The sequence below is a fragment of the Rana temporaria genome, chromosome 1, assembly GCF_905171775.1.
Source record: "Rana temporaria chromosome 1, aRanTem1.1, whole genome shotgun sequence".
In the NCBI taxonomy this organism is placed as follows: domain Eukaryota; kingdom Metazoa; phylum Chordata; class Amphibia; order Anura; family Ranidae; genus Rana; species Rana temporaria.
Genome location: NC_053489.1, coordinates 495,476,277 through 495,620,455, shown reverse-complemented (window position 1 = coordinate 495,620,455; position 144,179 = coordinate 495,476,277). Strand labels below are relative to the sequence as shown.

At 42.3% G+C, this 144,179-nt stretch overlaps 1 long non-coding RNA gene across 1 annotated transcript; it reads left to right on the top strand.

Moving 5' to 3' along the window:
• The first annotated feature begins 48,467 nt into the window (after positions 1-48,467).
• LOC120918811 lies at positions 48,468-89,556 on the top strand. The gene is made up of 3 exons (XR_005744475.1): positions 48,468-48,653; positions 86,999-87,117; positions 88,863-89,556. It is a non-coding gene; the product is annotated as an uncharacterized LOC120918811 (long non-coding RNA).
• Positions 89,557-144,179: the final 54,623 nt, after the last annotated feature.

Below are 144,179 nucleotides of genomic sequence, written 5' to 3'. Positions count from 1 at the left end.
CATAACCGTAGTTGTGTTGGCGCCTATAAAGTCCATGGTCTATGCATTCAATTGCATCGTCAGCTATGGACTTTTATAATTTTGTTCAGGTAATACACAACTGACTAAAGTTGGAAAACCATGGTCTACAATACAGATATAACCTCTGACTTCTCTTTTCTCTCCTTAAAGTTTGGTGATAATTATTACTGGAGTTCAGGTGATGAATCTGAACCCCTTTGAAGTCCATGTTAATAGAGGTAATGACCATTTTACAGGATAATAGTTTAGGGATTATAATAGCATTAAGGGGGGGGGGGGCACTGTGCTGGGAACATGTTCCAAAGCAAAAAAAAAGTGTAAAAATCCATTTGGAAGCAGTGATTTTAACAATGATTGAAGAGCAGGATTAACATGCAAAATGTATTTAAATAAAATGTCTGGGGGATGCTTCCAACCTGCCTATTAAGCCCCCACAGGTGACATTCACAAAGGGGCAGAGATGTTTATGACATCATTGACCTAATATGAGACATGGCCATATAAGCTCAAAGTCAATGACCTAATTTAAAGGGGTTGTAAAGGTACAATTTTATTTTCCTAAATAGCTTTCTTTACCTTAGTGCAGTCCTCCTTCACTTACCTCATCCGTCTATTTTACTTTAAAATGTCCTTATTTCTTCTGAGAAATCCTCACTTTCTGTTCTTCTGTCTGTAACTACACACCGTAATGCGAGGCTTTCTCCCTGGTGTGGAGTGTCATGCTCGCCCCCTCCCTTGGACTACAGGAGAGTCAGGGTGCCCACTAACCCACAGATCCTTTCTCTATCTGCAACGTAGAGAGCGTCCTGACACTCCTGTAGTCCAAGGGAGGGGGAGAGCACCACACTCCACACCAGGGAGAAAGCCTTGCATTACTGTGTGGAGTTACAGACAGAAGAACAGGAAGTGAGGATTTTTCAGAAGAAATAAGGACATTTAAAAGCAAAATGGAAGGATGAGGTAAGTGAAGGAGGACTGCACTAAGGTAAAGGAAGCTATTTAGAAAAACAAATTGTACCTTTACAACCCCTTTATCTATCTAATACTATAGACTTTTGTTGCACTTTGCTGATTATCAATTACCACTACCGATTCTTGGATCAGTCACATTGCTAACATACATCAGATAATGTATAGCTCTCTTTAAAAAAGCATGTGTAGGCAAAAAGAACAAAACCTGACAAAGCTGGAAACAGACAGTGAATTGAAGAACGATTTCACAGCTAGGTTCCATAGCAATCTTCATTCACATCTCAAAATATGACAGGAATCAGGAAATATTACTTCAGGTTGCATGCTTCTGTCCTGGCCTATCAAACACACAGAGTAGTAATAGCAAATTACTGGAAACTGCACTTTGAACTTAGCCACTGGCAGGTATCCCAGTTAAACAAAATGTAAAGATTTCTTTCCTCTATGGGGCCTCCTGCACGGGGGTGTCCCTATAGACTCTCTCTATAGCTGGTTGCAACAGGTTGGAATGAGGCCCCAGGTCAGGAAAACAAGCCTTGACTAGCATTATTTCCTACAGATTATGTTGTTTATTAAAAAGAGACCTTTTGGCATGTCTGTTTTTGCTGGTTCGTGCAATGAAATTACAGCAGATTGTGGACATCGAGGAATAAGTCTCTGCAGCACAAACTATGTTTATTTCAGTATTTAAAGTGATCCTTAACTGGATACTCTGTATTTGTATGTGTTTCATTTTGTGTATGTGTTTTTCCACATAACTCTTGCACATGGTTCTAATAAAATACCGTCGGCATGGTAGGCTGGTAACGCTGCTGCTACTTACCATTGTCAGTCTGCAATAGGAACTGTTGTTACTGGCAGGATCTCCAGGCAACAAACTTTGCAATAGATTTAAAAAAATAACGAAGCTGTATACAGTTAGAAATGATGCAACGTACTGAAAAAAAATGTATGGTTTCCATATACTTTACAGCAGATCTAAAGTCAAGTCTGATAACATTTAACATGGTAATCCAGCCCCTTTGTGCCAACTGTATGCAAATTTGCGATCATGGATTGAGGGTATTAAACCAGGGGGATGCCAATACCCCGGTATCATTTTTTTTTTAAAGCAAGCAGTTGGCTTTTTAGTGATAACATCCGAGCAGCTAAAAACTGCTTGGCTGTTATTCTAAAGGAGCAGGAACGGAAACCCCCCTCCCGCCGCCTTCCGCCGCTCTTCCCGAGCCTCCAGATCCACCAGGAGACCCGAGTCACCATAAGATGCGTCCGATACCTATTGGACTCCCACCTACCAATGCCCTTAACCAACTCCTCATCCAGCCCGCTCCTAGCTGCCTCCGTAGCTGCCCCTATCCTAAAGGAAAGTGACGAATACTCTTTTTCCGCTAGGCCCAAGGACTGTAAACATTTACGAAAGACCGAAATGAACTGGACAGTGCCAAGCCATCCATGTGCACAAGCAAAGACCCTCCCTTGTCCGAACGCACATCCAAAAAACCCCGAACCGCCCCCACCGGACACAGAAGCGACTCCGGCAGAGAGAAAACTTGCACCCTCTTGCCCTTCCCGTATTGATCTGTCTTGGATCTACGCAACCATATTAACACCCTATCCTCCTGACAACTCACCTCCTCCATCCCGATCCCTCCTTGGACCTTCTTAGACGGGCTAACCAACTCGCCGATCCTGAAGGCCCCAAAAAATGCCAAAGCAAAGGCTGCACGAAACAATGCTGTCTCATAGGCCGAGGTGCAAACCTCCGGCAAACGGGCCAAAAGACCCTGCAGCACCTCAAACGAAACTGGACGTCTGGTATCCCTGCTAGGCCTGGATAACCGATACCCTTTGAGTGCCTGACGCACCCAAAAATCTTTCGTAAAATCAGGCAAACCTTGCCATTTAAACAGAAATGCCAGCCCAGCCACTTTTTTATTTAAAGCGGATATAGACACCCCCCCTCCATGCACCTCAAAATAAAGTACAAAACCAGCAGCCTTACCTCTGGCCCCGTGATATCCACCCCTAACTCCTGACCTAAGTCCGCCCATTCCTGCCAAACTCTGTCGTAAGCGGCCCACGTCGTCTCACTCACCGACCTCCGAATCCATCCGTAAGCTACTCCAAAGCAATCTTCCACAGCCAGTCAGGACACGGAACCCCTTGTTGCTCCGCTTCCGCCGCCAACTCCCGGAACCTGTCCCACTGGAAACGAGATAAAGCGTCAGCAATGACCTTCTCTACCCCTGGAAGATGCACTGCATAAATAAAAATATTCAACTGCATGCATCGCAACACTAGCTGTTGCAACATACGCACCACCGGAGGCAAAGACGCAGATGCCTTGTTAATAACTTGCACCACACCCAAATTGTCACCATGAAAGTGAACCTTCCGGTCCCGAAAGGCCTCGCCCCACAGCTCTACAGCCAGCACCACTGGAAAAAATTCCAGCAGAACCAGGTTCTTTGTGAACCCTGCCTCTACCCAGCTTGTCAGCCAAGGACCGGCACACCACTTGCCCTGGGAAAAAGCTCCAAAACCAGTGGAACCAGCCGCGTCTGTGAACAACTCCATATCAAAATTACTGACAGGCCCAGACATCCACAGAGCCCTACCATTGTAGGACTCCAAGAATGTGTGCCACACCTGCAGATCTGTCCTGTGCGCCTTTACCAGACGAACGAAGTGGTGTGGTGACCTGACCCCCGCTGTGCTTGCCAACAGCCGTCGGCAAAAAGCTCTCCCCATCGGCACAATGCGACAGGCAAAATTGAGCTTCCCCAATAAGGATTGCAAGGCTCGCAACTGAACTTTGTGCAAAACCAACATACCTTTGATTTCTTCCTTCAACGCTTCCACCTTGCCTTCAGGCAATCGACACTCCATTGCAACCGAATCTATCGTGATTCCTAAAAATGTAATCACCGTCCTAGGCCCTTCTGTCTTGTCCGGTGCCAACGGGACACCAAAACGTTCCGCCACGTGTTCCAACGTACCCAATAGAATCGCACAGCTCCTGGAATCAGCCGGGCCCACGCAGAGGAAATCATCCAAATAATGGATGACCGAGTTCACCCCTGCCATGTCCCTGACCACCCACTCCAAGAAGGAGCTGAACTTTTCAAACAGCGCACACGACACGGAGCAGCCCATTGGCAGGCACCGGTCGACAAAAAATTCCTCATCCCACATACACCCCAACAGCCGAAAGCTGTCAGGGTGAACTGGCAGGAGTCAGAATTGCAGCTTCCACATCTGATTTTGCCATCAGCGCCCCAAACGGACCCGTAAAAACGGACCCAGAACACTGCGGCATCGAAAGACGTGTAACTCACTGTGCACGTGTCCGGGTCAATGGCATCGTTCACCGACCCCCCTTTTGGGAAAGAAAGATGGTGAATCAGTCTAAATTTGTTCGGCTCCTTTTTTGGCGCCACCCCCAAAGGGGACACCACCAAATCCTGCAACGGAGCCTCCGAAAAGGGACCTGCCATGCGACCCAAAGCCACTTCCTTCAGTAGTTTTCCGGAAACCACCTCAGGATGGCGCAAAGCGAGGAACCGGCGGTACTACCTGCAACGAGCAAGGAATCCTAAAACCTTCCGCAAAACCGTCCTCCAATAAACGAGCAGCCTGCCTATCGGGATATCTATTTAGAAAGGGACGCATCCTTCCCACCATCACCGGAGTCCTCTTTGTTAGAAGACTCACCTGAACGGCCCTTTCCTTGTTTGAAACATCTGGCCGGGGTGTGGAATACCCCGCAGCTGGAACACTCGTGTTTAAATCTGCACGTGGCCCCAAACTTGCAGCTCCCTGCGTTGTATTGCCAACAAACCCCCTTTGTCTTATCGGCCGGCTGTCCAGAGGAAGACGATCCACCGCCCCCCCTGAAAAAACTGGTTCGGGGCCCTAGCAGAAGTCATCAATCGCACCCACAAATTTATGTCCTTATGGTCCCATCTCAAATCCGGGCGCACCGCCATACGCTGCCTAAACTGCTCGTCATATCTAAGCCAAGCGGTGCCCCCATAAACCCTGTAGGCCTCCCCGATGGAATCCTGATATCCGAAGAGAGCCGCACCGCATTCTGGTTTCTTAGTGATAATAACACTCGCCAGAATACCAAAAGCCTGCAGCCAATTCATGAATGTACGTGGGATAAGCCTATACCTACACTTTTCTTCATCATCTTTTTTGGAGTCATCAGGCTTGACCCTGTCCAGATTGAACTTTTCCAGCGGTAATAACGAGAAAATTTCAAAATACTCACCCTTACCAATTTTTTCGCGGACTTCCGCCTTTAGGTGCATCCCTAGCGGACCTTCAAAACAGATATGGACTTCGCACATTGCCTCATCTGCCAGCCTAACCAAGTCTTGCCTCTCTACTGTAGCCTTGGTACCGTCCTCCCCTGCGCTAGGCACGCTATCTGCCGCTACAGGGGCCGAAACTGGCGGAGGAACCGCAGCAGCCACCGCCACAGGAACGCTCACCCCATCACCTCCCCCCGGGGAAACCCACGCAGCCGCTGAACACGCCACACTACCCCCTTGTTCAAAACGACACACAACTTCTTTTATCCCAGCTAAAAAAAAGTTAAAACCAGCCTCCACACCCACAGCCCCCCCGGGCCCCATCCCTGCCCCATCAGTCTGCATCAACTCCGCACCAGCCTGGCTAACACCTGCAACCCCCCTCCCAGACTGTGCAATAGAAAGTAAATGATAAAGTGACTTACCGGGCTGCCTAGGAAGAGACCCACCAGCCTAGCGTCCCGAGTCCCTTGCTGCCGACCTCCCAGGGATCACGCGTTCGTCCTCCGATCCAGACACCTCACCCTCCGATCTCTCTGCGGCCTGTTCCTCATCTGATGAAAGCCCTACAAGGGATGGGGCCCGGGATGCCGAGGGTCCTGACGAGTCCTGGCTCCGCCTCCCGGCCGCAGACCCGCTCCCCAATTTCCTCGTCGCTTTACCCAGACCGGGGGGGCTCTCTCCAGCCCTGCTGACTCCAACCGCCTGCACCGCTGTCTGCCTGCGCTCTCCATCCCTCTGGTGCTGGCTCCCGGCTGAGGAGGATGAAGGCCCAGGTACCGCCACCCGCGAATCTATCCGCTGAGGCGCTCCCTGCACAGCAGTCACATGGTGGGAGGGGCCCGCGCGCTCCGACTTCATCCGTCGAACGGGCGAGATGGCTGCTCCGGAGCTCCCGGACCGGCCACCTGTAGAGCAGCGTCTGGGCTGGGGATTCCTCCCGGCGTCCTCCCTGGCACCCGCGTTTCTCCGCGAGGCGGGATTTCCTGAATGACGTCTGGCTCTAGGGGAGAGGTCAGGAGAGAAGCGCTCAGGCGGCTTAGACCGCCTAGCTCGCGCTGACTCCCTCCCCCTTGTCTGTGGACCTTCAGATGGCTTCTCCATGATAGGCCCCAAATGTTCCTGCACCCAGTCAGGCCCTCTAGCCGAGGCCTCAGCCCCGCCAAAAGTTCCTCCACTCGGGACATGCTGCTGATAACTTTCCCTGGGGATGTGTTACACAGATGGGAGGGGTTAATACTTTTATCTGCCCTGTCCTCCCCTCCCACCACAGCTCTTCCAATCCACATCCCCCTTTCATCTAGTCCCCTGTTTCCATTGTCATGCCAGCCCTTTGCCTATGGCATTTTATTTCTTTGCTCCGGGCTTTTCTGGAAGCGACGTCACAATGTCACTTTCAGTTTACTCAGCTGCCACTGGCGCAGGTTTTTAAAAAATTACAGTATTCAGAATCGTCAATTTTGGCAATTTGAATACTTTTAAGTGCAATGGAGGGATTTGAAGTCTTTTAGACTCCAGATCCCTCCATAAAGAGTACCTATCACCACCTATTACTGTTAAATTGCTTGTGACAGCAATAAAATTGATCAGAATATTCTTTTTAAAGGGACAGTGTAAAAAATGAAAAATAAAATAAAATAAATAATAAAAAAATTAAAAAATGTAAAGAGCCCCGTCCCCGCGTACTCGCGCAGCAAAGTAAACGCGTACCTAAGTCGCCCCCACAAGTGTAAACGGTGTTAAAATCACACATGTGAGGTATCGCCGCAATCATCAGAGTGAGAGCAATAATTCTAGCAAAAGAACACCTTTGTAACTCTAACCTGGTAGTCGTAAAAAAAAATCTAAACGTCGCCTATGGAGATTTTTAGGAACCGTTGTTTGTCGCCTTTCCAAGAGTGTGCACAATTTCAAAGCATGACATGTTAGGTATATATTTACTCGGCACACTAACCTTACTGTTTAGTTTTTTTTTAGTTCATGAAAGTGTCTTTTTTCCCCAAATATTGCGTTTGAAAGACTGCTGCGCAAATACAGTGTGACATAAAATATTGCAATGATCACCATTTTATTCTCTATGGTCTCTGCTAAAAATATATATATATAATGCTTGGGGGGTTTTAAGTTTTTTTTATTAGCAAAAAAATATGGATTTTAACTTGTAAGCAACAAATGTCAGAAATAGGCTTAGGCATGAAAGGTATTATTTAAAAAGTAATTTTCAATTTTATCAAATCTAGAGCTTATATTAAAATAATACCCCGTGATCCTGCCATGAAGGTTCATGTTCAGGCACTTCCTGTTATAGGTGACAACTGTCTCCTAAATGTGCTGCTGTGTTGTCACATTCTTACACGCACGACTAGTTGAGACTTGCTGTCACACATTATGCAATTTTGGTCTACCTTTGTCATTATTAGGACCGGAGCAATGATGTGCAGCCAAAGATGTAGCTGTACTATTTTCTATAAGAAAAAGCTTGACAACCGATTATGGTGTACAGTGTGTCTGCAAGCTAAATGTCACCCAGTTAGGGTTTGCATGTATTCTAATACAGGTTGCATCTACAACACTTTTACAGTAAATGTTGAACTTCCTAATAAAAATGCCTACTCACTTGTCAACTGCTCTGTTGTAAATAGACAGTTGTTTACAGAGCACAAACATATCAAGCTGTATTTAGCTCAAGCAAGTGAACAAGTCAATGAAGTGACTCATGCCTTATCAGATAGTTATTTTTTAGGGAAATGACACAAACTATGCCTCCAGGAAGGACATTTCTGCTTTGCTTGCTCTTTAGCTAACCCATAGTATTTGGGGAATCCTTTGTACTGTATTACAGTTCTTTTTCAATACCCAAGAAGTTATATAATAAAAAAATGAAAATATATTTTAAAACATATACATTTAAAAAAAATTAAAACACATTATAACTTCCCAGGGAGTGTTTTAAAAGCTTGCATACTTTACGGAGATTGAAAAAATACAGCTATTCAGAGAAAATGTCATATAGTAGAGGGGGGAGGGAATTTGTGCTAGGAGGAAAAAAAGTTTCGGGGGGGGGGGGATTTGTGCTAGTAAAGCATGATTAGGGGGTGCTTTTGCCAAGAGGCGGAAAATTGTGGGAGAGAGAATTTGCACTTGGAGGGGACATTTGAGGGTTGGAGGATTTGTGCTAGGAGGCGTGATTTGATTTGGGGGATTGAGGGGGCAGAGATTTGTGCTGGGGGAAAGATTTCATCAGGGGGGTGGATTTGTCCTAAGAGGATGGAGAATTTATGCAGATTGGAGCCCAATTTTTTTTTTGGGGGGGGGGATTTTTCCTGACACATAATGCTCATACATCTTGGAGTGGGGATTGGCATGTTTGCGCTGGTCTCTAGTCCCAGCGCTGATTAACCATTGCCAGGTACATTTGTTTATGTTTGTCTGCTTTTCTCTATTTTCCCTTTCCCTCAGAGATTGTGTTTTTTTGTTGTTTTTTGTTTTTTTGCATTCTGCTAAAACTTTTGTGAATCAGTACTGCTTGGACCTTGGAGAAGGGAACCCTAAAAGCTTGTCCTGAAAAATTGTATGTTAGTGAAAATTAAAAAAAGTATCACGCACAGTACTCAATTGTCGCTTCCTTTTAATTAATATATCCGAAGACCTATTAGCTAATTTAGTATTTATTTTGTTATTTATTTATTTATTTATTTATTTATTTATTTATTACAGCTATTTAGTCAGGTGGTGATGCTGCAGCATCCTTGAACAAAACAGTGTTGTCACTGTTTGCCCCAAGTGCACTGCCTGAAATTACTAGGCGGTGCAGTGATGTCTGCCTCATTCCACTCAGCATTGCCTAACCTGTCTCAACTTTATGCAAATAAAGAAAAGAATGACGGGTCATGTAGTTTACCTAGGGCATTCAGATACAATGAGGATACCCTTAAGCTGGCTACACATTATACAATTTTCTTGTACAATTTTTCTTTAGATTTTTTTAAAACCATATAATATTAGGTCAAACCTAAACACTTTCAATTTGTATGCAATCAGGCAGGCGTTGCACTACATAGTTGAAGGTAAATATAAAGAAAAATGAAAAAAATATATATTGTGTAGTGTGTAGCCAGCTTTATGGCCTGTACACACGATACGAAAATTGGATGGAAAGCTGTCTGACGGTTTTTGGATTGTTTGGTGCTTTCAACAGTCGATTTTGATTTTTCGTCAGACAAAAACTGGATGTGCAGACTATAATTTTTTTGTCGGATGTGAAATTAACGTCCAATTTTTGTTTCATTAGTACGGTTTTTGTTACGAAAAAAAAACGTAAGAGCAAGGCTCCGCATGCTCAGAAACAAAAGAATACCGTATTTATCTGGATATACCGCGTGCCGGCATATAACGCGCACCCCAACCTTAGAAAGGTAGTTTAAGGAAAAAAAGAAAACTTACATTTTTGCCCTGCGTCCATCGGCGGCCTTGTCCGGCGTCCGTCTGCGGCCTTGCGCGGGTCCATCCAGCCTTGTGGGTGTCCGTCGGCGGCTTTGGAGGTGTCCGTCTGCGACCTCCATCCAGGTGTCCGTCTCCGTCCAGCGTGTCTGTCTGCGAGTCCATCCGCACCTTGCCCAGGGTTGCAGCAGTGTTTGTTTTTGGATTTGGCGCCTCGACCGAGCCAAGAGAAGCCGGATTTCCTGTGTGCTCAGCCCCTCTCGGCTTGTCTCGGCTCCTCTCACGTGGCTGCGTGCGGAGCCGAGCATGGCCGAGCCTAGCTGAGTGCGCAGTGCACACGGCTCGGCTCTAGGCTGCGGGGATCGGCGTATATCGCGCACCCACGATTTTCCCCTGATTTTAAGGGGAAAAAAGTGCACATATACGCAGATAAATACGGTACATACAAAACTATTCAACACATTACGTCACTTCTGACATTGTATTCTGTCGTACGAAAATTTTCGTATTGTGAGTAACCTCTTCACTTGCGACATGAGACTAGCATGCCACAAAAAATAGACGTTCGGTCGCCTGAAAATCTGATCGTGTGTGTACGAGGCTTTAGACTGGTGGGTTGGGAGAACAGATGGCAACATTAAGCTTTGATTTAATCATTTTAATAATATTTGTCAACAATTATGGAAGTAAGCAGTACTTAGGCATATGATTAAGTATTTGCAATGGTTACTTTTAGTTGTACTTAAAGAAGTAAGGCAGGTAAGAGTCCACCCAAAACGAAGTTCCAAGTTATACGTGGATTTACCATACAAAATACAAAATGAATGCCTTGCCATGTGGGATCATAACAAATATGACAGTACACTGGGCCAGCTTGTTACTACTGTGAATTGAGCGTCCTCCATTTGCAGAAGTAGGTGCTGCATGCTGTCTTTCATTATGAAAACAAAGGGCAAGCAGGAGGCAGATGGAAGCAAAGGTTGGACAGCTGAAAAAACAATGTATTATTTATGCAGTAACACAGGTGATCCAAAGGAGGAAGTACTAAATTCTGGTATTCAGATGCCGCCACTGACGGTGGAGGAGTATGCCCAGGAGGAATGTGCTGGGGAGGACAGCTGGCTTTGGAATCATCAACTTATTCATAAGGGAATTTTCTCAAAGAATCTCAGGGGTATTTTAATGATCATTGAACTTCCTACTACAAATCTTTTTTTGTGCTTGTTGGTATTCCAGACATACCTTACCCTTTCACCCCATGGTGATCTTTTAATCCCCTATGTGTATGGGGAGTTTGTCCTGCACTTAAAGTGTTAATTAAGCTTCCATATGTATTCAGTTGTTGAAGCAAGCAGAGCATTAGGTGCTTTGCTTTTACTGCACTTGGTGGTGCAGAATGTTATTTCAGGCGTGAAGAACATGTGACAAAGAATTTCCTAACAGCACTCTGAATAGTGATTTTTACCAAGAGTCTGTTGGACTAATAGAGCAGTGAAAAGGGCAATGATTAGTGCAGTGGCCAATAGCAACCGATCTTAAATCATAGTAATGGTTTACTAAAGACAAACAGGATGTTCACTTTGCAAGGAAAGTTGCAGATTTTACCCAGAGCTTAGTGAATGTGGTAAAATTTCACTTTGCAAAGAATAACCAATCACCCGCAAGGAAATAAAACAGCATTTTGCTTGCACATGATTGGGTGATGAAAGTCAGCTTAGCTTCACCTCATTCACTAAGCTAAGGGGAATTTCCTTTGCAAAGTGCAACTTCTACTAAGTAAACTGTCTATTTGCCTTAAGTAAGTCCACCCCCATATTTCACCCTCTGGACTAAAGTCGATTATTGCTCTTCATACTCGAATAGGGCTGAATACCGTATTTATCGGCGTATACCGCACACTTTTTTGCGGGTGCGCGGTATACGCCGATACCCGCTTTCCTGTGCCGAGTTAGAATACTGCGCCGACATATACCGAGCGCAGTACACTCGGGTATAGTCGGGCAGTCTTGGCTCCTTCCGCGCTCACGTCCTGGACGTACAGGACATCAGCGCGAGAGTTGCCAAGCCTGCCCGACAATACACGAGTGTACTGCGCTCTGTATATGTCGGCGCAGTATTCAAACTCGGCGCGGGAAACGATCGGGGAGGACGCCGCAGAAGGACACTGGACCCAACGAAGAGGACACCCGAAGCCGCAGATGGACGCCGGACCCGACGAAGAGGACACCCGAAGCCGCAGAAGGACGCCGGACCCGACGAAGAGGACACCCAAAGCCGCAGACGGACGCTGGACCCGACGAGGCCACCGATGGACGCCGCGCAAGACACCAAAACTGTAAGTACAAAAAAAAACTTTTTTTTCCACAGGATTCGGGGCAACTTTAGTGGTGCGCAGTATACGCGGGAGCGCGTTATACCGCGATAAATACGGTACCTTCTTTTACAGCTTAATAAATATTTTAATGGGGTTTTCTCTAGTTGATTGTATAACTTTGTTGTTCCTGTGTCGTTGGTGCATAATAACCATGTTCATCAGGATGGCACATTGACAGTGCAATATAAGTACCTGTAATAAATAAATAATACATTTTTCCCCAAGAGCCATATACTGTTTTTGACACTAAAACATACCCCAAAAATGGGGCAGGGGTACCGTCCCCCTAATCCATGTGCCCGGCCCCTAATCTACATGCAGGGCACCGGAAGCATGGATTTCAATGTTTTTTTTTTTTTTTTAAGCACATGATTAAAGCCTGGGTCTCTACTTGGCTTCAAAAAAGGGTGGGCTCAGAGCGCAGAGCACTCCTCCCTAAGTCCACTTAGTTGTGTGACAATAGCAAATTCAATTTCACTATTGTCTTCCTTTTTCTCCTCCCAGCCAATCAGGAAGCAGATCTCAAGATCCAATTGGCTGTGAGGAGAAGCAATCATATTGGCCGCTGAGAAGGAGGAGACACAGGAGGAAGCCGAAACTGCCGTGACCTAAATGGGGTAAGTGTGGGTCCAATGGGCGGATAGGAGTACGACGGGGGGGGTGGTATTGATGGACTGACCAACCGACCATCCGAATGAGGGGGGGGGGTTGTGGTGACGAGTGGTTTGTTTGCTGCCGCCCCCCCTTAAAAGAAGATGGAGCATCAGTCCCCAATGAACTGAACCAAACATTGGCCACCATTTAAACTCAAACTTAAAGGGGACCTCTACTGAACAAATTTTTTTTAGACCGATTGTTCTCCCAATGTCACCATTAAATAAAATGTTCCTAATTTCCCTCAGGATAGCTACCTCTGGTCAGGGGTGGACTGACAACTCATGGGGCCCCTGGGCGATAGAAGATTATGGGGCCCCCGGGCTTACAGATGGCCACCACGCCAGGAGGCATTGCATAGGCAGGGCAGCTAAAATCTCAGGATTTTCACATCGAACGCATGTTGGTTTTGGACATATCAGGGACAGATTTTTACATACTGTCCCTGGTTGTATTGAGCCTGGCAACCCTGATGGGGCCCCCTAGTGGCATGGGGCCCTCGGGCAGTGCCCGAAAGTGCCAATGGTCAGTCCGCCCCTGCCTCTGGTCTGAAGTGGCATCCGCTGAAGTCTGAAGCCTCGTACACATGACCGAGGAACTCGACGGGCGAAACATATCGTTTTCCTCGTCGAGTTCCTTGTTAGGCTGTCGAGGACAAGGCAAGTTTCTCCATTCCCGTCGAGGAAAAAGAAGACATGCTCTCTTTTTGGCTCGACGGGATCCTCGATAGTTTCCTCGTCGAAAAATGTACACGCGACCGGTTTCCTCTGCAAAAAAAAAAATCCCCGCAAGTTTCTTGCTGGTTTTTGCCGAGAAACTCGGTCGTGTGTACGAGGCCTCAGTGGCTACTCTCTCCCTCCTGTAGCCCCTGCTGGCCCCAGCAAAAGACTGATAAGAAGTAGAGGTTTTTAATAGTTGCTAAACAAGAGGCAGCCCATTAGAGCCATATAACAATGCATAAATAAGGAAAGATCATAATAACATAAATATATTTATAATACAATGTCCAGACCTGTATGTTGCATTATCTGAATATGCCTGCAGACCTAAATAACAACTAGCTGCTAACGAATCTCTGCCAGGATTCTATGGGCTTGTGACTGTAGATAAAGTTATTCAACTATCACCTCGCAAACCATCACAGTCATTACAGACCTTGTAACTGTAATCAAGCAGGGAGAAAAAGGTCTTTGCAAACTGAGGTTCCACATTGTCTGTTATCACTACTTACAGTATTTTCTTAGATTAGATTAAAGGAGTTGTAAATAATTTTTTTTTTTTTTTTGCTGAAATGACTGTTTACAGGGTATAGAGACATAATAGTTAACTGATTCCTTTTAAAAACAATTAAAAATAGATAAAAATCAATCATATAATGTACCTGTAGTTTCTAGTTTTGTTTTTGCATGTTGTTTCCTGCCTCTGCTGTACAGAGCCACAGAGCCAATACAGGGCAGTGATGGTTTGGAAAACGAAACTGATTGGTGCTGAGGGGTTTTAGACACACAATAATCACACCTCCTTGATTAGTGACCACAGAGAGGAAGCTCCCAGTACTGTGGTTATCAGGAAACAGACAACCAGGAAGTGTGGAGATCAGAGAAGAATTACAGCAACTTGAGAGCAAAAAGGAACAATGAGGACATTAAGGTAAAGGAAGCTATTAAGATAAAAAAAAATCCTTTACAAACCCTTTAAATATGCTTTATCTCTAATAATAGCTGTCCATATTGCAGGCTGTGATAACTGTTTTATTAGCCTTGTTTTGTATTCCCAAGGCAAGCCCTCTACCCATTCCCCACCCCTCGGCCTCTGAAAGTGATGTACCACAGATTGCTTTTCAGGAAGTCAGCAAGCACTACCGCATGTGTAAATCTAACCTTAGCGTGTCTCCACTTGAGGAGCAACAGAGAAACATTAATGTCCTGGCTGGAAGTACTTCCAACTTTATTATCAAACCCATCCTTCTATTTAGCCAACGTTCCGGCTCTCTTATTTACCTACAGGTTTAGGTAATATCCTGTTTGGAGAGGGAAAATTCTCATAATATCCCCCCACTTCCTCATAAGAGGGCTATACTTAATCAGCAGCTGGCCACACCTATTCCAGCCTATTGCTTTCCTGCCCACTGTTTCCTCTGTTGCTAAAACCCCGCCCACTGTTTCCTCTGTTGCTAAAACCCTGCCCACTGCTTCCTCTGTTGCTAAAACCCTGCCCACTGCTTCCTCTGTTGCTAAAACCCTGCCCACTGTTTCCTCTGTTGCTGAAACCTTGCCCACTGTTTCCTCTGTTGCTGAAACCCCTGCCCACTGCTTCCTCTGTTGCTAAAAACCCCGCCCACTGTTTCCTCTGTTTCTGAAACCTTGCCCACTGTTTCCTCTGTTGCTGAAACCCCTGCCCACTGCTTCCTCTGTTACTAAAAACCCCACCCACTGTTTCCTCTGTTGCTAAAACCCTGCCCACTGTTTCCTCTGTTGCTAAAACCCCGCCCACTGTTTCCTCTGTTGCTAAAACCCTGCCCACTGCTTCCTCTAATGCTAAAACCCTGCCCACTGCTTCCTCTGTTGCTGAAACCCTGCTCACTGTTTCCTCTGTTGCTGAAACCTTGCCCACTGTTTCCTCTGTTGCTGAAACCCCTGCCCACTGCTTCCTCTGTTGCTAAAAACCCCACCCACTGTTTCCCCTGTTGCTGAAACCTTGCCCACTGTTTCCTCTGTTGCTGAAACCCTGCCCTCTGTTTCCTCTGTTGCTGAAACCTTGCCCACTGTTTTCTCTGTTGCTGGAACCTTGCCACTGTGATCTGCATTGTCTAGTAAGAGGAGCATGTGAGGCAAAAATGAATGAGTATTTGGATCAACTAGGGAAGATAAAAAATCCTTTCCTTTACTAAATTAGGCTTGTACATCACATAGTAACTGGACTTTGGATTTGTTTAGACTGTCATACATGAGCCTTTATTTGTACTTTATAAGTTACCTTTGGTGTACTGTGCATGTATAATCAAGCAACCTTCATTCTTAGTCCCCTCCCTTGTTTTATACTTAAAAAATATATAAAAAAAATGTAAACATGTACAGTATTTTTCTTGCTAGACTAGCAGTTCTATGCATATTTGGACTGTACACTCAAAAATATTGGTCCACAGCTTAAATAAAGAATTTAACCAAAATATTCCATCTACTTTTCCATTCAAGAGCAATATACACAGCATAAAATACATAAACACGCGGTACCGCAGTAACTTATAAAATTACCTATGGTCATATGCTCTGTTAAGAACATACTTAGACATTTATGTACTGCTAATTAATAAAAATAAAAAGGCACTTATGTGTGAATTACAGTTAATTTAGCATGCAGTGCAATGTAAAGGTCGGACACAATGAACCCATATCTCGGGTTTTCACCATTAAATTACTTTGGCACAGCTACTTTGCTTCCTTTATAGCAAGAGTGGGTATAAGGCTGGAGCTACACAGTGGCCTAATTATTTTGGTGAGCGGAAGATTGAAAGCATTCACTGATGGCTCTACTCCTCTGTGCATGACTTGGAAACATATCAAGCCCCGAAACAGGGAAAGATGATGCAGAGGCAGGAAATGATGATTAGCAATGGGAGCCTTTTTAGAACGTTAAAGTTTGTATTGGATAATTAGAAAAAAGTCAGGAAATAATCATCTGTTAGAGCCCCAATTAAAAATGTAACACAATCTGACCCGTAACTACTAACTGGATGAAGTTTATAGTGTGCTCTTCCACTGAAGTGGTTGCAAAATAAACAGGGGCTTATTTTGGAGGCCCATCTGGCAAGTGAATAGTTAAGGTCAAAAGCGTTTTTTTTTTTTTAAATGAAGCTTTCAATCACTGTTTCTTTGCACTGAAATGACATTCTGGAAATGCAGGCATGCTCTTAGACTAAATAAAGTCCTACTGCATTTGGAAATTTGAGTTGTTTGCACGGGAACAATGCTATGTGTAATAGAGTAGTGGAATGCTTCCTGTAGATGTGAAGGTGAGATTGTATTAGAGCATTGGCTCTCAACTTTTGTAGCTGCATGAAACCTGTCTTACAACTAATTTCTTATCTATCTTTACGTTTTTTTTGTTTATTTTTAACATACATGCTTTGATACACGATCTTACATGCATGATCAGTAACTGTGCTTCAAAAGAATAATGCAATTCATTTGTGAAAACTACATTTCACCTATTAGCACCTTCACAAATTGATATAAATTGGTAAAGGTGCTAAAAACAACCCATCTAGTTTAAAATAGGAATGAAAGGCAACAAATTTTTGAATAGATATAAAAAAAAAATAAAAAACGTTATAAATACCTTTTTCCTTTTTTTTTTTTAACCCCTTCCATACAGGGCATTTTCACCCCCTTCCTGCCCAGACCAATTTTTAGTTTTCAGCGCTGTTGCACTTTGAATGACAATTGCGTGGTCATGCAACACTGTACCCAAACTAAGGGCCTAATTCTCAAAAACCCGGCGCAACGTAACTTTTGCCATTTAAGTTACACCGCCGCAAAATCTCTAACTAAGTGCCCGATCCACAAAGCACTTACCTAGAAATTTTGAGCGGTGTAACTTAAATCCGGCCGGCGCAAGGCGTTCCTAATTTAATGGGGCGCGCCAGACGTACTGCGCATGCTCCCGACGTGATTTTCCCGACGTGCTTTGCGCGGTTTTACGTTGCGCCGGGTTTTGAGAATCGCAACGGGCGTAAAAAAAAAAATTGGAAAAAAAAAAGACAGCGACACGGGATAGGAGGGTCTACTTTTACAAGGCCTAAACAGTTTAGGCCTTGTAAAAGCAGCCCTAATATTGCGACGGCAAACTAATACTTACGGAGAAAAAACGAAGCGTAAATGCTTTGTGGATCTCCGTAAGTGCTAATTTGCATACCCGAAGCAGCATTTCGACGAGAAATGCCCCCAGCGGCGGCCGAGGTACTGCATCTTAAGATCCGTCAGTGTAAGTCCCTTACACATGTCGGATCTTCTCCGTATCTATGTGAAACTGATTCTGTGGATCAGTTCCAAAGATAGAAACAGGGATACGACGGCGTATCAGTAGATACGCCGGCGTATCCCTTTTGAGGATCAGGCCCTAAATCTTTATGGTTTTTTTCCCCCACAAATAGAGCTTTCGTTTGGTCGTTTTTGATAATCTCTGCGTTTTTTATTTTTTGCGCTATAAACAAAAGAAGAGCGTCAATTAAAAAAAAAAACACAATATTTTTTACTTTTTTATTTAATAAATATCATTTTTTTTTAAAAAAAAAAACGTTTTTTTCCCTCAGTTTAGGCCAATACATATTCTTCTACATATTTTTGGTAAAAAAAATCGCAATAATCGTATATTGATTGGTTTGCGCAAAAGTTATAGCGTCTACAAAATAGGTGATAGATTTATGGCATTTTTATTTTATTAATTTTTTTACTAGTATTGGCGGCGATTTGCGTTTTTTTTACTGTGACCGTGACATTGCGGCGAACACATCGGACACTTTTGACACGTTTTTGGGACCATTCACATTTATACAGCGATTAATGCTATAAATATGCATTGATTACTGTGTAAATGTGACTGGCAGGGAAGGGGTTAACCACTAGGGGGTGCTGAAGGGGTTAATATGCTCCCTAAAGTGTGTTCTAACTGTAGGGGGGAGGGGACTCTCAAGGGGAGGAGACCGATGTGTGTTCCTCTGTACTGGGAACACACATTGGTCTCCTCACCGCTGACAGGAGGTGGATCTGTGTGTTTACACACACAGATCCACACTCCTGCCGTGATTACTGGCAATCGCGGGTGCCCGGCAGCAATCGCGGCCGCCGGGCCCCCACACCGGGTCACGAGCGATGCCGCGCCTTAGATCGCCGGGAACACAGGACGTCATATGACGTCCACCCGGATCGGCGAGGGGTTCCTGCCGCCGTCATTTCCCTATGGCGCGGTATGGAAGGGGTTAAAGTGATCACATTCACTCTGTTCTCTCTGCTTTCAGCTGCATAAGAGAGGAGAAGGAGAAGCAGCAGCACACCGAGCTTCCCAGTGAATGGCTGTGCAGTAGGGACATGTCAGGACAATTCTGATCATTGGAGGAGAGCAGGCTGAGTTCTCAGCACAGCTAGAGAACTGTTTATGAAATTTTGCAAACAAATAATTTTTCGGCATAAATTCAGCCCATAATGTAGTCTGCTACCTTTCTTTGGTAAATATAGACCCAAATCAGTGTATATTATTTACTCTATGTGGAAGTTATAGAGTCTACAAACTATGGAATATATATTTGAAAGTTGATCAATCCTGATGTACTGACTGCCTATTTCATTTCTTGAGACCCACACATAAGACAGAACAAATACCCCTCAAAAGATCCTTTTTTTGAAAGTAGACAGTCCAAAGTTTTAAATAAGAGGCATGATGAGTTTTCTGAAGTTGTAATTTTTTTGTCCCAATTTTTAAAGACAATATAGACATCAACTAAGGACATTGTCCATCAACTAAGGACAATTCATGTCTAAAGCCTCGTACACACGATAGGTTAACCAGAGGACAATGGTCTGAAGGACCGTTGTCTTAGGTTAACCGATGAAGCTGACTGATGGTCCGTCACGCCTACACACCATAGGTTAAATAACCGATCGTATCAGAACGCGGTGACGTAAAACACAACGACGTGCTGAAAAAAACGAAGTTCAATGCTTCCAAGCATGCGTCGACTTGATTCTGAGCATGCGTGGGTTTTTAACCGATGGTCGTGCCTACTAACGATCGGTTTTGACCTATCAGTTAGGAATCCATAGGTTAATTTTAAAGCAAGTTGGCTTTTTTTTAACCTATGGTTAAATAACCTATGGGGCCTACACACGATCGGTTTTGACCAATGAAAACAGTCCTTCAGACCGTTGTCCTCTGGTTAACCTATCGTGTGTACGAAGCCTAATCCTGTAGTAAGGTCATAACAGGGCACAATTTAGTTTCTGTGTTTGACTATTTGCTTTTATAGAATGTCCTGTAATTATAATTGTACTTGTACTTGGCATGCAGGACAAGCATGCTTAAACTTAGATACCGTAACAGCATTTATATTAGTAAGTGAAAAATCTTCAACATCCTCATACTGTGTACTAGATGCTGTGAATAACAGTAACTGTGACAAACAATCAGCAGTATGAGTTTAAAACCTAGTTTGTGTTGTATTGTGTAGTTCAAAGTGATTAACCTTACTGACCACCTGCTCAACCTAGTCCTTTTATGGTAAGCAGTGTAGTTAAAGGATTATGGTCGGTCTGCAATGTAAAATATCCCAACAGGTATGTTCTCCATTTTTTCATGTTGCCCAAATATATGCTAATGATTCTTTTTCTACTGTGGAATATTTTTTTCCTGCTTACATAAGGTTTTCGGGATACAAAGGCAACATTTTTTAGGGGGTTATTTACGAAAGGCAAATCCACTTTGCACTTGTGGTGCAAAGTGGATTTGCCTTTCGTAAATAACCCCCTATGTCATGTTGTTGTAATGCACTGTTGGACTGCCACCTTAATGTAGATTTCTCATGACTGCAGCCTCTGCCTGCACTGTTGGACCTTAGCAAGCAAAAAATCTAGTGCTCCCATTTAGGGCATGTTAACCCCCGCCCACAATCCCTTAGGCCCCGTACACACGGTCGGTTTGGTCCGATGAGAATGAACCGAAGTTAATTTTCATCGGACCAAACCGACCGTGTGTATAGGCTATCGGTCTGTTTTCCTTCGGTCCAAAATTTTAAAACCTGCTTCAAAACCGAACCGATGGACCACTGCCCCATCGGACCAAACCGATGGTTAGTACAGAAAAGCATCGGTTCAAAACCTGCGCATGCTCAGAATCAAGTCAACGCATGCTTGGAAGCATTGAACTTAGTTTTTTTCAGCACGTCGTGTGTTTTACGTCACCGCGTTCTGACCCGATCAGATTTTGAACTGATGGTGTGTACACACATCAGACCATCAGGCCACTTCAGCTGTGAACCGATGAAAACGGTCCGTCGGACCATTCTCATCGGTTTTGTCCGACCGTGTGTACGGGGCCTTACAGTTTAATATCTGGATTTGAAAGCATTTGGTGCACAAAGTGGATTTATACCCTTTGTGACTTTTGAGAAATATATTTGGGCTTTGTTTACAGCAGCCTATGCACAAAATCGTCCGCTATGTACCAGTGGTGAGGGAAGGCGTGAAACGCCTTTTTCAGCACATTACACTGTTTACATTTTTTCTTCTTTATTGAAGTATCACAAACTGACATTCGGTGAAAGTGTATGTGCCACAGCGAGCTGTGGAGGTGTGACAAGTCTGTATTTCTCCATACAGCACAACACATCACCACACAATGTGATGTGAAATAAGAAAATAATTGTTTGTTTTCTCAGTGCCCTAGTGGGGACCTGCATTGTTCTTGTGCAGAAAAATGCAGGTCATCACATATAATGTGAATACGCCCTTATAGGAGAACTAAAGTCACATACATTACATTTTAATAAAGAGTATTATTTAGTTGACTCAAAACACAGCATTCAAGTGTATGTAAACGATCACCCATTCAGTTCAAAATAGAAATGAAAGGCAAAACATTTGTGTATAGATATTTAAGAAAAAAAATTCTAAACACGTTTCCTTTTTTATAAGTGATCACATTCCCTCTGTTCTCAGCTCCATAAGAGCTGGGGGGGAGAAACAACACACACACCACTTCCCAGTGAATGGCTGTGGAGGGGAGGGGTTGTCAGGACAAGTCTTATCTTTTGGAGGGGAGCAGGCTGAAGTTCCCAGCACAGCTAGGGAACTGAAACAGGGTGTGTTCTCATGCCCAGTGTTGTTAGTTTTTCACAGGAAGCAGAGGGACTGTATTTTACACGAAGGAACCTGTATTGTTAGCTCTGCTTCCGAGTCAGTAGGCCTTTTGCAATGATACTCCTGTTTGAGCATCTACTTTTTCAGAAGTACAGTTTTGTTCAAAATTATTCAACCCCCCAATGCTGTAAAGGGTTTTTAGGAATTTAGGGCCAAATCCACAAAAGGGATATGACGGCGTAACTGCTGTTATGCCGTCGTATCCCTGTTCCTAACTATGGAACTGATCCACAGAATCAGTTTTCCATAGTTAGGGAGAAGATTCGGCATGTGTAAGGGACTTACACTGCCGGATCTTAGGATGCAGTACCGCATCCCGCCGCTGGGGGGCATTTGAGTCGAAATGCCGCCTCGGTATGCAAATTAGCACTTACGGAGATCCACAAAGCTTTTCAGCTTCGTTTTTTCTCCGTAAGTTTTCAAGGTACCATGAATTCCTCTTCAGTACCAGGAGATATTGGATGACAATGTGATGCAGTCCGTCACAAACCTGAGGCTTGGGAGACGTTGGACCTTCCAACAGGACAATGATCCAAGCATACCTCCAAGTCCACTAGAAACATGGGTTGCAGATTAAAGGCTGGAACATTTTGGAGTGGCCATCGCAGTCACCAGACTTAAATCCGATTGAGAACCTCTGGTTGGACTTAAAGAAAGCAGTTGCAGTGCGCAAGCCTAAGAATGTGACTGAGCTGGAGGCTTTTTCCCATGACGAATGGCGAAGATACCCGTAGATCGCTGCAAGACACTTGTGTCAAGCTATGCTTCAAGTTTAAAAGCTGTTATAACTGTAAAAGGATGTTGTACTAAGTACTAAGATTGAATGTCAATTGGGGGTTGAATAAAACTGATAGTGATGTGAGCACAGAAAAGACATTTGTGGTTATTTCATTATAAATGTTATGTTATATTTGTCTGAACTACACGTGCCTCTTGATTTAATTGTAAGCAGATGACTGAAATGATCTAAATCAATGTCAAACTGGCTAAAACAATCAATTTTAGTGGGGGTTTAATAATTTTGAATACAACTGTAATTTCAGGCTTTTTTTGTAAGTATTTTGGTGCATATATGTTGGCGCATTTTGGCGCAAAGTTATTCCTGCGTTCTCATTGTATACAATATACAAATGGACACTCGCGCATTTGTGCGTCAGATGCGCGTATTTGCATGCATTTGCGTACATGAGGCGTAAATTACTGACCAAAAATGCAGATTTTTCAACTTTTACTGAACAATTCACGGCGCTTGTTTTGCGTGCCTGTGTGCAAAGGCACATTGCAATTAATGGGCTGTATTTTAGTTCAGTAAAATAAAAAAAGCTGTACTGAGCTTTTTCAAGCTGCAGTGGACAAGAGGCCTTAAAATGCAAAACCCTTATATTCCACACAAATGTTATCTTTAAATATTTGCAAAGAAAATTCTGAGTGTGCCAAACTAACAACAAACATCCCACATATCATAATTCAAGACAGCATTTTTTTTTTATTTTTTTTTGTTTTTTATTTTTTTATTTTTTTTAAGAGTAAGAAGTAGACCACAACAAGTGAAATACAGTCACCTTCAGCGAGTTACAAATTGCAGCAATTACTGTGCATGTATTATGCCTTTTAGAAGTGAATGTTTTCCGTGCCTTTGGCATGCAATATTATAAATCAGAAAGCTGCATAGCTAAGGTTAATAAGTGACTCCTAGAGGAAGTTAGTTCACATAATGGCAGCAATTCTGTGCATAAACACCAGTGCTGGGGCCCTGAGTATGATGAAAAGGACATGGTAACATTTTGTAAGTTGAGCTGTGTTGCCTGGTAACTAAGCCATAGAGGACAGAAGGATGGTATTCTGACTCGAGGGCTGGAGACCTAAACACTGTACATGTAGAATGTGTAGCAAACCTTTCTTTTTTCAACTAACTGAATTGTGTCATGCCATAGGAAATTATAATTGACCGCTATAAAAACACATATAGCAAATTCAGTGAGACCGTCTGAAATTGAGCACATGATTCAGAGGAAAAGAATGTAATTCTAGATTCCTCAAGTCTTTATTGTAATGATGGATAATCTTCAAAGCCCTGGTACCCAAAGAGCCCCTGGGTACTTTGTTAGTAGCTACTAGTATGTCGCAACCTTTACTTAGTTATAGTTTATATAAAACATCCATTTTGGAATAGTTGTTAATAAGTAATATGCAGAAGAAACAACAGCAGGTCACAGGAGTTAGTACATCAAAAAGGTATCACTTTATGTATGTACTAACTTTATTTGATCAATAAAATTGTTATTGAAAAAAAAAAAAAGTATCACTTTATTGTTAAAGCGCACACTTACATCTAAAAAGCTCTATTGCAGTTCCAGAGGCAGTGAGTGATGGAAGGCAATACAAAGCGACAGTCTGCCTCATAAGCAGTTACTGCTAATAACAGACTGAGCAACGCCACGTAGAGGGGTGGGTTTGTTGCGCGTTTCAGGGGCTCCACCCCCTTTGTCAAGCCAGCCTGCAAAAGTGAACAATCGTCTTTTATGCTTCAGAATGGAGTGGGAAAGAAGGGAAGGAGAAGTTAACGAGTGGCACAGTAGCTGGAAGATGGAATGGAATGAAGGACTACAATAACCAGCATAAAAGTATACAAATAAAGAGCAATATACATTTACAACAATTAATCATTTTTAAAAAACATAAGAACAACAATGGAAAAGAGTACGGCTCCAAGCCCTGCGACCTATGCTGTGCTCCCGTTCTGTAGTACTGACAGGTGCAGACTCTGCGCTGATCGTGGAAAAAAAGAAATGTTCCTGGACTACCGCACTCTAATAGCGATTTATTGAAACAAAATGAACAAAGGATAAAATCCAAAGCTGTATAACATCAAAAAATTCATGCAACACTGCAATCAATGTGGAAAGTGGACATATGGGACAAAAAAGCTAACATGTTTCACATCATGGATAGATGCTTAGTCATAGCTAAGAACAACACTGGCAATAAATATTTCAATATACTAAATGAATAATGTCAACAGGATGTCAATAAAACTTGTTTATGAGAATGTGAAATTAATATTAAATATATGTGATTCCTAAATCAATAACAATATAAATAGTTAAGTTAATGAATGAAATAAACTACCATAATAATAATAATAATTTCGGAGGTCACACAGTGGGAGGAACAATATTAGAAAATTATTTTTGACATTAGATTGTGGGTAATATGTATCTAAAGTCAAACATTTTTGAAATTATTTTAGAGTAAGGAGAGTGTTAAAACCACATTTATTTTTTATTTTTTTTGCCATCTGTCCTGCTGGGGAGATTTTCCTTCACTTCCATCCTGAAAATAATGTGCTTGCATATGTTAGTTATATGTACATTATCGCACAAAAGTGAGTGCATTCTCACATTTTTGTAAATAATTTATTATATCTTTTACTGTGACAACACTAAAGAAATTACACTTTGCTACAATGTAAAGTAGTGAGTGTACAGCTTGTATAACGGTATAATTGTCTGTCCCCTCAAAAAACTCAACACATAGTCATTAATGTCTAAATCGCTGGCAACAAAAGTTGCCTAAGTGAAAATTTCCAAATTGGGCCCAATTAGCCATTTTCCCTCCCCGGTGTCATGTGACTTGTTTGAGACCTTACAAGGTCTCAGGTGTGAATGGGGAGCAGGTGTGTTAAATTTGGTGTTATTGCTCTCACTCTCTCATACTGGTCACTGGAAGTTCGACATGGCACCTCATGGCAAAGAACTCTCTGAGGATCTAAAAAAAATAACTGTTGCTCTACATAAAGGTAGCCTAGGCTATAAGAAAATTGCCAAGACCCTGAAACTGAGCTGCAGCACGGTGGCCAAGACCATACAGCGGTTTAACAGGATAGGTTCCACTCAGAAGAGGCCTCGCTATGGTCGACCAAAGAAGTTGAGTGCACATGCTCAGCATCAAATGGGAAATAGACATATGAGTGCTGCCAGCATTGCTGCAGAGGTTGAAGGGGTGGGGAGTCAGCCTGTCAGTGCTCAGACCATACGCCACACACTGCATTAAATTTGTCTACATGGCTATTGTCCCAGAAGATTATGCACAAGAAAGCCCGAAAACAGTTTGCTGAAGACAAGCAGACTAAGGACATAGTTACATAGTTGGTGAGGTTGAAAAAATACACAAGTCCAACAAGTCCAAACTATGGGGCAGATTCACATACAATTGGACAGGCGCAGCGTATCAGATATACGCTACGCCGCCGTATCTTACCTGGCTTAAATTTGAATCCAGGAAGAATTTGCGCCGTAAGTTACGGCAGCGTAGTGTATTTTTGGGGGCGGAATTCAAATCGGTGGGTAGGGGGCGTGATTCATTTAAATGAAGCGCATCCCCACGCCGATTGAACTGCGCATGCTCCGTTTCTAAATTTCCCGCCGTGCTTTGCGCGAAATGACGTCGCAACGACGTAAATTTTTGAACTTAGACGTGACTTACCTCCATCCCTATTCACGGACGACTTACGCAAAAAAAAGAAAATCAAAATTCGACGCGGGCACGACGGCCATACTTTAACATGGCAAGTCTATCTATACGCCACAAAATAGCAGCTTTAACTATACGCCGGAAAAAGCCGACTAGAGACGACGTAAGAGAATGCAAGGACTGCGCGTACGTTCGTAGATCGTCGGAAAAAGCTCATTTGCATACCCGACTCGGAAAACGACGCGAACTCCACCCAGCGGACGCCGAAGTATTGCATCTGCGATCCGAAGGCGTACGAAGCCGTACGCCTGTCGGATCTTACCCAGATGCCATCGGATCTTGGTTTGAGGATTCAAACTAAAGATACGACGCGGGAAATTTGAAAGTACGCTGGCGTATCAGTAGATACGCCGGCGTACTTGCTCTCTGAATCTGCCCCTATGTGTGTGCTTTTATGTCAGTATTACATTGTATATCCCTGCAGGATAAGATAATTTAGGTGCCTATCTAATAGTTTATTTTTAATTATCTATGCTCCCTGCTGAAACTACTGCTTGTGGAAGAGAATTCTACATTCTTACCGCTCTGACAGTAAAGAACCCTCTGCGCAGTTTAAGGTTAAACTGCTTTTCTTCTAATTTTAGTGAATGGCCTTGTGTCTTTTCATTTCCTTTTGTGAAATGTTTTTTACCCTATTGTGGGGTCACCAGTATGATATTTGTACATTGAAATCATGTCCCCTCTCAAGCGTCTCATCTCCAGAGAGAAAAACATTGAAATCATGTCCCCTCTCAAGCGTCTTATCTCCAGAGAGAATAAGTTCAATGCTCTTAATCTTTCCTCATAACTAAGGCCTCCAGTCTCTTTATTAGCTTTGTTGCACTTCTCTGGACTCTCTCCAGTTCCAGCACATCCCTCCTGAGGACTGGTGCCCAGAACTGGAAGGCGTACTCCAGGTGCGGCCGCACCAGAGTCTTGTAGAGTGGTCCTGTGTCCTGTGGTCTGATGAGACCAAGATAAACTTATTTGGTTCAGATGGTGTCAAGCGTGTGTGGCAGCAACCAGGTAAGGAGTACAAGTGTGTCTTGCCTACAGTCAAGCATGGTGGTGGGAGTGTCATGGTCTGTGGCTGCATGAGTGCTGCCGACACTGGGGAGCTACAGTTTATTGAGGGAACCATGAGTTTCAAGATGTACTGTGACATACTGAAACATGAAGCATGATCCCCTACCTTCTGAGACTGGGCCGCAGGGCATTATTTCAACATGATAAAGACCCCAAACACACCTCCAAGAAGACCACTGCCTTGCTAAAGAAGCTGAGGGTAAAGGTGATGGACTGGCCAAGCATGTCCCAATATCTAAACCCTATTGAGCATCTGTGGGGCATCCTCAAATGGAAGGTGGAGGAGCGCAAGGTCTCTAACATCCACCAGTTCCATGGTGTCGTCATAGAGGAGTGGAAAAGGACTCCAGTGGCAATCTGTGAAGCTCTGATGAACTCCATGCCCAAGAGGGTTAAGGCAAAATAATGGTGGCCACACAAAATATTGACACTTTGTGGACATTTCACTTAGGGGTGTACTCACTTTTGTTGCCAGTGGTTTAGACATTAAAAGCTGTGTGTTGAGTTATTTTGAGGGGACAGCAAATTTAGCTGTACATTCACTACTTTACATCGTAGAAAAGTGTAGTTTCTTCAGTGTTGTCACATGAAAAGATATAATAAAATATTTACAGAAATGTGAGGGGTTTACTCAATTTTGTGAGATACTGTATGCGTTTATCATGTGTTGAAAGTATATAGTGTCCTTTTTGTACAGTATAATATATAGTATGCAGGGCCGGCACCAGCATAAGGCAGCCCAGACGGCCACCTGAGGGTGCCAGGAGAGGGGTGGCGCCAAAGCCAGGGGTTCCCCAAGAGGTGCTTATCCTAGCGCCGGCGGCTGGTCCTGCTCGCACCTGTACCCAGTTCAGCATACTGACAGGTGGTGCAGCACAGCCCTGGCCAGGCGCGGTTAACTTCACAAACTTTCCTCTCCTGACTGGAGTCTCAGTGCTGCTACTGCACACCTCTGCCAGATAGAGGGCAAAGAGAGACACCCTTGGCTGGAAGACATCACCTCCCCTTCAGCCCTCAAGGTGAGGATCGCTGGTCAGCTGCAGTAGCAGAAAGAGTGTCAGAAATGCCTCCAGTTCAGTAGCACACACAGACCATCACTAAACTGCAGAGCTTGTGAGATGAAAGAGAGCCCAGGGAGAAGCCTGCAGCAGAGTGAGACGAGGGGGAGGAGCCTGGACCTGAGTGAGGTGAGGGGGAGGAGCCTGGAGCTGAGTGAGATGAGGGGAAGGGGCCAAGGCCAGCAGAGGGCTCAGGAGGCGTGCGAGTGACACGGGTACTACCACATATGAATATCTCTCCATGCCATCTCTGTGGAAGGTAGGGTAAGTAAACTGATTCTAGTTTATGGTCTCAGAATGTGGCTGTGAATAAATATTTTATCAGTCCTGCCCTTGTGTGATGCCTGCACTCTCTGACAACCATCTCTTGTGCTATGCCCGCAGTCTCTAACCAACCATCTCTTGTGCCATACCCTCAGTCTAGGCCCATCTCTTGCACCATGTATGCAGTCTCTGCCCATCTCGTGTGCCATGCCCACAGTCTCTGCTTATCTCTTGTGCCATGCCAGCAGTCTCTGTCCATCTCTTGTGCCATGCCTGCAGTCTCTGCCCATCTCTTTTGCCATGTATGCAGTCTCTGACCATCTCTTGTGTCATGACTGCAGTCTCTAACCATCTCTTGTGCCATGACTGCAGTCTCTGACATCTCTTGTGTCATGGCTGCAGTCTCTGACCATCTCTTGTGCCATGTATGTAGTCTCTGACTATCTCTTGTGCCATTTATGCAGTCTCTGACCATCTTTTGTGCCATGAATGCAGTCTCTGACCATCTCTTATGCCATTACTTCAGTCTCTGACCATCTCGTGTGCCATGACTGCAGTCTCTCACCAGCTCTTGTGCCATGACTGCAGTCTTTGACCATCCCTTGTGCCATGTATGCAGTCTCTGACCATCTCTTGTGCCATGTATGCAGTCTCTGACAATCTCTTGTGCCATGTATGCAGTCTCTGACCATATTTTGTGCCATGACTGCAGTCTTTGACCATCTCTTGTGCCATGTATGCAGTCTCTGACTATCTCTTGTGCCCTTTATGCAATCTCTGACCATCTTTTGTACCATGACTGTAGTCTCTGACCATCTCTTGTGCCATTACTGCAGTCTCTCACCAGCTCTTGTGCCATGACTGCAGTCTTTGACCATCCCTTGTGCCATGTATGCAGTCTCCGACCATCTCTTGTGCCATGTATGCAGTCTCTGACAATACCTTGTGCCATGTATGCAAGCTCTGACAATCTCTTGTGCCATTTATGCAGTCTCTGACCATCTTTTGTACTATGACTACAGTCTCTGACCATCTCTTGTGCCATGTGCGGTGGGGGTTTGCATTGTGGAGGGGAGGTGGGTGGCAGGAGGATTGTTAGTGGGGGCACCAAAATGCACCTTCGCCTAAGTAGAAAAAAATCCTTGCACTGGCCCTGATAGTATGAATAGTATAGCGTATATAGTGTATGTGCTTATGCATTGTTTTCCTTATTTTGAATGTAATATATTAAATATTTCAGATTTTTCGCAACTGGTCAGACCTTTGCTTCTCTGCATCACTATTTCTTGGGTGTGAGTACGGTGGCCAAGGTGACTCAAGAAACTTGTCTGACCCTATGAGGGGAGCCATATGATTTGGCAATGCCAGAGCCCACTGAGGAGCTTTAGGAAGAGTTGACCATCCACTTCTTGTGAAAGAAGTAGTTTTCCAACTTTATTGGAGTCCCGGGCAGAAAGCGTGTGGGGGTCAAGATGCCAGTAAACTGGGTTTACTATGCTTCAGTTTGTGAATGAACAGGAAGCCACTCAGTACAGAGCCTTCCAATGAATTCACTGTCCTGTGCAGCTGAGGCTGCAGAGAAAGGTATGTGTGTTTGAGCTTCGGGGTGCACACCCTAATGCAATAGGCTGTGCACACCTATGGAATGCTGAATGTATATTTTGGGTCCGAGCAGGAAAGTTCAAAAGTTTTTGGGCCATGAAAGGGTTGAATGTGTACATTAGACATAGATTACCAAGGTCTGCTGCACACCAGACTTAACACAGTATGTAATTTATGGAAACTATACTTAACGTCAGGAAAGGGTCTTGTGATGCTAGAATCACATTATTTACAGAAAATAACCTACAGTATAATTGTATACTAAAATAATTGCTTTAGTCCTCTATGTATTTATATTTACCATGTCAGAAATGTTCATGCAAATTGTATTCTCTCCAATGGTTAACATTACTGTCTGTATCTTATTTTCTAGCTGTTACTAACAGATGTGCTTTTTTTGCCTTGTACGTTCTTTCTGCTCTGCTCATTACTTTCTCGTTGTCTCATACCTACAATGGGTATAGAAAAGAATCACCCCCTTTAGAATAATTACAATTTGTTGCTTTGCAGCCTAGAATGAAGACACAGATTTAGTTTTTTCCAGCTGTTTTTACTAGTGCAACTTATAACATCCAAGTGAACAATATAACGAAAAAGAAAGGAAATCGTCAAAATAAAAATTTAAAAACAGAATCACTGAGTTGGAAAAAGGATCACCACTCGTGTCATTATTTTGTTGGACCACCTTTTAATTTAATTACAGCCTTAAGTTTGTTGGGATACTTTACAATATTTGCCCACTCTTTTTGCAGAACTGCTCAAGTTCAGATAAATTTGATGGTGACCATTTGTGGACTGTAGTCTTCAAGTCATTCCACAGATTTTCAAAGGGGTTTAAATCTAGGATCTGACTAGGCTATGCAAGGACATACACCTTTTCCTCCTTCAACCACTGTGTGGTCATTTTTGCTGTGTGCTTTGGGTTATTGTCATGTTGGAAGGTAAACCTTCATCCCTTTGACAACTTTCTGTCAGAGGGCAGCAGATTTTCCTCAAGAATTTGATTGTATTTTGCCCCATCCATATGTCTTATATCCCGACAAGTGCTCCATTCCCTTCCAGAGAAACACTCCATAACAGGATATTACCACCTCCATGCTTTACTGTAAGGATGGTGTTATTTGGATTGTGAGCGGTATTGGATTTCCGTCAGACATATTGTTTGGTGCTGAGGCCAAATCATTCAAATTTAGTCTCATTTGATCATAACACCTCTTTCCATGTAGCCTCAGAATCTTCGAGGTGTGTTAAAGGTGGTCAGATGAGACTAAAATGTAACTATTTGGCCTCAACACCAAACTATGTCTGGTGGAAATCTAATACAGCTCACCATCCAAATAATACCATTCATACAGTAAAGCGTAGAGAGGGTAATATCATTTTTATGGGGGGGGGGGGGCGGTGTTTCTCTGAAGCAAAGACTGGATCACTTGTCAGGATAGAAGAAAAATGGATGGGGCAAAATACCATCAAATTCCTTAGGAAAAGCCACTGCCCTCTGACAGAAAGTTGTCAATGGGAAGAAGGTTTACATTCCAACATGACAATGACCCAAAGCACACAGCAAGAATTACCACACAGCGTTGGAAGAAGAAAAAGGTGAATGTCCTTGCATGGCCTAGTCAAAGCCCAGACTTAAACCCCATTGAAAATCTGTGGAATGACTTGAAGACTGCAGTCCACAAATGCTCACAATCAAATTTAACTGAACTTGAGTAGTCTAGATGTGCAAAGTAAGTAGAGACATACCCCAACAGACTAAAGGCTGTCATTAAAGAAAATTAGGGTCTAACAAAATACTGACGTAAGGGAGTGATCCCTTTTTTCAACTCAGTGATTCTGTTTTTAATTTAAATACAGGGAGTAAAAACAGTCACATTGGGCCTGATTCTCAAAAGAGATATGCAGACTTAACTGCTTTTCAGCCTGCGTATCCCTGTGCCTAACTTTGGAAACGATTCTCAAAAGGCTTTTTCCAAAGTTAGGCAGAAAATCTGACATGTGTAAGACACTAAGGCCTTGTACTCACGACCGGATCTGTGCGCTGGAAACTGTCTGCCCGACAGTTTCCGGCGTACAAGGCTGATTTGTGTTTGGTTCCGCTGGCGTGTACACACCAGAGGACCAAATTACCGTCGTACCGGAACGCGTGCACGTAAACTACGTACGACGTCACTATAAAGGGGAAGACCAAACTTAATGGCGCCGCCCTCTGTTCCTCTTTTGCTAGTTACGGGTTTGCTCGTGTTAGTGAAGGTTTGGTTAGAGCTGATTCGCGCTTCTCGGTCTCCAGGCTTTGACAGCGTGTATTCACGGGTTCAGTGCGTGTGCTTGCGGTAACGTAGTTGTCATTCGGCTATAGGCTAGCAGGTTGTTTCTGCTTTAGCAGTTGCATCCTGTGCGCTCGTATCTGTTTGTCACGCGTTTGTCGCAGGTAGTGCTGGATTTGCGAGTGCTTTCTGTTTCAGTGTGTTCTTGACTGACCAGCCGGCCGGTTTGAAGCCATGATGGAGCAGCAGCGTCAATTTTCGCGAGTTGGTGCTGTTTATGGGATGGCTGCTGGATATGTTCATTTGTCCAGTACTTTGGCCAGAAACAGGGGGCGGAGGCGTTTCTGGCCAAGAATTGGTTGCGCCAGCGTGACCAGTTCTCACATATGCCTCTGCTTAGGGAACTCCAGGAGAATAATCCTAATGACTTTAGGAATTTTCTCCGCATGACGGACCCCGTATTCAACCGTCTGCTGGATCTTCTGTCCCCCTATATCACGAGGCAGGACACTGTGATGCGCCAAGCCATCACGGCCGAGCAGAGGCTTATTGCCACGTTGCGGTACCTGGCGACTGGGAGGAGCCTGCAGGACCTCAAGTTCTCGACAGGCATCTCTCCGCAGGCGCTTGGGGTCATCATACCGGACACGTGTGCTGCCATCATCAAAGTTATGCATGAGGAGTATATTAAGGTAAGTTTTCCTGGCTGTAATAATGTGGCCAACTAACTTTATTTTTTAATTTCCCAGATATGCTGTGTGTTTAACTAACGTTCCCTTTTCTCCCTATGCATGTTGATATAGCTTTACATGTTTTATTCTTGACCTACCTGCATATTTGTCCCTTACCCAATATTAACCTGTCCCAGCATGCTATCCTAGGGACAAACCCACCTTGCCATTTTTTAAAAACAGGACTTTTTGGTTTTTGTGTCCCCCCCCCCCCTTCAAACTTTTATTGTCCCCATCAGAGGGCTGTGGAGTCTCTTAATGAAGTGGCCCTATATATTTCATTTCCCAAATTCGCCATGCACATTTTTCAAATGCAATTTTAATACTGTGAACTGTCACAAGGATGCTTGTAGGATGTTTTTGTTACAAAGTACTAAATCTCTTTTTTTGTTTGTCCCCACAGCTACCCTCCACACCACAGGAATGGCAGTCTGTGGCTTCCCAATTTGCCCAGCGGTGGGATTTTCCAAACTGCGGTGGAGCAATAGATGGGAAACACGTCGCATTGTGCCCCCACCCCGCTCGGGGTCCTACTATTATAATTACAAGGGTTATCATAGTATTGTGTTGATGGCGGTGGTGTCCGCACAGTATGAGTTTCTATATGTGGACGTGGGGAAGAACGGCCGGATGTCTGATGGGGGAGTGTTCGCACGGACTGATTTCTTTGATCGTCTCCAAGCTGGTGGTCTGGCATTGCCACCAGATGAAGATAATGTGGAAGGACTTCCGTTTGTGTTCCTAGCGGACGAGGCTTTCGGGCTTGGTCCTCACCTCATGCGGCCTTTTCCCCAGAGGACCCTCACCTCAGAGAGGAGTGTGTTTAATTTTCGGTTGGCCAGGGCTCGGAGGGTAGTCGAGAATGCCTTTGGGATACTCACCAACCGGTTCCGCCTGTTCAGGACATCGATACATCTGGCGGAATATAAATTGGACACCGTTGTATTTGCCTGCTGCATTTTGCACAACTTTTTACGCAGGCACTCCCAGACGTACCTACCCGACATCGGTTCTGAGGCAAGACTACCCTCAGATCCCCTTCCCGGGCTGGACACTGGTCGCGCTGGCTTGGCCCCCCAATCAGCTCGTGAGGTACGCGACAAATATGTTGAGTACTTCATGGGTCGGGGGGCCATTGCTATGCCAGATCATATTTCTTTCTAATTCGGCCCCCAAAGAAAGGAATATTCTCTCAAATAATAAATAATTAGACCATTGGACTTTATACAGTTGTTTGTCATTAATGCTTTTTCTCTTTTTATCTGTCTTCCTGGTTCTCTAACTAACTTCTGCCATTTTAATGCATAATTGATTTCTCCACTTTTAGTAACTAACCACATTTTGCACAGTATTCACTCATCTACAAACAGGGTATTGAGTCTAGAAATAAGAAGCAACTCCATTTGTAAATTTTGAGGTCAAGTATTTTAATTTTTGCTTGTTCATGACCCCAAAAATTTTTTTTTTATTTTTTTCATTACTCCCTGCTTTTGTACTTAGGAGTCTACAAAAATTTTTTTTTTTTTTTTTTTTTTTCAGGTAATTCAACCAAAAATATTATGCAGATTATACATTTTTTAACAAGTTCACATTTTTTTTTATCAAATATAGTTATATTTATTGTTTACATATATATATATATATATATATAGACTATTTTTGGTGGGGTGTTTACCGCCTTTTTTTTTTTTTTTTTTCGGCATATTTTTTATGCACAAAAACCAATATTTTTTTAAGCATTTTTTTTTGGTGTGTTTTTTCAATAAGCAAATTTTTTTTGGGAGATTTTGGAGTCAAATCTCGACTTCACTAAATTCAGTGATTAGAGAGATTTATAATTCTATATATATATCTTTTTTATTTTTTGGCGTTGTTTATTCTTTATGGTCTAAACTTTATAGTATCCCAAAATGTTCAACATGGTCAAAAAGTAACAAAATCCAATTCAAAAAATATAAAAAATCACAACAGCAGTCAGTCATGGTGTGCTTTCACACTGGAACACGCCAAAATTTGAAGATACACACATTCAGTGCAAACTCGCCAAATGTCATTGGTTCAAACAGACAAATGGCCACATGTGCTATCTGACATCATGGGTGGATCAATGTCTGTGTTCTGTGGGAGCAAACCCTTCCTCTCAACTACTTGAGGATGGAGGAGGGGGTTGGACCCACAAAGCACAGACACTAGATATTCTGTGATGGCAGATAGCACATGTTGGCACACTGTGTGTGTATCTTCAAATTTTGGCGTATTCATTATTAAAACAGTAAAAATGTTTGTGGGGGCGGGGGATGGGCGGGGGGGTGTTTCAGTCTTTGACACGGCCCATCATGTCAATAATATTTTTAAAATTAGATTCGATGACCATCATTCTTTGCCGCATATTGTCCATTTCCGTGCAGCATTCCAAAAGGACATTTGTTAAATTCTCTTCCATGACAAACCATCCTTTCCCGCATATGTGCATTTCAGTGCTGCACTCCATTACCTGCTGAATAATTATAGCAGCACTTGCACGTGAAAATATTGGCACACCATCCTCCTCCCCTAAAAAAAAAAAATAAATTGTCATTTACAACATTATTTTTCGATGAGGCCTATCTACATATGTTTTTTTTAATCAAGCTAGGGTGACACTGACCTGATGGGCTTCTCCTTTCCACCTCTTCGACATCTTCTATCACTCCTCCTTCTTCCACCACCTCCCCATCATCTTCTATCACTCCTCCTTCTTCCACCACTTCCCCATCATCTTGGACTCCTCCTTCATCCATCAATCCACCTTCTTTCAATTCGCCAAATTGTTCTTCCGCCACTTGCCCTTCATCTGCTATAAATTCTAAGTCCAAAATTACTTCTTCCTCCTCTCTTCCTTCCTCCTTTCTTCCTTCCTCCTCTCCTTCCACATCCTCTTCTCCTTCCACATCCTCTTCTCCTTCCACATCCTCTTCTCCTTCCACATCCTCCTCCTCCTCCACATGTTGAGATGGCAGATTTTGGCCTTGTCTGGCCCTCTCTGCCTCCTCCAAATGCTGGCGACTTCTTTCCCCTGAAATAAACAAAAAAAAATGTAGACTCATCAGCACACAGATATTGGAGAGCATAAATCGCACACATTGCTTAGAAGATGCTTTCATTTAGTTACTTTTATCTTTCACCAAACCTACATTTTGCAATTACTTCTATATGGCAAGCTCTGATCCTGCCCCTTTTTAGCAAAGTGACACACATGGATGTCCCCCCTAAACTGTATTTCTGGGAGACCCTACCAAAACCCTTTTTTGGTTTGGGGAGACACAGGTGCTCTGCATTGCAGATGTGAAAACATCTGCTTTATTACCACTGTTTTTAGAATGAATCCTGTTTGCCTTTCCCATTCTCATAATTTTATTTTCTAGAACTAGCTTTTACACAATGTTTACAAACAAAGTTTTTGGCCAGTGAGCCATGTCCAGGTGTGTTGTTCCTGGAATAACCGAGCCTTTCTGAGAAACTATGTGATGTTACGTTGTTTACTAAGAACACTATTTGTAAATATGTAGGTATTTATGTCATAAAAAATAAATGACAACATGTCTTTAAAATTACAAGCAGGCCAAGGAGGCAGATGGTGAAATATACATGGCAACACATTATTGCAGACAATCAATCATCCCCCCCCCCAACCCCAATATATATTTACTTACTTTTACGCAGAATTTTAAGTATTTTCTTCATCTGATGTGGCTCCCTCAATTTTAAGTCTGACCATCGTTTCCTCAGCTGTTCCTTGGACCTGGTGATCCCAAACATCCTCTGCATTCTCCTCGCCACCTTGTCCATAATATGTGCCTTTCGGCGGTTAGGGGTCTTGTATGGCCCTAATTCACCATCATAGTCCTTCTTTCGCATGATGTAAACTAACTCCACCATTTCCTGGAACCGCATATTAGTGGCTTTGTATCTTCTTGGCCTTGATCGGGACGTCCCTGCCTCTGTCCCTTCACTTGTGGCATGAGAGCATCGTGCCCCGCTCGTGTGACATCGCCATCTTTCCTTTCCCACAGAGATTATGGGCGTGGAAAAGATGAATTCTTACGCCATGGGCGGAGAAGAGGGCGGCGTTTAATACATACGCGGAGTGTAGAGAATGCAAACAACGTGTTTACGTCGTTTACGCGGAGAATCTTCGAGCGCATCCAGAACATACACAGTTAACGCCATATTTCCTAAACTCATTGATTAGGGGCCTCGCAAAGGTGACGAGGGCGGGGTTTAATAAATACGCGGAGTGTTTAAAAGGTGCACGCCGTGATTACGCATCTTACGCGGTAATTAGGCGAGCGTGAGAAACGAGGAGCGAGAGACAGGAAGGTAAGGAAATTAAAAAAGTGATCAGCAGAGGCCTTGAAAATGTAGACACATGGGATGGGGGTTTGGGCTGTTGGTTGCACCCTTTTTAAGCTATTCTGTCTATGGGGTACCACAATGTTATTTTGGTATCCAAATGCTTTTGGACACCTCACAAAATAGAGATGTGAACAATGCTGTACCTCATTGACAAGTTTTTGAATTCAGATCAGGCAAAGTATTGTTCAAGTGTTGGTTGTACAGAGGTCATTAGGAAGTGTCTTTTATGTCATCCATTGTCAGGGGCATGAAATTTACACATGAAAGAGTGCCTAGATGAATACTGTCATTTGTAAGCATTGTTTATTTTTCTATATTAAAATTATTTACTGCAATGTGAACAATGGCTCTGCATCTAGCAAATCAATGTTTGGTACAAGCAATGCGGCCGAGCTGCCAATCATTGTTTAAACAAGAGAGACTGTGTTTGTAATTAGATATAGGTAATAAATTTGAAGACACATATTAGATCAAGGTCAACGCTGATCCTTTTGAATATTTTTTTTTCTGTGGTTTATGTTTTTGGAATCTAGACTCAAAAAGAAATATAATTTTTCAAACAATTCAATGGACCAACTACAAACCAAGGAAGCTATAGAGCCCTTACTTCAAAAATATCAGGACACGCCCATCCTGTGGAATTCAAAACACGCATTATATTGCAATAAAGAGGTACGAGCGGCAGCACTAGAAGAGCTAGCAAACTATATGCAAACTTGGGTGCCAGGATGCACTGCCAACATGGTGAAGGATAAACTTGCCAACCTCAGAAGCACATACAGGAGAGCATACAAAGCTAATAAAAGCAAAAAATCGGGAGCAGCAGCAAGACAAGCAAAGGAACCCAAACTGTGGTATTATAAACAGATGGCTTTTTTGCGGGACGAAATGGAAGGCAGGAAAACGATGTCAAGTCTTTCTTCCAACCTTTCCTCCATGCTACCTTCCAGCGGACCTTCCCCAGATGACCACAGCCCTGCAGAGTCGGAGGAAGAGGGCCTGGCTGACAGAGATGCAGATCTGCCACCCTTCGATGAGGAGGTATAGTAGTTTCCTCTATATTTCTGGCGTAAATAATTCTTGGTGGATTAATGATTTGATATTGTAAAAAAAAAGCCAAGCTGGGAAAAAGCAAAAAAAAAGGTGTTCAGACAAATAGGTGTCAGAGATGACAACTGCAGGGGTCAGAAGTAGAGTGTATTCAAGTAATAATGAACAGAAAATACTAAACGAAAACATGAAAATGAGTGTGGTTTTATTTAGCGAAATTGTAAAAAATGTCATTTTTTTTCCACACAGGAAGAAGAGATCAGCCAGGAGGTGGCAGATCCTCAGGTGTCTGTCAGCCAGGAGGAGGCCGGGGTCAGTGGCAGCCAGGAGGAGGCCGGGGTCAGTGGCAGCCAGGAGGAGGCCGGGGTCAGTGGCAGCCAGGAGGAGGCTGGGCCCAGTGGCCTGCAGCAGGTCCCCCCGGCCAGGAGAACCACCACCAGCCAGTCTTCTCCCCCCCAGGTGAGGCCATCAGGCCGAAGGAGGCAGTTGAGGCCTGTGGAGGAGGCAAGCCTCCGCATGATACAGGAGGCAAGCGCCATCATGAGGGCCCCCCCTCAACCCCACAGAGGCCTTCAGTGCCTCATTGGCCCACGATTTAAATGAAGGGGAGGAGGACCAGAGAAGACTGGCAAAGGCCCTGATGAACCAGGTCCTTTGGTGGATGCAGAGGGGCCTGCTGACCCCAGAGACTGGGCTATGTGACCTGGCCCGGCTTGCGGAACACCATCCTCCTGCTGCCACATCGACCCCACCTGCAAGACCCCGTGTTAGATCCGCTGGAAGGCTGCCTGGAGGGAAGGCTGGAAAGAGGAGGAAACGTTGATTTTCTGCCTTCCATTTCCTTCCACATAAAGGACATATTGTTTGTACTACCACAGTTTGGGTTCCTTTGTTTGTGTGCTGCTGCTTCATATTTTTGTGTTTGGCTCCTGAGGCTTGGAAGTTTATCCTTCACCATGTTGGAAATGCAAGTTTGCATATAGTTTGCTATCTATTCTAGTGCTGCCGTTCTGTTTATTTTTTGTGATGACATTTGCCTGAATAAAAGGCTTTTTTGCTTTCATTTGAAAACATGTCTATTGTTTGTTATACTGTGGGGATTATTAGGCAGCAAACCTTTAATAAATATACAATGGGTAATTTACAAAGGACACACTCCTTGGGGGGGGGGGGACATTTGTTTGTGCCAACATGGTTTAATATTCTCTAATGAAACACAAAAAAAAAAAAAAAAAAAAAACATGTAAAAAAAAAAATTTTTAAATGGTGACATAACTAGAAACAACAAAAAAAAAAAAAAAAATGCACATTCCTTTACAAAAATGACTACTATAAATTATGGAGGACCACCAACCAAAACACACGTCTGGCATAGAAAACATTATTAAAGGATTACATCACAAGCAAGAAATGTGACATTTCAGTATGGGACAACTCTATTGAAATTGCATCAGCAAGAGAACGGGGTTATTCTAGCAAGAGAAGAATTAATAAAACGAGGCAAGAAAATGTGGTTTAGTGCGCCTTTTTAAGACATTGTTCTCTTGCTAGAATAAAAGGTTTCTAATGACGAATGTGCCATATCCCAAACAAACGCGAGTTTTACCTGAACGAGCGCTCCCGTCTCCTCATTTGGACTGAGCATGCGCGGGGTTTTTGTACGCTGCTTTTGTGTACAGACGACCGAACATGTCTGACGGACACGATTCCAGCAGACTGTTTTAAAGCAAGACCAGGAAACAGTTGTTCGTTGGAAAACGGTCTGGCCGACGATTGTTTGCTGGAATCCTGTACGTTACTGCCTACACACGAACGAACATGTCCGCTGAAACTGGTCCGCGGACCAGTTTCAGCAGACATGTTTGGTCGTGAGTACGGGGCCTTACACGGTCAGATTTTAGGATGCAGTACCGCATCCGCCACTGGGGGCATTTCTCATTGAAATGCAGCTTTGCGTATGCAAATGAGGACTTAAGCAGATTTTCAAAGCATTTCATCACTGTGATTTCTGCGTAAGTTCCGAATTTGCCTGCGCAAAACTAGGGCTGGTTTTATAATGTGGAAAGTTAGTCACACATTGTAAAGGCCCATTCCAGCGACGGCATTTGGTATGCATTCCCGAGGGAGAACTCCACGGCAATTTTAAAATTCAAAACCGGCATGGGTTCCCCCCCAGGAGCATACCAGGCCCTTAGGTCTAGTATGGGTTGTAAGGAGACCCCCCACGCCGAAAAATAGACGTAGGGGGTCCCCCTACAATCCATACCAGACCCGTATCCAAAGCACGCTACCCGGGCCGGTCAGGAAGGGAGTGGGGACGAGCGAGCGCCCCCCCCCCTCCTGAGCCGTGCCAGGCCGCATGCCCTCAACATGGGGGGGTTGGGTGCTCTGGGGCAGGGGGGCGCACTGCGGGCCCCCCCACCCCAGAGCACCCTGTCCCCATGTTGATGAGGACAGGACCTCTTCCCGACAACCCTTGCCGTTGGTTGTCGGGGTCTGCGGGCGCGGGCTTATCGGAATCTGGGAGTCCCCTTTAATAAGGGGGCCCCCAGATACCGGCCCCCCACCCTAAGTGAATGGATATGGGGTACATCGTACCCCTATCCATTCACCTGGAGGCAAAAAGTAAAAGTTAGTAAACACACAACACAAGGCTTTTAAAATAATTTATTATTCTGCTCCGGATGCCCCCCCTGTCTTCTTTATTAGCTCTATTTCCAGGGGGGGCTTCTTCTTCCGCTCTCCGGGGGTCTTCTTCCACTCTCCGGGGGGGGGGGTTTCTTCTTCCGCTCTCCGGGGGGGGGCTTCTCCGCTCTCCGGGGGGCTTCTTCCATCTTCTCCCCTCTTCCCGGTTCTTCTCCAGCTGTCCGGTGCCTTCTTCTTCAGCGCTGGCTGCCTGCTATGTTTGTGTGTTAGCTCAATTAGTAACAGGCAGCCGGCGCGGTCTTCTGTGACGTCAGGGTCTTCTGTTCTTCTCCCCTCTTCCGATGTTGACTCGTCGCCTGTTGTCGCTGTAATGATGGAAGCGCGCCTTGCATCCCATTTATATAGGCATCACCGTCCCATCATGCTCCGGCAGGTACCCACGTGGTGGGTGCACGTGGGTAGGCACCCACCACGTGGGTACCTACCGGAGCATGATGGGATGGTGATGCCTATATAAATGGGATGCAAGGCGCGCTTCCATCATTACAGCGACAACAGGCGACGAGGCAACATCGGAAGAGGGGAGAAGAACAGAAGACCCTGACGTCACAGAAGACCGCGCCGGCTGCCTGTTACTAATTGAGCTAACACACAAACATAGCAGGCAGCCAGCGCTGAAGAAGAAGGCACGGACAGCTGGAGAAGAACCGGGGTTCGCCGAGTCAACAGCGGAAGAGGGGAGAAGATGGAAGAAGCCCCCGGAGAGCGGAGAAGCCCCCCCCGGAGAGCGGAAGAAGAAACCCCCCCCGGAGAGTGGAAGAAGACCCCCGGAGAGCGGAAGAAGAAGCCCCCCCTGGAAATAGAGCTAATAAAGAAGACAGGGGGGGCATCCGGAGCAGAATAATAAATTATTTTAAAAAGCCTTGTGTTGTGTGTTTACTAACTTTTACTTTTTGCCTCCAGGTGAATGGATAGGGGTACGATGTACCCCATATCCATTCACTTAGGGTGGGGGGCCGGTATCTGGGGGCCCCGTTATTAAAGGGGACTCCCAGATTCCGATAAGCCCCCGCCCGCAGACCCCGACAACCAACGGCAAGGGTTGTCGGGAAGAGGTCCTGTCCTCATCAACATGGGGACAGGGTGCTCTGGGGTGGGGGGGCCCGCAGTGCGCCCCCCTGCCCCAGAGCACCCAACCCCCCCATGTTGAGGGCATGCGGCCTGGCACGGCTCAGAAGGGGGGGGGGCGCTCGCTCGTCCCCACTCCCTTCCTGACCGGCCGGGTAGCGTGCTTTGGATACGGGTCTGGTATGGATTGTAGGGGGACCCCCTACGTCAATTTTTCGGCGCGGGGGGGTCTCCTTACAACCCATACCAGACCTAAGGGCCTGGTATGCTCCTGGGGGGGGGAACCCATGCCGTTTTTTTCTTTGAAAATTGGCATGGAGTTCTCCCTCTCAGGAATGCATTCTGAGCGACGCTGTCATTTTTTTTTATAATTATTTGTTTTCCCGGCGCGTCTTTTTTTTTTCACCCGTCGCAACTTTAGTGTCCCGTCGAAATTCTCAAAGCCGCCCGGCGTTAATTACGTTCGCGCGCTGCACGTCGGGAAAATGACGTCACACGCATGCGCAGTACGGCCGGAGCGGGAGCGCGCCTCATTTAAATTTTAAACGCCCCCAGGAGAGGAGGACCGCCTTACGACGGCGGCACTTAAGTTACACGGCCTGAAATTTCTAGGTAAGTGCTTTGACGATCGGGCACTTAGGTAGAAATTTTAAGTCTGTGTAACTTAACTGCTGAAATTTAAGTTAGGCAGACTTTTTGAGAATTTGGCCCATTGCTTAGTAAAAGCAGCACATACTACACACTTTACACTTGTTAGGCACACAGTTAACCCTTTGTTTGCCACTAGATGTTAACCCCTTCACAGCTAGTGCCATTAGTTCAGTGACAAGGTATAGTATTAGTACTGATCACTGTATTAGTGTCACTGGTGATGTCAGTGTCAGTTAGTCAGTTCCCACCCAGTGTCAGTTAGTGTGAGATTGTCTGCCACACTCATACAGTCCCACTGTAAACCGCTGATCACCACCATTACTAGTATTAAAAAAAATTACATTATATATATAATAGTTTGGTTTTCATTCCAGTATATATTTCATAGTTTGGTTTTAATGGAAACCAAATATTATATGCTTATTGGGATTTTTTTTTACCAAAGACATGTAGCCGAACACATTTTGGCCTACATTTATGATAACAAATTTCTTTCAATTTTTTTTCTTGGATAAGTTTTATTGCAGAAAGTAAAAAATATTGCTTTATTTTTTCCAATTTTTCATTTTTTTTCTGTTTATATCGAAAAAAAAAAAAAACAGTGGTGATCACATACCACCTAAAGAAAGCTCTTGTATGACAGATTATATACATTTTATTTTGGTACAGCGTTGCATGACTGCACAATTACCAGGTAAAGTAGCACGGTACCGGATAGCAAAATATGGCCTGATCATGAAAGAGGTAAAACCTTCTGGGGTAGAAGTGGTTAAACTCAAATAAAAACTGGCAAATATAGTTTTAGTTTTATTTTGTGTTTTATGACTGGTGCAAGGTTGTGTTTGACATACAGATCTTTATTCCACTTTGAAAGCAAACATGACAACACTTTGTACAACTATACAGAGCAAATTTTAACAAATGGTCTGTCTAGATTTAACATATGGTAAATGTCCAGATTTGTTTATTGAACACTTAAATGATTTAGAAACTGTTCATTTTTTATAAACACCAGAGGCATAATTTGCACAAAGTTGAGCATATATGTACCTATCAAAGGAAACTGAGTTTTACAGATAATTCTCTGCTAACATGTTATTCACTTTATTCTGAATATAATATAATTAGGGAGACTACAAAACATTATAGAGCGCTATAGAGCAATCACTCGTTATTACTTATTATACAATTATTATGCAATGTAATGCATTTGTTTCATTGTAAAGTGTATCTGTGGTCAAAATGTAAAACCATACAGTAAAACCTTGGATTGCGAGCATAATTCATTCCAGAAACATGCTTGTAATCCAAAGCACTTATATATCAAAGCGAATTTCCCCATAGGAAATAATGGAAACTCAAATGATTCCTTCCACAACCATTTATTCATAAGTCCTTCAGTTTATAGTCTATATAAAAAGATAATAGCAATGTGACCAGGTTGTGTAACCATAAAATGTCCATACACAAATGGAAGCCTCCACAAGGGGATTAGAAGCAAAATCCTGATTGTGTGTACGCGGCATAGGTGTAAATGTTGTACCTTCATTAAATGTAACCATATTGCTACACTTAGAGGCTCCTCTCTTCTTTTTTATACACAGTTGTGACATGACACTGCTCTGATATCAAGACATCGCTTGTATATCAAGTCAAAATGTATTAAAAAAAATAGTTTGTCTTGCAAAACGCTCTCAAACCAAGTAACTCTCAAACCAAGGTTTTACTGTACTCAAATGCAAACTGACATGATTAAATCATAAATTCATTGTAGTGGATCCTGAATAAAATAAAGTAACAATTTGTGAAACTAAAGCGCTAAAGTGCAAAAATGTGATGCGCCAACCATATATCTTATGGGTCAATGCAAGAATGAAAAATCATAAAGTCCTTATCACACATAAAATAGATCCATTGTTAAGGTGATCCAGATGTGTTGAAGTGTTCACACACTGGTGCTCCCCCACCCCCCTTAGGTAATAGCCACTCACCTCTGAGCATGTGACCTCACATTTAAGTTCGGTCAAGCCACGCATGCGAACCCCCAACTGTATATATGTGTGAATCCCTCCGTCAGTGTGGCGTTACCACTCTTACTGGCACCAGTAAGTTGAGTAACGCCACTCAGACGGGGGGATTCACACATATATACAGTTGGGATCCAGCGGAAGACAGGAATGGTCTTGGAGCCATCCACTTATTTGGGGGTGCCACATTGAAGGTCCCAATTAGCTCCATAACCTGCCTGTTCAACCCACACTGGCCGTAGGGGTTCGGTGGGATTTGGACAGTGCTGCCTACTGCCTAATCAAAGGACCGGAACTTAGGATTTCTAGTGTATGCTGGTTCTGGACTGGCGTCCCTTTACATCGTCGTCTCCACAGCTGTTCTATTAGTTTTTCCACATGGAACCACTCTCATTGAGTATAAAAGAACTCTGACCATACTCAGCCCTGCTTGTTACCCCTGATGAAGGTTGTATACCGGAAACATGTTGGGTACCAGGGAATATCACTCATAGAAGAGTTACAGGGTCATTTCAGTTATGTTCTATTGTATAATTTGTATTTGAGTTGTTGCTACATGCATACCATTGATATAGTTTATGATTTTAACCATTTGTAAATGTGTCTATTTATATTTTCTATGTAATAAATTATTGTTTTTATACACAATACAGTGTGTTTGGTTTCCAAAGTCCAACTCAAGGGGATCATATCTTTTGTTCTAACATTTAGGGATGAGGCTACCACACTGTTATATCTGATATGGTGACAACCTCTCCTTTTCATTCTTCTATCAGAAGCATAAACGCTGAAATCGTTTACATATGTAAGGCATTGTACATCGATGAACCTTTCCTGCTGAAAAGTAAACAGTAGGTTGCTTTCTTTGTCACGGACAAGCTTGCCAGGCATAAGATGGCATGGGGTCAGCCACCTCTCAGCCATCTCCTGAAGAACTGCCATATTCTCTGAGCCCATGCGCTAACTGAACCCCAAGCTCATTGTTTTCAGAGTATTTCCATGCTGATTCATGTAATGTAAGGAAGTGAGGACCTATGGCTTTGGTAGAGCAGTCAATTAAACCAATGAAGCTAATGAATTTACCACTTTATATACCTATGTTTTTTTATGTTTGCTTCCATTAAAAAAATTAAGAAAGCTTTTATTTCCTCCATCTGGCTTATTTCCAGCGTACCATCAAACATGTCATTGTCTACATATGCAGAAAGAAGTTATTAGTGGGAATGCTATATATAGCATTCCCAGTATTGTTTTTCGTTTTTTATTATTCTTATTCCGTACATTTTTTGGCTCTGCGTAACTTCTGCATACTTTCAGCTATTAAGATCATTCAACTTTTGAAATGTTCAGCTCTTTCAGCTAATGATGGGACTTCTTCAACTTTTTTTGTACTATTTATACTTTTTAAAATATTACGCTTTTAGACACTTTTTTTAACATTGAAGTGAATGAGAACATGCTTCAAATCTTTAAAACATTCTACCGCTACGAAAAGTTTCAGCTCCTTCATACTTTCACCTACAGACGCCAAACAAACTTTAAAACCTTCACAAAATATTCAGCTATCCGGCTATTTAAGTTTAGTGATTTTTTCAGAAAATGTTATCGATTATAATGTGTTTCTATGGGGCTGGTTTAGAGTGGATCATGACATCATTAGAGCAGAGAGCTTTAAAAAAAAAATTATCTTTATAAAGGGGAAACAAATTGCTCTCACACCCACAAGATCTACTTGTCATAGACGTAGGTATTTTTATCTGGTTTCAGGCAATGTGCTCAGTTTTGTGATACGCCTTTTACTTTTTGTTGCTGGAGCTTCTAAAAGACAAGAGTTCCAAATTTTCTTCCATTGACTGTAATGTAAAAAATTCTATACATTTCCCAGCAAAACGCACAAAGAACCTCTTTTTTAAATCGCTGAGATGCCCAAATTTTTAAGTTTATCAACATAAATTTCATACCAATACGTTCACAAAGGCTGTGTGTTTCTAACGGTGAAGTCGCTGTTTCGATAGCATGTACAGTTGTGGATTTATTAGGGTTTGTTTGAAGGGTTCTCTCACTCATTAGGTGTGTGGATTAAAGGGGCTGTAAAGGTATTTTTTTCCCTAAATAGCTTCCTTTACCTCAGTGCAGGGGGAGGGGCGACCAGGCAAGTCAGGAAACTCTCAACTTTGCTGATAGAGAAAGGAGTTGTGTGTTAGTGGGCATCCTGCTCGCCCCCTCCCCCTCAATAGGCTTTCTCCACACCAAGGAAAAAGCCTTGCATTACTGTGTGGAGTTACAGACAGAAGAACAGGAAGTGAGGATTTCTCAGTAGAAAAAGGGACATTTAAAAGCAAAATCAAAGGATGAGGTAAGTGAAAGAGGACTGCACTAAGGTAAATGAAGCTATTTGGGGAAAAATTGTTTTACCTTTACAACCCCTTTAATGATCATAGAGAGGCTTTATAAGTACTAAAAAACACTGCTTGTATGTCCTAAAGATAGCGTGGTGGTTATGGTGAATGGCTTTGGTGTGGGCTTAGCAATTCAGCTATTTAGCATTCCCACACATTTTCTGCAGGAAATGCATTTTCTAGTTTTGTACATAATACATTATCAGGTAGCTTTTAATTGCTCATCTAAAAAGCACAAAGTCCTGACAAAAGTCTTTTTTTTCCAGAAAATAACTACTCCGTTGATTAATCCATAGACAGTATTTCTAAACATAGAGCTTTTACACAGGTTGTCGTTATTGCAGCATCCAGCTCTTAGCTGAAATTTGTTTGTTTTTTAAGTTTTTGATATACACTGGGTTTTTTTCTGTCACGCTGAACCTTGCTGGTGGTTAAACCAAAACCAGCAAGATTTATTCCACTCTGAAAACTTAAGCTTAAGCTAGGAGTTAAATGCTGTTACCCAGACAATGGCATGCAGTGAGAATCCTTCCTTCCTTCTGCATGTTCTGCCTGGCTAACCAAATTAAATGGACTTGACTCTCCTGTTGCAGCAAGTAGACTTGACCATAGTTAAAACCAGCAAATGTAGTTTCTGCTGGGTGCTTCTGAAATGCTGGACATTGAATCAACAAGCAGACTTAATTTAAATGCAAATTGAGCTATGTACTCACAAACACCTTACTTGCCCTTTTCTACCCAATAGTTTGGCACTGTTTGCCCAGCCGTATTTTGTGGGGGGTGAGGGCAATGTAGATAGCTCTTGTGGGGAGGGAAAACTGTAGAACAGCACCACAATTATTTTACCCATAGTGATAAAAATATTTTATTTTTATTTTATTGAGCAATTCTGATGGAGTGATGTTACAGCTTAAAGCAGAACTAGACTCTCCTCCCCTTCAGCAATGCAACGTCCACAATCTCTGTCGCCAACACTGGCATCTTCTCTTTGGCCTCTTCCAGCTTCAGGATCTTCGATCTCTTCATTGGCCTGGCCGCGATGACGTAACTCCAGTGCAGCCGCACAGAAGCTCATTCATCATGGCAGCTGGCAAATGCCAGTATTGTACACTGACCTGCAGTTTAAGAAGTTTGCAAAGGGAAAGGTAAGAATCCTTTGTAACAGAAGAGAAATAGTATGTCTCCTTTGCAAAATAAACAAAAAAAAATCTTAATTGAATCAAATTCCTAATTTATTCTAAAGTCTTATCATGATCAATACAGCAGAAACTGAAGGCAAAGGGTTAGGTTCACACTAGAATGCAGTGAGTAAAAACCCACGATCTGTGCACGTTTCCCGCTTCGCATTCAAAACACACTGCAATTGTAATGTCAATGTTAAGGTAAGGACACCCCAAATGCAGGTGACAAACGCCTACCGGGACATATTAATCCAGCCTGTATTACCCTTCATAATAAAGGGTCCAGGCTCTTTGGTAAAAGTCCAACCTATTGTGGTGGTGGCATGTAGACATGTGCAGTTCGTTTCGTTCCGAATTAATATTCAGACACAGTTGTCATTGTTCGGAGATTCGAATATTTCCGAATACCCGAATTACAGTATATACAAATTTTACTGAATGCTCAGAATAACGTAACGAAATTCGTCCAAATTTCAGAAATTTTAACTGAAATTCAAATCGAATTTTACATTGAACCCCAGTCGAATTCTAATTACACATAATGCTGAAATCAAAGACTGTGTGTGTTATTAGAGTACCATTTCGAAAATAATTTTTGTTAAGCCACAGGTGATTTGAAGAGTCATTGTAATAAGTTAAAGAAGATTTTTCTTTTGTTTGTTCACTTTGCTGGATTTGAATCGAAAACAATATCAAAATTGTGTTTAGACCGATTCTAAAATTTATTGATTTGATAATTTCAAATCGAAAAAAATCGTTAAATTTGAAGAAAATTAGAAGATTCTGAATACGAATTCCGAAAACGAATTCCAAAAATGAATTGAATGAATCAACCGAATTTAACTAAACAAAATATCTAGATTAACGATGGCGTGTTCACTTGGTGAAGGGATTGGATAACTTTATCCACTGTTGAATCACAGAGTTTGCCATTTGACCATTAGGGTCTATTTGAGAGACTGATTTTTCTGGACTATTTACTTATCTATAATTGTTTTTTTCATTATTTTTTTAATATCAATCATTGTAGCGCAACACACCTCTATTGTGTGTCTTGTTTTTTGTGGTAATAGCTCACATTTGTGGGGCTGCTTTTTTTCACACTGAATAAGCTTTTTAAATGTGCAGTATTATTTTTGTATTTAAACATGTATTTAAAAGTTGCAGTGCGCGTCCAAAAGTTGTACATGCACTACTTTTTGTGCGATGCAGTGCGATTTGAGTGCATTCCTGTGAGATTCATGGTGTGAACCGTGCGTAATGCTGCTGAAACAAAGAATGTAAGAAGCCATCATAAATTACTATATTATGTGTTACATTTTTACTTCAGCTTTCTGTATTAGATTTTGAACTGGCACCAAGGAACCATCACCATTAAAATAAGAAAAATCCCTGTGCTTTGTGTAACAAATTACTATTGGGCTGCTGCTATGTTAAAGGATAGGTTTACCTTTGGGAACATGTTGAAAACGGGTGGAACCTGTAACATGCTCCCATTGCTGCAGCCGCCACCCACTGCATGTTTTCCCTGTGACAGCAGTACAAGGAGAATCTCCCTTTACTAGCTGTCTCTTTTTGAAAACAGCACGGCAATGCAGGGCTCCACCCACATGACCACCTCTGTCATACACACTGCTTTGTAGATGAATGAACTACAAGTCCCGACATCCTTTACGGCTGTCAGCTTGTAGTTTTCAATGAGCTATCACGGCCCTGTGAGCACTGTAGTAGTTAATTGATTCTTCCTACCAGAATATATTGGCTTCCTCGTACTAGGTACTAACAAGCAGATATACTGACAGGTCTGCAGGAGACCTTCATAGCATCAAAGATCTGCTGATCACGGATGCAATGCTTTATAGGCTCCTGCAACAAAAAATAATAAATACACATTTTTTTTATCTGCAAAAAAAAGTGTATGTATAATTTTTATATTTTTTTTAAGTAAACTTATCCTTTAAAGATGTGACAAACTAAAGCAATAGATCATAGTGCTGTCTTATTGTTTATACATATAAATGCATAAGACTTAAACAAAGCTTAAAGTGGAGTTTCCATCCCAAAAATGTTTTTTCATTATTGTGCTCATTAGACCTAAAAAAGTTAAAAAAAAAAAAAAAATGTTTTTACTCATCTGGAAATGCCTGTTGCTATGCGGTCCCAGGAAATCTACCTTTGAAACCACCTAGGATTCTGACATCAACTCCCTCTAATGCTCCTGGGAAATGTGTGTCATCACTTCCCAGGATGCAGTGCGCTGTCCAATTATCACTCCCCATCCAAGACTTCCAGGAAGTAAGTGCTTGAAGGATTTGCCCTCTTGCGCTCTAGAGGCGGATAAATCTAACCCCAAATGACACTTTTCAGGGACCAGTGACATTATTACATTGATCAGTGCTATAAAAATACACTGATCAATGTAAAAATGACACTGGCAGGGAAGGGGTTAACACTAGGGGGCGATCAAGGGGTTAAGTGTGTTCCCTAGGTGTCTTCTAACTGTTGGGGGGATGGGCTCACTGTTACTGTTCCCGATCACTGGGAACAGATATCTGACATGTCCCCTGTGAGAATGGGGATTCACTTGTTTACACTGTACTAGGCGATCGCAGGTTGCCGGCAGGCATCGAGTCCGCCCGCCCTGCGGGCATGCTCCTGCAGCGTGGATCGAGAGCGCGGCCTGTGCCTGAGCGAGCCGCCATACAGGTACGGCGATTTGCGCAGGAGGGCCGACCTGCCACCGTATAACATCGGCGGCTATTCGGCAAATGGTTAACCACTTCAGCCACGGAAGGATTTACCCCCTTAATGACCAAGCAATTTTTTGCAATATGGCACTGCATCGCTTTAACTGACAATTGCGCGGTCATGTGACGTTGTACCCAAAGAAAATTGATGTCCTTTCTTTCCCACAAATAGAGCTTTCTTTTGGTGGTAATTGATTATTTGATCACATCTGCGGTTTTTAAATATAAGGGGTGTCTAGTTACACGCCTCTGTTTTTCATTGCATGAGGTGTTGATGAAAGTAAGTTCATTGCAGTGCAATATCGAATATTCTGTAAAGAATCAAATATAGAATCTATGAACACCTAGCAACATACCAGCCCAAAGTAAATATCCTCTTTACTGTGGATAAGTTCACTTTAAAAATGTCTCTCTCGTAGAGTCGTTTATGAGTGGGAGGTTAAGGAACACCCAGCTTATAGTCTTAATGTAGCGCCATCTGATTTTCACCTTTTTGGACCACTCAAAGAAGCTTTAAAAAGGGAGGACGATTTTCATGTGATGATGATGTGAAAGCAGCAGTGCATTAGTGGCTACGCGCTCAACCATAAACATTTTTTGCTGATGGCTAAAAAAGTTGGCACAATGCTATGAAAAATGCATCGCAAAGGAAGGTGACTATGCCGAAAAGTGATGCCATTTGTTATTGAAATTTTTAATAAATAGAGTTAAAAAAAAGCATGGAAACTTTTTAAAGAACCCTCGTATATACTGTATATTGAGTGTTTTATGCAAAGGGGTAGTGGCGCCACTACCCCTTTGCATACAACACTCATTCTCAGACCCCATCACTGGGGTACTATAGGGGGCAGCAGCCTTACCCGGCACCTCAGCGCGGATCTACTAAACAGGGATTATCATATACTGTATATTGTTTTATTACACTCACAATGTTCCCATAAATATATCCGTATATCTGTAAGAAATATGGAACCGGTTTGTTTTTTGATTCATGTTTAACCACCTGAGATCCGCGCTATGGTCGAAAGACGTCCACAGCGCGGCTCTCAAGTGCCGAGTGGACGTCTTTAGAAGTCCTGTTGTTGTTGTTCCCTGTGCGCGCTGCTGGGGACGCGCAGCGGGGAAACAACGTGCCCGGCGCATCGTTCGGGAGCCGATGCGAGTGCCTGGCGGCCGTGATGTCCGCCAGACACCCGCGAACGTCGGTGACACAGCAGGACGTGGAGCTCCACGTGCTGTCAGGGAGAGAGGAGACCGATCTGTGTCCCTTTACATAGAGACACAGCATCGGTCAGTCAGTCAGTCAGTCCCCTCCCCCCACACAGTAAGAACACAATGAGGGAATACATTTAACCCCTTCCTCACCCCCTAGTGTTAACCCCTTCAGTGCCAGTCACATTTATACAGTAATTAGTGCATTTTTATAGCACTGATCGCTGTATAAATGTGAATGGTCCCAAAATTGTGTCAAAATTGTCCGATGCGTCTGCCGCAATATCGCAGCCCTGACAAAAAAATCGCAAATCGCCGCCATTACAAGTAAAAAAAAAAAAATCATAAATCTATCCCCCATTTTGTAGGCGCTATAACTTTTGCGCAAACCAGTCGCTTATTGCAATATTTTTTACAAAAATACGTCGAAAAATACGTATCGGCCTTAACTGAGAAAATTTTTTTTTTTTTTTTTTTTAAATTGGGATATTTATTATAGCAACAAGTAAAAAAAAAAAAAAATATATATATATATATATATATATATATATATATATATATTTTTTTTTTTTAAATTGTCGCTGTTTTTTTGTTTATAGCGCAAAAAATAAAAACCGCAGAGGTGATCAAATACCACCAAAATAAAGTTCTATTTGTGGGGAAAAAAAGGACGTCAATTTTGTTTGGGAGCCACGTCGCACGACCGCGCAAATGTCAGTTAAAGTGACGCAGTGCCGGAACCTGAAATTTCGCCTGGGCACGAAGGGGGTTTATGTGCCCAGTAAGCAAGTGGTTAAAGCTATGCATCTTTTTTTTCCAAACAGTAGTTCTCAAAACAAATACCAGACAAATGTGAATCTTCTAACTAACATGCATAACTCTAAAGAATTTGTATATACACAGGTAACCTAGTAAGTATTTTATAGCTGGATTTTGGTATGGATATAACTAACTACCTTGGGCCAACCACCATATTTCTTCTGCTTGCTGTTTCCTAAATAATGGTATTATCTTACTATTACAGTAACCCTTTCTGCTACTGTATATAGTGATTGTCCGACATGTAAGTACAAGGCACTTCAAAGCACAGCTTTTATCAGTCAGCTTACCATAGGAAAAATTCATGATGAGAGGTTAGCTAATGACAAGTCTCTTACAAGAGGGAGGAGGTGGGATGCTGGCATAGTTAATCACTACAATTGCCATGTAAGTAATCATTATCATTCTACAATGACAAAGTGAACAAAATACTGGGGATCTAGAAAGAAAATAAAGAACAAGGAAAATTACATGGTCAATTCCATCCATTTTACTAGCTGTATCTATGTTTCTTAAGGTACCCATGAACATAAGAGGACGGTCACCAATTAACATTCTATCAATTATGGCAGGATAAGCAACATCCTAATATTTATCAGCGCTTTCAGATCTAAACAGACAACCAGGATCATTCTTGGGACTGGACAGTCCCAGCCTTTCATTTACTTTTAAACTGAGTTGGTGTGTGGGAAAAATAAATGTTCATGTGAAATAAGTGTGTTTCCATGCAAATATCTGTTAAAAACCTAAGTTAACCAGTCAGATGGCTAATGCCAACTGCCAACTGTCTAAGAGCAACTGTATGCTACCTGACATTTTTAAAGGAATTGATTTAAAAGAAAAAGTGAAATGGTACCCTTTACAACTGATCTGTACCCATTAGATGATGCAGTTCTATTTAACAACCCTACAAAAATCTATGAAACCAATATCTATTGATCTTGGTTATTCTCCAATGTGTACTGAGCTTCTTGCCATATGTTCTTCACCACAACTTCTGACATTATTATTATTATATTAATAAAATAAAAATCAGTAAAAAGGGAAAGGGATAGAACTATCAGGATTGGTTTACTATAATGCCTCGTACACATGATCGGAATTTCCGATGAGAAAAGTCAGACGGAATTTTTTCATCGGATATTCCGACCGTGTGTATGCCCCATCTGACTTTTTCCGTCGGAAATTCCGACGGACTTAGAAAGAGAACACTGTCTGTGTCTTCTTGTCCCATAGATAACTACTATCCTCATTTCTAGTCTAGCAGTCACAAGAACAGCGAGTAAGACAAAACAGAAATGAGCAGACAGAAGTAAAACCATAACAGAAGTATTAATTCTTTCAAAATATGTAAAAAAAAATGTTGGAGTTGTGCCAGGAGGTAGTGGTGTTCTAATATGTGTAACAATAGTGTTGCGCTACTACACTTAAATAAATAATACCGTATATACTCGAGTATAAGCCAAGTTTTTCAGCACATTTTTTTGTGTTGAAAATGCCCCCCTCGCCTTATACTCGAGTCACCTTTTTGAGCCTAATCTCCCAGATGTTGGGGACCCGGTACCGGCACACATGTAGCCCCACTCTTCCTCTACAAGTCTGCAAAGTTTGTTGTCTGGGGGACCTACGGCTAGGGATTTTTCAAATCTGGGCACCCCTTTTAGGCCCCATACACATGATAGAATTTATCCGCAGATACGGTTCAGCGGACCGTATCCGCGGATAAATCCTCTCTAAGATTTCAGAGGATTTCAATGCGATGGCGTGTACACACCATCGCATTGAAATCCGCGCTGAAATCCTCTGCCGATGACGTGTCGCGCCGTCGCCGCTATTATGACGCGGCGACGGGCGCGACGCTGTCATATAAGGAATTCCACGCATGCGTCTATTCATTACGGCGCGTGCGGGGAATCCCTTTGGACGGATGGATCCGGTAAGTCTGTACAGACGAGCGGATCCATCCGTTGGAATGGATTCCAGCAGATAGATATTCTGTGCATGTCGACAAATATTTATCTGCTGGAAATCCATTCCAGGGGAGATTTATTTGCGGATAAATATCCGTTGGCGTGTACACACCATAGGATCTATCCGCAGAAACCCATTTGATGGGATTTATCTGCGGATAGATTCTATGGTGTGTATGGGGCCTTATAGATTCCCATGTTAAACGTCAGTCTAGTCATGGACACAGTGAGGCATGGGCATAGTGAGGCATGGGCACAGTGAGGCATGGACACAGTGAGGCATGGACACAGTGAGGCATGGGCACAGTGAGGCATGGACACAGTGAGGCATGGACACAGTGAGGCATGGGCACAGTGAGGCATGGACACAGTGAGGCATGCACCTGGACTCAGGGAGACAAAGTGAGGCACAGTGAGGCATGCATATGGACACCCTAGGCTTATACTCGAGTCAATAAGTTTTCCCATTTTTTTGTGGTAAAATTAGGTGCCTTGGCTTATATTCGAGTGTCATATTACCGAAAAAAATATATTAACTGCACCAAGTTTCACAAATGTGAAACAATTATTAACCAATAATCAAAACAAAAGTCAAGCAGAATTTCCATTGCAGGTGGATGCTTGTGAGGTATACACAATGTATATCCAATATATATTATATGTAAATACCATGTTAGAGATGTCTCCGCCACCAGCACTAAGACACCAAAAGGCTTAACAAATGTATATGATCCTCATTTAATAGAGAAGTCACATAGAGCATAATAAGGCTGCGACTGTATTCACACCAGATATTTCCTCCACCATATATTTATCCACAAGACAGTATGGCCTCACACAGTCCTCCTTGATCCAAGGTATTTTCTGAAAGGCATGTCATTTTTTGCCACAAGTTTTTGGAAAATGCAGGAAAGAGAATAAAAATGTATTTTTTACACAAAGTTGTTGAATAATAAGATATTTAAAACACACATCATAAGCATACTTAGAATAATACCTCAAAAACAAATTCTGCTACACCTCCCAAGTCTAATGATTTCACATACAGTATTGGTCCAAAATCCAAGGAAGCATCTTCAAGTGTTCTAAGGGCATAAATTAGGACAGTAGAAACACCCACAAATTGACCACATTTTGAAGCGTAAACACCCCAAGGAGACATTTTCAGACTTTTGAGGACTTCATTTTATTGCCACAAGTCTTTCTACAAAACATTGAAAGTAAAATAAGATATTTTTCACAAACAGAATAGGCATACTTAAAATTACACCCCATAACATTTTTGCTACTCCTCCCGAGTATGGGGATACCACAAGTGTGAGACTGTTTGGATTGATTATGTGCCAGACATTTTATCTTGTGTATTACATAAATCAATTGTGTCAATTGTGTAATCGTCTATATGAGTGGTCAGGACATAGCGACTGCCGTTCCAAAACAACAATGTTGTTAAATATGCTGCAGGCCACCTGCTCCTTAACAACCAGCACACATTCTATAAATACCATATCCCTCGATCACTACTTAACTACTGCATGCATTAAATTGAATTGAGTTTAATGCCTTTTCATGCGATATTTACCAAACATTTTCAACATTGTGTAGTAAATACCGCAAAACAGTATAGTGAATTGACAGTTTCAGGATCACATGCAGTATTTAAGGAAAATGTGTCTGGACACCTACATACCGCATTCGTTCTGGTTCTGTGAATAGAGCCCAATATGGTGAGGCAATGATCATAGACACTGTAACTGGTGTGGTGTTGATCAGGGACACAGTAACTGGTGTGGCTATGATCAGGGACACTGTAACTAGTGTAGCAGTTATCACAGACAATATGACTGGTGTGGATGTAATCAGGGGCAATATGACTGGTGCAGTGGTGATTATGGACACTGTGAGTGGCTGGCGGTGATAAGGGGCACTGTGAGTGGACTTCTGTGATTAAGGAACAATGTGTTAGCGAGGAAAGGGTATTGGAACCCATGGATAGAGAGTGCTGCACACCCCTGATATGTCTTGAGAAAAGAGAAAATTACCCCTAGGGGCTTTGTGCTGCAGCAAGGAATAGAAACGTACCAAAAAATATATAAAAGTATAAATTTATTTAAATATGTTGTACGAAAAAAGCCCCAAACAGTAGGGACTCAAGATATGAGCTTGGTAAAAAACATAAGTCATACATGGCAAATAAAAACACAAGGTAGAACAAGTACAGACATAGCATAACAGTACTGTAAGTATACAAATACTATGGGCGAAAAACACCCCTACGCGTTTCGACCTTTTATAAGTAGCGGTCTTCTTCAGGGAGTATTAGTTAAACGCTGCCATAGGTTCTGTAAGAAAGAAAATACATACAAAGAGAGATACATATAGATAAGTGGGACATAATAAACAGAAGAACACAAAGAGGGCCCGCCACCCACAGCCATATAGGTAGATGGCAGGATGCGGGTAAACCTCCTACAAAAGTGGACTAGTGTAGAAAATCCCACTGCCACTCACCCAAGACGTCCAATGGAAGGCGTAGACCCGGACCAGATGAACCACTGCCGCACCATCAAAATCCCCCGGGGGGTACCAGAGGGGTGGAAAAAGGGGAGAGGAGCTCCCCTGGGTCAGTGTAGAAAAGGACTCCGAATTCAGGTGCACCAAGAGAGGTACCGCCCGGGCCTACGAGAGGTCACAGATAAGGAACAATGTGTGAGCACTGTAGTGATTAGGGACAATATGACTGGCGTGGCTGTTATCAGGGACAAAATAACTGGTGCAGCGGTGATAAATGACACTGTGAGTGGACTATGGTGATAAGGGACATTGTGAGTGGGTGGTGGTGATTAGGAACATTGTGAGTGGACTGTGGTAATTAGGGATACTCTGATAAGAATGTGGTGGTCACGGCCACAATGGCACAATAGTGACATTGCACTTGCTCTGGTGACAGTATGTACAAAAAATATAAAAAATTGTTTATACTTTAAAAAAAAAATGTTTTACATATTGTCACCAGAAGAGTACAGTGTCACCATAGTGACACTGTACTACTCTGTCCATTATTTAAAAAGAAGTTTGAAGTCCACATCTTAGGCCCCGTACACACGACCGAGTTTCTCAGCAGAATTCAGCCAGAAACTCGATCTGAGCCGTATTCTGCCGAGAAACCCGGTCGTGTGTACACTTTTGGCCGAGGAAGCCGACGAGGAACTCGTCGAGCCAAATAGAGAACATGTTCTCTATTTCCTCGTTAGTCAATGGGGAAACTTGGCTCGCCGAGATCCTAGAACCCTAGGCTTCACAAGGAACTCGACGAGCAAAACGATGTGTTTTGCTCGTCGAGTTTCTCAGACGTGTGTACGGGGCCTTAAGTTCATTTTGAGTCCACATTTTCTATTTTGAGTAAGCAAAGTCTTTTTAGCTGTAAAACATTAGCATGCATAACATGACTATAACCTCTGCAAGCAATAAGCAATGGATCCTTTCTCCTAATGCTAAAATGGATGTGCTGTATAAATTGTGTGCCTTATACAACAGAAAAAGTAATGCTTGGTCTCAGCATTATAGGATCTCATTATCGCTCATACATCTGCCATTCTATGGGTAACCATAGATTTAAAACTAATTATTGCTATGTCTCTGTGTATTAGTGGTGATACCAAGTAAGCCTGGCAAAAACATATTTAATTTCCCTTGTGATGGAAAACCACATATAGTAAAGTAAGCATGGCTTTGTAGCAATAAATATCTTTTTACTTCAATCAATGGTTCAAAGGGGTTTATATTATTCTTGGATTCTTGGAAATACACGCAGGGAAGGCCAAGGTCCATTGCCATAAATATGTACTCTGCAATTTCTAAGGAACCTCCCTTATTTGAGTAGTAAGAATGTAAAAAAAAATAAGATAACCTAGGAAATGGAAACCATTTATCAAGAAAGCATATCAACAAATAGATTAGCACAATAGAAAGCAACAGCCTATTGAATCTGGGTTCTGCCTTATGCGTGAGATAATTCTTTCTGTGCTGAAAATAACTATGAACTTCAACATAAGGTTTTCCACACAAAGCACAGTTATTCTATAAGGTAATATGTTTGCCCATGAGAATGTTTTATGTGCCCTATCAAGAGTGTAACAGACATACACAAACTTCAGCACACAAACTTTAATAAAATAAAACTGTTTCATAGCATATGTTTTTCTGCACAGTTAAAGAAGAACTTCAGAAGTAATCAATTAAAGCAATGCTGTTTGATACATTTCTCATGTGTCTATAGTGCAGGGGTCAGGAGTGCGGAACCCACAACCACTTTACAGAGTACAATCAAAATTATCCCCTCTTCGCCATACAGATCATCCCCCATCTCCAAGCCCATATTCTATATAGTACAGATTTCTTCTAACATCACTAAATCCCCCCTCCTAGCTTACCCCCCATTACAGAGGTCCCCCTGTCACTGACTCCTCAGTACAGATACCTCTCCCAGCGCAGACCAACCCTCAGCAAAGACCCCTCAGTACGAACTCCCTCTCAGCACAGATCCACCCCTTCAACACAGACCCCTCAGTAGAGAAGGACCCCTCAACCACAGACTGACCTCCCCCTAACACAGACCCCTCAACACAGACTGACCCCCCACTGATACAGACCGCTTAGTACAGACCAACTTCCCCCAGGACAGACCCCCTAGCACAGATCAACCCCCTACAGCACAGACCCCATCGTATGGACTAACCCCCAGCACAGACTGAGTGCCCTAAGATTCCTAACTTCCCACAGTACAGACCCCTCAGTACAGACATCCTTCCTTCCTAGTACAGACAACTCAGCACAGACCCCCCCCCCAATAGCACAGACACCTCTGTACAGACACAACCCCCCCTCCCAGTACAGACCCCTCAGTACAGACATCCTTCCTTCCCAGTACAGACAACTCAGCACAGATCCCCCCCAATAGCACAGACACCTCTGTACAGACACAACCCTTCCCTCCTAGTAAAGACCCCTCAGAATAGAAAATCCCCTAGAACAGACACCTAGGTGCAGAATGAGCGCCCTAACATTCCTAAATTCCCACAGTACAGACCCCTGAGCACAGACACCCTCCTTCGCAGTACAGACCCCTAGGTACAGACACCCCCCCCCCAGCACAGACACCTCTGTACAGACCCCCCTTCAGGGCCGGTTCACACTGCTGTGCTGTCCGACATCGGATGTGATTCGCACCGCACTGCAAAAAAAAAAAAACACCAGCCGCCACTGGACCCTAGTCTGAACCAACCTGAACTATCCTGCCTCAAAGCTGTCACTGTACAGAGCTAATCAAAAACAGCCTAGGCATTCACCACCCCGTAGCAGCACTTATACACACCCTTTGTCTATATGGGGCTGCAAAGCGGGATATACCTCAGACATTTATGATTTGCTCTGTACAGTGACAGCTTCAATTGGGTTCGGATTAAGATTTGAACACGTCTGAACTCATTCCTACTCATTCCTCCCATCATCAGGTTTCCAGATGATGACAAGAGTAGATCATGTTCAGCAGGGTGACAAAGCAGGAAAACAATTAGCAGACAGTGTCTAAACATAGACCTTCATGAGAGGATCATCAGTTATTATTTAAATGAAAACTGTAGATTTAATAATGTAAAAAAAATAATTTAAAAAAATGTAATTACCTTACCATGCTAACCTTGTGGACAGCCTTCCCAGAAGAGTAGAAGCTGTTATAGCTGCAAAGGGTGGGCCAACTCAATATTGAACCCTATAGACTAAGAATGGGATGCCATTAAAATTAATGTGCGTGGGAAGGCAAGTGTCTCAATACTTTTGGTAATATAGTGTATACGATGAAGCTTGTATTTAGCATTACTACAGCAATATTTGTTTTCTATATCCCCCATAACATAATCTTATTACCTGTTGAGCCTGCAAGCAAGTCTTTTATTTTTCACCTTCTTTTAACAGTGTTAAGACAAACCATTGAGGACTGACAGGGGTGCTTATAATGATCACCTTTTATTTATTTATGTAAAACTTTTATCCCCAAATACCAAAAAATATTTTTTGTAGCTGCTTAAAAGTGTTAGCTGAAGTTAGGCTTTAATTTGGTAGTCACTTATATAAAGTCCATCCTAATCTAATAGTCTGTCTAAAGCCTCATACACACGGTCAGACTTCAAACAAACTTTTCTGTGGATTTTTGTTTGAAGGGCGTTGGCCGTGAACTTGGTAAGCATACACACGACAGGACTTTTTCAGCAAACTCTCCAAAAATCACGTGGTTTTTCTGCTCTTTTCTGCTCTTTACCGCCACCCTTTGGTCAACTTCTGCTATTGTTGGTTGATTTTAACATTGGTTCTGAGCATGCATATTTGTACTTCGGACTAAAGTCCGATGGATTTCTGTACACACGGCAGGACTTTACACCGTAGGACTTTTGTTGCCGAAAAGTTTGTCTGTTTGCAGAGCAAACTTTTGTCCGATGAAAACCGAAAAAGTTTGTCCGATGGATTTTTGTCAGATTTTTTTGAAAACCTGCTAATTTTGAAGTTTGTTGTCAAAAAGTCAGATCGCGTGTATGGGCCTTTAGACACTTCTACTGGTTGAAAATGTTGCTGTCCAAAGGTAGCCATGTTGCTCCTCCATAAATTCAGTGGAGTAATGAGTGTAGTGACCTTAAGACAAAAAGTGTGTAATGCCGCGTACACACGATCAGTCCATCCAATGAGAACGGACCGATGGACCGTTTTCATCGGTTAACCGATTAAGCTGACTGATGGTCCGTCGCGCCTACACACCATCGGTTAAAAAAACAATCGTGTTAGAACGCGGTGACGTAAAACACAACGACGTGCTGAAAAAAACGAAGTTCAATGCTTCCAAGCATGCGTCGACTTGATTCTGAGCATGCATGGATTTTTAACCGATGGTTGTGCCTACTAACGATCGTTTTTTTCCCATCGGTTAAGAATCCATCGGTTAAATTTAAAGCAAGTTGGCTTTTGTTTAACCGATGGTTAAATAACCTATGGGGCCCACACACAATCGGTTTTGACCGATGAAAATGGTCCATCAGACTGTTGTTCTCCGTTTAACCAATCGTGTGTACGAGGCCTTACAGACCGGATCACCTGGTGGAAATAAAGGACAAAAGCCACCACATATACACTCACTGGCCACTTTATTAGGTACACCTTGCTAGTACCCAGTTAGACCCACTTTTGGCTTTAGAACTGCCTTAATACTTTTCGGTATAGATTCAACAAGGAGTTGGAAACATTCCTCAGAGCTTTTAGTCCATTTTTACATGATAGCATCATGCAGTTGCTGCAGATTTGTCAGCTGCACATCTATGATGCGAATCCACCACATCCCAATGGTGCTCTATTGGACTGAGATTTGATGACTGTGGAGACCATTAGTGTACAGTGAGCTCATTGTCAAGTTCAAGAAACCACTGGTGAGATGATTTAAGCTTTGTGACATTATCCTGCGGGAAGGAGCCATCAGAAGATGGGTACATTGTAGTCATAAAGGGATAGACATGGTCAGCAACAATACTCAGGTAGGCTGTGGTGTTTAAATGATGCTCAAATGGTACTAAGGGGCCCAAAGTGTTCCGAGAAAATATCCCTTACACTATTACACTACCACCACCAGCCTAAACCATTGATACAAGCAGGATGGATCCATGCTTTCATGTTGTTTATGACAAATTCTGACCATCTGAATGTTACAGCTGAAATCGAGACTTGTCAGACCAGGCAACGTTTTTCCAATCTTCTATTATCCAATTTTGGTGAGCCTGTGTGAATTGTAGTTTCATGTTCTTACTTCTTAGCTGACAGGAGTGGCATCCGGTGTGGTCATCTGCTGCTGTAGCCCCTCTGCTTCACGGTTTGATGTTTTGTGCTTTCAGAGATTGTATTCTGCATACCTTGATTGTAATGAGTGGTTGTGTGAGATACTGTTGCCTTTCTATCATCTCGAACCAGTCTGCCCATTCTCCTCTGACATCAACAAGACATTTTCGTCCACACAACTGCTACTCACTGGATATTTTTCTCTTTTTTTTGGACCATTCTCTGTAAACCTTAGAGATGGGTGTGTGTGAAAATCCCAGTACATTAGCAGTTTTTAAAATACTCAGACCAGCCCATCTGGCAGCAACAAACACGCTAAATTCAAAGTCACTTAAATCACCATTTTTCCCCATTCTGATGCTCGGTTTGAACTTCAGCAAGTCGTCTTCACCACGTCTAGATACCTAAATGCATTGAGTTGCTGTTATGTGATTGGCGGATTAGAAAATTGTGTTACCAAGCAATTGAACAGGTGTACCTAATAAAGTGGCCAGTGAGTGTAAGTAAATACATATAATAGGTGTGCTTCCAAAAACATATTGTTTAAATGAATCTTGAATTTTTTTACAAACAAGACTTTATAGTAATGATAACAACATGTAGTCCAACCAATGTGAATCTCATCCACGTACTGTGAAGCAAACCAGGAAACGTTCAGATAAAGTGAACCTCTTCACCCTTCAAGTAAATACATTTTGAATAGATGACCAAGTACCATGTGCCCTACACCACAAGAAACAATGGCCTCTTACTAAATAAAAATGACCCCTATAACAGAGATTCAAATCAGCATGTTGGTATCAAGATTCCAGACATCCATCAATAATCACAGTGAATCGCCAGTGTGAACTTCAATGACTCCATAGGTTAGCATATTAGGCCAAGTAGCATCCATACTCATAAAGAGGAACAGAGGCCAAACATAGTGTAAATCTGTTTACATGCTCTTTTATTGAAAAGACAGGTATTTACAAAGGTAGGATAAAAACAGCATGTAACCACATTTAGTTCCTCACCAGCTTCCACTCAGCGAGTGTAATGGCGTCATTGGTCAAGCCCCTCCCAATGCGTTACGTCATTAAACAGAGTCTTCAGGGGAATGAAGCACCTATACTGCATCACCTCAAATAAGGACTGCAAAGCTGCAATATACTGAATTTCTGTTTTTGTTTTTGGATTTAGATGCACTAATAGGGCAAGTTTCCCCACTTTCTAAGCCTGCTTTGGTCTTGGATGTACCTGAAGTTAGGGTGTGCATACATTTGGCACTATGAAATTACTGTACATGAACAGAAAAAATATTGCCATTCTGGGCATAGCAGTATTGTTTTGCAACCATTGTGACACAACAGTCTTGTCCCACTGTCTTTTGTCGGTGATCTAGTCACTATGACTGCAGATATGCACATGCAAAGCCTTTAATGGAGTCACTAAACTTTATTTTTTGGCCTGCTTAGGTTATTACCACCACAGTGAATGAAGCTCTGTGCAAAATGATGTACAACCTTGGTAAAGTAGATATGCTCACTATACTCAATACCACTTATAGTGGCGCGCAAGGTGCTTCAATAGACCAGGTGTCTGACATATAAGGCCTTGTACACACGATAGGTTAAACAGAGGACAACGGTCTGATGGACCGTTTTCATCGGTCAAAACCGATCGTGTGTGGGCCCCATAGGTTATTTAACCATTGGTTAAAAAAAAAGCCAACTTGCTTTAAATTTTAACCGATGGATTCCTAATCGGTTAAAAATCCACGCATGCTCAGAATCAAGTCAACGCATGCTTGGAAGCATTGAACTTCATTTTTCTCAGTACGTCGTTGTGTTTAACGTCACCGCGTTCTGACACGATCGTTTTTTTAACCGATGGTGTGTAGGCGCGACGGACCATCAGTCAGCTTCATCGGTTAACCGATGAAAACGGTCCATCGGTAAGCGTGCAGGCTGTCCTATGCTTAATCCAGAAAGCAGGGAAGTATGAGCGGATGAGAGACATTGCACACCACTAGATCAATAGGGCTTAATCATGGAGAACACGATGGACCGGGCAAACTCCATCAGAGATGGGGTTTAGGAGGAGCTCAAGGCTGAGGCCATTCACCTCTCTTTCCAGCTGTTGAGCTACTGATGTGCAGCATCTCTAATCCCTTCATACTTTGTTAAAGCGGAAGTAAACACATCTATTTGATAGTTTAAAAAAACAGTTAACATTCCCGGCATGCCGGAAATGCTAGATGTCACATTTGCTTGTGCTCTCAACCAAACTGTCCAACCATCCAATGGCTGGTTTCATAACTGATCACATGTGCAGCATCGTTGCAGTTGCAGATTAAACAGAGGCCAAGATGGCAGCTTCCTTGGCTGAAAACAATAGGAGGGTTTACTTCCACTTTAACTAGAGTTGTGAATCTTTCGTACTGTTCAAAAATAGTCCACATTTTATACATGACATGTTTTGGCCACAATTTATACTTTAACCATTTTACATTTTAATTAATGCGTTAAAGCGGATGTGCCATGGGAAAACAATATTAGCCAGCAGCTACAAATACTGCAGCTGCTGACTTTTAATATTAGGACACTTACCTGTCCTGGAGTCCAGCGCCGATCGCAGCAGAGGACGAGCGATCGCTCGTCTCTCTGCTGCTCCCCCCGCCATCCACGCTGAGGGAACCAGGAAGTGAAGCGCTGCGGCTTCACTGCCCGGTTCCCTACGGCGCATGCGCGAGTCGCGCCGCACCCGCCGATTGGCTCCCGCTGTGTGCTGGGAGCCGAGTGTTCCCAGCACACAACGGGGGGGGGACGGGATGTGACGGAATGCCCGTCTTTTGCCCGTGAATTCCGGGCCGGAAGTGGGTGCAAATACCTGTCTTTAGACAGGTATCTGCACCCCCCTCCCCCCTGAAAGGTGTCAAATGTGACAACGGAGGGGGGAGGGTTCCGATCAGCGGGACTCCACTTTAGGGTGGAGAACCGCTTTAATCATTTCATTTACACTTTAATTCAATTGACACTTTTTTTATATTTTTAAAATTTTTATAATTGTATTTAATTTACACTTTAACCACGTGTAACACTTAGCACTAGATACAGTAGATGCAGATTCTAAGCATGGCAGTTAAAAAACAGATATGAGAAAATAGTTCTGCTTCATTTGCACTACTACTGTGCTGTAAATAAATGGTCAGGCAGCAGGAGGATGTAGAGTATGATAACAAATTATTGACATTGTGATACAAATGTTTGCCGTACACAGGTGATAAGCTTTCATGTTTTGCACAGGAAGCATTAAAACAAATATTTTTTTTAATCAGGCTTTAAATTCTTTATATAATAGGGAGAGCTAGTTCACACTATGTGCAGTGACCAGCATTTTTCCACACTGGAAAAGCAAAGGTTACCACTAGACCCCATAGAAAATAATTGTTTTCTATATGCCCCGTTTACACCACAACACTAATGTCATGTGCTTTACAGTGCAGTCTGAAAAAAATGCAGCATTTTCAGGATCACACTAGATGGTACCGCATATCACTGCACATGGTACTGCAGTGCTGTGACATGAATGTCACTAAGTGACACTTAAAAAAAAACTGGAAAAAAAAACAAGCAGTACGATGCGTTGCATTGCGCATCACACAGCATCCTGGAAAATTGAAAACTGCTGTAATGGCTAACATGATGTAAAACTACCAACCTACAGCCAGAAGGTATTATTAATATTACGGTATATTATGATACTATAATAACATAATATTATTATTATTAACCGCTTCAGCCCCGGACCATTTTGGTGGTCAAAGACCAGGCCACTTTTTGCAATTCGGCACTGCGTCTCTTTAACTGACAATTGCGCGGCCGTGCGACGTGGCTCCCAAACAAAATTGACGTCCTTTTTTCCCACAAATATAGCTTTGATATGGTATTTGATCACCTCTGTGATTTTTATTTTTTGTGCTATAAAGAAAAAAAGAGAGAAAATTTTGAAAAAAAATCAATATTTTTTACTTTTTGCTATAATAAATATCCCCAAAAAATATATAAAAAAAATGTTTTTCCACAGTTTAGGCCGATACGTATTCTTCTACATATTTTTGGTTAAAAAAAACGCAATAAGCGTTTATTGATTGGTTTGCGCAAAAGTTTCTAAAACCAAAGGTGACTGTTTTATGGCATTTTTATTAATAATTTTTTTTTTTTACTATTTATGGCGGCGATCAGTGATTTTTATCATGACTGCAACATTATGGTGGACACATCAGACACTTTTGACACTTTGGGACCGTTATCATTTTTACAGCAATCAGTGCTATAAAAATGCACTGATTACTGTAAAAATTACACTGGCAGTGAAGGGTTTAACCAGTAGGTGGCGCTGCAGGGGTTAAGTGTTCCCTAGTGAGTGATTTTTACTGTTAGGGGGTGTGGCTACACGTGACACGTCACTGATGACCATTCCCAATCACGTTGAACGGTCATCAGTGACAGTGTCACTAGGCAGAATAGGGGAATGCCTTGTTTATTCCCCTGTTCTGCCCTTGTCGACCGCAACCACGGGCCTCCCGGAAACATCGAGTTCCCGAAACCCGCGGCCACACACGCGAGGCACACCCGCTGGGCGGCAGATTTAAAGGGATGTACCTGTACGCCAATCTGCCTGCCCGTGCCATTCTGTCGACGTACATAGTCGTGCGGCGGTCGGCAAGTGGTTAACAGATATTCCTACCAGAGGCAGCATTTACATTTCTGTTGTGAAAACAGTCCTGCAACACTGACTAGAAACACAAAGGGGCTTATTTGTTTTTTCAATGAATAAATTGCACATACTTAATTTTTTCCAAAATTCAGGCCACGTGTATCAATAAGAAGTCAGTAATTAACAAAAGAGAGGAAGGGGGTAAAGTAAGAGGTTGCAGTTTCTCATATTTAAGAAACATATTGGCAACCTGTCAGATCGGATTTAGATCAAAAACCTGAATCCTTTGATTCCTAAAGACAATCTTAGGGCAGAAATGTTATCTCATATTTGGATAGGTTGTTTCTTACCTACAAGCAATGTATTTCAGTGCAGTCTACCGCCCACCAATAAATCCCAACTTCAGCCCTGGTTCACACTGGGTACGATTTGGAACGATTTGAGATGCGATTTGACATGTCAAATCGCATCTCAAATCGGCGGCAATTGTCGGCAATGGCACTGTCCTAATCAGTGCGACGCCGCATCTGCGATTTCAAAAAGTAGTTCCTTTACTACTTTTTGCGATTTCGGGCCGCGATTTACATTAAATTGCGGCCGAAATTGCGGCAAAATCGTGGCCGCGAAATCGCGGTAAAATCGCGCATTTTACCGCGATTTTGAATTCGCAGCAGTGTGAACCTAGGCTAAATCATGCATTTTAGGGGGTCATTCTCCTTTCTTTCCATCTAACAAGACCGGTGGTTACATGTTGTACCCTTAATATGGGTGTAACATGGAACATGTTCCAAACATGAACTTACACTTTAACAATAGGTAAGTAAACAGATTTATTTTTTACAGATTAGGCAAGAAAGGTAGGAGAAGGGGGGGAGCCATTTTTTAAGACTAGTTAGACTTAAGCTTTTCTTCCATTTTATCTTCAGATCAGATGAATATTCAATCTAAAGAACTATTATGCCGCATACACACGGTCGTTTTTCGGCATGTACAAAATGATCATGTGTGGGCAAAAACGACGTTTTAAACCAGCGCATGCCCAGAAGCAAGTTATGATATGGGAGCGCTCGTTCAGGTAAAACTACCATTCATAATGGAGTAAGCACATTCATCACGCTATAACGGACTAAAAAAGCGCAAATCGTTTTTTACTAACAAGGAATCAGCTAAAAGCAGCCAAAAGGCGAATAGAACTTCCCCTTTAGAGTGCCGTCGTACAGTACGTGTTGTACGTCACCGCGCTTTGTTCATAATTTTTCAAAAACTATGGTGTGTGGGCAATGTCGTTTTTAATGATGAAGTTGGAAAAACTTTGTTTTTTGGACATGCTGAAAAATTATTATTTTTTTCATGCCGAAAAACGACCGTGTGTACGCGGCATTACAGATAAATGCAGACAGTACATTTCACAACATTTTTCTGTGAGGATCCACGTAAGCTAAACCAAACCTAACATTTGCCAAGAGTTGTTCATAAAGTTGGTAAAACACAGTTTAAGTTGAAGCAGTGTATAGCAGTAATAATAAGTAATTATAATATCCTATGTACTGATTATTTATATAATTCCCTAACCAGACTATAAAACTCTGAGACGCAATTCCCCAGCACCAAGTCTGTTAGTTATTTAGTGAAATAATAAAACAGTGTTTGTTTTCAAAATCACACATTGCTAGAAATTCTGAGAATACCACATAAAGGAAAAAATAACAAAGCAAACTTACCCCCAACAAAAAAGGGATAGTTTTTAAAGGCCTTCTAATAATAACAAGACACATCTAAAGTTATATAGCCATTTCTTCAAAGCGTTCTTAAAATACCAAGTGTTTGGTGTTTTTACAGTAAATAGCACATTCTAGAAAACAGAGACATGCTATTTTTACAAGAACAATGGAACATAAAACAAAAGTGAAGGAAGAAATTTAACTAATAACAGTTTCTGAAAATACTTTGTAAATTGTTTATTCATATTTGGGCTGTTAATAATATTTAAGTTAAATGTCTTATCAAATTTATTTTTTATTGTAGGTATACAGATATAGTTTGTATGCATTTTTTAGTGACTCCGTAGCTAAAGAAAAAGTGGCTACAAAATATGTGCCTGTGTAAAAAAGAAGAAAAAAAAAAGTTAATGCTTATTTTGTTCTGCTGCCTACGCTGTGAAACGGCACCATGTTGAAGAGAAACCACCAACTAAAACCTCCTCAAGAAACTGACACTTTGGCTGGTTTCACATGGGTTGCCTGGTGAGGTCTGCCTTTCAGTTTTTCAGGCAGACCTGACCTCTCTATGGAGCAGTGGATGTTAGCGGACATGTGTCCGCTGACACCCGTTGGCATCCGATCCTGTCCGCTAAAAACAGCAGATTGATTTGGATGACAGTCGGGTGAAAATGGTTTGACAGCTGAGCAGGCGGATACGGACTATAGAGAACACACGTGTGAAACTAGCCTTAGGGGGAGAGTTACTAAAACCGAAGTACTCAGAATCTGGTGCAGCTGTGCATGGTAGCCAATCAGCTTCTAACTTCAGCTTGTTCAATTAAGCTTTGACAATAAAACATGGAAGCTGATTGGTTTTTATGCACAACTGAATCAGATTCTGCGTGCTTCAGTTTTAGTAAATCTCACCCTGAGTGTCAAACTCCTGGTCCCCTGGTTTCTCCTGCTGACACAGTAATGAAGCACATTAAGCCTCAAGTTCTTTTAAAGTGTGCATGATACACTAGAGTACTTATTATAAAAGATATAGGTGGCTCCAATAGAAATGTATTATTTCCAAGTTTTACAAAACTAAAAAAAAAAACAGCCCATCTGTACATAAAAAAGGTTCCTAAAGAACACCTACACTGTAAAAATTCAGATCAGTTAAGTAAATACCAAAAACGATTGTCGTATGAACTTTCACAATCCCAAAAGCTAGATCTGCTTTGTTCTTAAAGTACAAAACCTTTTAGAAATGAAATGAGTAAAGTCCTAGTCTAAGTTAGTTGTGGAAAATATGGATATACAGTGCCTTGCTAAAGTATTAACCCCCCTTGGCATTTTTTTGTGTTTTGTCGCCTCACAGCCTGGAATTAAAGTGATACTAAAGGTTCAGGTATTTTATTTTAAATAACAAACATGTCATACTGTCGTCCCCAATCATCATCTTCTGGGGTCCCACGACGGCTCTGGTAGCTCCTCCCTGCAATAGATAACCCCCTCTCGGAAGCTCTCTCCCGAGGGGTATATGTTGTAGGCGCGCTCTCAAGTCATTCACTTAGCATCCATAGCCGCTGAGTGTATGACTCGGCCTCGCCCCCGGCGGCTACATCATTGGATTTGATTGACAGCAACGGGAGCCAATGGGTGCGCTGCTATCAATCTATCCAATGAAGAGCAGAGAAGCCTAGGGGAGAGCGACGTGGGATCGCGCCCACGGAAATTCGGGGGATCAGGTAAGTAAAACGAGGGCTCGGGGGGCCAGACACTGTTAGGTGTTTTTTCACCTTAATGCATAGGATGCATTAAGGTGAAAAGAACGCAAGGGTTTACAACCCCTTTAACATGGATTGTTAGAGGATTCACATTATTTAATTTACAGAACATGCCCACAACTTTAAAGATGTTTTTTTTTAATATATTGTGAAGCAAACAACAAATGGGACAAAAAAACAGGAAAAGTCAATGTGCATAACTATTCACCCCCCTAAAGTCAATACTTTATAGAGCCACCTTTTGTGGCTATCACAGCTCCAAGTCACTGGATAAGTCTCTATGAGCTTGTCACATCTTACCACTGGGATTTTTACCCATTCCTCCTTGCAAAACTGCTCCTTCAAGTTGGATGGTTTGCGCTTGTGAACAGCAATCTTTAAGTCTGGCCACAGATTTTCTATTGGATTGAGGTCTGGGCTTTGACTAGACCATTCCAACATATTTACATGTTTCCACTTAAACTACTCAAGTGTTGCTTTAGCAGTGTTTTTGGGGTCATTGTCCTGCTGGAAGGTGAACCTCTGTCCTAGCCTCAAATCACACACAGAGTGGTACAAGTTTTGCTCAAGAATATCCCTGTATTTAGCACCATCCATCTTTCCCTCAACTCTGACCAGTTTCCCAGTCCTGACTGCAGAAAAACATCCCCACAGCATGATGCTGCCACCACCATGTTTCACTGTGGGGATGGTGTTCTTTGGGTGATGTGATGTGTTGGGTTTGTGCCAGACATAGCGTTTTCTTTGAGGGCCAAAAAGTTTAATTTTAGTTTCCTCAGACCAGAGCACCTTCCTCCATACATTTTGGGAGTCTCCCACATGCCCTTTCGCAAACTCAAAACATGCCATTTTGTTTTTTTGCTGAAAGCAATACATACGCACATGTCAATTATCAGTTTCTTATTTCTGAAAAATAGATTTATGTATATGTTTTTCAAATTTTACAATTTCAACTTAGACTATTGTGTTCTAATCCATCACATATAATTCAGATTAAAAAAAACATTGAACTAAAGGCTGTAATGTAACAAAATAGGTAAAAAGCCAAGGGGTGAATACTTTTGCAAGGCACTGTATTCTTTTATCTGTCTTTACTTGGTGTCAGGCCTATAGAAGTCTAAAAATAATGTCTACACTGGGGCAGCCAAAACACATTACAGCAAGTCCCGACGGTAGCTCAGAAATCAACAGCGAAGATGCTGAGTGTGCTTTGATCATGACTTTAACCCAAACCTTACCCATAAAGGACTTTTCCTTTAAAAAGTGCATCTGCAATCAGAAAATCTAACCTGTATTCAAGTTAATCATTTAAAAGCTCTGTGAATAGCCTGTTTTATTTTCTTGTTCACATTTCCAAGACTAATTTGAATGCATGTCATGTATCTCTAATTTACCTAAATCCAGACTAATTTAAGAAAGAAGTCTCACTTTAGGGTCAGAGATCGAGCTAAAGAAAGTTGGAAAGCACAAAGCTTCAAATGAAGGAAAAAAGGAGAATGCAATGTATAGTACATGTGATAAAATAGCTGTGGCACTCTTTTAAAATTCATCACCAGTGTCACACTGTCCCTTGTAGCATACGTCATTCTAATTAATTAAATAGATTCAACAAAATCTTTTTTATTATGCAGCATGTTGTATGCTGTTGGAATGAAGAAGTAACAAAGCCATTCATAAACAGATGGTTTGAGTTCCTTGTGATATCCTGTACACATTTGTTTTCAATTTGTCTAAAAATAATGGAAGAAAACACAGCTGAGGGGCCTAGTGTGATTTTTAAGAAAGGCTCAAGGCTAACCCCTTCCCTTTTTTCAGATCAGATAAGTTTACAAGTACATATGTTTGAAATCACTCCCATTCGAAAGACCAGAATGGAAGAATTCAAAAAAACTATCAAGCGTTCCATGTTTGTGGGATTGTAAGCAGCACATATTAAACCATTGAAATAAAAACAACTAAAGTAAAAAGTACAAACAATTCTATTTAGTGGCTGTAATTTAAAGATTTTATTGGTGTTAATGAAATAAAATACCACATGCTTTGATTTAGATTTAATGAAACATAACCAATTATTAATAAACAAGTATGTTTAGCTCAGCCACTAAAGCCTAAGCCAATCCAAATAAAGAATAATCAAACATCCAAAAGTCCCAGATTGCCAACAACTCAGTCTGTGGCCAACTTAACACAGGACTGAATATTAAGATTACGATTATCAAAACCTACATCAGAAAGGTGGACACTATTACCTTGGTACAAACCTGGCAATCTTCCTTCTAAATTCATGTGATGAAATGGTAAACAACTCAATATAAATCATACATTGTGAAATAGCTCTATTAAGGAGCTTGAGTTTTTTTTAAAGGATAGAGAGAAATGAAATCATGCCAAACATGGAAGAAAGTCTAACTTGATAATGATCCTGTTTCATTAGCAAACAAATCTAAAGCTGTAAGTTTTCCAAAATCTTTACCTCCCAAATGCATGATTAGAATATCTTGAGCCAACCAGATGCAAAAGTGGTAAACTATATCCATCAATAAGTCCCCCTAATGTATTCCCCACTTGACAAACCAATAAATTTGTCAGGAAAAAGACCAAGATTTTCGGTGTAAATTCTTCTACTGGCTCTGTGACTCGCCCAGTAAATGCAAGAATAGACAATTATACAATAACAAACATGTTGACTTAAAGTGGGGGTTCCGCATTTTTTTTTATATGCATCTGCCGCTCTTCATATAGTTAATAGGGTACTCATGTGTCCTTATTTCATAGCCCCCCGCATTGTCATTCTGCCGCAAAAGAGAATTTATAAAAATATTTGCTGGAGGCTTCCATCTTGCTTGTGGGCACTCTAAATGCATTCACCGCTCTATCCCGCGCATGTGCAGTGTTGACGGCAAGCGGCACCGTCAACACTGCACAGTTAACTAATCCCAGGAATCACTGGGGCGATCGCAGCAAAAGCGACACGCCCACTCCTGCGGGAGCTAAACCAAGAAGTGCCTGGTTCATAACAGAGAAAAAGGGTATGGAATTGATTTTAATTTTTTTAAACAGCAAACTTTCAATATAGACACTCAGCCCGTGTGTTTAACGTTTACTTTAAAATTAGGGTGAACCTCTGCTTTAACACAAACAAAGTTATAGACATAGACTGGGAGAGATATAAGACTTGAAATAGGCAGACTTCCAGCCACCCACTTTTTAAATCATAGCATCATGTTGTAGCACCAATGCAGAAAGAGAGAGACAATATTTTAAAATATTCTAAACTGAAGACCAATAAATACATTTTAAACCACATGACCACTGGGCACTTAAACCCCCTTCCTAACCAGACCAATTTTCAGCTTTCGGTGCTCTCACATTTTGAATGACAATTACTCAGTCACACAACACTGTACCCATTTTTTCACACAAATAGAGCTTTCTTTTGGTGGTATTTATTCACTGCTGTTTTTTGCGCTATTAAAGAAAAAAGACTGAAAATTCTGTAAAAAAATGAATTTTTCTTCGTTTCTGTTATAAAATTCAGCAAATTAGTAATTGTTCTTCATAAATTTTGGCCAACATGTATACTGCTACATATCTTTTGTAAAAATAAGTACAAATTGGTGTATATTATTTGGTCTTTGTGAAAGTTATAGAGTTCACAAGCTATGGTGCCAATATCTGAAAATTGATCTGACCTGATTTCTTAAGACCCCAACATGCCAGAAAAGTACAAATACCCCTCAAATGACCCATTTTTGGAAAGAAGACATTCCAAGGTATTTAGAAAGAGGCATGATGAGTTTTTTTAAATTGTAATTTTTCCTTGTTTCCTTTTTTATTGTTCATCTTACTTTATTTTTTTTAGTTTGACACTTTTTTCCCCAAAACATTTTTTTGATCACTTTTATTCCTATTACAAGGAATGTAAACATCCGTTGTAATAGGAATATGGCATGACAGGTCCTCTTTACAGTGAGATATGGGGTCAATAAGACCCCACATCTCACCTCTAGGCTGGGAAGCCTGAAATAAAATAAAAAAAACGATCCTGGCTTTGATCGTAGCGGTTGGTAGAAGCACCAGAGGGCGGCGGGAGGGGGGTACATTCAGCTATGGGTGGGTCATTAAGTGGTTAAAGAACCACATAAACTTGGTAAATAGTTAATAGACAACCATTCAGGTGGTCAAAAAGGTTTGAGAATCCAATGAACAGTGCAGTAAATCTATCTACCCATATCCAAATTACCTTTTTTACCTCTTCTAAATTCTAAAGCACAGGTGTCAAACGGGTGCAGAACTATAAGTGCCATGAGGCATTGCAAGGCTGATAGTTACAAGCATGACTCCCAAAAGCAGAGGCTGGGACTTGTAGTTCTGCAACAGCTTGAGTGCTGCCAGTTTGACATCCCTGTTCTAAAGGATTCCTACTCCTAGAAAGCTGTTCAGAGATTCTAAATGCTCCAGAAAGGAATAGAATAAAGACTGACTAAAATAGGAGCGATTTGAGCCCTGAGGAACTCTGAAAAAAAAAAAGTTGCTACACAAAGTTTCTTCAGAATATCACAGGTAATGGGATGCCCATCATTGGGCTTAAAGGTTTAGTTCCCTTTTCTGCACTTTTTTCAAAAAATACTCCATGTTTCCTGTCACCCCAGCACCTTGTAAAGCACTGTTCAAATTTAAAAAATGTGCTCCTTTTCTCATTGTGTGCCTTTACATCCTGCAGAGCCTGTCTGCAAAAAGCCTCAGGTAGATGACTTCCCTCTGTCTTAGCTAAATGGCAGGCTGGGCTTAATTTTAGACGTGCACCCTTAGTGTCTGCATCAGCTTTAAACTTCACCCATGTGCAGAACGTCTTTCTCCCTCTAGCAGCAGCAAATGAGTTCAATTAACCCTCATGTCCCGTACACACAAGCGGTTTTCCCAACGGATAAAAAAAACAATGGTTTGCCTTGCATACACACGGTCACACAAAAGTCCAGTGAACTTTTGACTGCCAAGAATGCTGTGACGTAAAAAACTACGACGAGCCAGGAAAATGATGTTCAATGCTTCTGAGCATGCATCGAATTGTTTCCGAGCATGTGCGTCCCCCTCTCGGAAAAGCATACAGACGAACAGTTTTCCAGACATGATTTTTTCCTGACGAAAAGCTCTCATAGCAGTTTTCCCGTCGGAAAAAAACTGTTGTGTGTATGAGGCATAACTCTAACCCTCCCTACAGCCTTAATATTTTTTTATTTTTTTTTAATTGTTTATTTATGTTAGGAAAGACACCCACATGGGCCTCAACGGTAACAAACAAGATATAACAGGAAAAATACCGGCACATAGATGCAAACATAACTCTATATACACTGCTATGAGATCAGGGATAGTACAGTCAGCGTAGTAATACAGCCAGGCATGTATAAACAATATACAACATAATGCATTCCCACTTCGCCTCCGGCGTATCCTATATCTGGTCTTGGTCTACTGCCCTGTAGTGTGGTCAGGAACAAAGGTTGTTCTCCCCTCTCGGAGAGATCGTGTCTGTGCCATCAGCACGGAGAGGTGTGATAGTGCAGCCCCGTGGGTTCCGTCCTATCTTTTTCCCTGTTCTATATGCATGGGAGCCAGCAAAAAGAAAAAAATAAATAATAGAGAAAAAGGGGGGGGGGAGGGAGTCCAGAAAAGGGAGAAGTCGGGGGAGGGGGTGGAACGGGAGGAATGGGTGTGCATGTACCCACAAGCATGGCGTACCTAGACTCCGTGTTCGGAATAGAGTCATTAATTGACACAGGTCTGACGACGAGATGCATGGGGGCGGTGTACGGGATCTGCTGTGGTCACACAGCAGCGGAACTACACTGCAGTGCCTGGCCCTCATCCAAGAATATGAAAATGTTTTATCCGCGCACCGTGCTTAATGAGCACACTGCGAATCACTGCCTTGTGTGCCTCCCACACCAGGCCCCTGTCACTGTCAGTAGTGGCATTCATAGCAAAGTAATGCCTGAATACTTTCACCACGTCTGCCAACACCTCGGGGTCCTGTAGCTGGCTCTCATTGAGTCTCCACGGCCTCCTCTGTGCACCCCGAAAATCCGTCACAGCGTATCGCATAGTGACGGGGCGTGGTCCGACCAGGTGATAGACCCATTATAAGGGGGTTTTTAATTTGCTGCAATTGGTTGTGTGGTACTAAGAGATAATAGCCTAAATAAGCTGTCCTTCAGAGAACTTCTGTAACATACCTAAGTGTCTCTTAATGAAGGTGTCCTGTTGGTTGTTTGGGGCATAGAAGTTGGCGAAGGTCATCTTCACGTCTCCTACTAGGCCCTTAATGAACAGAAATTTGCCCATCGGGTCTGATTGCACAGCTATCAGGGTCCATGGAATCCTTGCCGAGAGCAGTATGGAGGTCCCTGAGTAGGTGGAGTGGTAAACCGTCGGATAGAATCTGTTCTGTAGGATAGGGAATTTATTTTCCCCAAAGTGTGTTTCTTGTAGCAGGACAACATCCGCTGCCATGCCATGTCATTGAGTAGCATCTGCCTCTTTTCGGGGATGTGAAGACCCTTTGCGTTAAGAGTGACAATCGTAAGTTCGTCCCTGCTTGTAGGGCGGAGGGAGTAGGGAAGAGCGGAGAACAACAGGGGGTGGGGGTGAGCGAAAGAGCTGCAAAGGTGAACAAAAGGGAGAGGAAGAAAGAAAGAGAAAGGAAAAAAAAGAGAAAAACCTGACCAGCGTAGCTGGAATTCTAAAGTGTCAGCAAAAAACTTGCTATAACGCTCTCCAGTAAAACCTGGGTTGTAAGCGTTGACCTAATTGGGAGTTTGGTTAGCAAGAGCCGTTAGGAGCCCCCAGGCCCTTCCCAAACCCCCCGACCCTTTCTGAGTGTGTTATCGTGGGCAGGTGTCAGGCATCTAGTGTGACACTATACAGGCAGATAAAGAGTAGTAACCCAACATATAAACATACATGTAAAGGACCCGCGGGTCACACATGACTTTCCAAAGACTTCAGTAACAAAAAAGGCAACAAGATATAAAACGTGTCCATGTAGGTTGACTTTAAGGCAAAACACTTCACTGCACCACGCCACAGCATAATACAGCATCGCAAAGCATATCACATTATAATATGACTTAACATAGACCCCTCCTCGTGCATCATCCCGAGAGTCCCCCTGAGGGTGCAGTAGCTCCTTCCCCCAGGTCCCCACCGGTCAGGCGCTAACAGGCAACCCGAGGTAGGGGAGACATGAGGGGAGGGGTAGGTGAGCTCCCAAGCAGCCCCCACCTCTATTTTGGCACCCACACCCCCCCTGGTGATGGCATCAGTCACCCTCCATGACACAAGGCCCCCCAAACCCCCCGGATCTGCCCCACCCCCCAAGAGGTGGAGCTCAGCTGTGGCCACATGGGACCTCGAGAGGGACCAGCATACCCTCTGCAGAGGAGGACCCCCCACACCAATTTGTCCATGAAATGGCTCTTTACACCCGGCTACTCACTTGTGCGCAAGGGCGGTTGTCTCTAGTGCCATGTCACTCGGTGCATCCGCAGTGTGAAATGGGTTATAAAAAGTCCGTGGGGACAGTACACATGTATGGTGGCCAGCAGGTGTTAGGGGGAGTAGGGGGGTCTCCAGATGGTCAGTCCCAAAACTTCCCTGGATAGTGGAGGGGGGGGGGTTTCACCGGCATGACCACCCCAACGAGGGTCTCCCAAGGATATACAGGGGGCAAAAAAAAAAACAGCAGGGGCCAAAGCAACTCCTGGGGGACCGGTGAATGATATAGAAGACAGCGTCTCGTGTCTGGTGAGCAGCGTAAAGCACCCAAGCTGCGGGGAGGGGAGGGAGGCAGGGGTGCAACCGATCCGATCGGCCCAAAGGTTCCCGATCATCGTCCAGCCCATGCGACCAGGGGGCACATCTTTTCGGGTAAAAAGAAACAGTGAGGGATGGTAGTCACTCAGGATACATGGTGGCAGGGGGATTATTTTGTCAACCCATGGACAAGTGACAGAGTTTGCTTATGACTCACGTGACCTGTGGCTAGAGGGATCGTGTGGACGCCCTCAGGACCTCTGAGAGTGGACAGGCTGGTTGAATCTGCCCACGGATGGACCCGAATGGCACGTCGGTTTTGGTATCTTCAAAAGCCAATTCGGTACTGTGACCGGTTCTGCCTCTAGAAAGGTAAACAGTGCCGGAAGCTTACTCGGTGTGAATGAGGCTCGTTCCATGTGGAAAATCACCCCCAGAGGGTATCCCCAATGATAGCTGCAGCCTCTCCGTCTCGCAAGCTCCAGAACTGGTTTCAACATTGTGCGCCTCTGAAGCGTGGCTCTGGACAGATCCGGGAGTACCTGTACATGCGCACCATCGAACTCGATATCTCCATGCTCCCAGGCCTTGCGAGGATGGTCTCCTTCTGGGCGTATCGATGCAGGCGACATAGGACATCGCGGGGCCACAAAGGATCTACCGATCTTGGGCCTAAGGTGCAGTGTACCCTGTCGATTTCTAACGTGGGTGGCGGGGTCACCAGGATCCTGTGAAAGATTGCTGTGACAGTCTCCGCCAGGTCCTCCTGACCTGTAGCCTCCGGGAGTCCCTGCAGCCCGAGGTTGTTGCGGCGGCTGTGGTCCTCCAATTCTTCAAGGTGAAGCTGCATCTCTTATGAGTCCGCTGCCTGCATGTCCTGAGCTCGTTCCAGCGCCCGTACCCAGGTCTCCAGTGAGGTGATCAGGTTCTCTCCGGTGGACAACCGGTCAGTAATCGTATGCAGTTCCGTCTTCACTTCCTGAATGTCCCTCCTATGTGCCTCCTCAATGCGCAAGATTAGAGCTTCAATGTCCGATCTCATATTGAGGGCTTGCAGCATGGCTCTGAGGTCTGTGTCCAGTTTAGTTTGGCTCTGTGAGGGACCGGCCATGTCTGGTTGAGTTACAGCAGGGGTCTCCGTGAGGTTGAATGGTTCCGGTGAGGGTATCGGGGGGTCTGCCTACAGGTTAGGGTGTGTTGACTCCATGTGGGTCCCACGTGGCGCGGCCACATTGGCGCCCGGCGAGTGTCTCTGTGTGCCTCAGAAAAAGCACCGGATTTAAGGTTGTGAGGTCCGGTGGCGGGTCCCACGAGTCACCAACCTAGTCCTGTAGCGTCTAGGGGTGCTCATGCCGTGCCCACATGAGAAAAAAGGTAGCTGGTGGTCAGATCGGGGCGAGTCAGGCCGGGAGCTCCAGCAGTGCACGTCTTACTTGGCCATTGCTAAGCCAGGCCCCCCCTACAGCCTTAATATTAACCCTCACGCTAACCTTTTCTTTCATCCCTAACAATAACCCTCCCTGTTACCTAACAATATGCCTTCCTTTTTATCCCTTGCAGTAACCTAAACACTAACCCTCCTCTATCAGTTACAGTAACCTTAAGGCCCCGTACACACGACCGGATCTATCCGCTGGGATTGATCCGCTGATCAGTTCCAGCAGATAGATCCGGTCGTGTGTACGGCCTAGCGGACAAATCTCGGCGGATAAAAATCCAGCCGACGGATTATCCGCGGATAAAAATTTTGTAGCATGCTACAAAATCTATCCGCTGGAATCCAGTCCAGTGGATTGATCCGGTGGTCTGTACAGACTCACCGGATCAATCCGTCCGCTCCCCTCCCTCGCATGCGTCGTAATGATTCAACGCATGCGTGGAAGTACTTACCTTCCAGTGTCGCGCACGTCGCCGCGTCATCGTCGCGGCGACGGCGCGACACGTCACCGCGGATGAATTCCGTGCGGATTTTGATCCGATGGTGTGTACAAGCCAACGGATCCAAACCTGAAGGAGGAATCTCCGCTGGAAACGGTCCGGCGGACCGTTTCCAGCGGAGATCCCCTCGTGTGTACGGGGCCTAACACTATCCCTCCCTGCAATGCCAACCCTCACACTAACTCTACCTATTGTGCACATAACCCCTCGCTCACATTCTTCTCCTACAATAGAATTTTATGCAACAGGGAAGAACCTTCCTGTGCCAAAAGATGTGAGTGCTGAGATTCTGTGATAAATAACCTATTGGACGTACAGTAACTGGATGCAAACCGCAGAAAAAAACAGCAGCTTTAATATATATACTCCCGTAAAACAGATTTTTAATAGTCCCCTAGCCTGCATACTGCATAGTTTTTCTGTTCATGCCCAAGTTCTTCCTGTAATGCGGAGCCATTAACATTTCCAGTGACTGGCAAAGCAGATTTATTTTAGCATTGTCTTTCAGTGGCAATAAGCATGTGGATTTCCTGTCATTTGCACCTATTTAAATTGTCCATATGCATTTGCTACAGTGAATGACTTTCAGCTTACTCTGAACAGGAAGGTGTACACAGGCAATTACTTCACTTCAGTATGGCCTTTATTGTGCACCAGCTAGCAACATAAAACTTAAGAGTCACACAAAGCATGGACATCATTAGTGAGTGCAGGGTGATTGCTATAGATTATTTTAGTTAGCTGAAAGTGCTGGGTCATAAAACATCTCTTTTCCTGTACACATTGTTCTGTTATTTGCTTATTTCTTGAGATTTTGTCTCACAACTATAGGGAGCCTTTTTCAAGATGATGTTAGGTCATGGTCATCCAGCACAATACAATGCAACCTGGAAAGTACTGATTGTACAATAAATACCGTCTCCTCATATAGGCCTGTTCAGCAGTAGTACAAAAAATGAAAATGTAAAACAAAAGTATATATAGTGTTCAGTGTTGGCTCATTAGGGGCTGGCAAAATAATTTTCTTTTTTTTTCACCTCTAAATCTCTAAAATGTAGATACGGCTATATTGGCAAAAAACATTTTTAAAACCTGGCAAAATGTACCAAAAACAAAAAAGTCTTGAGGGAAGTTCCATTCAATCCTTCCTTCCACGTCCATCGGTTAAAAATCCACGCATGCTTAGAATCAAGTCGACGCATGCTTGGAAGCATTGAATTTCGTTTTTTCAGCTTGTCATTGTGTTTTACGTCACCGCGTTCTGACACGATCGTTTTTTTAACCGATGGTGTGTAGGCACGACTGACCATCAGTCAGCTTCATAGGTTAACCGATGAAAACGGTCCATCAGACCGTTTTCATCGGATGGACCGATCGTGTGTACAGGGCATAACAGTAGGTATACAAAAAACACAGTCATTTCAAGCGCTAATAGGTCTTCCAAGGTGAGGAGTAACAGATGTCATATAAAATGGTGATGTAAAAGGTATATATGGTATCCCAGAACTAGGTGGATGCTGCCTTTCTCAGATGGGGTAATCCGAAAGTAACTACAAGAAAAACAGAAATGGAAGGTGCGCATACCTAGTGCATTACCAGAGATAATTTAATAAGAATCTTTGGTAATAGGCTAGCTCTTAGGAAGGGGGGTGAGCCCTCGAAATGCATTAGCTGTACCCCATGTTCTGTGCAAGTCCATGCATTAACTGTGTTTATGGCCTTTTGTCAGTTGCATTTTGTGAGTACCCACTTTTATACAAAAATGTCTTATTAATAAATTATCTCTGGTAATGCGCTAGGTGTGCGCGCCTTCCATTTCTGTTTTTTTTACATTGTACCGCTACTGATTCACCCCAAAAAAGTGTAAAAAATAAATAAAAACAGTACACAGATTTTTGACAAAGTCCGTAAAAATAAAGAATGTCCCCTGTCGTAGCTTCAACGTGTCTTCTTTCTCTGCTGATGTCTTCTTCCTCTGGTTCTTCTCCCTCTGCTGATGTCTTATTCCTCTGGTTCTTCTGCCAGTTCTTCTTCCTCCACTGATGTCTACTCTCGATGCTAGCTACCGCTGTTGGATATGGAAATGGGGGGAACCCCACATTGTTTTTTTTTTATTTTGACGTGGGGTTCACCTTCAAGACCCTCAGAGCACAAGTCGCATGCCACACGTCGTATCAGTTAAGATAATGATCCGACTTGGATGCGACTTACATTCAAATCAATAGGCTGAAATCGTGCCCAAGTCGGACCAAAGTAGTGCAGGAATATTTTTCAAAGTTGGATTGACACAAGTCGGACCAGTTAAGACGGCTCACATAGGGAACCATTGATCTGTTTGTCGCACCAGTGTGAACCAGCCTAAGTAACACAAGTGTGTCATCCCTATTATAGTTTATTAACCCCCCTGGCGGTATTCCCGAGCGTGACTCGGGGTGTGTTTTTCATGTTACGATCGGTAACCCCGAGTCACGCTCGGGCTAGATATGCAGAGCCTGCAGCGTGCGCTGGCTTACCTTGTCCTGGATCCAGCGATGTCACCGCGCTGTGTGAGCGAGCGGGACCTCGCTCGATTCACACAGCGTCCTCCTGTGCCGCCGATCTCCGTTCCCTGCTTATAGATTACAGTACTGTGTGTAAAAAAAACACACCCCCCTTGTCCCTAGTGGTCTGCCCAGTGCCCTACATGTCATTTTATATAATAAAAACCTTTCTTTCTCCCTGCAAACAGTAGATTGTCCATAGCAACCAAAAGTGTCCCTTTATGTCAAAAATAGTTTTAGATCAGCTAAAAAACAGCGATAATAAATTATAATCACTTGCAGAATTGTGCGATAGCGATTTGTGGGAAAATTCGTCATAAAAAAATAAAAATAATGACAGCGACAATTTTGCAACTGAGAAAATGTCAGTGATTTTGATTTGATTACATTATTGAATAATTTTTATTATAATTATATTATTATTTGTTATAATTATTTATAATTATTTATTATATTATAATTTATAATTTTGTTTTTTTTTTAAATGTCATACCCGGGATGCCTACAAGACTCTTGTTTGGTCAGATTTATGTGAGTTATTCCTAAGAATTACAGGCCTACAGTATAAAACACCAAATTTCCTTGCAAATAATTGTACCGCTTTCGGTACGTAATTCCAGACAGAATCATACCGCCAGGGAGGTTAATGACACTGATGACAAATTGTGAAGCAGTACTGTTATTAGTCTGTTAGCTTGTATTTTAATTTTAAAACTGTAGATTACCACAATGTAGGAGTTATGGCTCCCATGCAGGACTTTAAAATGATAGTAGATTAAACAGCACCCAGTAAATGTAAAGTTAACTGTGTTGTGCATACTCTCTGCCTTGAATTTAAGCATATTAGAAGCAGGCAAAGCATACATAATATGCCCAAGCTTTCAAAGTACCAAATGCCATATCTGCTGTCATCTACTAAAGATGGCAACAAAGGTACCCGTAGAAAGGACAACCAGATGTGATGGATCCAAAAAGGAAACACAGTATAAATTAAAGCATAACTTTTTCTTTAGTGGATATGGATTAGAACACCTATCAAGTTTTTATTGCTGTCTGTTCCCCCAATTCGGCAGCCCATAGATGATACAGTTTTTGTTTTGTTTTGGTTTTAGCAAGAGGGTTGAAGAAAAAAAAACTGACTCTCGATGTGGATGGGGGAATCCTCCCTGCTGAGTCTTTGTATTCTGGAGACCTCCCTGACATCAGCACTGATCGAGTAGGTAAAATCTGACAGGGCAGTTGTACAGAAGTTGATTGGTAGATTCCCACTAAACCATCTGAATTTCGATCCATGTATAGCTGGTTTTAGGAAGCGAGTTAATCTTTCTATTTGTTCTGTTTACTGTTATCATCAAAAGTGAAAGTGAAAGAAAATACTAAATTTTGAGTTGTCCCCAGAACAGGAATAAAGGGGAAATCTTCCAATTGGGACAGTAGTTCAGGAGTTCTTGGTGACAATCGGGTATTCCCTCACTATGGATGAAATTCTCACTTTCTGTTAAGGCTATGAAACAGGAATAGAAGGGAACGCAGAGGGAAAAAATAACATAACAGGGGTTATAGGCCTCCTTTACTCTATCTAAAATGAAAAAAAAAATGCTATTTTTAAAAAGCATTCAAAACTCGGATGAATGTTGTAAACATTTGAATTATTCCAATCTCTTGCTTATCAGCTGTGGCACAAAAAAATTGTCCACTGTAAACCTGAATGTATAAGTTAAAAGAGCAAACAGCAACTTTACCTGATAATGCACAAGCCACACAATATAATAATAATATTCATAGCTGTGTCAATTACTTGGTTATGGTCACATTGATCTATCCAATATATCAAAGTGTCAAACATCAGCCCCATTATAGCTTTTCTAAGTGTTAGCTAAGCTATTATCTCAGAGATAGGGGGATCATGCAGTGCATCCCCATTGCAGTATCAGCCCGGCTCCTGCACTGACCCTTTGTAGAGATAATTAGACTGATTTACTAAAGGAGCCGAGAATGTTCACTCAAAAGAAGAGTGACAAGATGAAATAAATAAGAAGGGATTTGCTTTGCACGTGATTGGATAATTTAAGTTGGTCTTTACTCTCAGCTCTCAGTTGAGAATATTAACACAATTGAGTAAATATTCATTTCAATTTCCAATCACACACAAAAAAAAAAAAACAATAACTGTTGAGTTGGCTTTACATGATGAAATAATTGAAACACATATTTATACTTTTTTTTGTGTGTGAAGATTCTCATCTTCTTTAGTAAATCTGCCTCATTGTATTATAAAAAACATGATGGCAATTCCTTCATACATTGAAGCCTCACTAAAGCACCATTCTATAATTCATTAATCACTCAGAGATTTAGACTAATAGTGCTATTCTGCTGGGAATTGAGCAGACTTAGTGATTCTAAATTGAAAGAATATCAAAACATCACACCTCTGGCAGCAAGGGGGCTAAATGGGTTAAAGTAGCAGGTCGGATGAGTGTGGTAGCTGTAATTGTTCCGAGCCAAAGAGCACTGACCCTCTGTAGGAGCATGAAAGGGAAAGGAAGGTTTGAAATGTCACCAGTCATTCCAACAAAGGCAGGTCATTCCTGACATCTCCAAAGAAAATGGTAATGTGGAGAGCATTTCCCATGACGTCTCTGGGTGACTAAAAACCAGAATTTCAACCCCAGCTCAGCTTGTCTGTAATTAATGATGTATTTACTGAAGTATCTGATTTCTTCCTGCTTTTTTTAATAATGGTATCCATTGGTAAAGAATTTCTGCCTTACACCAGTGGTATTTAAAATAAATGTTATGTTTTACTAGTCTCTTAGTTTGCTCTGTTGTTAACTGTTTAGCTGCCAGTTGAACTAGTTTTGGCAAATGAGACTTTAAGTTTGTTTTTCTTTGACTTTAACAATAGGTATAACACTTCAAACTCTATAGAACAAAAGGACTGTAAGAAAGCCAGCCATGCATTTTGTACAAATATCCTTTACTATATATGGATCAGGTTCTTGGTATGTAATGATCACTGATTATATTCAGAAAAAACACGGTAAATATGTAGAAGACATGAAGACCGTATATAACATCTTCCCAAGTGAAAATATGTCACTTGTGATGGTATTGTCCAACATTAATATATTATGTCCAACGTTAATATTACTGCCTAATATCTTTGGTCTTTAAAATCTTACCTTTTCATGCAGATCATTTTTTTTTCTTTGTTTAGTGAAGGGCTCTTCATTCTCCTAGCAGTATGCGATGAAATGTCCCTATAGAATTCACAGATTTTCAAGACTTGTCACCTCAACAAAGAAGATAATCCCTACTGAGATAAAAATTGATTAGGTAACTTGAAAATTATTTGTTGGTATATAAGTATCCATAAAAATAAATCATCCTATTATGGTTTTTCCAAAGTTTTTTTTTCATACCCAGTTACTAGGATCCTAATTAAAAAGCTTACTAAAAGCATATTAGTACCTAAAGTCATTTTGGAAACAAGTATCTTTACAGCTCTTATCACTTTTAATTTAAACTTAAATTAGGTCATTTTGTGTACCACTATGTATATCATCCTACACTGAAATAGTGCCTCCTTGTTGGTGTCAGTGGGAGGAATAGTGCCTCATATCAGTTGGAGGAATTGTGGCCCAAGGGCCAGATAAAGGCTAGCAAAGGGCCACATCTGGCCCTCGGGCCGCAGTTTGGAGACCCCTGGTGTAGGATATTGTGTATCCCTATATACTGTACATATCATTGAAGGTTATAATGTATCCCTATGTATATAATTGTAGGTTAGCGCTATCTATTTTCAATTACTCCTTAAAAGACGTATCATTTAATTATCAGTTAAAAAGCACACATTTGAAAAAAAAATGTTTTATACTGGACAGTATCATAATTCTTTGATTGATGCATCTTGTGTATTAACATTAACTCAGAGGGTGTTGATAAGCATTCAAGGTCAAACTTTCCAGATAGAAATCTGTGAGTCTGGAATCTGACATTAGGAAGTATCAAGTATCCCATTGTGGTTGATTCCAGGAATGTAAAGAATAGAATTCCACAGGAGGTTCTTGTTCATAAAGCCTGGGAGGATATATTTAACCCTTTATAGCTAATGCTCAAAGTCAGCTAGGTATTCTTTGCTTGGTAGCTCCTTAAGGTGCTTATACTGAACTGTACACTGATTTATAATCAGGTTATGCATAACACACAAATAACTCTTAGGGTAAAAGATATTTACTTACAGTATATAAGGTATTCAGAACCCAAAGATGATTTTATTTAAATACCACCCAGAAAGATCTCAAACTATTAAGGCACCACAAATATTTGTACTTTTAATACATATATATTTTTTAATAATATGACATTTAAAATAGCTACTTTCAGTAAAATCTCTTAAGTACATGATAAACAATTGTTGTTAGATATTTTAACCAAAGTTGAGCCTCTGCCACACTAACTTCTTAATACCAACAACAATTGTATCTCATGTTCCTAAGAGACTTTATTGAAAGTATTTGTTTTAAATGGCATATTCATTTATAAAAAACTGTATGTTTTAAGAACATGAGCATTATAGAAATGGTTTTACTTGGCAGCAAAAGCCTATATAATTAATTTGGATACATTTATATAATGTGTACAAATAGCCTAGCCATGATGTTTACCCAATGTTGACAGCAGCACACGTGTTCCACTAAGGGACCTCCACGTTTCCCCATAAAAAAGTTATGGAAGGGGACAAAAGGATGGAAAGTATGACAGTGAGTGCTTGCCACTGCATAATAAAATCACCATCACTCTCTAGCACAGTAGAAACAGCCCAAAAATTGTAATAGGTACTCAGCGATTGGAACTTGCTTTTATCGAACACTCTATGAACACTCTATGAACTCTATCAAACATACCTTGTTGAGTATGGCCAAGTGACCTACTTTTGTGTTAAGAAACAAATGCATATTTGTGCCTAATATAAACAAATAGCAGTTATGTTGTATCCTTATAGCTCCATGTATAATTCACAGTTTAAATTAATTGTATATATTGTAACTATAATAATTTCTATAATCTGTTTTCTCTAGAAGTCACAGCAAACAGCAACTTTAAATTTGATGGAGACAGAGCATGGCATTTCTGCTGTTGTGTTAAAGACCTTTGGGTACTGCTAATTCCTGCACTAGATTGAAGCCTGGGAGCATTCATATCTATAGGGGTGCAGGTGGACTAACCTTTTAAAGGATAAGTGCAAAATAAAAATTAACACTTCCCTGTCTCCCACATAAAATAATACTTATGTCTGCAAAAAAACTACATTACAATTAGGTTACGTGGCCATGGATAGCGTCTCAACTATTCTGGATTTTTTTTGTTTTGAATTGGGTTAAAAAGAGTACATACTTCTATCTATATTTTATTCCTGTTTTTTTGCTTCTCCAAGCTAAGCATTGAAGGTCTGATCTCTATAACTGATCCAGTTGTGGCAAAATAGCTGTAACTTACAGTCTCCGTAGAATTGGCAAACAATAACTCAATCCAAATGACATTTTGCAGTTTGTAAAATGCTTTAATCCAAAACGTGTGCAGATGTGGACAGATGAACATCAGATAGGTCACAAAAATCCTAATATTTCTAGCTCCAGCAATTACATGTGCTCCAAATAGAAACTAAAAACATATTGAAGGAGGGTGGTACTAATTGTACAGAGTTATTTAAAAGCAAACAACATGATACTCCCCTTCGAAGTCTATGATTTAAATACTAAAACAATTGAGAATCAAGTCCAAACATTACAAGTGAAGACTCTATTCCAGGAACACATGAAAGAAAAAAAAAAAGAAGTGAAAATAAAATTTGTAAAGTCATTACTTGTGTCTGTAAATTGGCATAAAAGAGAATCTGTTACGGAACCATGAACCAGACGTACAACAAGAGATAAGTGAAAAATAAGAAGGCTTTATTGAATATCAAGCATTAAAGCAAAAGTCCAAAACAGATGGTGAACCCGAATCAGAGTCTTGCGAAGCCAGAGGTCAGGAACCAGAAGGGTAGTCAGACGAAGCCAGGATCAGGAACCAGCAGGGATGTCAGACGAAGCCAGGATCAGGAACCAGCAGGGAAGTCAGACGAAGCCAGGATCGGAACCAGAAGCAGCAGCAGTCTTAGAAGCATGTGAACACAGGAGGACCAAGCAAGGACTGAAGCCACAGAACTCCTATATATATGAGCCAGGCATCCAGCTCCTCCCAGTGGGAAGGAGGAGCCGCAGGGTGGGAGGCTACAAGAGACCTGGAAACCAAGATGGCCGCCAGCACATGTCAAACGAAGGAGACAGGAGAGAGGTAAGACCATGACAGTACCTCCCCCTCAAGGGCCCCTCCTCCGCGGTGCAAAAAACGGTTTCTGAGGGAAGCGTGCGTGGAAGGCTCGGAGCAAGGCAGGAGCATGGACATCTGCGGAGGGAACCCAGGAACGCTCCTCTGGACCATAACCACGCCAGTGGACCAAAAACTGCACCCGACCGCGGACCAGGCGTGAGTCCAGGATATTGCTCACTTCATACTCCTCATGATTGCCCACTTGGACCGGACGAGGCCGAGGAACCGAGGAAGTGAAGCGATTGCACACCAGTGGCTTCAACAGGGAGACATGAAATACGTTGGAGATCCGCATGCCAGGAGGAAGCGCAAGGGCATAGGCTACCGGGTTTACCCTGCGAAGCACTCGGAAGGGACCAACAAAGCGAGGGGCCAGCTTGGGAGTGGGCACTCGAAGGTTGAGGTTGCGAGTGGACAACCATACACGGTCTCCGACCTGGTAGGAAGGAGCAGGCGCTCGTCTGCAATCAGCCTGGAGTTTCTGGCGCTGCGCAGAGACCTCAAGGGACCTCTGGATCTGTACCCAAGAAGCACGTAGAGCAGAAAGGTGATCCTCCACAGCCGGAATATTCTGGGGAGAGAATGCCTCCGGTAACACGGCAGGTTGGAACCCATAATTGGCCATGAAGGGAGACGTCCCAGAGGAAGAGTTCACAGCCGTGTTCCTAATGTTACGGAACCATGAACCAGACGTACAACAAGAGATAAGTGAAAAATAAGAAGGCTTTATTGAATATCAAGCATTAAAGCAAAAGTCCAAAACAGATGGTGAACCCGAATCAGAGTCTTGCGAAGCCAGAGGTCAGGAACCAGAAGGGTAGTCAGACGAAGCCAGGATCAGGAACCAGCAGGGATGTCAGACGAAGCCAGGATCAGGAACCAGCAGGGAAGTCAGACGAAGCCAGGATCGGAACCAGAAGCAGCAGCAGTCTTAGAAGCATGTGAACACAGGAGGACCAAGCAAGGACTGAAGCCACAGAACTCCTATATATATGAGCCAGGCATCCAGCTCCTCCCAGTGGGAAGGAGGAGCCGCAGGGTGGGAGGCTACAAGAGACCTGGAAACCAAGATGGCCGCCAGCACATGTCAAACGAAGGAGACAGGAGAGAGGTAAGACCATGACAGAATCCAAGAGTCTACCTTCAAAAGGAAAGGCAGCAACATACACCAGTCCTTCTTACCTTTGAATCAAGTTAGTGATATGTAAGATAAATCCTTCTCAATGGTGGGAGGTTATTTTGCAGATGTACTATCTAGGACACCTTTCATAGTCCTCAGTATTGGTTGTGAAATGATCAACAGCATGGGCAAGTCGTGAGATAGCTCTCATAATGGAAGACCACTTGGAAAAATGTTAAAAATGGTGAGAACTAAGCCTTGTCATCACAGTGTTGTTGATATCACAGTGGCTCTAAATTTCTTGTCAGACTCAGAATCAACAAGTTCAAATGTATAATCAGTGAAAATTGTCATAGGGCCATCATTCAAGAAGTCAGGTGCGGATGACCATAAAATGTTCAGAAATGCAGAGGCTGATGCAGAAGGAGTGCAGCTGGGTTGAGGTCCAAAGACACATAATGTCATTGATTGGGCTTGGAATTCTACTATGTTACTGACATACACATAGAACTGTTTTGTTTGGATGTGTATGTATCCCAACACTATCTTGCTGTATGTGTGAAAGTAAAAAGAGTCTGCTTCCCGTTTTATATGCTCAACAATTTCAATGGCTAACACCACGACTGAACAGTGTTCAAGCCTTGGAATCGTATATGCTGGTTTTGTTTCAGCCTGGCCTTACCAATGACAAAATGCACACTTACTTTTTCTCTTGGATCTATCATTTTGAGGTAGGCTATCAGAGCTATTGTTTCAATATAAGCATAAGAGAAAACATTGATCTCCTTACTGCTGGCATTCATTAGGGATGCAGGATTTTAAGACAGTGATAACTGAAGTGGTTCTAGTGCTTTTAAGGAATCTTTCTGTGATTCCCATCTTTGTAACTCTTTTTTACTCCCTGGGTAATGAGATGTCCTATTCTGTGTTTTTCAGAAGTAAGCTGCTTAGAAGTATCTTACCCTGAAAGGCAAAGGGTGCTATGAAACCCAGTGGATAGTAAAAACTGTTCCCAGTGGACAAAACTCCTCTTTTTGTGAAGGACAAAGCAATCTGAGACTATGTTTTGTAAGGGAAGTTCTATTTTAACTCGAATCCCTTGCACTAACATAGCGGTCAGCGGGAAAGATTTTCATTACCTTTTCCTTTTTAGAGACAATTTTTGCGAAGCCTGAGGTTGGCAGTGGCAATCATATCCTGAGTTTTCTTGAGAAGATCAATTGCTTCTTTTTCTGTAGGAAGAGATTTGAGCCTGTTCTCTGTAGAAAGTATTTTCCACAAATTCATGTGTGTCATATCTGAATTATTTTTCACCTTCTTGAGCTGTCCTTCTCATCCCATAAACTGCTCCAGCAGGAGAAGGGTTGTTACCAAAAACATGTATTTTCATTCAGTAGTCTATGACTTTGTCGCTGACATCGCTATTGTGATACCATCAGAAACTGATGAACTGTTGTCATCTTGAATGATGAAACAGTGGAACATTTGGTGAATGTCAACCATAACTGCAACTGTTTCTTGTCTGAAGCAGAAAAAAGCTCCTATAAGGTTGCTGTTCATATTAACCTGCCTGGCGGTCTTCCCGAGTCTGACACGGGGTTAGATTTTCCTGCTGCGAGCGGAAACCCCGAGTCAGACTCGGGCTTGCCTCGCTAGATCCACAGGCACAAGTTACTTACCTTGTCCCTGGATCCAGCGATGCCACCGCGCTGTGTGAGCGAGTGGGACCTCGCTCGATTCACACAGTGCCTCCGTGTGACGCCGATCTCCGTTCCCTGCGACGTTACGACGCACGGGGACGGAGAACGGCGCCAAATTCAAAAAAGTAAACAAACACCTTACATACAGTATACTGTAATCTTATAGATTACAGTACTGTATGTAAAAAAAACACACCCCCCTGTCCCTAGTGGTCTGTCCTGTGTCATGCATGTCATTTTATATAATAAAAACGTTTCTTTCTCCCTGCAAACTGTAGATTGTCCATAGCAACCAAAAGTGTCCCTTTATGTCAAAAATAGTTTTAGATCAGCTAAAAAACAGCGATAATAAATTATAATCACTTGCAGAATTGTGCGATAGCGATTTGTGGGGAAATTCGTCATAAAAAAAAAAAAATAATGACAGCAACAATTCTGCAACTGAGCAAATTTCAGTGATTTTGATTTGATTACATTATTGAATAATTTTTATTATAATTATATTATTATTTGTTATAATTATTTATAATTATTTATTATATTATAATTTATAATTTTGTTTTTAAAAAAATGTCATACCCGGGATGCCTATTAGAAGCTTGTTTGGTCAGATTTAAGTGAGTTATTTCTAAAAATTACAGACCTACAATATAAAACGCCAAATTTCCTTGCAAATAATGGTACCGCTTTTAGCATGTTTTTTCTGACAGAATCATACCGCCAGGGAGGTTAAGCCCAGTGAGAAGAACGTATTTGAGTGGGAACACCTTCATTTCAAGCACTTGAGTGGAAGAACAACCTGATCTGGTCTGGCATGTGAGGATGGTACACACCAAAGCATGGAAAATGTCAACATTCCTCTTTTTTTGAGAGGTGGTGGTGGCTCAGCGTGATCTCTTCCAAACACCTCCTGCATAACCTTTTTCCATCTCAAGTTTTCTGTTCAGAGTGCATTATAAACAAGTAAATTGTGCTTCTGTATACTGGCACAAAATGGTAGTGATACCAACCAGTTGTTGGCATTGTCCTGATAGAACTAATTACTCATAGTTTTGAGGAACTGTCTTCCATGGTGGCTGCCATTGTCTTTAGTTGTTACATCTAACATTGTGGTGCCGACATTAACATCCCAAAAATGAAGGGCTTTATTATCACCTTGCGTGAAGAGCTGTGGCATGCCTTTACTGCAAAGGCTTTCCTTGACATGGTAGTGATGTGGGCACTGCTTGAAACAAGCAATGCTACCTTTTGGCAAGATGTGTTTTGAAAGAAGAAACTGTAGACGACCTCTTGACATTACCCAGACAGACTTTGCTTATAATGACCCAGCCTAGGTCCAAGCATTGGGCACATGGTGTGTCATGTGGCCCGTCAATTTGTTGGCGCGCCTTTTGTATCCCTGGGATGTCTCTCCCTAGAAGCAGGAGAATATCAGCATTTCTTTAAAGAGAATGTATGTGGTCAGTCATGCCTCTTAGTGAGTGTGGTGAGAGGCAGCTGCAGGAGTAGGGATCTCCTCTTGGTTGCATTGGACCTGGTGGCACTCACTGAGAGTGTGCAATGGTATTTCTACACTACCATTCAGAGGAGCTACTACAAGACCAGTGGTTCTGCTACCAGAAACTTCTGTAACACAGGTGCCCACGATGTATGGTAAGGCATTTCCTGTTATGTTTAACAGGTCAAAAAGCTTTGATCTTGCAAGAGACCTGTTACTCTGAACATCTAAAATAGTATATAGTCTTACAGCCTTTTCAGGTTGACCTTTGGGGTATACACAAACTAAGCATATTTTGGCACAGGATTTTCATAGAGTCCTTCTCCACAGACATCTGTACCTCTGGAGTATGGGGTGCAATTTGGTCTTCACCTTTTCTTTTGGGCTGTTGACAGAGTGGGACTGTCTGGGAATGGATAAAGTACATGCACATTGCACATGTCATCACTGTCTGTGTTTCCAGACTTTGTATGCACTGTATGTGGAACAAAGTTAATTTCATTGGCCAGTGTGCTGAGATTGAGCAACTTTGGGAGGTATGGTGGTACAAAGGCGTTTATACCTGACACTGGCTTCGCGTTGATCATCAAGTTGAGTTGCGACCATGGAGGAGTATATTTGGTAGGAAGTAATCGACTGGCCCCATAGTAAAGTATATTGTCACGTTTACCCCAAACGCAGGTGGTCAAACACTATAGCTAGCTTCTGTGTTCTTCACCTATAGCAGCTCCCTTTTCCAGACCTACAGATACTTGCGGTTGGCAGACAGGCAGAGTGGTTCAATGACAGCCTGGGTACAAGGCAGATAAGGTTCACATTAATTAGAGTCAATCCATAGTCTAAAAGGCGGGCAGAGTTCAGAGAATAGTATGATATCTGATCTGAGGTCATCAAGAATGGAATTCAAACACCAGAGCAGGACAGACAAAGAGGGAGCTTGGAGCACATATTACACATGCTATTACAAGCATGAGACTGCAGGCTTGGCTGGCTTAAATCAAGTTTGGTCTCTACCCAGAGACTTGCCACATTAATCACCTTGCAGGCGGACAAACAGACAGGGATGCATCATAGCCAAAACCAGGATGATGGAATGAGAACAGCAGCAGTCAAAGAACAGGAGTGTTTACAAATTCCTGACAATTGTCTATTATATGTATACCAGTGTCCACAGTTTACTAAGGTATGAAAACCTGTGTACTGGGGAATTAGTAAGCAGATTGTCTTGAGAGTTGATAAGTGCAACGTATTGTCCTTGGTTGAGGAATACAGCTGATGTTTCGGGAGAGCACATGAGGAATATGATGCATATGATGGAACTTAGCGTCTGCTGCTGTTAACTTCTTCACTTTACAAAGCTGCCATCTCTGTTCTCATGCATGCAGATTCTGCTTTCAAGTCTGCTTCCATCTGTGCTTTTTTGAGTGCAGCTTCCATCTTTCTTTTCTTGCATTTAACTTCTGCAGCTTTTGCTTCCATCTCTGCTTTCCTTTGAGCAAAGGCTGCCTGGATTTTAGAAGCTTCAGGGTCAGCATGGGCCTTAATAAGTTGTTGGCTGAGAGAAGATCTCCATTGCAGACACTTGGTAGATCTTAAAGAGTAGATATAGAGTGATAAATTAAAATTCACAAAGTTGTGTGAGTCTCAATTTTCCCTTTGTCTTTGTTTGTAGTACTAACTAAACTGTCTCTCCCTGGGATAGGCTTAACAAATCCCTTTAATTCTTCCTGTGACTCATCAGTGTTCTACTGCTTTAAGAGGTAAGTATACTTAACTTTGATAACTCTCATAGGTAGCAATGGTGCACCCTCTAATACCCCATGAAAAGGCTGAGAAAGGAATGATATGCAATCAACCATCTTAGACCATAAGTGATTAAAGTTATCCAACAGTTCTTCTTTATCAGCCTCATAATTTTGTTAAAAGTTCCAAGTTGGTTTAATCAAGTGTTTACTTTGTTTGCTTAGTTCCTGATCTGTAAAGAATTCAAATTTTTGCTATTTCAGAAAATGTTTTGCTATGACATTGTGCAGATAATGAAAAAGTTAACTGGGAGTCTCTGAGAAATGTGTCAGTTGCTTGGCTCTGTGTCTGGAGACTTTTGTGAAACACAGGCTGCTTTCTGGCTTACTTGATTAAGAAATCAAAATGGCATGTAGTAATGCAGGCATACATGTGTAATGCACAACTGACTTGCACAAATAACAGTCCCGTTAGGCAAGCATTGTAGTATTGTTATTGTAGACTGTGAGATGTTGTGCTGTGATTAGCTTGCAGGCATGTACATGCTTGTATAGCAATGGCTGAACTGTCCTAAGCTCATGTATATCCAGGGTCCAGATCACATTTTACAGTATATTCCAGAGCTATAGATTCTTTTTTACTGGAGCTAAATTATGTTTTAAATGTTCTGTCTCTACAATCTAAGCACTGAACATATGATCTCTATAACTAACCCAATTGTGGCAAGGTGGATGTAACGTGAAGTCTCCTTAGAATTGGCAGACAGTGACTCTATCCAAATGACATCTTGCAGATCGTAGAAAGCTTTAATCCAAAACGTGTGCAGATCTTGACAGATGAACATCAGATAGGTCAAAATCATAATATTTCTAGCTCTGGCAATTACATATGCTCCAAATAGAAACTAAAGACACACTGAGGAAGGCCAGGACTAATTATACAGAGTATCTCCTAGCTACAAAGTGAGGTAGGGACAAAATTATTTAAAGGCAAACAATGCATGTGTAATGTAATAGATGTTCGTGGCCCTATTGGAGAGATTCCAACTTATTTTATTCATGTGATAGCAGGATAAGAAATGAGAGAGCAGTGTTCACTTGAACAAAAAGACAGGCATAAATGGCAACTTTACAGAGTTTCTAATCATTTGCCATTTTACTACTAAATAAATGTGTTTTGTTGCAGTCTGTGTCCACACTGGATATATTTCCAGTTACCTCCTGTCCTCCCCTATCCCCTGTCAGGGCCACAGGTTGCAAAAAAAAAAGAACTTCAAATAGTTTAACAGTCCTGTTGCATCCTGTAAGAAAACAGTAACTGGGTGTCTGGAAAACAGAAAACTGGGATACCTCTGGTTGCACTTGACCTATGCTGTTTAAAGGATTATTCCTGCAGCAGGATTCTAGTTAAATATCCATTCTCCAAAAGCCTTTGTCTAAGACCACATGACTAATGCATCTGCATTGATCATCTGACCATCTCACCATCCTTCTTTTGTTGATTTCTTTACAAAAGGAAAATGAGTCTTTCACACCATTTTCTTTATGTTGTTTAAAAAGGTCACACTTTTTTTGTTGATGTGTACAGGTCTGCTTTAACTAAAACCTGTCCTCAATATCCATTTTATGAAAAAATATCCATTTTAAAACAAGCATGCTTTCACAGTTTGCTAGGTGCTAAAGACTTGAAAATAGATTAACTAATATCTTAAAAACTGGAAACCAAAAAGGAGAGGTCTGTGCTGCTAACTTCTCTGAGGCTCCTGATGACCAATGGCATGCATTAGAAAGTGTCATTGCATATAGCAGGATGAGCCAATGAAAGACAGCTAGACAAGTTCCATATGTCATCAATGTAGTGCAAGCAACAACTGGAAACACAACTTTTATTGTATTCAGTATGTATACAGCAGTCAATCTTACATTTAACCGTGACCCCATGTAAATGAATGGCCGAACGAACGCCGCATGCGCGCGCATGCTTAGAATCACGTTGCATATACTCCCTAAGATACGACGGCTCAATGTGTACGACGTTAACGTAACCTACGCCCAGCCCCATTCACATACGACTTACGTAAACAACGTAAAATCCAACGGCAGTTCCGACGTCCATACCCTAACATGACTTAGACCAGCTATTGGTGGTTTATCTTTACGCCGGACGTACGCCTCACGTAAACGGCGTAGCTTACTGCGACGGGCGCAAGTACATTCGTGAATCGGCGGGCGCAAGTACGTTCGTGAATCGGCGTATCTCATTTACATATTCGACATGTAAATCATTGGAAGCGCCCCTAGCGACCAGCGTAAATATGCACCCAAGATACGACGGCGTAGGAGACTTACGTCGGTCGTAGGAAGCCAAAATTCAGGTGTATCTTGTACTGTGAATTAGGCGCATAGATACGACGGCACATCCGTGGACTTACGCGGCGTATCATTAGATACGTTGGCGTAAGTCTTTGTGAATTCGGGCCTATAACTTTTGCGCAAACCAGTCTCTTATTGCGATTTTCTTTTCTTACCAAAAATATGTAGAAGAATACGTATCGGCCTAAACTGAGAATTTTTTTTTTTTTTTTAAATTGGGATATTTATTATACCAAAAAGTTAAAAATATTGTGTTTTTTTCAAAATTTTAGCTCTTTTTTTGTTTATAGCGCAAAAAATTAAAACCGCAGAGGTGATCAAATACCACCAAAAGAAAGCTCTGTTTGTGGGGAAAAAAAGGACGCCAATTTTGTTTGGGAGCCACGTCACACGACCGCGCAATTGTCAGTTAAAGTGACGCAGTGCCGGAAGCTGAAATTTCGCCTGGGCAGGAAGGGGGTGTATGTGCACAGTAGGCAAGTGGTTAATGAATGGTGATAGTGCCTAGAAACCCCCTGTGGTCAGAGTGCAAAAGGGAAGCAGCCCATGCAGAACCTGTTAGATGGCGGTTATCATGGTAGTAGCAATGACTACTACAGTGATTTTACACTTCCCCAGCAGCCTATTGTGTGTAAGATTTGCATACATCTATTGTTCCAAGCTAGACCAATGTAAGTACAGGCATACCCCACTTTTAAGTACACAATGGGGTTTATTTACTAAAGCTGGAAAGTGCAAAATCAGGCTCATTTCTGCATAGAAACCAATAAGCTTCTAACCCCAGCTTGTTCAATTAAGTTTTGGTAATAAAACCTGGAAGCTCATTCGTTTCTATGCAGACGTGAGCCTGATTTTGCACTTTTCAGCTTTAATAAATAAACTCCATTGTGTACTTAAAAGTGGGGTATGCCTGAATGCAATACAAGTAACTCTAAGGCCCCGTACACACGACCGAGTTTCTCGGCAGAATTCAGCCAGAAACTCGGTTCAGAGCTGAATTCTGCCGAGAAACCCGGCCGTGTGTACACTTTCGGCCGAGGAAGTCGACGAGGAGCTCGGCGAGGAAATAGAGAACATGTTCTCTATTTCCTCGTTGTTCTATGGGAGAACTCGGCCCGACGAGCTCCTCGGCGGCTCCAGGACTGAACACGCCGAGGAACTCGATGTGTTTGGCACGTCAAGTTCCTCGGCTGTGTGTACGGGGCTTCAGGGGTTGGTTTACGAAAGGCAAATTGACTGTACACTTTGAAAAATGCAGTTGCACTCTGCAAGAGCAGTTGCTCCATAGGTTAGTAAATGGGCAGAAGCTCTGCCGACTTCCAATTATGTGCAAACAAAAATGCTGTTTATTTTTTATTTTCCTTGCATGTGAATGGGTATTCTTTTGTAAAGTGTAGCTTTACCTCATTTACTAAGCTCTGGAGCAACTGCACTTGCAGAGTGCACAGCCTATTTGCCTTTAGTAAATCAACCCCTAAGGCCCCATAAACACGAGAGGATCGATCCGCTGGAATTGATCCGCGGACTGGCTCCAGCGGATAGATCCCCTGGTGTGTACGATCCAGCGGATCTGTTTCCGCGGATTTTTGTCCCCGGGGATGGATTTCCAGCGGATCAAAATTTCTTGACATGCTAAGAAATCGATCCGCTGGAATCCATTCCAACGGATTGATCCGCTGGTCTGTACAGACTCACCGGATCAATCCGTCCGAATCCATCCCCCGCATGCGTCGTAATGATTCGACGCATGCGTGGAATTCCTTATATGACAGCGTCGCGCACGTCGCCGCGTCATCATCGCGGCGACGGCGCGACACGTCACCGCAAATGGAATTCCGCGGGGATTTTGATCTCATGGTTAGTACAACCATGAGATCAAAATCCGCCAGAGGATTTATCCGCGGAAACGGTCCCCCGGACCATTTCCACGGATAAATCCTCTCGTATGTACCCGGCCTTAGAGTTCAGCTGTAAAAAATATATATATTTCAATATTTAAATTAGCAAATGTCCAAAATCCTCAGTATAATGAGCATAAAATATTAAAATATATTTACTAAGTTCTCAATAATCTAGAATATTTAAGATACAAAATTGTAATTAAGCTGTGTTAGATGTAAATGTGCTTTTGACTGCAGGTTTATCTTACGTTTCCCAATATATAGTGATTAAGGCTGCATTCAAACCTGAGCGTTTTGTCGCCTGAAGCGTGACGCTCAAAAACGCTAGAGGGGAAAAAATACATTATTCCCTATGGAGATGGTTCACATCTCCACTCCAAAACGCCAGACGCCGAACGCCTGAAGCTCAAACAAGTTCCCTTTTTTGTCACGCGAATCGGGTGGTTTGGGCATTTTTGAGCATTTCTATTTTCCATAGAAAGTAATGGAAACGCTCGATTCAAGCGACTAGCACGACAACGAGCGTTTGCTATGGGTGTTTTGTCGCTTTAATCAATAGAACATTTCACCCAGGCAGAAGATAAAAAAAATCTACCAACATAGCAACAAGTGATGAAAAGATGATAATTTTTCCTATTGGCTAAAATAAAAAACGTCGAAGTACAAAAACGTCGGACGACGCTGTATGCAAACGCATGAATAGGCTGAAAAAAAACGACCGAACGACCTACGCTCAGATGTGAATGCAGCCTTAAAGACACTGGGGTTTATTTACTAAAGCTGTAGAGTGCAAAATCAAGCTCATTTCTGCATTGAAACCAATCAGCTTCTAACCTCAGCTTGTTCAATTAAGCTTTGGCAATAAAACCTGGAAGCTGATTGGTTGCTATGCAGAAGTGAGCCTGATTTTGTACTCTCCCGCTTTAGTAAATAAATCCCTCTAAACATTTAAAGCTAACAAACTGAAGTTTGCAAAAATCGGTCACTTTGCTATTTCAATGCCCTGGCCTAAGTTACAGTCTGTAACATTATCATGTAAAAATTAGCTCCAGTTCAACCCTATCGGGCACCGATGCCATTTGCCATATGACCCAGCTACATCCTGCAGTGAAAAAGCTGCAATAAAATGCCTCTAAGTGCTGGAAGTCTGGAAAAACATCTATATGTATAATAAAATAGCAGCTGCGCTATATAAGAATTGAAAAATACTTTACACACAAAGAAACAGTTTACAGATGGCCGATCAGAGAAGAAGAAAAAAAACCTTTGGCATCATGCAGAAATCTTCCTCCAATATTTAACCAGTTTAAGTGCTGAAAAGGAAAGAAATCGGTATTTGGAGAAGAACTAGGCATTCTTATATAACAGAGATTCTCCCAGCCCCCCTGCTATCCCAAAAGAGGCCTTTGCTGTACTGAAAATTTTGCAAAGCCTTGCATTGTTCTGACACTGGATCAGCAAGCACATAAAAAAGCAACTGGCAGCTCAAAAGCAATCCAGTGATAGAGCCTGGTGCTATCTAATCAAGGCCAAAAGGTCACTTCCGAACAACTGGGCAATAAAAGATTATGTCTAACCTCAGAACAGAAAGGTCTAGAGGTGGCTGGAAGGGGAGGGGAATGGCGGGTAAAAGAAGCCCCCCTTTCGTCCCCTCTGTGGGAGGAAGTGCATTGAATAAAGCCAGCAGACAGGAACCATCTGGCTCTGTGAGTGGCCTACCCTTAAAAAGAGAGAAAAGCCTTCACAGTGGGCTAGTCACTCTACACGGATTTCATTGCCACCAAACATCTGAGAACACATAAAGGGGAAAAAATGACAATAAAGGTAAATGCAAAAAAAAGAAAAAAAAAAGACGAAAAGAAAAAGCTGTTTATGAATTTCAGTGGAATTCGTTAAAAAACATTCAATTTAAGCCAAACAAGTTACTAAATATAAAATGTGCTGCTCATAACAGCCATAAATGAATTAAAAAACGTTCTGCACCTGCAGAGAAAATTACATTTTTCACATAGTATATAAATTTGCTTTGCAGTTTATTTCCTGTATTAGCTGCCACGTTAAGCTTAAAAGGGATTAAATACCCAATAATTTTCAGTTAGCGTTCTGAGATTTAGTTGTAAGCTATTTTTACATTTTACTCGTAAAAACATAGAAGACTGACAATGGAAAAAGTCCAAAAGGCCTATTGAGTCTTTTTGTTATATGTTTGCGTTTTTTTAACATGTTTATCTGAGGATAGATATTCCAAGCATGCTTAACCACTTAAGCCTCGGACCTTTAGGCAGCTAAATGCCCAGGCCAGGTTTTGCAATTCGGCACTGCGTCGCTTTAACAGACAATTGCGCGGTCGTGCGACGTGGCTCCCAAACAAAATTGGTGTCCTTTTTTCCCCACAAATAGAGCTTTCTTTTGGTGGTATTTGATCACCTCTGCGATTTTTATTTTTTGCGCTATAAACAAAAATAGAGCGACAATTTTGAAAAAAATGCAATATTTTTTACTTTTTGCTATAATAAATATCCCCCAAAAACATATATAAAAAAAATTTCTTTCCTCAGTTTAGGCCGATATGTATTCTTCTACCTATTTTTGGTAAAATAAAATGCAATAAGCGTTTATCGATTGGTTTGCGCAAAATTTATAGCGTTTACAAAATAGGGGATAGTTTTATTGCATTTTTATTAATTATTTTTTTTTTACTACTATTGGCGGCAATCAGCGATTTTTTTCATGACTGCGACATTATGGCGGACACTTCGGACAATTTTGACACATTTTTGGGACCATTGTCATTTTCACAGCAAAAAATGCATTTAAATTGCATTGTTTATTGTGAAAATGACAGTTGCAGTTTGGGAGTTAACCACAGGGGGCGCTGTAGGAGTTAGGGTTCACCTAGTGTGTGTTTACAACTGTAGGGGGGTGTGGCTGTAGGTCTGACATTATCGATCGAGTCTCCCTATAAAAGGGATCACTCGATCGATACGCCGCCACAGTGAAGCACGGGGAAGCCGTGTTTACATACGGCTCTCCCCGTTCTTCAGCTCCGGGGAGCGATCGCGACGGAGCGGCTATAAACGAATAGCCGCGCCGTCATCCCGGATCGCTCCCCGGGGGAATCTGCCCGCCGCACGCAGCGGAGGGGGTATTGCATTTAATTTTACAAAAAAATACAATGTCTGTAGATTGAAAAGGAAAGGTATTTTTTTTTAATAACATTCAATTATAATATGACTTGTGTCACAATTGTATATGCTATATTATTATTTTTTTTATTGTTATTTTTATTTTCCATAAAAGGGAATTTAATGATGTCCCATTTACACTTGTCACTAGTGTGAACTCTTGCTGCAAGAATCAGGCCTCGTACACACGACTGAGTTTCTCGGCAAAAACCAGCAAGAAACTTGCACTGGTCGTGTGTACATTTTCGTAGAGGAAACTGTCGAGAAACTCGACGAGCCAAAAAGAGAGCATGTTCTCTATTTCCTTGATGGGAATGGAGAAAATTGGCTTGTCGAGTTCCTCGACAGCCTAACAATGAACTCGACGAGGAAAACGATGTGTTTCGCCCGTCGAGTTCCTCGGTCGTGTGTACGAGGCTTCAGAGGCTTCCTGCAGCTAAAATGACAGGTGTTTAAACGTGCTTAGCTGTGGCCGCTCAGCTTGTAGAAAGCAATGACAGGTTGATGCCAGCTGTCCTTTGCTGTTCAGACATCCTGCAAATACTTGCTTTTAGGGAATCCCCTGTCTTTAACCGCAGGTAATCAGAGGATGTGTTTACATCCGAACTGCCACAGACAGCTGCAGCTGCCGTCAGCCTGTCATTGATTTGTATAGCCTGAGCAGCCATAGCTATTCAAAAAACTTGTCATTCTGACCACAGAAAGTCTCTGACTCTGGGGACAGGCTGCAGGAGCTGGAACATGTTACATGTTTCACCCTAAATACAAGTGAAACATATAACATGTTCTTAAAGGTAAACTTATCCTTTAAAACTTTCTATCGTTCCCATTGAACTTTCCTCCTGCTAGTCTAATGCCGCGTACACACGATCATTTTTAAGCATGAAGAAAACGTTGTTTTTCAAAAACGTCGGTTTTCAAAAACGTCATGTAACGTATGGGCTTCACATCATTTTTCAGGTTCTGAAAAACGACAACATTTTTTTTCGAACATGCTGCATTTTTTAACGTTGTTTTAACCACTTCATTACTGGGCACTTAAACCCCCTTCGTGTCCAGACCAATTTTCAGCTTTCAGCGCTGACGCATTTTGAATGACAATTGCGCGGTCATACAACACTGTACCCAAATTATATTTTTATCATTTTTTCCCACAAATAGAGCTTTCTTTTGGTGGTATTTGATCATCTCTGCGATTTTTTTTTTTTTTTCGCTATAAACAAAAAAAGACAGAAAATTTGGAAAAAAAACACAATATTTTTAACTTTTTGTTATAATAATATCCCAATTTTTTTTTTTTTTATATTTTTTTCCTCGGTTTAGGTCGATACGTATTCTTCTACATATTTTTGTTAAAAAAAAAATCGCAATAAGCGTATTTGATCGGTTTGCGCAAAAGTTATAGCACCTACAAAATAGGGGATAGATTTATGATTTATTTTTTATTTTTTTATTTTTTACTAGTAATGGCGGCGATCTGCGATTTTTTTTTTTGTCAGGCCTGCGATATTGCGACGGACATATCGGACACTTTTGACACAATTTTGGGACCATTCACATTTATACAGCAATCAGTGCTATAAAAATGCACTAATTACTGTATAAATGTGACTGGCAGGGAAGGGGTTAACCACTAGGGGGTGAGGAAGGGGTTAAATGTATTACCTGGGTGTGTTCTAACTGTGTGGGGGGAGGGGACTGACTGGGGGAGGTGACCGATGCTGTGTCCCTATGTACAAGAGACACAGATCGGTCTCCTCTCTCCCTGACAGGACGTGGAGCTCTGTGTTTACACACAGAGCTCCACGTTCCTGCTGTCACCGACAATCGCGTGTACCCGGCGGACATCGCAGCCGCCAGGTACACGCATCGGCTTCCCAGCGATGCGCCGGCACAGTGTTTACCCACTGTGCGCCCCCCAGCTGAAAACCTCCACAAAAACTACGGTAAAGCCAGAAGCTGGCCAAGGAATTCCCTTTGCTGCTGCTTCATGTACAAAAAGGGGTCATGTCATTGATGCTCATGATGTCATTGACCTCATATGGCAAATTTTACTAAATTGATGACAATGTAACTGAGAACATATATCAAAACCAAAATAATCAGTAATTTATATTTAGGGTATATTATATTATATTATATTTAGGGTATAGCTACGTGGCAGGGGTGGACTGACCATTGAGGCTCTCGGGCACTGCCCGAGGGCCCCATGCCACTAGGGGGCCCCATCAGGGTTGCCATGCTCAATAAAACCAGGGACAGTATGTAAAAATCTGTGTTTTTTTTTAGATCTGTCCCTGATATGTCCAAAACCGACATGCTTTTGATGTGAAAATCCTGAGATTTTAGCTGCCCTGCCTCTGCACTGCCTCCTGGCGTGGTGGCCATCTGTAAGCCCAGGGGGCCCCATAATCTTATATTGCCCGGGGGCCCCATGAGTTGTCAGTCCGCCCCTGCTACTTGGTGATTCTTTTAGTGTTAAATATAAAATCCAGAACTTCCTAAATTAAAATTTAAAGCTAAACTTCATGCAGACATTAAAAACTCTGTCAAATGCTGTTATATAATTGTTCAAGAATAATAAATGTATTTTAAATGCAAAAACTTGAATTTGACTTCATGTAATACCCTGTACAGGAGTGGGGGGGAATAGTCTTCTGAGTCAATCAGTTGTCCTCTGTGCACATGCGGACAGGACAAGACACAAGAGAGCAGAGGGATCACCTTAACAGTCTGTTGCTGCTACTTCTGTGTCCGTTCACAGGGTGAGGCAGAATATTGACCTAACTCGATTCCTTATCTGCAGGAGAAAAAAAGTCAGGTCACCAGGCTGGCTGCACTGTGTGTGTAAATCTCAGGTCTGAATGAATAGAAATACACACAGCTCCCATTTATGAAATCCAGCAATATATTTAGTTATTTACCTGGAGGTCAAACTTAGGGCTTGTTTACACGTGTGGTAGCCCTTGGAATAGCGATCACTTTTTAGAGGGTGTTTAACAAGCTGTGAGGAGGTGTTATGTTGCCTCATTGCCTGTTTTAACCCTTAAAAGCCCTTACCACTGCACCGTAACCAAAGGGCATTGTACGATGTTGCATGTTGGTTACGGCGCCACCATATTCTCTTGAATGTGTACTTCCCTGACCATTGCCTTTGCAGCATAAGGGGGAGCAGTTGAAGGGTATAAATGTGAATCAGTCATGTGTTTTTACCGCCCTCCAACCGAACGTCGAAAGCTCATAAAACTTCAAGACCTCCAGTTTCATGCTGCTATACCTTTTATCGTCCCTGAATTTGGGTGGGTCTACTTTTGGCTCAAATCAGATAATCGGTCTCCAGCGAACGTTCCTGAATATACACAGAATTGTTATATTACAGGCAAGTTTGTAGCGTTATAGCATACCAAAAAGCTAATATGGATCCCTAGCATTTCTGCCAAGCAGAAAAAATAAATAAAAAAGCACAGACACGGTAAAACAGCTGTTGTTTTTTTTTTTCCTATGCAGTAATATGGTGTTTTGCCTCTAGTTCTCCACTTAATATCTTTTGCATGCTCATCGTTCCCTATAAACACATTATTAACATATTATGCTCGCCACACTTAGAATGATGAATCAGCCTGACTCACAGTTCTTATCAATGCTTTTTAAATAATTAGTGAGACCTCAACATAACACATAATTACCTTGTGTGCCATCAAAGCTTAACACAGTGCTAAACGTGTTTTTTGTTGACCTGAAGAGGTTTTTTGATCTGTGAAAATGAGGTTAATCAAGCAGATGAAGTGTTTATCTAAATTACTCATCTTATTTTTTTTAGTGGAGTAATTAGGCATATGATTTTAACACCGACAGATCCAAACTGTAAAAAACAGGCTTTATTTTAAAATGTATATTAAAATTCTTGAATTTTCACATTACCTATTGCATAAGCATGTCATATCACATCAAGCATAATGTGACATAAGATTTATGATACTTGATGTGATATGACATACTTGGATCTCTGTACCTATTGTATAATAGTGCTTATGTGCTAAATATAACTTTACTGTAAAAGCTTTCTCATATGTAATGTGCTTACTCTTGTAGCCGTATGTTATTTGGGTAATCTAAATTAAATAGCTGTATACATTTCAAATGATAAAATGGGGGTTTTCCATTGTACATGGGGCAATTTTTATCTCTCAATTTTTTAAAAGTTTTAGCACCTCTAGACACTTGAACTTTAAACCTATCAGCAGGTGTATTGTTTAACGACTTAAGCCCCAGACCATTTGGCGCTATAAACAAAAATAGAGCGGCAATTTTGAAAAAAATTCAATATTTTTTGCTATAATAAATATGCCCCAAAAATATATAAAAAAACTTTTTTTTTCATCAGTTTAGGCCGATATGTATTCTTCTACATATTAACTACACGTAAAAAAAAATCGCAATAAGCGTTTATTGATTGGTTTGCGCAAAAGTCATAGCCTCTACAACAGGGATCCTCAAAGTACGGCCCTCCAGCTGTTATAGAACTACACTGACCTTCACAGACATGACTAGGCATGATGGGAATTGTAGTTCCTGAACAACTGGAGGGCCATAGTTTGAAGACCCATGGTCTACAAAATAGGGGATAGTTTTATGGCATTTTTATTAACCTCCCTGGCGGTATGATTCTGTCTGGAATTACGTACCAAAAGCGGTACATTTATTTTGCAAGGAAATTGGTGTTTTATACTGTAGGCCTGTAATTTTTAGAAATAACTCACTTAAATCTGACCAAGCAAGAGTCTTGTAGGCATCCCGGGTATGATTTTTTTTTTAAAACAAAATTATAAATTATAATATAATAAATAATTATAAATAATTATAACAAATAATAATATAATTATAATAAAAATTATTCAATAATGTAATCAACTCAAAATCACTGAAATTTGCAGTTGCAGAATTGTCGCTGTCATTATTTTATTTTTTTTATGACGAATTTCCCCGCAAATCGCTATCGCACAATTCTGCAAGTGATTATAATTTATTATCGCTGTTTTCTAGCTGATCTAAAACCATTTTTGACATAAAGGGACACTTTTGGACAATCTACAGTTTGCAGGCAGAAATGACATTTTTTATTATATAAAAGTACATGTAGGGCACTGGGCAGACCACTAGGGACAAGGGGGTGTGTATTTTTTACATACAGTACTGTAATCTATAAGATTACAGTATACTGTATGTAATGTGTTTGTTTACTTTTTTGAATTTGGCGCCGTTCTCCGTCCCCGTGCGTCGTAACGTCGCAGGGAACGGAGATCGGCGTCACACGGGGACTGTGAATCGAGCGAGGAGGTCCCGCTCACTCACACAGCGGGTGGCATCGCTGGATCCAGGGACAAGGTGAGTAAACCAAGCCTGTGGATCCAGCGAAAGGTAAGCCCGTCCAGCCCGAGCGTGACTCGGGTTTGCCGATCCTAACATGTAAAACCAACCCCGAGTCGCGCTCGGGTTTACCGTCAGGGGGGTTAATAATTGTTTTTTACTAGTAGTGGCGGTGATCAGTGATTTTAACGTGACTGCGACACTATGGCGGACACGTCAGACACTTTTGACACCATTTTGGAACCATTGTCATTTTTACAGCAATCAGTGCTATAAAAATGCACTGATTACTGTAAAAATGACACTGCAGTGAAAGGGTTAACCTGTAGGTGGTGCTGAAGGGGTTAAGTGTGTCCTAGGGAGTGATTCTAACTGTTAGGGGGCGTGGCTACGAGTGACACGTCACTGATCGCTGTTCCCGATGATAGGGAATAGACGATCAGTAACATGTCACTAGGAAGAACGGGGAGATGTTGTGTTTGCACTGACATCTCCCCGTTCCTCAGTTCTGTGACCCAATCGTGGGACACCGGCGGACATCGAGTCCGCAGGTCCCACGGTCACGGAGCTCGTGACAGGGTTGCGAGCACAACCACACGTCGGCAAATTTAAGGAGACGTACCTGTACGCCCATTTGCCCAGCCGTGCCATTCTGTCTACGTAAATAGACATGTGGCTGTCCTTAAGCGGTTAAGTATAGTGACAGAGTTGCTTGAGTTTTTTTTGTATAGTCAAGCCTCGTACACACGACCGAGGAACTCAACGGGCAAACACATCATTTTGCTCGTCGAGTTCCTTGTTAGGCTGTCGAGGATCTTGGCGAGCCAAATTTCTCCATTGCCATCGAGGAAAATGAAGACATGCTCTCTTTTTGGCTCGACGAGATCCTCGACAGTTTCCTCGTCGAAAAGTGTATACACGACCGGTTTCCTCGGCAAAAAAAAAAAAACAGCAAGTTTCTTGCTGGTTTTTGCCGAGAAACTCGGTCGTGTGTACGAGGCTTTATAGTTTTAGGTGGCATCTGAATATGGTATGAAGTATCAAAACCTCCAGCATAGCATTTAAAATGGACTTCCAGCTTACACGTAACTAGCTCTCTGCCCCAATCCCCCCTCCTAACTACCATTCTTATTAACCTGTAAGATATATTAGCTTTGAGGCCACTCTTGTCTGGTCACTTTATCCAGTTCCCCTGTGTCAGCCAGGGGAGAGAAAGGAGAGGGAACAACAGATGGGGCATTAAAGACTATGGGTGACATCACCACTCCAGACTTTACTAGCCATTGTCGGAGCACTGTCCCCTCTCCCCTGCAGCCACTGGAGTACCTAAAAATAGGTAAATATATACAAAAATACAGAGTTTTGCCCGTGGGACTTTAGATGAAGCGTGACACAGCCAGTAAAAACAAAATTGAAATTTATTGCATGTAGTACCAATAAGGTCATCTCAAAAAAAGGTTCCATGTTGCCAAACAAATTCGCCCAACTACAGGCATACCCCACTTTTAAGTACACAATGGAGTTTATTTATTAAAGCTGAAAAGTGCAAAATCAGGCTCACGTCTGCATAGAAACGAATGAGCTTCCAGGTTTTATTACCAAAACTTAATTGAACAAGCTGGGGTTAGAAGCTTATTGGTTTATATGCAGAAATGAGCCTGATTTTGCACTTTCCAGCTTTAGTAAATAAACCCCATTGTGTACTTAAAAGTGGGGTATGCCTGTATACATGTACAATTCATAGTAATATACAACATTTCACAGTAAATGTAGCATAGCATCTTGAGTGACCCAACATGTTTTGTAAGTATGTTCTCACTTCTTCAGGGGTGATGCATATACACATATCTAAATGGTAAAATAATTAAAAAAAGTATAACATTAATATTAGTAAGTATGTTATATGTACACATTTTTGTTTGTATTAGGTTATGTTTGCTACTTTTTATTTTGTACAATATTATTATACACACACTTTTTTCTCTAGTCACCACCATAGAGGCTTTGTTGGATTGTCCTGAACACCCTGACTTACAATTCTTTCCTGCTTGCGCTGATGGTCCCCTCTGGATCTTTGTCCAGAGCTCCCGGGTCAGATGTCCCTGGAGGCTGCCATTAGGTTAGGCATGCGATATCCTGCAATTTTCATAAGTATGTATCCCCAAACTTGATCCACACATGTGTATACTGTGTTTCCCCAAAATAAGTCTGGGTCTTAATTAATTAACCAAAAACACAGTAGGGCTTTTCAGGGTAGGGCTTTCCATTTATTGTGCTGTCTTCTCTCCCCCTCTCCCTCCCTGCCTGGTAGGAATCCCCTGTGTGAAGTGAAATAAAAGTGGTTGTGGTCCTCTCTATTACAGTAGTATATGGTGGAAAAGGTGTGTGTTTCTGTAATCTATCGTGTCAGGTACCTTATTATAGTGCTGCTCTGGGCTTCCATAGCCCGCCTGAGCTCTCTTCCATGATCTGAGCATTGGAGAGGTAAGGGGGCCAAGATCTCTCACTAACTGGCAAGAGAAGAAGAGATCTGAGTGCCGCTCTGGGCTTACATAGCCCGCCTGAGCTCTCTTCCACGATCCAAGCATTGCAGAGGGAGGGGATTGAGATCCCCCACTGACAGGCAGGAGAAGAAGAGATCTGAGTGCTGCTCTGGGCTTCCATAGCCCGCCTGAGCTCTCTTCCAGGATCGGAGCATTGCAGAGGCAGGGGGGTTGAGATCCCAGTAGAAGAGGACCAGACAACCACTTCAAACTAGGGCTTATTTTTGGGGTAGGGCTTATATTGCAGCCTTCCTAGAAAACCAGGCCAGTTGGGCCAATTTGTTTGACAACGTGAAACCTTTTTTCAGATGACCTTATTGGTACTACATGCAATAAATTTCTACTTTGTTTTTACTGGCTGTGTCGCGCTTCAGCTAAAGTCCCACGGGCAAAACTCTGTATTTTTGAATGCATGACAGGGATGGAGGTGCCTCACAGGGTTCATTCAGCCTTATTTTTAGGTAAATATATACATCTTTATTACACAGATTAGTTAGCATTGGTATTCAGAGAGGGGAGGGGACAGGCTAGTTAGGTGTAAGGTGGGATTTCACATTAAGGGAATCAGACTTTAATACACTGAGCTTTGACTTGGATCAATTCAACATATAAGGACTTCTGATTTTATCTAATATGCAAACTTGTTTTGGGCCACTGACTCCCAATGTACTGGAACCTGTGGATCAGGGTTACAGCCAAAACAAAAGCATTTTCAGAAGGACTCCAATAATGGCAGCTACAGTGTTTTTTTTATAATGATAGGTTTAGGCCCCATACACACTAGAGGATTTCAGAGGATTTCTATGCGATGGCGTGTACACACCATCGCATTGAAATCCGCGCTGAAATCCTCTGCCGATGACGTGTCGCGCCGTCGCCGCTATTATGACGCGGCGACGGGCGCGACGCTGTCATATAAGGAATTCCACGCATGCGTCAAATCATTACGACGCGTGCGGGGAATCCCTTTGGGCGGATGGATCCGGTAAGTCTGTACAGACGAGCGGATCCATCCGTTGGAATGGATTCCAGCAGATGGATTTGTTGAGCATGTCAGCAAATATCCATCTGCTGGAAATCCATCCCAGGGGAGATTTATCCGCGGATAAATATCCGTTGGCGTGTACACACCATAGGATCTATCCGCAGAAACCCATTTGATGGGATTTATCTGCGGATAGATTCTATGGTGTGTATGGGGCCTTACTCTAAATACTTATCTGCTTGTATTATTAAAAGTCCCCAGAAACCTTCTGAGCTCCATAATGATAACATACAGTACTTTCCAGGTGCTTTAAAACAAAGTGGCCGGTGAGTCTAAATACACACCTTCACCGTTATCTAGGAAATGTTTGCTTGTTTAGCCTCATTATTAGGCACAACAGGTTAAACATCATCAATATTACTGTGTAGAAATCTATATCGTAGATATATCAAAATCAGAGGAAAACAACTAAAAACTCTCAGTTGCAATGGCCAAAATCACATTTCTGTGCCAACGCAATTCTTTTCTATGTACTGAACACTAAAGGCAATGGGGGGTGTTGGGTTGGTTTAAGCTAGAATTTTTTTTATTTCTTTAACACTTGTTAAACATGATGGCCCGGATTCACAAAGCACTTGCGCCGTCATATCTCGAGATACGTTGCGTAAGTGCAAATATGCGCCGTTGTCTTTTGTGCGCCGGGCCCACAAAACTAAGATACGCCTAAAAACAGGCTTCATTCCACTGACGTAACTTGCCTACGCCGGCGTAGAGTGGGCGCATATTTACGCTGGAAGAATGTGCCACTCCCATTGATTTTCTATTCAAATATGTAAATGAGGGAGATACACCGATTCACGATCGCACTTGCGCCCGACGCAGGCTACCACTGGTGCGCGTAAGTTGTACGTATGGCGTAAAGTTATGCCCCATAAAGGAGGTGTAACTCAGCAGCATCCATGCAAAGGGCTGCACCAGGGAACCCAAGCCGGTCTATTTCACGTAGTTTACGTTGGACGTGAATATGGCTGGGCGTAGGTTACATTCACGCCGTAGGCAGTGACCTGGCGTATCTTAAGCAGTTGTTCCGACGTGATTCTGAGCATGCGCAGAACGATGCGCCCACGTCCCGGCGCATGCGCAGTTGGTGATATGTATCTGTCTGGCACTCGGCCCATCATTTGTATGGGGTCACGCCTCATTAGCATGGCTCACGCCCACTTCCACTTACACCGGCTTATGCATAGGAAACCCAGCGCAGTTTTGGAAGGAAGTGCTTTGTGAATTCCATACTTGCCTCTCTGCGCTGCGTCAGCGTAGCGTAAAGGAGATACGCTACGGCGGCATAAATGTGCGCCGCTGTCTGTGAATCCGGGCCGATGTATTCTTGCAAAACGTAATTTCAAACTTCCATGTTGATGATAAATTACAAAGATAAAATGTATGATAAAATGTATTTAAAATGTATTTAGACACAAAGGCAAGGAAGAATATTAGTAGCCATTTATATTGTGTGGCCTGATGCCACCTGCCTGCCATATTGGACCCTAGGGTGGAAACTGACGTTTCCATATCAACAATATACTTTTTCTCCCATAATAACATAACACTCTGAAAATCTCACAACGAGATCTCGGGTGGGCCTCAAGAAATCTCAGCATCAGTTTTAATATTTCAGCTAATGAGGAAATCTGTTAGTTTGTGGCCTGTTATGAAATGATCAGTTTGTTGCCAGAACACTATTTAAAGACATATCCAGAACATAAAAAAATAGAAAAAAAGTGATCTCTTTCCCAGTCCTTTTGGTAAAACAATTTATTGAGGCAACTAGAACTAGTTTCTGTGAACTAGTGTGACTATTAACCTTTATTACAGTAAAGCCCCCCACTAAAAGAACAGTAAATATTTATGTATTTTTACGATATCCGGCTGTAATTATAAAGCTCATCTTCTGATCCTGATCCCTATAGTATTCTTTACTCTTCATGATTCAATGTTTAAAACCCTTTCAGCAGTACCCAGCCATCACCTACCGTGTTTCCCCGAAAATAAGACGTACTCCGAAAATAAGCCATAGCGGGATTTCGACGCAAGATCGAAATATAAGACATCCCCCCAAAAATAAGACGTATCGATGGCGTGTCGAATTCCCAAAAATAAGATGTAGCGATGGCGTGTCGTATGCGTAGCGGCGCGGGCGGGAAAACAAGACGTGATAGGCGTACTGTACTGGTGCGGAGCTCAGGAGCTGTAAAGAAGTCGTGCAGCCCTTCTTATCTGCTCCACGGTATCTCTAAGTGACCGGAGAGGTGTCAGCAGCCCCATAAATACGGTAAGGTCGGCTCCATACTGTTGTACCATACTTGCTGGTAAAAAAAATAAGACGTCCCCCAAAAAAAGGACATAGTGTGATTTCTGGAGGAAAAATAAATATAAGACGGTGTCTTATTTTCGGGGAAACACGGTATCTGTACTTAGTGGGCATCATGAGGCTATCTTAGGCAGCCTTTATTGTACCACAGCAAATTCTATTATTCTCCTATATTAGAAGAAACGCATGTGTCTAAATTCTGTTGGTCAACAACTGTCCAAGACAATTCTTCTTTCAAATATTTCATAATGGAAACAAATTGTGCTATCCTGTTTGCCCAGTTCTCTTCTCACTAAGCTGTACTCTTTGGCACAAAGAATCTCATAACCATTACCCAATCAACACTACTGTTATGTGATGCCATTATTATCCTCATGCCCGTCTCCCAGCTAGAACAAATATACTATAGTTGAAGCAGTCCCTGGTACCACATAATGGCATGGATCAATAGTACTGTAAATTGGGTGGTTTCCATTGATCCTGGCTTATTTTGGTTGGCTCCAAAGAGTAGAAGGGGACTGCTGGGAGCTTTACCTATGTGTTGCCATTACACTACTATTTGAGGGCATATCTAGAACTTGAGTAGTGTATCAATGCAAGAAGACTGTAAATCTATGCTACAAAAAAAACACAGCTGATGCACTGGCCAGCTATAAGGTTGCATTGCTGCAAGGCTGGGTAAATTTTTACTCACAACGGCCTATATAGTGTCATATGTAGTGCCTTTAAGGTATTTTGTATAAGGTTATTGCCACGTTTCATCATGATTCATTTTTTTATATCTGTGAGTTGTTTGATTTCCGTTTAGTTACGTAAACTTTAGTAAAGCATAAGATGTGTCAATATTTCTCCAGAGTTGAAAAACACTTAGGGATCTCCTGTCAAGGTTTGCTGGTGGAAAAACCCTTCGAAAAATGTAACTCTGTCTGTTGACGATATACCAGAAAAAGTCAGATCTGTTACTGCAAATGTTCTCTTTGTTCTTAAATGTTTCCTCTAGTTCTATTTTAAAGCGAAGGAAAAAAACACACCACTGGCATGTTATCTGGCATCCTCTGAAAGTGACTAAACCAGATTAAATCACAATGTGAACAAAAATACCGAACAGGAAACAGTGATGTCAGAAGCACAGACTCAGAATTTGCGTTGAACGTATGTGGCTCATGCTTTCCTTTTCTCCCTTCATTTCCACTCTCCTACTACTACTATTTTTAGATGCACCAACGCAAGAAGGCTCTATTAGGTAATAGGAGATTTCTGAAACATGTTATTTTTTGGTTATGCTGGGTAATTTACAGTATCCTCACCAAGAACATGTATTTATTTTTGGTGTGCTCAGATATACAGAGTTTATTTTCTTTTGTCTAAATGTGTTACTTATTGAGGACAGCCACAGACACCACCGTTGCTCCATTTCTTTTCATTGTTTTCATTTTCATATTGATCCTTTGCTTTTAGAACCGAACTGTATTGGGGGTGACCAAGGCAGTATTTATCTTAATGTGCAAGTATGCACAGCCCTCTTCCAGTGATACCAGTATGTACGCACACATTTTATTTCTTCAGCCATCGGGCTAAATCATGGGTCCTCAACCTGTGGCCCTCCAGCTGTTTCAGAACTACAACTCCCTTCATGCCTCTGCCTTTGGGAATCATGATTGTAACTGTCATCAGCTTGCAATGCCTCATTGGATTTGTAGTTCCTTAACAGCTGGAGGATCACAGGTTGAGCACCCATGGGTTACATTATCCCACCACATGGCTACATTCTTCAGGGCTGTCTTAATGAGAGGGCACACCTGGGCACTGCTCAGGGCCCCCCCTGCACTTTCCCCAAAGCAGCTGGTCCTTGAGCCCATACTGCCCCGAAATTGGGGGCCCCATGATGGCACTGACAGTGATAGATACACAGGGGAGGCAGCCTGCCGCCCACCTACTTGATGTCTGTTTACCTGCACTGTCATCATTGTAGGGGCCCCAGAGTATTACTTTGCCCAGGGGCCCATTATGCTATTAAGATGGCCCTGCCATTCCTACAGGTGCCTTTAACAGACTCTGCGTTGTGCAAATGCTAAAGTCAGTGTACAGACAAAAACAAATTATGAAAAGACATGCAAAATATATTTTTTGTCAGATGAGACTTCAAACTGCTATCACCAAACTGTATCTGTTTTAAGCTTTTGATAGAGTTTGAAAGGTTACAACCTTTGCTAAGTTTTTATTGCTGTTTAGGTATCTGCAGTGTCACTGGGTCAAAGCGGGATGGGAAATTCAAAGTTCTAACAGGGAAAATGTTTAAATAGGGAAACCTGTTCAAATGACAACATCCTAAGGGAGGATTTCCTTTACTCCAAAGAGATTTCCACTACTTTCTGTTATGTCTCTAAAAAGGGAAGTGAAATGAAATCTGCCAACAGGATATAAAAAGCAAGAAGCAAACATGGTGGTCTCAGCCATTCCTTGCCCTATCTGGAACAAAACAAAAGTTTTGGTCTTAGGCATTCCAGAAGCACAGATTGTGGCCTTAAGCACACAGGTAAAAGAGTTCACACCTTATGCTTTGAGTCACTTACCTGAAACACGTATGCAGATTTGCTGTTCTGACTGTTGGTATGTTCTAGGTCAGTGACCAAGAAAGTATCAATTAAGGCAGCCCCTGTGTGGGCTCAACTAACAAACCTAACACTCCATGGTAGTTATGCTGTTTTTCAGTTATTTTCAGTTGAGTACAAACAAAGTGAAAATGACTAAATTATGTGGCTTATGACCCATACACATGATCCAAATATCAAAGGAAAACTGCCGTCCGAGGAAGAATCGTACAATTTTCGGATTGTTTGTACACTACTTTCGAGAGCCGATCACGACAGTTTATCCGATATTATTCGATTGAACAAGCACAAAAATTTACCAGATCGTACGATTTTCGTTTAGTCACTATAGTTGTCGTTCGAAAATACAATACAAATACATTACAACACATGACATCACTTCCGATTTTTTTACGAGAATTTTCGTGACTTTAGTAACCTATTCAATTACTACTTGCGACTATTAAGCGGGCCATTAGACTGCTGTCAAATCTTTGCAAATCGAGCCTTATGTCACTTAGTACAGGTTTACAATAACCACTTAAGGACCGCCGCACGACTATATACGTCGACAGAATGGCACGGCTTGGCAGATGGATGTATATATACGTCCTCTTTAAGAGCCCAGCCATGGGGCGCAAGCCGGTCCGAAGCTCCGTGACCCGTGGACCCGATCGCCGCGGGTGTCCTGCGATCGGTCACAGGAGCTGAAGAACGGGGAGAGGTGAGTGTAAACAAACCTTCCCCGTTCTTCTCTGTGGCAATGTCAGTGATCGTCTGTTCCCTGATATAGGGAACGACGATCACTGATGTCACACATCCAGTCCCGCCCCCCTACAGTCAGAAACACACATGTGGTCACACAATCGCTGATTGCCGCCATTAGTAGTAAAAATAAAATTATTAATAAAAATACCATAAAAACTATCCCCTATTTTGTAGACGCTATAAATTTGGCGCAAATCGATAAACGCTTATTTTTTTTTACCAAGAATAGGTAGAAGAATACGTATCGGCCTAAACCGAGGAACAAAAAAGTTTTTTTATATCTTTTTTTGGGATATTTATTATAGCAAAAAATATTGATTTTTTTTCAAAATTGTCGCTCTATTTTTGTTTATAGTGCAAAAAATAAAAACCGCAGAAATGACCAAATACCACCAAAAGAAAGCTCTATTTGTAGGAAATAAAGGACGCTAATTTTGTTTGGGAGTCACGTCGCACGACCGCGCAATTGTCAGTTAAAGCGACGCCGTGCCGAAGCGCAAAAAGGGGCAAGGTTCTTAACCTTCTTAATGGTCCGGGTCTTAACCGGTTAAAATAACTGGTTACATACTGCATATTGACTGTTACCTAGATGAAAAACAACATGGTGTGGTGATCCATGATTGTTACAGTGGCTAAATACTTTGCCGTTTTTGCAAGCAATATAACAGATCAGAAAATAAGATAATCAGGTAGTATAAGTGTTGAGCCAGTCTAACACAACTATTTCAAAAGCAACCAAGATCTATAGCTAAGATTTTTTGTACAATCTTTTAAGCAAAGTAGCACTACTGAGAAGTATTGCATAATCCAAGATTTGAAATTGTAGCTTTGGCATTTGTGGTGAAAACAGCCCTTCTTGGTTCTTTCATTACACCTGACTAAAGACCTGTCACACACAGTTAGCTTTAACTCATGTCTAGGTTTTGTTCGAATTTTTACAAAAGGTTATGTAATGTTTAAACAATATCACATTAATATTTTCTCAGGTGTATTGGGATTACGGGAAGGATTTTGAAATAAAAGTTTTAATATCATTCATGGACGAATCTAGATACATTTCTGAAAATAATCAAAAGAGAACATATCTTCACTTAGGATAGTACAATGCCGAAGCAGTATTTTACATGTAGTGATTTTGTGTCTAGTTATGCCACAGAAAAATATTAACCAACTGTCACCATGCTGCCTCCCCAAGCATAACAAGGCAGCTGGTAGAACGATAAGCAACCCTAAAAATGCACATTAGTATTTTCTATGAAGGTGTAGGCCAGGAGTGTTGCTAAGATTTAAGATCTCATTCACAAATGCACAGTTTAGGTGCATTGTGGGTGCAGTGCATTACAAAGTCCTGATTGCTACTGTATATCTTTAGTACAGTTTCCAGCAACATAGAGTTCAATGGCAACATATGTAAAACACGTGTAAGATAGACCTAAAATGTGCATACAACAACCAGTACATAGAACGTGCAGATGTAAATGGCTCCTAAAAGAGTTGAGCTACTGCAGATAATGGTGTAGGGAGTAGTAAATTTGTTTACTGTGGCAGATTAAGAACATAGCTAAAATACAGGTTTAGATGTAGGGACATAGTTAGATGGCAAGCTCTTATTCCCATGACATGCCTATCTATGGTTTATCATTCACCCATGGCAGGCAACATGTAAAGCCCCCTTTCTCCTCTAGCCATCATCCCACTTGTTAAGCCATTTATGAACAAGTAACCCTGTTCAGTCATCATTACTATTCAAAAATTGCCCACTTTATACACCCAACACCCCTTCTATACTGTTGTAGGCACACTTATTACTTATTACTTATATATCACATCCTAGTAGGCAGTTACAGGGAGAAGATGAGCTTCAGGCATTGTAGGAAGAATATTTGGTGATGTGCTGATATCAAAACACATCATGAATTCACACAGCAACAGTATATGGATGGATGGCATTGAGCATAAAAAAGGGTAGGAGCAACAACAATTTACCAGGTATAAATATTAAAAAACTTTAAATATGCTTGCTGATCACTGACCAAAGACCTAAGGTGCCCAATAGAACATCTAAGGCCCCGTACACACGGCCGAGTTTCTCGGCAAAAACCAGCAAGAAGCTTGCTGGGTTTTTTTTTTTTTGCAGAGGAAACCGGTCGTGTGTACACTTTTTTGACGAGGAAACTCGTCGGGCCAAAAAGAAAACATGTTCTCTATTTCCTTGATGGCAATGGGAAAATTTGGCTCGCCGAGATCCTCGGTGGCTTCACAAGGAACTCGACGAGCAAAACGATGTGTTTTGCCCGTCGAGTTTCTCGGCCGTGTGTACGCGGCCTAAGGGACATACCACAGGTGTCTGTGTCTAGTGCAGCCTCTGTGTGCATATTATAACATACACAATTGGCAATGTTGTTAGGAGCTCATTTACATAATTGTACTTACTTTTTTATTTTGTCTTTAGTTTCACAGAGCTGAGTTGCAGCATAGTCAGCATTGGAACTAAAAATAATGGGCATTAAGAGTATTCATTAGTTAATTAATTGGTATTGCTTCTTTTAATCTAAACTTGGTATTTGGTTCCCCGTTGCCCTCCACATCAAACTTACTAATTTTAGTGCAGACCTAAGATGCAGACAATGCATGCTCCAACTGCCTCCTAATGTTAGAATCCTCTCCAGCTGTTGTTGCCTGTAATGTAGATGCAATGTAATGGTCATAACGAAAAATGGCCATCTGGTCTCTAGCTCAGCAAATACATCGGGGATGAATATTATTCTCCATACTTATCACAGTACAGAGAATCTTTAAAAAAAATCATCTGGCCATTAAAGAAATCTCCATTGTTTTGAACACACATGCATTACTTCAATCAGTTGTATCATATATATTATATATGATGCAGTGTTGTTATTGCGATAACAACACAACAATTTGGTGAAGTACCAAATCCATCAATGGATATAAATTAAAGGCAATAATTATGGTTGAGGGTTACCACCAGAATTGCAAAGGAGCTCACTTCTACATACATGACATCGTCATTTTAAAAATGACCTATTGTTTTTATTGACTAAGATTTTTTTCAGGACTATCTAAAGATCGTTGTGAGTCAGATCTATGCCCCTCTACGTCCCTCTTCTAGCCATTCCACCATTCAGCCAACCATATTTTCATACTCTCCCCTCCTACCTACACCCCCATCACTCTTTCCATCCAAGCCTTTATTATCTATTCCTCTCTCTATCCACTCTTCCTATTCTATCCTTACCTCCATCCATCCAATAAATAAATTGCATAAAAGTTCTACCTGTAGAGAGACATATGCATGTCTTACACCTACTGTGGAAACATAATACTCAGTAATGATCATATTCATTTAAGAAATGTACATAAGGTTAGCTTCACACTGCCCTGCTGCGTTTTGCTAAAAACCCAGTTAACTTGCTGTTTTTGTACAGGTTAGCTGCGTTTTTCTATAGACTTCTATGAGGTCCTGTGGTTTTGGTGCTTATTTAGAAAGGGAATAAAAACTCCTTTTTGTGCGATTTCTGAAACCGCACCAAAACCACAGGACATCATAGAAGTCTATAGGAAATTGCCACTAACCTGCACACAACCTGCGGGATTGCACCAGGGCAGTGTGAAGCCGCCCTAACAATACCCTACCCTACAGTGCTGTTCAGAAATCTGAATACTTAGAATCAATCTGTGACCCATGTCCAGGGTAATTTGTCTAGCATGCTAATGCACCCACCCACAATCTCAAACCAATTCAAATGGACCTGCTTTAAAATATTTAAGCTATGGTAATGGTCTTACTGGGATGGATAAAGAGTAATAGAAAGGCTGAAATATTACAGGACTGCGACCAGCACCAAGAGACAATGATTGCCAACAATAAAATAGTAATAAAGAAAACACTTTAATGGTTTTAAAAGATCACTGTAACATTCTTGAAATTGAAAGAATAAAATAAAACAGAACAATGCCTACATCATAAAACTCGTGTAACAGCCTATAAAATATCAAGCCTGATCTTCCCCAGAAAAACTCACAAAATGTCACAATCTATAAATTTCAGGGAGGGGAGTTTGGAAGCTCAATAAGGTGTCAGGTCTCGTACACACGACCAAGTTTCTCGGCAAAAAACATTTTTTTTTTGTCGAGGAAACCGGTCGTGTGTACATTTTTCGACGAGGAAACTGTCGAGGATCCCGTCGAGCCTAAAAGATAGCATGTCTTCTTTTTCCTCGACGGGAATGGAGAAACTTGCCTTGTCGAGTTCCTCGACAACCTAACAAGGAACTCGACGAGGAGTTCCTCGGTCGTGTGTACGAGGCTTAAGAATGAGGCAGAAAATGTATGTGACACCTGTCTGTGTGCCCATGGAATTAGAGAGGTAAGTATCACCTAAACATAGCAGCTTTACCACTCTAGGTTGGTCCATGCTTGCCTACACTAACCACCAGGTGTATATCCAACTTGTTGATTTTTGTTACAGTAATCGCCAAAAATATGGGTCATAGCACAACCACATATGTTGCATAAATCCATTAATCGCATTAAAGGGGTTGTAAAGGTTCGTCTTTTATTTTCTAAATGGGTTCCTCTAAGCTCGTGCATTTTTGGTTCACTTACCTTTTCCTTCCATTTCCCTTCTAAATGTTTTTTTTATTTGTTTAAATTTCTCACTTCCTGTTTCTCCTCAGTAAGCTTTCCACCATCATACGAGCGGTGGAAAGTCATTTAGAACAGCTTACTGAACACTTTACTGAGGAGGAACAGGAAGTGAGAAATTCAGACAAAGAAAACAAAGAAAAAAAACATTTAGAAGGGAAATCAAAGGAAAAGGTATTTAAACCAACAATGCACTAGCTTAAAGGAACCCATTTAGAATATAAAAAACAAACCTTTACAACCCCTTTAAGAAGTGATAAGATTAAAGGCTACAAAACATTTGGTTTTAATGCATACACTGGTTATGCCATCACACATATTTTTTGGGATAAGTACCCCCTACTCTGTAGAAGATAAAGAGGAAGGCGGGGGAAGGGGGTCCCACGGGGAGAACAATAACGCAATTACCTATTCACTCCTGATGAGAATGCAACCCCAGATCCCTTCATGTGCTATTCATACAACCAAATCCTTAGGTATTTGTTCACATGATCTTGGTTGAAAGAGGGGATCTAAGTTCTAATTGGGTAATTCTAGGAGACAGAAGGTTCCTTTTTTCATGCTCCTTAGGGGTTGTGTCTACAATTATATTTAACTCTGCTTTTGCATTCTCCCCATCAAGGTTCTCTTCTAGAATCATATTTTTTCAGTCTGTGAGATAAATGGGAGTTTTGTAAGAAGAGTGAGGTATACAAATAATGGGAGCATCAAATAGACAGAGCTGGACTTGGGTACATAGGCAATGTCTCCGGACCAGCTGAGGGAGAGAAGAAACTAGTGAATGGTTCTACCTGGTCTATTAGATTGTAAGCTCCCAGGAGCAGGGCCCTCCTAACCCTCTTGTATTAAATTGTATTGTTGCTGTATTGTCTCTCTTTTTTTACAACATCCACAGTTTACAACCACTATAACCACTTCAGCCCCGGAAGGATTTACCCCCCTCCTGACCAGAATTTTTTTTGCGATTCTGTATTGTGTCGCTTTAGTGTGACGCTGTACCCAAACAAAATTGATGTCCTTTTTTCCCCACAAATAGAGCTTTCTTTTGGTGGTATTTGATCACCTCTGCGTTTTTTATTTTTTGTGTTGTAAAAAAAAAAGAGCGTCAATTTAAAAAAAAAAGCTATTTTTTTTTAACTTTTCAATAATAAATATCCCCAAAAAATATATAAAAAAAGGAATTTCTTGCACGGTCACGGTTTATGTATTCTTCTACATATTTTTGATAATAAATATCGCAATAAGTGTATATTGATTGGTTTGCACAAAAGTTATAGCGTCTACAAAATAGGGGATAGATTAATGGCATTTTTATTATTATTTTTTTTTTTTATCTAGTAATGGTGGTGATCTGCGATTTTTATTGGGACTGCGACATTATGGCGGACACATCGGACACTTTTGACACTATTTTTGGACCATTGTCATTTATACAGTGATTAGAGCTACAAATAGGCACTGATTACTGTATAAATGACACTGGCAGGGAAGAGGTTAAACACTAGGGGGCGATCAAGGGTTTAAAGGGGTTGTAAAGGTAAAAAAAAAAATCCCTAAATAGCTTCCTTTACCTTAGTGCAGTCCTCCTTCACTCTTCTTCTGTCTGTAACTACACGCAGTAATGCAAGGCTTTCTCCCTGGTGTGAAGAAAGCCTCTTAAGGGGGGAGGGGGCGAGCAGGAGTGTCAGGACGCCCACTAACACATAGCTCCTTTCTCTATCTGAAAAGTAGATAGCCTCCTGACCCACCTGCTCGCCCCCTCCCCCTCAAGAATCTTTCTCCACACCAGGGAGAAAGTGTCACATTACTGTGTGTAGTTACAGACAGAAGAACAGGAAGTGAGGATTTCTCAGAAGAAATAAGGACATTTAAAAGAAAAATCGAAGAATGAGGTAAGTGAAGGAGGACTTCACTAAGGTAAAGAAAGCTATTTAGGGAAAACATTTTTTACCTTTACAACCCCTTTAAGTGTGTCCTAGGGAGGTGTTCTAACTGTAGGGGTTATGGGCTTACTACAACATGACAGAGATCACTGCTCCCGATGACAGGGAGCAGTAGATCCCTGTCATGTTGCTAGGCAGAACAGGGAAATGCCTTGTTTACATAGGCATCTCCCTATTCTAGCTCGAAGAGTCGGTTCACACTAGGGCAACACGACTTCCAGCACGACTTTCAGAGGCGACTCCGACACGACTTGAACATGAACCACAGGGCGATCTGGGGCGATTTACAACACAACTTGAAGTCGTCTCCAGGACAGGAGACTTTTCAGTGGCCAATAAAACAACAATCATCTCTGGGAGAGGGAGGGGGGAAGCAGAGGTTTGCCTGAGAAATGTATGTTATCTTCCTGGAAAGTCGCTTCAGTTAAGACAGTGATCCGACTTCTGAGGCGACTTCCATTGAAATCAATGGGTACAAATCGCCTACAAGTCGGATTGAAGTAGAACAGGAACCTTTTCTGAAGTCGGATCGCCTTGAGTCGTGTGTATTAACACCGCTCCCATTCACTCCCATTGTTTTTCTCTACAGCGCGACTTGGGACGACTTGAGGTGACATGAAGTCGGATCGCAAGTCGTCCCAGTGTGAACCGGCTCTCAGTGTCACGATCGCGGGGTCGCCGGCAAACATCAAGTAGGCGGCAAATTCAAAGGGACATACAGGTATGCCCGTTTGCCTGCCCCTGCCAACATAAAACGGCGTGCGGCAGTTGGCAAGTGATTAAGCTTTGATAGTAAAACCTAGAAGCTGATTGGTTACTATGCACGGCTGTACCAGATTCTGTGTGCACCAGTTTTAGTAAATCTCTTCCAATGCTTTTCCACTTCTCATTACCACCTCAAAAGTCTTACTATTAGTAATGGGTTTAGAACTAGTAACAAAATAGCCAGCACTTGGATTTCATCAGAAAAAATGTATTCAAAGCTTTAAAAAGATGACATTTAAAGAGGTTGACACGTATTGACAGTGGAGTAATACGCGTTTCATGTCTGTAGGAGAACACAATAACAATTTAGCTTTTAACAGTCACTGGTGCCATTACATGTCATCCGCTCTTGTAAATGAATGCTTCCTCAGAAAATAAGACACATTTGTCTGCCTCTACCAGAACGTCTCTCATAAATACAATTTCCACACTGTGACTCAACACTGGAAACTATTTCTATCAGTTGTTATGCAGCAAACATCTGTTGTTAGAAATTAAAAGCTGTCAGCCCGGGAACTAAATCAATTTGCACTCTTATCAAACCTTGTTTTCATATATTCAGATGGCCAAAACAGTCCCTTAACCCCCTTGCCACCACAAAGATGGCACTGATATAAGCAATAAGAGCCTTTTGTTTCCAGTGTCCTAGGTACACTTATTAGAAATGCTGAACTACTTCTAATAGTTAACATTTTATGACATGAATAAAAGTTGATCACTTGAGATAAGTTTGGAATGAACAGGTGGTTCCTGGTGTTCAGATTGCACAGTCTTGGAAAATATTGAACTGTCTTATATAAATGTCAACAAATAATAAATGCAGATGCAGGATCCAACGCCACCATTTCTAAACCCGTGAACTAGTAGCATTGTCACAAGTTATTCAGGTTGAAAAAAAGACAGTCCCATCTGGTTCAATCAATAGAAAATAAAATCAAACATCAATAGAAAACCTCCATATACACAATCCTATACCCTCAGTCAGTGGCGGCTGGTGGTTTTGTTTTTTTGGGGGGGGGGGGGGTGGCAAAACAACCCCCCGGAACCTCAAACCCCCCAGCTCCCCTAGCTTGCTGTCTTACCGAATCTAGGTGGCAGGTGGCAGGCATCGGCAGCGGGATCCGGCATCGGCAGCGGGATCCGGCATCTCCTCCATTCCTCCATCTGAGCTTCTCCTCATTTCAGAGCTTCCCCTCAGATCTACAGCAATCTACAGAGACTGAAATTTCAAGTGCACTTGCAGTGCAGAGTAGATTTCCATTTAGTAATTCAACCCCATGCCTCTTTTATACAAGAAAGCATGTTGATTGCTTTAGAAACTGCAGCTTGTTCTGGAGCAAATGGTTGCATTTACTCTATTGCATCCCAACCCAACTTTCTGGTACACGTCATGGTAAAAATGCATATCATTATAGCTTGTTCATATTTAGAAGAAAAAGCTTTACTGGTTAGTTAGAATTAAATAATTACCTTTAAAATTTGACCTAAACAATCTAAGTACTGTATTATATTCACATTAGACTAATGTCATATGGTACAGCTTTCTCATTCTCCAATGTTGCTGGGCTGTCATATTGCTACATTAACTGTGCATTTCTCTAGTTGATAGTTAACACTGTATCTAGTGAATTGCTCACGTTGCCACCTAATGATCTGGAGTAATACTTTTACTTTGTTACAAGTACATTTTCTGTATAAAGTGCTACAGCAAAGAGATTGAATTACTAAAGGCAAATAGACAGTTGCTCCAGAGCTTAGTAAATGAGGAAGAGCTCTGTTAACTTTCATTATCCAATCACGTGCAAGAAAAAAAAGTGTTTTTTTTTGCACGTTTAATGGATGTTCTTTGTAAAGTTAACCACTTCTCGCCCAGCCTATAGCAAAATGACGACCGGGTGGTGGTTCAGTTATCCTGACTGGACTACATATGACGTCCATCAGGATAACAGCCGCCGCACGCCCGTGGGGTGCGCATCGTGGCGATCGGTGGTGCGGTGTGTCAGTCTGACACACTACTACACCGAATATTGTTGATAAGCCGTGTCCAATCATGGCTGATCACGATGTAAATAGGACGAGCCATTGATCGGCTTTTCCTCACTCACATCTGACAGACGCGAGTAGAGAAGAACCAATCGGCTGCTCTCCTGACAGGGGGGATCTGCGCTGATTGTTAATGCAGCCCCCCCTCGGATGTTCGCCCAGGACCACCAAGGATGGCCATCATACTGGACCATCAGGTATGCCACCCTAGACCACCAGGCAGCTGCCAGTTAGTGCCCATCGCCAATGCCTGCCAGTGCCATCAGTGATGCCTATAAATGCAATCTATCAGTGCCGCATATATGTGTCCATCAGTGCCAAGAATCAGTGCCCAGCAGTGCCGCCTATCAGTGCCACTCATAAGTATCCATCAGTGCAGCCTTTTAGTGCCCATGAGTGTTGCCTATCAGTGCCCACCAGTGCCACCCATGAGTGCCCATCAGTGCCACCTATCAGTGCCCATCATCAGTGCCACCTCATTGGTGCCACCTCGTCGGTGCCGCCTTATCAGTGGCCATCAGTGGCCATCAGTGAAGGAGAAAACAGAAACAAAAGAAAACTTTTTTTTTATCAAACATTTCTGTATTTTTTTATTTGTTTAGCAAAAAATAAAAATCTCACAGGTGATCAAATACCACCAAAAGAAAGCTCTATTTGTGGGAACAAAATGATAAAAATTCTGTTTGGGTACAGTGTAAGCATGACCGCGCAATTGTCATTTAAACAGTGACAGTGCCGAAAGCTGAAAATTGGCTTGGGCAGGAAGGGGGTGTAAGTGCCTGGTATTGAAGTGGTTAAGCTTTACCTCATTTACTAAGCTCTGGAGAAACTGCAATTGCAAAAGTGCACAGTCTATTTGCCTTTCTGCTCCTGCTTACTCACAATGGTCTCCGGTAACAAGTGGGATGGTCCCTTAGTGGCAACAGCTTCCCTTCTACCTCCGACCTCAACTGGTTCTCCCTCTGGCTGAACCGTTACTCTCGGTTGGACTCCAATCCTGCAGTCCTAACCCTGCGCTGCTTCTCCTGCTTCTGGATAGGCCCTCAGACAGCCTAGCAGCCAGATGTCACCGGGATAGGCTTCAGGCTTCTAGCCTAGCAGCTCAGGGAAGCATAGCACACCTCCACCCAGACAGCTGTCAAGGTGGCACAGAACACCGATCACCTGACCCCACCCAAATAAATGGGCTCTCCCAGCAGGCCAAGGGACTACAGAAACCCCCACCAATTGGCTGAGACACCCCATCCATTCATAACCTGACCTTGCTAAGCCATTGTCTATTTCATGTCACCAGCATAACGCCACCTAGCGACAGAAGAGAGAAGGTGCAGTAAGTCCAGAACTAGAAAAGAATCAGTGGATCTACTAAGAATTACCAGGGCAACTACTGCCTGGCAAACTAAATTTACTTAGCAACCCTGCATAAACACCAGGGTTCTACACAAAGGATAGATTCCCTTTAATTCTGCTGCCCTGTCCAAAGATTAAGCCCACGCTATTTTTGACATTTTCTAGTACCCAAGCTACAATCAATGCATTACAATCAAGCCACTTCCCCTGCCGCCTGCATAATTGTCCAGTAACTGGTGCTCCATGGTGAAATTAGCAGCAGGAAGTGATTAAAACTGTATTTTTTACTGAGGTTGGGTTAGTGCAAGTTTTTTTTTTTTTAAGAATTCTGGTTTGCCCGTGATTCTCTACGCATTTTCTTTGATCTACATTGTATTATTCCAGTGACTGGGTAGAGTGTATATTTAATTTCATGTATATAAAGTTTACACTGGCATGCAATATACAACTATATCAATAAAGAAGCCTACAACCTTACAGTATATTCCTCCCACACTCATACAACCTTTAGGGCTAAGGAAACTGTAGTATCTGAAAGAAATCTTTATGAACGTGGGCAAAACACACACAACATCATGCAGACTCTGTCCTTCGTGAGATCCAAAAGAAAGACTTATGCCTCTTACGCACGATCAGTTTTTCCGTCAGGAAAAACAAGAGGTTTTTTTCAGCAGGGAAACGGCTGAAATTTGTCTTGCATACACACGGTCACTGAAATCTTGGCTGAAACTCCAAACGTCAAGAACGCGGTGACGTACAACACGTACAACAAGCCGAGATCAATGAAGTTTAATAGGCAGTTTGGCTCTTCTGCTTGATTCTGAGCATGCATGTTTTTTCCGCGTCATAATTGCATACAGACGAACATGATTCGCGATAGGATTTTTTCCTGTCACGAAAATTGAGATCCTGCTCTCAATCTTTTCTTGGCAGGAAAACTGACAGAAAAAGTGTGATGGAGCATACAAACGGTCAGTTTTCCTGACAAAAACCTCACATCGCACTTTTCCTGTTAAGAAAACCGATCGTGTGTACGAGACATACAAGTTAAAAGGCCAGAGTGCTAACCACTTAGCCATTATGTTGCCCAAGCAAGAATCTGGAGGTGTTTTAAAATAACTTAATTTCTATCTATTAAAAAATCCACATAGCAAAATAATGGCATAGAAACATAAAACATAAACATATGCTGTATATGTGAAAAAAGCTTGACAAAATCCTCATACCCTTTCCCTTACATCATCTTTTTTTCTCTCTATTGTAATTAGGTTGTATATTTATGAATAAATTAGCAAACATTTCAAAGGGCAGACACGCATTATTTTAAAATGTTAGGCTTCAATAGCTGAAAGGCAAAACTGTGCACCACAAATTACATAGGGGTAGATTCACGTATATTGCCGCAACTTTGCGGCGGCGTAGCTTAAAGGGGTTGTAAAGGAATTTTTTTTTTCATAATAAGCATCCTTTACCTGCAGACATTCCTCTTTTCACTTCCTCATTGTTCGTTTTTGCTCAGAAGTTGCTCTATTTCTTCTCTGTTCTGTTCACTTCCTGCTTGTCTGATTTTACTCACCACCGTGAAGGGAGGCTTTACTGCGGTGGTGAGTAACGTGCTCACCCCCTCCTGGGAACTACATCTGTGCGGCAGGACGCTCTTTAAGTGTTAGAGACTTCAACGAGGTGTGAATTACTGGGCGTGCCGCAATTCATACTGGGAAATGTAGTTTTTACATGAACAAACGATGCAAACCAGGAAGTGAATGAGAGAACAGAAACAAGAATGCCGGAGGTGATATATATGAAGGAATTTAATAGGTATTTACTAGTTTTTTAACCTTGCAGTCATTAATTGTATACAAATTTTTTTTTTCCTTTAGTGACCCTTTAAGGAATTTAAGCTACGCCGCCGTAAGTTAGCGAGGCAAGTACATGATTCACAATGTACTTGCCTGCTAAGTTACGGCGGCGTAGCCTAAATCGGCGGGCGTAAGGGCGCCTAATTCAAATGTGTTTGAGGGGGGGCGTGTTTTATGTTAATGGAGCTTGACCTCACGTTTTTTACGTTTCTTTTTCTACTGCGCATGCGCCGGGCGCCTACATTTCCCAGTGTGCATTGCGGCTAAGTACGCCGCACGGGCCTATTGATTTTGACGTGGACGTAAACGGCGTAAATCCCGATTCACGGACGACTTACGCAAACGACGTAAAAAATTCGAATTTCGACGCGGGAACGGCGGCCATACTTGACATTACTATTCCAACTAGGGCCTAGCTCTAACTTTATGCGGCCTATCTCTTACGTAAACGGCGTAAAAGTACTGCATCGGCCGGGCATACGTTCGTGAATCGGCGTATCTACTAATTTGCATAATCTACGCCGACCGCAATGGAAGTGCCACCTAGCGGCCATCCGAAATATTGCAATCTAAGATAGGACCGCGCAAGCCGTTGTATCTTAGATATGTTTAAGCATATCTCTGTTTGAGCATACGCTTAAACATAAGTCGGCGTAGATTCTGAGTTAGGTCGACTTATCTACTGATAAGCCAGCCTAACTCTTTCTGAATCTACCTATAAGTGACTGCAAAAAATGTTAAATCAGGGTGCACAAACAAATTCAAGAAAATGTAAAACTATAACTCTACATTTCTCACACCCCTCCCATCTCTGTATCCCTAGTTAATTCTATTTAAGTCTAAATATACACTTGGTAGAACAGTACACAAGTACTTGAATAGGCTGCAAATAGAATGAGACAGGTTTTATTTTGCAATAAAAATTAGAGTTCACTATCTTAAAGACAGTAGCCACAAATATTGTTCAGTGGCTGGATAGTTTGTAAGCATATTGGTTAGGCTGCAATATCAAAGGGAGAGACAGGTCCAACTTTGTCTTGAGGGAAGGTAGTCACAAAATATTGTTCAGTAGCTGGACAGCATATAAGGAGCATGGTAAGGCTGCAATGTAGGAGATAGAAACAAGACAGAATTTATGTTGTAAGAAACAGTAAAGTGTATTATTTGAGACAACAGCCATAAATATTGTTCAGTGGCTGGACAGTACGTAAGCAGGTTTTTTAGACCCAATGAAGGAGGCAAAGTTGAGGCAAGTTTTTTTTTAAATAAACATTTCAGTGTATTATTTGAGAGACAAAGATACAAATATTATACAGTGGTTGGGTGGTATGTAAGCAGCTAAGTAAGGCCCCTATGTAAGAAAGAGAGACAAGGCAGTTTTTTTTCTTTTAATAACAACATTATCGTGGCTGAAAATATATAACCTGCTTGGTTAGGCTGCATTTTTTTCAGTTTTACTTGAAATATTAACTGAAATGTTATTAACTGAGAGACAATAGACACAAATACTGTACGGTGGTTGGACAGTATGTAAGCAGATTGGTTAGGCCACAACATAAGAGTGAGAGACGAGAGAGGTTTTATCTTGGAAAAAAACATTAGGATGAATTATGTGAGGGACAATAGTCACAAATATTCTTGAGTGTTGGAGCACCAGAATAGATCATAACCTTGGTGACACAAAGCAGGATTTACCATGCAGCAAACATTAGAAACTTGGAAGCCGATGTCCAGCTGCAGAAGCATTGCATGGTACTTTTGCAGTGCCAGAGCACTGGAATAGGCTGCAAGCTGTAAGCAGCAATGCCAAATTCACCCTGCAGTAAACCTTTAAATTTGAGAGCTTTGATCCAGCTGTGGAAATATTGTGTGGCATATTTTCAGTGCCAGAAAATAGAAACAGGCTACAAACTCAACTCTTTGGTAGCCCAAGAATACCATCTCTCCTTCAACATATCTAAGATTGTCAGATTCTGTGACCCCCCTGGCGGGCAGGTTCCTTCCTTCAAACCTTACATCAGGGGCGCCCAACCTTTTGAAGCGTGTGGGCCACTTACGCGACTTGGTAACTGGTCGCGGGCCTCAATAAACGGAGCGGGCAGATGGCAGGTGCAAGTCTGCTCTGTATATGCAGGGCGGACCTGGACACGGACACAGCACACTATACTCTTTTTTAGCAGATCAGATTGGAGATAGGACACAAGTCGGTTTACATCTGCCACTCCTTAGAGGTGAATGGAGGGTCCAATTGGGTCGGACTGACCGTGTGAAATTTTATTTTGAACATGTGACCAGTTGCAGAGGACTAGAAGCTCCTCCTGCTTATGTTTCCCTGCAGATATGTGACAGCTGTATATTGATTAGGAAAATGGTCCCCCTAATTCATATACAGAAATAGAAGGGACAATGTAAATTAAACAGCATGGGCCGGATTCAGATAGGTTAGCGGATCTTTAGATCCGCGTAACCTATCTGATTTACGATCCGCCGCCGCAAGTTTTTGAGGCGAGTGCTTAATTCAGAAAGCACTTACCTTTAAAACTTGCGGTGGCGTATCGTAAATCCCCCGGCGGAATTAAAATTTCGCGGTTTGGGGGAGTGTACTATTCAAATCAGGCACGTCCCCGCGCCAATCGAACATCGCATGCGCCGTCCGGAAATTTTCCCAGCGTGCATTGCTCCAAGGACGTCATTGGTTTCGACGTTTACGTAAATTACATCCAGCCGTATTCGCGAACGACTTACGCAAACAACGTAAAAAATTCAAAACTCGGCGCGGGAACGACGGCCATACTTAACATAGGATACGCCGCACTTACCCCTGCTATAGCCGGGGTAACTTTCCGCCGGAAAAAGCCGAACGCAAACGACGTAAAAAAAAGCGCCGGGCGGTCGTTCGTTTCTGAATCGACGTAAATGCTCATTAGCATATTCGACACGTAAAAGCCACCGAAGCGCCACCTAGCGGCCGGCCTGGAATTGCAGCCTAAGATCCGACGGTGTAAGTCACTTACACCTGTCGGATCTTAGGGATATCTATGCGTAACCTGATTCTATGAATCAGTCGCATAGATACGACCGGCCGGCCTTGGAGATACGACGGCGTATCTGAATCTGGCCCCGTGTGTTTTTTGTATCACTTTAAGATCTGATGAAAAATATGAAGGAATTTAAAAGCTACAGGTGAACGTTTAGGAGTTCATTTTTAAAGGACAGCTAATTATATGTTAACTTTTATAATAGAGTTTTGCGTAACATTCCTGTATAAATATGTAAAAGTTTAACAAGATTACCAGAGCAGAAAATGTAAAATTAGGTTGTGGAACAAGATTACTCAACTAACATCCTACAGAAGGAAAGTGCTAACTTTAAAAAGTAACTTTTGTTGAAAAAAAACAAAACATTTCCCTCTGGGTGATCGATGTACATTGTTTCTCATTAATACCTTTTGTTATTCTGAAGAAATAGCTTGTTTTTTGTCTGTTTTCATATGCAAAGTGAAGAAAAATTAGCTGATATAATTATTAATCAGCTGCTGCACTTGCAAGTCTCTAAAATGGAAAGTGGCAGGCCTCGTACACACGGCCGAGGAACTCGACGTGCCAAACACATCGAGTTCCTCGGCCAGTTCAGCACTGAAGCCGCCGAGGAGCTCGGCGGGACGAGAGCTCCCATAGAACAACGAGGAAATAGAGAACATGTTCTCTATTTCCTCGTCGAGCTCCTCGTCGGCTTCCTCGGCTGAAAGTGTACACACGACCAGTTTCCTCGGCAGAATTCAGCCAGAAACTCGGTCGGAAGCTGAATTCTGCCGAGGAAACTGGTCGTGTGTACGGGGCCGCAGGGTTTGCATCCTTTTAGAAGTGATTTGCCTTTGCGAGTATCTCACCATAAATTACAATTTTGTTGCAGGGGATGCCCCAATAGAACTTGTATCTTAGTGCAGATTTCACACAAGCAGGAAATTATATTTCTGGGGGTGTTCTGTACAGCATCTGTGTATAGAATGCCTCCAGGTTACCATATTGTATTGCATTTTACAGAAAATGCTATTTACCTGCTAGTCATATTTTAAATCTGAACGTCAGCCTTACCATTAGGAGTACACAATTGTACAGGCTAATCTCCGGTACTGAAATTGATTGCTCTGACTTCACTGCACATTGTGAGCTTCTCACAAGTCAGATAGAGCTTGTCTCCAGCATCATCTAGACCAGGGATATGCAATTAGCGGACCTCCAGATGTTGCAAAACTACAAATCCCATCACGCTTCTGCCTCTGGGTGTCATGCTCATGGCTGTCCTAGCCTATGCCTATGCCTCATGGGATTTGTAGTTCTGCAACAGCTGGAGGTCCGCTAATTGCATATCCCCGATCTAGACCTTTCCTCCCCAGCCATACTTTCCCTGGCCCACCCCTTTCATTCTTTGGAATGCTCACTTACCCAGTCTAATATTCATACACCAAAGGCATTTTGAAATTCACAAATCCTCCTAAGGGCAACCTACTTCTTGCATCAGGACTGAGGGCTCTTGAAAGAAGTACAGAGGCAGGGTGTTGTTCTGTTTCCAGGAAGCTATGTCTATCACCTTGCGGACCCCTCAAACAAGTCATGATCACTGGGTCTGAAATACGGTATGTAATGAAAACAGCAAGGTTGTAAAAAAAATACATTTACATTAAACATTAGCTTTAAGGGTCCATACACACTGGGCTTAAAAAAGGGTACTTCTTTTATTAGAAAAAACGCTCATATAGAGTATATTTGTACAGGCGTTTAGGAGCGTTTAGCGTTTTTTTCTGCCTAAAAACACCTCTCAAAAACGCAAACCAGAAGGTTTTTATTCTGCCTTTAAATGCTAAACTTAAAATATGCCTCTAATCGTCCTAATGTGCATGGCCACATAGGATAACAATGAGCTGCTTCTACAGGTAATACACAAAACTGTAGAAGCAACGTTTTAAGCTTATAGTGCTTGGAACCTAAAGTTCCAGATAGAATAGAAAACGAGCTAAAGGACCGAATTCAGAGAGTAGTGGTTAATGATTCTTACTCTGAATGGTCGAAGGTTATCAGTGGTGTACCCCAAGGTTCAGTGTTGGGACCCTTAGGCCCCTTTCACATGGGGCGGATCAGTAATGATCCGCCCCGTGAACCTCCGCTTGCTCAGCGGGGATCGCTCCGTTGATCCCCGCTGAGCTGGCGGATGACAGGGCGGTCCCCGCACACTGTGCAGGGACCGCCCTGTCTTTTCTCCGCTCTCCCCTATGGTGGGATCGGATGAACATGGACCGTCTGTCCGTGTTCACCCGATCCGCCAGACGGATGGAAAAGTAGGTTTTTCCTCCATCACACTTTGGCGGATCGGACCGGGTCGGATATCAGTGGCATGTCCATAGAGGAGCACGGAGCGCCCGTTCAAGTCCGAAAAAAAACCTGAACGGGCCGCCCGTGTGAAAGAGCCCTTACTTTTTAATATCTTTATAAATGATATTGGGTCTGAGATCAAAAGTAACATTTCTGTCTTTGCAGATGACACCAAGCTATGCAGTGGAATAACGTCCTTACAGGATGTTGTCAATTTACAAGCCGACCTCAATGTACTAACTGGGCGACTAAGTGGCAGATAAGATTTAATGTTAATAAATGTAAAGTTATGCACTTGGGGGCTATGAATATTCGTGCATCATACATGCTAGGAAGAGTACAACTGGGGGAATCCGTAGTGGAGAAGGAAGATTGTTTTCCCCTGTAAGACCTATTCTGGAATATGCAGTTCAGTTTTGGGCACTAGTTCTCAAAAAGGATATCAGGAACTGGAGAAAGTGCAGAGAAGGGCAATCAAACTGATAAGAGGCATGGAGGAACTCAGCTATGAGGAAAGATTAGAGGAACTGAATTTATTCTCTCTTGAGAAGAGGAGATTAAAGCGGAGTTCCACACAGAAATGGAACTTCCGCTGAAATGATTCCTACAGGGGGAGGGGGGACAGGACAGGTAAGTGTCCTTATATTACAGTCAGCAGCTGCAGTGTTTGTAGCCGCTGACTTTAAAAAAAAAATCCAAGCGGAATGCCGCTTTAAGGGGGGATATGATCAACGTGTACAAATACATAAGGTGGCCCATATAGTGAACTTGGTGTTGAGTTATTCACTTTAAGGTCATCACAGAGGACATCTAGAGGAAAATTGATTTTATCTCCAAATACGGAAAGGTTTCTTCACAGTAAGAGCTGTAAAAATGTGGAATAGACTCCCTCCAGAGGTGGTTCTGGCCAGCTCAGTAGATTGCTTGAAAAAAGGCCTGGATTTTTTCCTAAATGTACATAATATAACTGGGTACTGACATTTATAGGTAAAATTGATCCAGGGAATATCCGATTGCCTCGATTGCAGCCAATTGTGTATATGGGATAGTATGATCTGTTTTGTTAATTAGTTGAACTTGATGGACTATGTAACTATGTAATCTGGCTTGGCATCAGCCTCTTGCAGTCACTCTACAGCAGAGCTTGAAGAGGGGAAGGCACACTAGAAGCTAATTGTGTGATTGCAGTGCTTTTTGGAGCAGAGAGCAGAGTGAGAGAGAAATGGGATCATCGGTGTGCTGCTTCTTCTTTCACTGTTTAGTTATAGGGTGGGATTGGGCAGGAGACCTGTAAGTAAAAATGAAACTTCAAAGAAAGTTCAAGTCCTCTCCCCTGCTAAACAGGACAGTGCTGTTGGGCAGAGCTTTGTAAATCTCAGCACTGGATGAACAGAAAAACAAATCCTTTGGAGGCCACACAGTTCCTATAAATGTAATATATATAATATATATTATAAGTGTAATGTATAATATATATATACATTTATGTACATAGCTGTTTGTCTGTTCAGCTTTTAAAAGTAAGTTTAGGGGGAAAAAATTCAGCACAAGGGACATAAGTTACTGAAATATGTCCCTTGTGCTGCAGTCTCCTGCTATAGTGGAGATTCCTCCTCCAATCCTTCTTGTGTTGGTGGGGGGTAACAGAGCCAAATGACCTGGTCACATGCACTCCTCAAAAGTACTGACAATGCCTGCCCTTTCCACCCATAACTTTCTCCATTTATAGAAGCTGTACTAAAAGTTCTATGATCAAAAAATGATCTATGAATTATCATTCATCTGACCGTTCCCCATTCATAGATTATCGGCACTTGTCAGCAGGGCTGTCTCAATGAGAGGGCACACCTTTGCATTGCCCAGGGGCCCCAGCTGCATGGGGGGCCCCTGCACTTTCCCCAAAACAGCTGGTCCTTGAGCCCACGCTGCCTCAAAATTGGGGGCCCAATGGTGGCACTGAGAGTGATGGATACACAAGGGAGGCAAGCTGATAGCGATGCAGAGGGGCCATAGTGATGGGGAGGCATTAATCTAGCAGATATTATATGTGCACAGGACAGTTTATGTAGTATTTTCCCACTGTTTCTTTGCTGTAGAGAATGATTGTTCATGTAGTTAATGTGGAGCTCCACCCAAAAGGGGAAGCTCCGCTTGTCTGCCTCCTACCTACTTGATATCTATTTACCTGCACTGTCTCCATTGTAGGAGCCCCAGAGCATTACTTTGCCCAGGGGCCCATGATGCTATTAAGACGGCCCTGCTTGTCAGCACTGTAAGACCCCTTTCTCCCTGGGATGCTTTTCAGGCAGTTTAGCACTAAAAATGGCGCCTTAAGAGCGCCTCTCAAGCCACCCCAGTGTGAAAGCACTAGTGCTTTCACAATCGGGTGGTGCGCTTGCAGGAAGGGAAAAAAAGTCCTGCCAGCAGCATCTTTGGGGCGGTGCAGGAGCGTGGTATACACCACTCCCAAAACGCCATGCCCATTGGAATGAATGCTTTGCATTAACGGGTGCTATTAACCCTTTCTTTTGGCCGCTAGCGGGGGGTTAAAAGCACCCCACTAGTGGCCGAAAAGCGCCGCTATAACATCGGTAAAGCTACACTAAAACTAGCGCCGCTTTACCGCTAAAACCTGCACCACCCCAGTGTGAAAGGGGTCTTAATGAGTGCATATGACAGGTCCCTCGGCTATTGCCAAAAGATTATGGCAGCGGAGGTGGGGGGGATTGGTGGAGGAAGAATTTGCCAAAAGCAAGAGACAGCAGCACAATAGATAAATCACAATGGGGTTGATTTACAGAAGGCAACTCCACTCTGCACTACAAGTGCGCTGCAAAACTTGGAAGTGCAGTCGCTTTAGATCTGAGGGGAAGATCTGAAATGAGGGGAAGCTCTGCTGATTTTATCATCCAATCATGTGCAAGATAAAACGCTGTTTTATTTTCCTTGCAGCTTCCCCTCAGCTCTACAGCGATTGCAATTCCAAGTGCACTTGTAGTGCAAAGTGGATTTGCCTTTAGTAAATAACCACCATTGATAGTAAGTAATATCTCTTGTGCTCATTCATTTTTTTGTTTTTTCTTTCTTTCTTTACTGAGCTTAGGCCCCGATTCACAAAGCACCATCGTATCACCGTGCGCCTGACTCAGAAACTAAGATAAGCCTGAAAATAGGCTTTATCCGACCGACGTTACTTGCCTACACCGGCGTAGAGTGGGCACATATTTACGCTGGTCGTATTTGGTGCACCCATTGATTTTCTATTCACATATGCAAATGAGGGAGATACGCCGATTCACGAACGTACGTCCGTCCGTCCGACGCGGTGCGCGTAAAGTCAGACGTCAGGCACAAAGTTATGCCTCATAAAGGAGGTGTAACTCAGCAGCATCCATGCAAAGGGAACACAAGCCGACGTATTTTACGTAGTTTACGTAGGATGTGAATATGACTAGGCGTAGGTTACGTTCACGCCGTAAGCAGTGATCCGGCGTATCTAAGGGAGTAGTTCCGTCGTGATTGTGAGTATGCGCACTGGGATGCGTCCACGGGACGGCGCATGCGCCGTTCGTTATACGTATCTGTCTGGCGCTCGGCCCATCATTTGCATAGGGTCACTCCTCATTTGCAAGGCTCACGCCCACTTCCACCTACGCCTTATGCCTAGGAAACCCAGCGCAGTTTTGGCAGCACTGGCTTTGTGAATCCAGTGCTTGCCTGGGCGTAGCGTGAAGGAGATACGCTACGGCTGCATAAATATGCGCTGCTGTATGTGAATCCGGGCCTATGGCTTTAACCTTTTTTTTAAGTCAAATGTTGGATCAACTGTGGGTGTAGAATTGGGTATATGGAATTGTATGATATTTTTTACTTTATTTATTTTTATGGCTAAACTAGATGGTCTTTTTTCAACCTGACTAACTATGTAACTATGGATAACAAAAGATAACAGACTATCATCTGCACTGACACTGGAACTTTTACTGATAGTTTTTTTTTTTTTTAAACTTCCTAAATATGAGACACGTCTATTTTTCTTTTTATCTGGGATCTAAGCTCTGCTCAGTTGTTAGCATGTTAAATACCCTTTTTTTTCTGCAAATCTAATCCATGTTGCCAAGTATGCCTGGCTTTTACAAAGCTTTAAAGGCCCTGGGGCGGTTACAGGGTGAAGTAACCATTTGTATCCATTGGGGATTATTTATCACAGACATACATTTGTCCTAGATATTCAATGCCACTTGCTAATGCTAATACAGTTATTGTATCCATAAAGTCACAGTATCTGCAGCCGAAGTAGTATATGTACTTCTACCTTTTATCAGATCTGGAAAAAAAAAATGCAGAGCAAACATTATCTATTGTTAATTAGCTGTAAAGTAGGGCTTTAGCCACTTCCACTGTTTCTAAAGAGCTCTGAAGTGAAACCTGAATGAAGTTAGCCATTGTTTTCAATTGTGCAAGAGCCAGGAGCAAATGGGGCTCAAATAGCAGCTCTGAAAGGCAACAGGAAATTGGCATACTGCTAATCTGCAGTGAACTATTCATAGTAACAAAGGCTACATTCCTGCTAAAATATTCACCATTGGAAATCCTAGGCAGATCTGTCTTAGCAAGTAGGACAGAACAAATCCACCAGAAGCGAAGGCCTTTAATTAGAGGGTCCCAGGAAACTGTTCTTTCCGTTTTTTTTGGCCTGTGGCTTGCATGAATTATAAATGCTCACGGGAGTTATCTCAAAGGGGGAAAAAAGGAAGGTCAAAGCTGGACCTCTGTAACAGTTTGGAGTTTATTAAAAAAAAAATACATAATATTAATTTGTTAATAATAATAATAAAAGAAAATGACTTACCTTATGTTTGTAGTAAACACATTTCGTGCACATCGTCCTCTTTTTCACCTGGATGAAAAGAGAGCTTTGAGAAAAAAGCCAGGACTTTTGAGGATGAGAGCATGAAACATTACCATCCTTTCAAAGCGATCATACAATAATCTGATCGTTAGTACACAGCTTTCGGGAGCCGTTCGTGACAATTCATGCAAAATTATCCAAAGTGACAAACACAACAATTTTTTCTCATACGATACCAGAACAAACAATTTTCATTTTTTTTTTGTAAAATCTGTATTTTATTTGAAAGACAAATACAAGACAAAGAAAACGACAATATAACCAGGGGTCAAGTCCTGGGGACAAAAATGTGGGAACTCCCACCCAAGATCCACTCCCCCACCAACAAAAAAAAATGATACGCTCATATGCATAATTACTAAACCGCATGTTTTTTTTTTCAATCCACTGTACCTTAGAAATGCTTTATGTTACTGGCCACTTCCTGTATATGGATTCATCGGGTAGTGTTGCGGGTATTCCGTCACTTCCTCGATGCCGCAATGTCTCCTGGGAGCTTTTGTCATTGTTCCCAGGAGAGGTCCCAGGGAGGTCTGCCGCAAGTTATCGCAGGATTTAGAAAGAACTTTATGCAAGTTCTTTCTAAATCCCGCGATAACCTGCGGCAGACCCCCGCAATGTCTCCTTGGAACAATGACAAAAGCTCCCAGGAGACATTGCGGCATCGAGGAAGTGACGGAATACCTGCACACTACCCGATGAATCCATAGACAGGAAGCGGCCAGTAACATAAAGGATTACTAAGGTTCGCCTGCCCCTGACAGTGACTCGAGCTGGGCATCGCCGCTTAGTGAAGGATTGGCTCGGACGGCTCGGCTGCTCTAGTCCTGCAAAGGGAACTGCGTTCCTGCTGTGAAAAAAGTGCAGGAACTCCGTTCCCACTCGTTCCCGCAGGACTTGAGCCCTGAATATAACTGTATCATTTTCAACTCCACAGCAGTGCATGGTGGGCATCTTAACGCCCTCATAGACCAAAAACAACAAACGAATGACCGTATAATTCCCACCAAGATGTAGTTCGCCGGCACTGACCAAATCAGCCTCCATCAAACCTCCGCTGGCGCCCCGCCTAGCTCACTCAACACTTCATGATATCTGCTCCTTGCCAGGAGGGAAAGAGGATGCCCACCTATCTTCGTGGGCTCACCTCACACTTGCTAAATAGTATAACCATAGGTCTCATGAGAGCAAACAAAAATATAAAAGGGGAAAAAAACTTCTGACACTATGCCGCCACAAGGCAACATTTAGATGAAAGGAAACTTTATGAGAGAAAAAAGTTAGAGGGAAAGAATAGTGAGAGAGCAGTGGTAGAAGAAAGAGGGGAGAAAGAGGGGAAGGATCAGAGCATACCTGCAAGCTAGATAGAATCCTTTAAGTCTGCATCGAGCGAGCCGGGTCCAAGGTCGAGCCATCCCCGTCTCAGGGCATCAAAGCGTCCCCTCCACCCGGGACCTAAGGGCTGGTTCCGCTAGTTCTAGTAATGCCAGGTCTAGGTAAACAATTTTCATTTAATCAGTACAGTAAAAAAAAATTGGACAACCAAGACCACACATGCTTGAAAATTAAAGAATACATTACAATATAATACAATACATCACTTCCAAATTTGTATTCTGTCGTACAAGAATTTTCATAATTTTAGTAACCTATTGATTTTTCGATATGGGACTAGCATGCAAAAAAAAAAAGGACGACCATTTATCCAATGTTCTCAGTGTATGTACGAGGCTTTAGGTAGCACCCAGTTTTTACCAATGTGTGCCCTAGGAGTGACATTCTGGGTTGTGAGACCTGTTAGTAAAGGAGGCCTCACTTTTAGGAGTCGGACTCCATCTGGTCACAGATTATTATAATTATTATCATTAGAAGACATCTGTACTGCGGAAGATCTGAGGGTGTAATTGCTGAACTCCAGTAATAGTTATTGGATCTATTAACCTCAGTACTTTCAAAGTCACTGACCCAGAATGAGTTTCCAGGTAGGCAGTGCTGACTATTAAAATCAACATGATTTTTCCGGGTCATGGACATGATGAAGCCAGTGGATGAGCATTACATCAAACTAGCTTTCCTAGCAGTAGCAGCCCCTAATTTTTTTCTTTCTCACTGGGTTTCTCTTTCTTTCTTTCTCTTTTCTAAAATAATACTAAATACTGCTGACTCCAGCATGATCTGCACCATTCCCCAAACTTCTGAGTGGTAGAGGAGAGACTCAGCATAGGGGAGTGACAGGCTCCTGCTGCTGTTGCTCAAATTGCTATGAGGAAGGAACAGGGGCTTGGCAGGCACTACGCATTTCAGTAAACGCACACAGCAACGCCCAAGAGTGTGCATGCACAGGTGTGTCCTTAGCAGCTGGCTATATAAAGAAACACCAGCAAAAGCAATGGGAGCGTTTGGGGACTTGTCTAACTACAAGAAAAGGGACATTTCTAAAGAAGAAGACTGAACATTATATGTAAGTGTGGACCTTATCCTTTAAAGTAGAAGTATTGTCAAAGCTTTTTTGGCTGTACTTTTCCTATGGTTCATAGGAGTGCAGGTCGTTCTGCACTCCTGTGACACATTTTCATCTGACAGTGGGCTAAGCAGGGCTGTTCTTAATGAGAGGGCACACCTGGGCCCTGCCCATGGGCCCCAGCTGCATGGGGGGCCCCTGCACTTCCCCCAAAGCAGCTGGTCCTTAAGCCCATGCTGCCCTGAAATTGGGGTCCCCATGATGGCACTGAGAGTGATAAATACACAGAGGAGGCAGTCTGCCTCCTACCTACTTGATGTCTGTTTACCTGCACTGTCATCATTGTAGGGGCCCCAGAGCATTACCTTGCCCAGGGGCCCATGATGCTATTAAGCCGGCCCTGGGGCTAAGGCCCGCTGTCAGCTGCCATCAAAGACCCAGTCCAGGCTCTGAAAAGATCCCAACCATATGGTCAGGATCCACCCCGATGCCTGCAGTGGTAGCTGGCT